Genomic DNA, 118,394 nt, shown 5'->3' on the forward strand with positions numbered 1-118,394 from the left:
TAGCTCTGCCTCTTGTCTGCTGTGTGACCTTAGGCAAGTGACTTAACTTTTCTGGGCCTCAGTTACCTCATCTGTACAATGTGGTTTAAGACTGTGAGCCCCTTGTGGGACAGGTATTGTGTCCAACCTGATTTTGCTTGTCTCCACCCCACCACTTAGTACAGTGCCTGGCACATAGTAAGCACTTAACAAATGTCACTATTATTATTACTTGCAAGAGGGAGATGCTGGCCAGTCAGAGGGGCCTCCTATTAGTCATTGCCTGGAGTTTGGGGATGGGCACAGGCGGGGCTGAGGTGGCGTGAACTCAAGGTTGCAAGCTTAAATCTCCAATGTGTCTGAGTCTAGGAGAACCCTTGGATACCTAGAGAAGATGCCACTCTTTTCTGCTCCCTCCTGCCCTTCCCATGTCCTTCCTAACACAACCCACCCATTCCCCATCCTGAGCTCGGCCAGGCCATATGCTCACACGGGGCACTGTGGTCTAGTGGAGAGAGCACAGGGCCAGAAGCCAGGAGTCCTGGACTCTGGTCCCAGCTCTGCCCCTGGACCTTGTGGGAGCCACTTCACCTCTCTGGACCTCCATTTCCCCGCTCATAAAATGGGAATAAAATCCCTGCTCTCCCTCCTTTTCCAAGTGGGCAGGGCCTGTGTCTCATTGGATTAATCTGTATTTTCCAAAATGCTTAGTGCTAAATAAATCTAATAAAAATAATAATAGCCAAAGGCAATTTGTCTTCCCTTTCCTTTAGAGAGAGGGAGGGAAGGAGAGAAGAAGAGGAGACAGAGAAGAGACAGGAGAGGAAGGGAAGAGGAGAGAGAAAGATGATAGGACCTTTTATTTTTGGGTTTGACTCAACACCGAGACCTAAAAATAAACAAACTGAATTAAAAGTGAGCTGGCCTTTCTGTACAGTACAGTAGCAGGAGGAGGAGGAGGAGGAGAAGCAATCTCTATCTGTAGTCATGGAGCCACTCTTTTTGGCCCGGGTCCTAGGCTGGAGTTTGCAGAGCCGAGGGCCTGAAACGTTACTTCTGTAACTTGCTGCGACTGTCCTTCCCTCAGAACTGTGAGGTCCATGGCCCTGCCACCAGGCCACACAGCCAGAGGGACACCAGTGGGGCTTAGCATTAGCACCTACTTGGTGGTCTGCTCTGGGCTCGATAGAATGTGAGCAGGACTCATATGGTCCCCGTCCTGCCTGGGCTTCCCAGCCTAAGTTGGGACCTGGGCCTCAGTGTCCTGCTCTGTCACATAGGGATAAATGCCACGCCCAAGGTCACCCAGAGGCTGGAGTCAGAGCCGGGATTAGAACCCAGGTCTCCCGACCCCTGGTGATGCCATGCCTCACTCGCGATGAGGGTCACTGAGGTTGTGTTCCACTGGGGGTCAGAGCTCCGTTACAGTGTTGGAGCCAGTCACCCCATCCCTGTCCACCCCCGGGTCAGGGCAGGGGCCCCCATCGCCTGGGAAACAGGACCAGGAGGGGCAACAGAGCCCAGGGGCACATGGGGCCAGACACTACTCAGTTGTTGAGGAAGGGGAAGGTCCAGGCCAGAAAGAGCCGGGAAGGGGGAACCGGGGAAGCTGTCTAACAAGGGCAGGGAATCTTGGGAAGAGAAACACCTGACATCTTCAGTGGCCTCCTCAGTGTCACTTCCTGCTCACAGCACCGCCCCCAGTCATCTCCTCCAGAACGTCTTCTCTGATTGACCCCACCTTCCTAGTTTCACAATCAGGAGTTTAAGTGAAATATATGAAAGATGAATATGCACATTGTCACTATATAGTACATACTCATAATATAATCACTCTATATAAAATACAGTGAAGAGCAGGAGGGTCTTTCATTTTCATTGTATTCTCCAAGAACAGCACTCTGTATACAGAAGGCACCCTGACTCTTCTCTCTCCATCCCAGACTCTCCCCCAGCATGGACCATTCAAAATTCCTTGACTCTCCTCTCTGTCCTTAACTCTTCCCCAGTGACCAAGCTTGGAACCATCCAATGTCCCTGACTCTCTTTTCTCCATCCCTAACCCTTCCTCTAATGATCTAGCATGGATTATGCAACACTCCTAAGTCTCCCTTTTCCATCCTTGACTCTCCCCTAGGGACCCAACATGGACTCTTTGACATTCCTGACTTTCCCCTCCTGATTTTTCTCTCTTCACCCTTGACTCTCTCCTCTCCATCCTTGACTTTTCCATCTCCCAGTAGCTCAGGTAGTAGCGAAGCCTTCATAGATTTGTTTGCAATTCATTCTTTCTACTGTTGACCGAGGTGCGGGTGAGAAATCAATTTCTCACACCCCTTGTGAACAAAATCGAATTGTTTTAAAAGTCTCCATGAACTGAGCAAGAAAAATATTTTTCTCACTTTTCTGGATGTGACCAAAATCAGTCTTTCCCCTGCCCCTGCTCGCCTGCAGAATATTAGTAGCATTTATTGGGCACCTGCGGCATACTGAACATCACAGTGAGCACTGCTCTGGCCCCTGCTGTTTGCAGAGCACTGTTCCAGACACCAACTGTGTGCAGAGCACTGTACTCGGCATGTTCTACATGCGGAGACCTGTATCAGGCACATGCTACTTACAGAGCATTGTTCCAGACATATATAGAACACTGTACTGGGCACCTATGACACGCGGAGCACTGTATTGAGCAAGTATTGCATTCAGAGCACTGTATCAGGCAGTTGCTGCCTACAGAGAACCATACTAGGATTAAGACTGTGAATCCTATGTGGCATAGAGACCGTGTTCAACCCAATTTGCTTGTAAGCAACCCAGTGCTTAGTACAGTGCCTGGCACATATACCATACATATACCATATACCAACAAATACCATAACTATTAATTATTATTATTATACTAAGCAAGTACAGAGCACTGTACCAAGCACTCAGTGGATATAGAACACTGTAGCAAACACGTTGTGCCTGCCAACCCTTGCCCAACTCCTCCATATTCAACAGACCACAATTCTCCCCACCTTCAAAGTCTTCCTAAAATCACATCTCCTCTAAGAAGACCTCCCTAATTAAGTTCCTAATTAAGCCCTCGTTTCCCCTATTCCCTCTCTCTTCCACATTACCCTCGTACTTGGAGCTGTACCCTTTAAACACTTGATATTTCTTGATATTCCCCACCCCCACCCAGCCCAGAGTACTTATGTACATTGCTGTAATTTCTTTTAATATACATCTCTCCCTCTAAACTGTAAGCTCCTGGTGGGCAGGGATTGTGTCTTCTGCCACTATTGTCTTGTAAAAATGATAACAGTTGTGGTGTTTGTTAAGTGCTTAGTATGTGCCGAGTACTGTACAAGGCGCTGTGGTAGATACGAGGTAATGAGGTTCCACATGGAGCTCAAGGTTTAAGGAGGAGGGAGAACAGATTATGAACTCACTCCCTTTCACTTCTTCACGATTCACTCCCTTTGCTCTTCCACCCTCTCCACCCTATGTATATATCTATAGATCTATAATTCTATTTATTTATATTGATGCCTGTTTACTCGTTTTGATGATGCCTGTCTCCTCACCTCTAGACTGTGAGGCCATTGTGGGAAGGGACGGTCTCTCTCTATTGTTGTATTGTACTTTCCAAGCGCTTAGTCCAGTGCTCTGCCCAAAGTAAGCGCTCAATAAATATGATTGAATGAATGAATCCTCATTTTACAGAAGAGGAAACTGAGGCCCAGCGAAGTTAAGTGACTTGTCACACAGCAGACAAGTGGCAGATCTGGGATTAGAATCCAGGTACTCTGACTCCCAGACGTGTGCTCTTTCCACTAGGCTACACTGCTTCTTTATTATACTCTCCCAGGTCCTTAGTACAGTGCTGTGCAAACCATAAGTGCTCAATAAATGTCACTGATTGATTCAGGCAGGGGACCAGATAGGGAGCTTATGTTGACCAATAGGTACTGGCCCCAGCTCCTGAGCCTCTGCCGGGCTGAACCCCTCCTCTGACCTGAGGAGGTGCTGCTCTCTGGAGACTTTCTGGCAGAAAGGGCAAGAACTGGCTCCTAATAATAATAAAAATTATGATGATGGTATTCAAGCACTTAGTATATGCCAGGCACTGTACTAAGCACTGGAGTGGATACAAGCAAATCGGGTCGGACACAGTCCCTGTCCCATATGGGGCTCTCCGTCTTAATCACCATTTTACAGATGAGGTAACTGAGGCCCAGATAACTGAAGTGACTTGTGGAGCCGGAATTAGAACCCAGTTCCCTCTGTCTCACAGAACCTTACTCTATTCACTATGTCAGGCTGCTTCTCTAGACCAGAGGCCGCCATTCTACAGGCCACCTTGTCCACCCCCCTGCCATCCCTGGCCCCCCGGCTCTGGACAGGTGAATGACTTGCCCACCTCGGACAGACAGGAAGGAAACTTAAATGAGAAAGACTTTACCCATGGCCTCAGAGATGACCCACCCCTTGTGCTGCCATGAGGCATCGAGGACAGAGGCTGCTGGACCAGCCATCGGTCAGCCCTTGAAGTTAGATCCCAGATGTCTGGAAATCTGAGCCCAGCACTGCTTTGTAGACATTTTGTTTGCTCCCCAGCGTGACTCCAGCCCCACTCCACCAATCCTCACCCAACTCCACCAGGTTTCCACAGGTCACCCTCATCCTTGTGAGAGTTTTCTAATTTGTCAGTTGATCGATGGTATTTATTGTACACTTACTGGGTGTAGGTCATCTTACGAAGCACTCGGAAGAGTGCAAGAGAGTAGAATTAGAAAATACAATCCCTACCCATAAAGAGTTTTCAGTCTAGCCAGGGAGACAGACCCTAAAATAAATTACATGGACAGGAAGAGACTGAGTGTAAGGTTATATATATATGTCAGGGCTGTCGGGGTGGGGTGAATATCGGCATGCTTTGGAGGAGACAGATCCAAATGCATAGATGAGGCAACAGGAAAGGGGAATGGGGTAGGGAGATGAGAGGTTAGCCAGGGAAGGCCTCTTGAAGGATATGTAGTTTTAGGAGGGCTTTGAAGGTAGGGAGAGTGGCCATCTGTTGGATATGAAGGGGGAGGGTGTTTCAAGCTGGAGGGCAGGTGTGAGCCAGGGTTTGATGATGAGAAAGACAAGATGATAAAACAATCTTCTCCCCGGTCTCTTCTAAGACTGGAGGTTCCTTGGGAGCCAGGGACCCTGTCTAAACTCACCTGTGTGTTCTTTCCTAACACTTAGTATGGTATTTTGCACCCAGTAAGGGCTTACAAAATGGTCAAACTACAACTACTGGTCTTTGTAATTCAGAAAAAGCCCCTGCCCCACTCCTGGCCATCTGAAGTGATGTTTAGGGACAGTAGTCCCTTCCTTATCTGGACTACTTCCCCTCTCCCCTCACTAGCCCTGGAGCCACAGAGGCTGGGCTGGGGCCTTGCTGGCATTTCACTAGCCCAAGGGATTGTGAACTCTCTCCTCCACTGCTTTTTTTTTAAAAAATGGTATATAAGTGCTTACTATGTGCGAGGCACTGTAATAATAAAATGATGGTATTTGTTAAGAGCTTACTTTATGCCAACCGCTGTTCTCAGCACTGGGGTAGATACAAGGTAATCAGGTTGTTCCATGCAGGGCTCACAGTCTTAATCCCCATTTTACAGATGAAGTAACTGAGGCACAGAGAGGTTAAGTAACTTGCCCAAAGTCACACAGCTGGCAAGTGGCAGAGTCAGGATTAGAATCCACAACCTCTGACTCCCAAGCCGGTGCTCTTTCCACTAAGCCATGCTGTTTCTCTATTGTACTAAGCACTGGGGTAGATACAAGGTAATCAGATTGGACTCAGTCCAACCACATGGGGCTCATAGTTAAGTCCCATTTTACAGATGAAGTAACTGAGGCACAGAAAAGTGAAGTGATTTGTCCAAGATCACACAGTCGACAAGTGGCAGGGTCAGGATTAGAACACAGGTCCTCCTGATTCCCTGGCCTGTGCTCTATCCACTAAGCCATGCTGCTTCTTGATGTGGGATTGTGATAGTCAGTTTGCTGCCAGGTCTCCTGGAAGCCCATAATAATAATGATGGTATTTGTTAAGCGCTTACTATTACTATGTGCGAAGCACTGTTCTAAGTGCTGTGGGGATGCAAGGTGATCAGGTTGTCCCACTTGGGGCTCACAGTCTTAATCCCCATTGTACAGATGAGGTAACTGAGGCACAGAGGAGTTAAGTGACTTGCCCAAAGTCACACAGCTAAGTGGTGGAGTGGGGATTATTCATTCATTCATCCAATAGTATTTATTGAGTGCTTACTGTGTGCAGAGCACTGTGCTAAGCGCTTGGGAAGTACAAGTTGGCAACATATAGAGACGGTCCTACCCAACAGCGGGCTCACATAGAACCCATGACCGTCACTCTGTTGCCTCTGGGCTTGGGATATCCCTTTCACTTCCTTGCACAGTATGTGCTCAGATGTCCTTGGGTTGTCCATCCTCTACTCACACATCCTGCCCAGGAGAACAGGGTAGCCACTTGGATATCCTCTGGTCATCCATTCTAAGCAAATTTCCTGCCCAGGGGAGTAGTGCAGCTGTTTGGGTATCCTTGGATAGTCAATCCTTCTCCCACTCATGCTCAGAAGAGCTTTGTGGCTGCTCAGGTATCCTTGAGTCATCCATTTTCTGCACATGTCAGTCAACCGTATTTATTGAGCGCTAGCTGTGTGCCAAGCACTGTAATATGAGTTTGGGAGAATACAATATAATAGTATAACAGACACTTCCTCTGCCCACAGTGAGCTTTCCAGTGAAGTGGTGTAGCTGTGTAGTTGCCTCCTTGCTGATCAGCTGGCTGTGATCCCGGGCCATGGGGGTGGTAGCTGGTCCTCCTGAGGTTTGAGGTGGTTCTGGGGAGACTGGACCAGGGGCTGGAGGTGTCTCCATGGGCAGCTCCAAGGCGAAGGCCCTGGCGGTGGTGTTTCCTTGAGGCTGATGGTCAGTACATTGGAGTTGTCGGGGCAGTCCACTTTGTTGACCTGGCCCCAGGGGCAGTGAGCCCAAATCACCGTCTGCCCAGGTCACCTACTTTCTCATGCAGCCCCCTCAACCCAGGGACACTGGGGCTCCCCTTCCCTGGCCCAGCCCCCGAGGGGACCCCAGCTTTCTAGGGAGGAGAGCTTCCACGCAGTGGTGCTCAGCCTCCTGGCCGCCGCCTCGTTCCCAGAATAGAACGTCATCTGTTCCCTGTCTGTTCCCTCTGCCAGTCTGCGTTTGCAGCAGGGGGTGGCGCGAGGCTGGGGAGGGGAACCTGGTGTATGTGTGTGTGTATACGTATGTGGGGGGGGGGTGGCGACTGGCCATCTGGATGTCGCTGGGCCTCACTGATGGGCAGCAACCGCTCCCTCCCTCATTTTTCGGAGATTGAGGGGCTACTTCTCATGATGTAGCATCAAATGGAGTCTTTCATTTGATCAATCAATAGCTTTCATTGGGTGCCTACTGGGCTCCTACTCTGTGCAACCCACTGAGCTGGCGCCTACAGTGTCCAAAACACTGTGCTGGGTGCCTCCAGTGTGCAGGGTGCTATGCTAGATGCCTACTGTGTGCAGACTGCTACATTGGGTGCCTTCTGTGTGTTGAAGAGCACTGCGCTGGGCATCTGCCGTGTGCAGAGTGCTACGTTGGGTATCTACTGTGTGCAGAGCACTATGCCGGGTGCCTGCAGTGTGCAGTGTACAGCCGGGTTTGCTCCCCAGTGTCTCCTCTTGGCCCCAGGTTCAGTGTCTAGTCAAAGTATCTACTTCTTTCCTTCACTTCTCCCCCCCCCCCCCAGACTCGAATCCCCTTGCAGGGTCAAGAGTGAGAGCTTCTTGTGCAGACCACTGGCTGCCTTCCCTCCCTGGCTGTGACTGATAAAAGTTGGATGCCTCCCCCCCCGCCATACTCCAACATACACGAGAAACAGCATGGCCTAGTATGAAGAGCACGGGCCTGAGAGTCAGAGGATGTGGGTTCTAATCCAACCCCTACATATGTCTGCTGTGTGACTTCGGAGAAGTCACTTAACTTCTCTGTACCTCAGTTCTCCTGTCCTCCCTCCTACTTAGACTGTGAGCCCCACATGGGACAGGGACTGTGTCCAACCTGATTACTGTATATCTACCCCAGTGCTTAGAGCAGTGCTTGGCACATAGTAAGCAATTAACAAATACCACAATTACTATCATTATTATTACACACACACACACACACACACACACACACACCTTTTGCCACCTGATCTAGTGGATAGAGCAGGGGCTGGGGGTTAGGAGTCCTAGCTCTGCCCTAGTGCTGCTGTGTGAGCTCAGGCAAGTCACTGAACCTCTCTGGGCTTCAGTTTCCTGCTCTGAGCAATGGGGAGAAGATCTCTCCCCATCATCTCCCCATGAGAAGCAGCGTGGCTCAGTGGAAAGAGCTCGGGCTTTGGAATCAGAGGTCATAGGTTCAAATCCCAGCTCCGCCACTTGTCAGCTGTGTGACTTTGGGCAAGTCACTTCACTTCTCTGGGCCTCAGTTCCCTCATCTGGAAAATGGGGGTTAAGTCTGTGAGCTCCACGTGGGACAACTTGATTACCTTGTATCTACCCCAGCGCTTAGAACAGTGCTTTGCACATAGTAAGTCCTTAATAAATGCCATCATTATTATTATTATTATCTCTGAGCAATGGGGAGAAGCAGCGTGTCTCAGTGGAAAGAGCCTGGGCTTTGGAGTCAGAGGTCATGGGTTCAAATCCCAACACCGCCAATAGCCAGCTGTGTGACTTTGGGCAAGTCACTTAACTTCTCTGTGCCTCAGTTATCTATCTGTACTTCCCAAGCACTTAGTACAGTGCTCTGCACACAGTAAGCGCTCAATAAATACGATTGATTGATTGATTGATTGATTGATCTGTAAAATGGGGATTAAGACTGTGAGCCCCCCATGGGATAGCCTGATCACCTTGTAACCTCCCCAGTGCTTAGAACAGTGCTTTGCACATAGTAAGCACTTAATAAATGCTATCATTATTATTATTATCTCTGTTTTCCCTTCCTCTTAAATTGGGAGCCCTGGCAGAGATGGGGAATGTCTCTGACCTCGTAACCTTGTGCCTTAACACTCAGTACAGCATATAGGCCATTAATAGATGCCATAATACTGCAGTAATGCTATTACTGAGAACTTAGTAAATGTTCATAAATTGTGCAGTGCGAGTAGGATGGAAGGAATGAAGCATTTCTCCTGGAGGAGAGAAGGCTGAGGGGGATGGCAGCCTGCCCTGTGCCCACAGCTCCGGGGGGCACATTCAAAACAGCTTGGGTTGCAGCAGGAGAGAGCGTGACTAATCAGAAGGGAGAACTTCTACCCCAGCTGGGGGGATGGGGTGAGCAAGGAATCTGTCTGTTATATTGCTGTACTTTCCCAAGCTCTTAGTACAGTGCTCTGCATTAGTACAGTGCTCTGCACCCAATAAGCGCTCAGTAAATACGATTGACTGACTGACACTGAGGTGGGCCCGTGAGGAAGATAGAGTCGACGCTCTGTTTGGTTTCCTCCCTTCCTGAACCGGAACCACCACCATCTGGACCATTTTCTGAGCAATCAATCAATCAATCAATCGTATTTATTGAGCGCTTACTGTGTGCAGAGCACTGTACTAAGCGCTTGGGAAGTACAAGTTGGCAACCCATAGAGACAGTCCCTACCCAAAAGTGGGCTCACAGTCTAGGAGGGGGAGACAGAGAACAAAACCAAACATACTAACAAAATAAAATAAATAGAATAGATATGTACAAGTAAGATAAATAAATAAATAAATAGAGTAATAAATATGTACAAACATATATACATATATACAGGTGCTGTGGGAAAGGGAAGGAGGAAAGATGGGGGAGATGGAGAGGGGGACGAGGGGGAGAGGAAGGAAGGGGCTCAGTCTGGAAAGGCCTCCTGGAGGAGGTGAGCTCTCAGTAGGGCCTTGAAGGAAGGAAGAGGGAAGGAATAGCAGCTAGTCCCCTTGACATAACTTGGGCAGTTTGCTAGGAATATTCCTACCATCTCTCCCCCACAGTCTAACACAGATCATACACCACCCCAGGCTCCCCCGCTCTCCATCCCTGACTTACTCCAGTAATCCAGCACAGAACATCCAGCACCCCTGACCCTCCCCTCTCATTTATTCATTCAGTCATATTTATGGAGCGCTTACTGTGTGCAAAGCACGGCACTAAGCTCTTGGGAGAGTACAATATACCAACAAACACATTCCTGACCACAACGAGCTCTCCCCAGTGACCCAGACAGACTCCAACACCCCTGATTCCCCAGCAGTGACCTAGCTCAGACACTCATCCAAAGGTCTGCTCCAACCCCTCTGGACCGGCCAGTATTCCTGACTGCACAGCTCCCCGTAGGAATGGATTCCCCATGCTCACCCCCTGCTGAGGGAAGTCATGTAAAAGGCTCTGAAGAAGTTGCCAAGAAACCGGGTCTACACAGATTTGGGTTTGACCGTTAGGTTCGATCGTCCGCTGGCTTCATCAATGTTGGAAGTTAACACTTCACTCCTTTATAACTGGATTACATCTTTTGCCCTTGTCAAAATGATTTCTCAAAGGCTTAAAATATTTATCTCCAATTATTCATTGCCTGTGTTCTGCTGACTCCCCATTAGCAAAGCTCTCTCTGAATGTGAGCTATTGCATAACTTTCCATTCATTAAAAATTCAGCGAGGATAGGGATTTTTCCATATTTATTTAGCTGTGTGACACAACTGCAGTGATTACCTGGGTAATTAAATGTTACAATAGATAATTCCCTAATTACTTCAGACATTTTGGTTCAAGTTTTTTTTTCCTCCCTCTTCATTATCCTAGTCCATAGTTGTGCACACAGGAGGCAGTTTTATGTGCCAGTTGTGTACCGAGCACTCTACTGGGTGCCATCTGTGAGCAGAGTACTATGGACAGAGGATGGAGACCTCTGCGAGTATGACTCTGGGCACCTCCTATGAGCACTACACTCAACTGATTGTTGACTATGAACAGACTGCTGTACTGGATGCCTACTGAGAACTGTATAGGACCCCAACTGTGAGTAGAGTGCTGTACTGTACTGTGAGCTGAGTGCTGTGAATGGCACCTCAGATGCTGCTTTTCCCCCCCTCCCAGACTCATGGCACTTATGTACAAATGTTATTTTATTTATTTGTGTTGATGTCTACCTACCCCACTCTAGCTTGTCAGCCGTTGTGGGCAGGGAATGTGACTGTTTATTGCTGTATTGTACTCTCCCAAGCACTTAGTACAGTGCTCTGCACACAGTAAGCTCTCAATAAATATGATTGAATGAATGAATGAAGCAGCATGGCTCAGTGGAAAGAGCACGGGCTTTGGAGTCAGAGGTCAGGGCTTCAAATCCTGGCTCCACCACTTGTCAGCTGTGTGACTTTGGGCAAGTCATTTCACTTCTCTGAGCCTCAGTTCCTTCATCTGTAAAATGGGGATTAAGACTGTGAGCCTCCCGCGGGACAACCTGATCACCTTGTAACCTCCCCAGCACTTAGAACAGTGCTTTGCACATAGTAAGCGCTTAATAAATGCCATCATTATTATTACTGAAGAATCAATGAATAAACTGGGCCAGATCTGGAACTCTGTTGTGGCTTGAGTGTGGAAGGGAGTGAGCTGGGGAGAGAGAAGAGAGAACCATAATCAATCAACTAATGGTACTGAGCACTTACATTATGCAGGGCACTGTACTAAGTGCTTGAGAGAGCACAATGCAACCAAGTTGTTGGACATATTCCCTGCCTACAAGGAGCTGACAGTCTAGAGAGGGAGACGGACGTTAATATAAATTACAGACACTTACATAAGTGCTATGGGGCTGAGGGTGGGGTGAATAAAGGGAGCAAATCCAAGTACAAAAGTGACATAGAAGGGAGGGGGAGAAAAGGAAATGAGGACTTAATCGGGAAAGGCCTCTTAGAGAAGATGTACTTTTAATAAGGCTTTGAAGGTGGGCAGAGTGGCAGTGTGTAGGATGTGAAGGGGGAGAGAGATCCAGGGCAGAGGCAGGACGTGGGCAAGGTGTTGGCAGGGAGGCAGCATAGCCTAGTAGATAGAGCCCAGGCCCGGGAGTCAGAAGGACTTAGGTTCTAATCCTCATTCTGCCACTTGTCTGCTGTGTGACCCTTCTCTGTGCCTCAGTTACTTCATCTTTAAAATCAGTCAATCGTATTTATTGAGCGCTTACTGTGTGCAGAGCACTGTACTAAGCGCTTGGGAAGTACAAGTTGGCAACATATAGAGACAGTCCCTACCCAACAGTGGGCTCACAGTCTAAAAATGGGGATTAAGACTGTGAGCCCCACATGGGGCATGGGTTGTGTCCAAGCTGATTAGCTTGTATCTTCCCCAGCACTTTTACAATGCCTGGTACATAATAGGTGCTTAACAAATGCCATAATTGTTTTTTTTAAAGGAGACAACCCGCTGCTGCCATCAGTTTTCCCGCCAACCGGCCTCCTGGTAGACCTTTATGGAAAGAAATGAGAACAGCCCTTTCCATTCCCCAACCTTCTCCGCTGCCACCTCTCAATGATGACGCCCAGAAGTTCCTTTCACTTCAGGGAGTCTGCCCTGCTTCTATGCTGTCCTTAGAGCCACACGGGAAGCAGCGTGGTCTAGTGGAAAGATAATAATAATAATGGCATTTGTTAAGTGCTTACTATGTGCGAAGCACTGTTCTAAGCGCTGGGGGGATACAAGGTGATCAGGTTGTCCCACGTGGGGCTCATAGTCTTAATCCCCATTTTACAGATGAGGTAATTGAGGCTTAGAGAAGTTAAGTGACTTGCCCGAGGTCACACAGCAGACATGTGGCGGAGCCGGGATTAGAACCCATGACCTCTGACCCCCAAGCCCATGCTTTTTCCACTGAGCCACGCTGCTTCTCATTATCATGGGCCTGGGGATCAGAAGCCTTGGGTTCCAATCCCAACTTTGCCATTTGTCTGCTTTTGTGATCTTGGGCAAGACACTTCACTTTTCTGCACCTCAGTTCCCTCATGTGCAAAATGGGGATTCAATGCCTGTTCTCCCTCCTATTTAGACTGTGATTCCAATGTGGGACTATTTATTTTGTATCTACCCCAGAATTTAGTACATTGTTTGGCACAGAGTAAGCGCTTAGCATGGCTCAGTGGAAGGAGCACGGGCTTTGGAGTCAGAGGTCATGGGTTCAAATCCCGGCTCCGACAGTTGTCAGTTGGGCAAGTCACTTAACTTCTCTGTACCTCAGTTACCTCATCTGTAAAACGGGGATTAAGACTGGGGGCCCCCCGTGGGACAACCTGATCACCTTGTAACCTCCCCTGCGCTTAGAACAGTGCTTTGCACGTAGTAAGCACTTAATAAATGCCATTATTATTATTATTATTATACCACAATTATTGTTATTATTATTATTATTAGAGGCAAGTGACTCCCTCTCTCTGCCTCTTCTGCCGTGACGGAGCACCACAGTGAGAATGTCCAGGCACAATGGGGCAGAGTAACTGTGCCCCCCTCCAGTTAGTCGACTCTGGCCCACTTTGACAGCTCAGGATTATAGGTAATTCCTTGAGTAGGCAGATGTGTCGGTGCTCGTTTGTGAATATTTTAGGTGGGATTTGGGTAGGCCAGTTTTGGACTATAAAGGAGAGAAGTCATCACCTCAGGGCACTCCGTGGTGAGGGTGGTCACGTAGGCTCCTCTCAAAGATGATGGTGCCCCAGTGGGTCCTCATCATCATCATCATCATCAATCGTATTTATTGAGCGCTTACTGTGTGCAGAGCACTGTACTAAGCGCTTGGGAAGTACAAGTTGGCAACATATAGAGACAGTCCCTACCCCAGTATGCCTTTCATTTACAGGCCTCCCAAAGACAGCCACGGCCTTGGGTTCTCCTGAATATGGACACCATTTCTGGTCTTTCCAAAGATGGCTATCGCCTTGGGTTCTCCCAAAGAGAGTCACTGTTTTTACCCCACCCAAAGAAGCCCACCATTTCAGGGCTTTCCCCAAATGGCCACCGATTTGTACAAGCTGGTGTAGGATACAGGCTTCTTGGGGATCCTGGAAGTGGGGTGAAACTCTACAAAATGCTCCATTTGACATCAATCAGTGGCATTTATTGAGTGTGCACTGTGTGCAGAGCACTATATTGAGCGCTTGGGAAAGTACAATATACCAGAAATTGTCATGTTATTTTTCACACGCTCATCTTGGGGTGATGACTTCATGTTTTTTCTGCTCCCTCAGCGGGGCTAATCACTCTCTCCCGTCAATGAAGCAACAAGCAGCTGCCCTCAGGGGGACGTTTCTCCTTCGGCCGCTTTAAAATGAAAAACCCGATGCTCTGGAAAGCAGCCAGAGCCTAAACTGCCTCAGGTTGATGGAGCTGTGGACGCAGCTGTGAACAGAGCCGTGGACAGGGCTAATAATAATAATTTTGGTATTTGTTAAGTGCTTATTATGTGCCAAACACTGTACTAAATGCTGGGTAGATACAAGATAATCAGGTCCAACATGGGGCTCACATTCTAAGTAGAGAAGCAGCGTGGCTCAGTGGAAAGAGCCCGGGCTTTGGAGTCATTCATTCATTCATTCAATCGTATTTATTGAGTGCTTACTGTGTGCAGAGCATTGTACTAAGCGCTTGGGAAGTACAAGTTGGCAACATATAGAGACGGTCCCTACCCAACAGTAGGCTCACAGTCTAGAAGAGTCAGAGGTCATTGGTTCAAATCCCGGCTCTGCCAATTGTCAGCTGTGTGACTTTGGGCAAGTCAACTTCTCTGTGCCTCAGTTACCTCATCTGTAAAATGGGGATTAAGACTGTGAGCCCCCTGTGGGACAACCTGATCACCTTGTAACCTCCCCAGCGCTTAGAACAGTGCTTTGCACATAGTAAGCGCTTAATGAATGCCATCATTATTATTATTATTAGGAGGGAGCCCTGGCACTGAATTCCCATTTTGCAGATGAGGGACTCGAGGCTCAGAGAAGTGAAGTGATTTGGCCAAGGTCACACAGCAGGTAAGTGGCAGAGTTGGGATTAGAACCCAGGTCCTCTGATTCCCAGGCCCGTGGTCTTACCACTAGGCCACACTGGAGGCATCGTGGGCAGAGCCATGGCCATAGCTGTGAGCCCACTGTTGGGTAGGGACTGTCTCTACATGTTGCCAACTTGTACTTCCCAAGCGCTTAGTACAGTGCTCTGCACACAGTAAGCGCTCAATGTATACGATTGATTGATTGATTGATTGATTGATTTGAGCATAGAGGCCTCTGGGGCAGGGCCATGGGCAGAGCTGTGGGAGGAACTGTGGGCGGAGCCTGTTGCTTCTGTCATTCATTCATTCAATCGTATTTATTGATTCCTGAGTGTGTGTAAAGCACTGTATTAAGTGCTTGGGAGAGTACGGTACATCATGGGTTCAAATCCTGGATTTGCCACTTGTCTGCTGGGTACCCTTGAGCAAATCACTTCACTTCTCTGGGCCTCAGTTCCCTCAACGGGAAACTGGGGAATCTGGGGATTGAGACTGTGAGCTCCTCGTGGGACAGGGACTCTGCCCAACCCAATTTGCTTGTATCCACCCTAGCACTTAGTATAGTGCCTGACACACACATAGTAAGTGCTTAGCAAATACCACAATTATTATTATTATTAACAGACACATTCCTGCCCACAAGGAACTCACAGTATAGAGGGAGAGACAGACATTAATATAAATAAATGAATAAATAAATTACATATACAGATATAGGTATAGACGGATGCTCCGTTCCAGTATCGACTATGGCTCAGGCTTGGAGAGGGACAGAAGGAGCTGGTGGGAATTAAAGATTGGAGTGGGGGAGGGTTTGGGTGTGTAAGGAGGGAGGAGAGAAGGGGATGCCCCCTTCCAGCTGCTGCACTCCCCGCCCCCGTCGGGAACCAGACAGGCGGTGGGGCTGGAAGTCCCCAGCCTGGGCCTGGCGCATCAGTTTGGAAGTCTGCAAGCTGGAGCTGGAAACAGCTTCCCACTCCCAGGGCTGCAAGGACTCTGGGAGCCGCGGCCCAGCAGGACCCGGGAGCTGAACCGGGAGGCGGGGGCTCCGCCGGACCTATCTAGGGGCCACAGAGGCCCAGCATTAGAGAAGCAGCGTGGCTCAGTGGAAAGAGCCTGGGCTTTGGAGTCAGAGGTCATGGGTTCAAATCCCGGCTCCACCAATTGTCAGCTGTGTGACTTTGGGCAAGTCACAACTTCTCTGGGCCTAAGTTACCTCATCTGTGAAATGGGGATGAAGACTACGAGCCCCACGTAGGACAACCTGATCACCTTGTATCCCCCCAGGTCTTTGAACAGTGCTTTGCATATAGTAAGCGCTTAATAAATACCATTATTATTATTAATCTTGCCCCCCCGCCCTCCCGGCACCCCCAGCTCTGCGAGTCCAGACCGCAGCCCTCCTGCTGCAGCCAGAGAAGTGATCTCAGCGTCACCCGCTCCAGCATTTAATTCATCAAGTCGATTTCTCTCCACTGCGCCGTTCGTCTTTAATTCTCACCACTGCAGCGGGCGTAGCTGTGGCTGCTGAGCATTTCCCAGCCCACGTGTCGCTGCTCTGCGCACGTCTTCCTCTGTCTGTAAACTCCTTTGGGCCTGTCTCTCCCTGGGGATGGGAACTTCTTGAGGGCTTCACAGTCTAACGGTATGGGCGAGGAGAAGGGATTGGGGACAGACACATCAGGAATGATGAAACATTGGAACGCGACACGGAGAAATAGACAAATTAAGGGACAAAATCAGTAGGGGTCTGTAGTTAGAGGAGCGGAATTTCAAGTTCAGAGTCTACAACCTTTACCCGCAACAGCCACAGCCGCCCCTCCAGCAGCCACTGGTTTTCCCACGTGGGACAACCTGACTACCTTGTAACCTCTCCAGTGCTTAGAACAGTGCTTTGCACATAGTAAGTGCTTAATAAATGCCATTATTATTATTATTATTATTTTGTGGAGTGCAGAGTTCTGTACTGGATGCCTACTATTTGCAAAGTGCTATACTGGGTGCTGAGTGCTTTACCGGGCACCCAGGGTGTGCAGAATACTCTACCAGGTGCCTAACGTGTGCTGAACACTGTACCAGACACCAACAGTTTGTGGGATGCTAAACTGGATGCAGAGTGCTGTACGGTGCACCTTTTGTGTCCAGAGCACTGTCCTGGGGGTCTACTATGTGCAGAGCCCCATTTGGGTGCAGGGTTCTCTCCTGATGTTGGCCGTGTGCATAGCACAGTGCTTTGCACATAGTAAGCGCTTAATAAGTGCCATCATTATTATTATTATTACTGGGGGTGGAGCACTGTTTTAAGCATTTGGAAGAACACGATAGGATTAGTAGACATGATCCCTATCTCAAGGAATTTACAGTCTTGGGGTGGGGGCGAGGGAGGCAGATTCTAAAACAAATAGGAGGCAGCAGGAGGAGGAAGGAGGGAAAAGAGGCTAAATGGATAAATTAATGTTTAAACCATAGGGTCCGTGAGGTTGGGAAGCTGGTCTATGGGAAAGGGAGTAGGGAGGGTGGTAGTCACCAAGTGGCAGTTGGGAGTACATAAATAATCAAATCAGTGGCATTTACTGTTTACTGTGTGCAGAGCGCTGTACTTACTGCTTGGGAGAGTACAACAGAACAGAATTGGTAGACATGAACTCTTCCTACATGTGTGTAAGGGCCTTGTCAGGTGGGCATTACTGGATGGTGGGAGTGAATCACTATAGATATATGTAGGGGTGGTGGATGGATGTCGCTGGCTATTGGGAGTGAATCATATTACACTGTAAGGGCGGTGTCAGGTGGGTGTGAGTGGGTTTTGGGAATGAATCATATTACATACGTGTAAGGGTGATGTCAATTGTACATGACTGGGTGGTGGGAGTGAATCATTACATACATGTAAGAGCAGCGTTGGATGAACGTAATTGGGTGTCAGGAGTGAATCACATTATCTACGTGTAAGAGGGGAGTTGGGTGGGCTTGGCTGGGTGTTGGGAATGAATCACATTTACACACTGGTACGGGCCGTGTTGGATGGGGAATGAGTGGGTGTTGGGAGTAAATCATAGGGTGGACTTCCCGATGGAGGTGGACTTTGAGGAAGGCTTTGAGGATGGGCAGAGCTGGGATTGGGTGGACAGGGCCAGGCACATCCCGCCCTTTTAATTCCCCCCAAACCTGCCCCCATAGATGGTGTAGACAGTGAAATCACCACTGATGGTGCACCCCCAGCCTCCACCCCACTTCTGGGGGGGGGCTGTCATCTCCCATTATGGACTCCCATTGTGGACTCCAACCACGCCCACCCTGGGCCACCCACCAACTCGCCCAGGTCCGCGGTGCTCTGGGGGCCTCCGCTGTGTGGCATCTGACTGGAGCGGGGGGACGGGAGAAATTCTGGAGGTGAACAGCTTCATGAATCATCCAGATATCCTAATTGTGGCATTTAAATGCTTTACTAGGTGCCAGACACTGTACTACACACTGGAGTGGATACAAGCAAACTGGGTTGGACACAGTCCCTGTCCCACATGAGGCTCACAGTCTCAATCCTCATTTTACAGATGAGAGAATTTAGGCCCAGAGAAGTGAAGTCACACAGCGGACAAGTGGCAGAGCCTGGATTTGAACTCACGTCCTCTGACTTAGGCCTGTGTCACTACGCTATGCTACTTCCTAGATATGATAATGTGACTGCCCCCTCCCTGCCTGCCTGCTCCTCACCATCATCCCCGCATCACTACCATCCTCCCCCGCATCATCTTCCATTCCCCCCCACCGCGGTCATCCCCCCATCTGCCATCCCTCCCTCCCCCCCGCCGTCATCCCCTCCCATCTGCCATCTGCCCCATCCTCCCCCAAACTTCCCCCACCGCCATTCTCCCTCCACCCACCATTATCCCCCCTCCCATACCCCCACCATCCTCCCCCGCTAACCCCTGCTTGGAAAACGACAACTTCATCGATCGCTTTGATGAATAACTCGATTTCTGCCCTTAAATCAGCTCGGAAAACCAGAGGGCTCCTTCTTCCCTCCCTCCCTCCACTCGAATGGGGCTGTGCATGGCCACTGCCTGGGGTCGGAGAAGGCTGGGGAATTCCAGGGAATGTCGGGAAACACCAGGGAACACCAGGGAAAACCGAGGAATTCTGCAGATGGCCAGCTCGACCGGCAGAAGCCTGACCGGTGTGCCTGATAGCTTTGCCTAGAGACTTGCCACTGGCCCGTGGGTTACCTCAGCCAGTCACTGAGCCTCTCTAGGCCTCAGTTTTTGCTTCTGGGCAATGGAGCCATAACAGTACCTGCCTTTAGTGTGTATGCCCCAAATGAGACGGGTGTGGTATCCACTCAAGCTATCGCTTCCTGAGCCGACCTCCAGTAAGCTCAGTATGAACAGAACAATAATACGGTCATTTTGTTAAACCTCTGGGGCCCGGGACTCCGCGTACCAATCTGCTGGGGGCACATGCAGAGAGCCAGTCAATCAATCGTATTTCTTGAGCACTTACTGTGTGCTAAGCACTCTACAAAGCACTTGGGAGAGAAGCAGCGTGGCTCAGTGGAAAGAGCACGGGCTTTGGAGTCAGAGGTCATGGGTTCAAATCCCAACACCGCCAACTGTCAGCTGTGTGGCTTTGGGCAAGTCACTTTACTTCTCTGTGCCTCAGTTACCTCATCTGTAAAATGGGGATTAAGACTGTGAGCCCCCCGTGGGACACCTTGATCACCTTGTAACTTCCCCAGCGGTTAGAACAGCGCTTTGCACATAGTAAGCGCATAATAAATGCCATCATTATTATTACAACAATGTAACACTTGTTCCCTGCCCACAACAGTCTGGGGGAGGGGGAGGCATACATTGATATAAAGACAGAGAGATGTTTCATATCCCAAGAAGGAGAGAGATGAAAAAGTCACCTCCTCCAGGAAGCCTTCCCCAACCGCCTCCCTCTCCCCTGCCATCCTCTGCCAAGCCCGTGGCACTCCTTCGGTCTCTTCGGCTCCAGTCGTTGGGCTGTCTCTTTCTTAATGATTTATAGGTCCTCCTCTGGTTATAGTTAATTGTTCTTGTGCACTTAAAACGATGCTCGATTTGTCAATGTGCGCCTGCTGCTTGCACCATTAGCGTTTAAACTCTTTAAAAATGGAGATCACATCTTAAACTTTTTCTTTTTCCCTTACACACAGAACAGTGCTCTGCACACGGTAGGCACCCGGCTTAGCACGCTAGCAACATGGCCTAGTGGTAGGAGCATGGGTTTAGGAGTCAGAGGACGTGGGTTCTAATCCCGACTCCGCCACTTGTCTGCTGTGTGACCTTAGGCAAATCACTTAAGAAGCGGCGTGGTTCAGTGGAAAGAGCCCGAGATTGGGAGTCAGAGGTCATGGGTTCTAATTCCAGCTCTGCCACTTGTCAGCTGTCTGACTTTGGGAAAGTAACCTCTCTGTGCCTCAGTTCCCTCATCTGTAAAATGGGGATTAAGACTGTGAGCCCCAAGTGGGACAACCTGATCACCTTGTATCCACCCCAGTGCTTATAACAGTGTTTGGTGCATAGTAAGCACTTAACAAATGCTATCATTATTATTATAATTATTCTCTGTGTCTCAGTTCCCTCATCTGTAAATTTGGATTAAGACTATGAGCCCCCCTTGGGACCACCTAACTACCTTGTATCTACCCCAGTGCTTAGAACAATGGTAGATATTATTATTATTGTTATTATATCATTATAATAACTGCATCCAAGAGAAGCAGCGTGGCTCAGTGGAAAGAGCACAGGCTTTGGAGTCAGAGGTCATGGGTTCAAATCCCGGCTCTGCCACTTGTCAGCTGTGTGACTTTGGGCAAGTCACTTCACTTCTCTGGGCCTCAGTTACCTCTTCTGTAAAATGGGGAGTAAGATTGTGAGCCCCACGTGGGACAACCTGCTCACTTTGTATCCCCCCAGTGCTTAGAACAGTGCTTTGCACATAGTAAGTGCTTAACAAATATTATTATTATTATTATTATGGTATTTGTTAAGCACTTACTATGTGCTAAGCACTATTCTAAGCACTGGGATAGGTACAGAGTAATCAGTGGTCCCATGTGGTAGGGATTCTTAATTCCCCATTTTACAGAGGAGGTCACTGAGGCCCAGAGAAGTGAAACAGCTTGCCCAAGGTCACACAGCAATCAATCAATTAATTGTATTTATTGAGCGCTTACTGTGTGCAGAGCACTGTACTATGCGCTTGGGAAGTACAAGTTGGCAACATATGGAGACAGTCCCTACTCAACAGTGGGCTCACAGTGGGCTAGCAGACAAGTGGTGGAGCAGGGATCAGCACCCACAGTAAAAGCTTAACAAAAGCCATCCTTATTATTATTATTATTATTACTACTACTATTATTACACACTTGTACAATCACGGACTATGACTTTGTGTGGTGGAGGGGGTGGGCGCTCAGGCCGCGTCCATCAGATGGCACCCGGCGGACGGAGGTGGACAGCATCCCCTGGCAAGGCGGGGCAGACCCTCGGGGTGCGACCTCTCTCCTGGGCGGCGGGAAAGTTGGGGTGCTTAGGGGGGGCTGGGTGCGGGGAAGCGGGAGCCCCCCAACTCAGGGAGCCTCGTTTTGGGTAGGCCGCTTGAAAGGGCGTTTTCCTTACAGCAAGTCTAGGGGGAGGGAAGGACGAGACCTGGCTTCTCGGCCCCGCAGAGCCACTGAACAAAAGGCAAACGTCCACTCATCCTCTAATAATAATAATTATTATAATTCTGATATTTGTTAAGCGCTTACTGTGTGCCAGGCACTGTACTAAACGCTGATTAGCTTGCATCTGTCCCAGCTCTTAGAACAGTGCTTAGTACAGTGACTGGCAAATAGTAAGTGTTTAATAAATACCATTAAAAAAGGGGAGGAGGTGGGAAGAGAGAGGGAGGAAGGAAGAAGGTTAGAGATAGGAGGAGTGGAGCCGGAAGGAAGGAGGGGGGAGGGAGGACGTTGGAAAAGGGGAAGGAGTGGAAAGAGAGGGGAGGTGGGGGGGAAGAAGAATAGGAAGAGAGTGGGGTGGTAGGGAAAAAGGGAGAGAAGATGGTGGAGATGAATTAATTTGTATCAGTGATTAGTGTTCTCATCGAAGCTGGCGATCCTGTGTCACCCTAGATCTCTCACAGCTTCCAGCTCTGGCAGTCCACCTCTTGTCCACATCTCCCTGATCCGCCTCTTCTTCTCTGCCCAATGAGCCTCCGCCATGATCTGAGTTCTGTCAGATTGCTATTGGACCTTTGTATCAGCCTCCCTGCCTCCAGCCTCTCTCATCTCAATTCCACATCGTTGCACTGATCATCTTCTGGAAATGTCTCTCAGCACCCATCTGTCCTCTCCTCAAAATCAATCAGTAGTGTTTGAGTGCTTACTCTGTGCACAGTACTACTTGGGGGAGTACCAAACAGCAGAGCTGGTCAAAATGTTCCCTACCAAGCTCCTGACCATCAGCCTCAAGGCTCTCCACCCACATCTTCCCACCCTTGGCTCTCCCCACCTCCAGCTCTCCCCCACCCCGGGTTCTCCTCATTTTGCATCAGCGATTCCCTTCACCTGCTACTCCCACACTCACCTTCTCACTGTTCAGCTCTCCTGCTGCCAAACCCTGCCCGTGGCTGTCGCCAGGCCCCTTGGTCAGGGACTCTCCCACCCCAAATCTGCCAGGCCACAGCTCTCCCTACCTTCAGAGCTTTCTGAAAACCCCACTCACCCTGGTAGGCTTCCCCGATGAACCCACCATCCCCAAGTTATGTCGACCCAACTGCTGCGCCAAGGATTTCGTATTTATTCCCACATTTGGCCCCATGGAATCAGTGTGAGCAGTTGCACATTCTAATACTCGTTAGGGCTCCTGCCTGTCTCTATTGGCACAAGTAGCAAAACCACATTCAGGCGGTTGAGGTGAGGCTTTGAGTGACAGCCCGCTCATCCAGTCCTACAGTTCACCCAGCAGCCCGTGTTGGTGAAGGGGAGCAAAGCCTGTGAATTGGAGGGTAATGGGAAGGGAGCGAGAAGTAGTGGGTAGAGAGCCAATAGAGTGTCGCAAAGCTGATGGTGAGGAGTTTCTGCTTAAAGTGAAGAGGGTGGTTAGCATTGGAAGATTTTGAGGAGTGGGTAGATGTGTTCAGAATGATAGTTTAGAAAGGTGATCCAAGCAGTAAAGTGAAGTATGGACTGGAGAGGAGAGAAACTGGAGGCAGGGAGACCAGTGAGGCCTCTCTTCATCCCTGACTCTCTCCCCAGTGTCCCAGCATGGACCACCTAACACCTCTGACTCTTCCCTCTCCATCCTTGATTTTTTCCCAGAGATCCAGCACGGACCATCCAACACCCCTGACTCTCCCCCTCCATCCCTGATTCTCTCCCGTCACCTGTAGATAGCTCTCATACACTGCAGCAGCAGCACAGCAGAGTGCTGGGAGACTGTGGCAGCAGATGGACCAATCCAACACAAGGCATCCAGACTGGAGCGGCTTTCTGGAGCCAAAGCTCCATTCATTCATTCATTCAGTCGTATTGAGTGCTCACTGTGTGCAGAGCACTGTACTGAGCGCTTGGGAAGTACAAGTTGGCAACATATAGAGACAGTCCCTACCCAACAACGGGCTCACAGTCTAGAAGGGGGAGACAGACAACAGAGCAAAACATGTAGACAGGTGTCAAAATCGTCGGAACAAATATAATTAAAGCTATAAGCACATCATTAACAAAATAATAGTAAATATGTACAAGTAAAATAAACAGAGTAATAAATCTGTACAAATATATACAAGTGTTGTGGGGAGGGGAAGGAGGTCGGGGGGGGAGGAGGAGAGGAAAAAGGGGGTTCAGTCTGGGAAGGTTTGAGGAGCATGAGACAAGGAGGAAAAGCTAAAAGAGTGTCAGGCACTGACTGCGGTCGGTGAACAGGGCAGCACAGGAGAGAGAGAGAGAGAGAGAGAGAGAGAGAGAGAGAGAGAGAGAGAGAGAGAGAGAGAGAGAGAGAGAGAGAGAGAGAGTGTGTGTGTGTACACACAGTGTGGTCAGGGCTGTGGGTCTCCCACCCACCTATCTGGCCACACACGGCCCTGCAAGGCAACATCTAGGCCAGAGGCATCTTTTCCGAGCAGGAAGGATACCACAAATACACGAGGTGTGCGTTGACCGAGTGTTTGGGCGGGTGGTCGAGTGATCAACTCTTCCTCAAAGCACAGGCATCAACTGGTTCCTAGTTTAATTAATAAATCAATGAATGGCATTTATTGAGCACTTAACGTGTGCAGAGCATTGTGCTAAATACTTGGGAGAGTACGATACAACTGAGTAGATAGAATACCTGCCCACAAGGAGCTTACAGATTTAAGACTGTAAGCTCATTTTGGGCAGGGAATGTCACTGTTTTTTTTGTGTTATACTGTCCCAAGTACTTAGTACTGTGTTCTGCACACAGTAAGAGCTCAACAAATATGATTGAATTAATTTTTCCTTTTTCCTCTCCTCCTCCCCATCCCCCCACCTCCTTCCCCTCCCCACAGCACTTGTATATATTTGTACAGATTTATTACTCTGTTTATTTTACTTGTACATATTTACTATTCTATTTATTTTGTTAATGATGTGCATATAGCTTTTATTCTATTTGTTCTGACTATTTTGACACCTGTCTACATGTTTTTCCCTAGGAGGGGGTGGAAAGCTGTTCTTTGCAGCCCGGAGCACATGAGTGAGGCTAGGGAGGGGAGCCTGCAGTGGAAATAATAATACTAATAATAATGGCATTTGTTAAGCACTTATTATGTGTGAAGCACTGTTCTAAGCTCTGGGGGGGATACAAGGTGATCAGGTTGTCCCACGAGGGGTTCACAGTCTTAATCCCCATTTTACAGGTGAGGCCCAGAGAAATTAAGTGACTTGCCCAAGGTCACACAGCTAACGAGTGGCGGAGCCGGGATTAGAACCCATGACCTCTGGCTCCCAAGCCCGTGCTTTTTGCACCGAGCCATGCTGCTTCTCGAATTGCCCTGGGTGACCCAGGTCACCCCTGGCCCGGCTGTCATTCAAGCCCAAAGCCAGCATCTCACCTCTGGTTGGCAGTGGGAGGAGAAGCTTGTGCCAGGCTGCAGAGCAGCCTATTGCAGGGGGAATCAATCAATCAATCAATCAATTGGATTTATTGAGCGCTTACTGTGTGCAGAGCACTGTACTAAGCGCTTGGGAAGTACAAGTTGGCAACATATAGAGACGGTCCCTACCCAACAGTGGGCTCACAGTCTAGAAGAAGGGGGAAGGGGGAAGGGGGGTCGACCAGCAGCGTACAGCCCGGTTCCGAGCGAAGGTGGGAGTGGTCCGAGATTTCAAATCCTCCCAAGCACGAAGCTCTTTCCCTTCCCCTTGCCTCCCCTGCACACTTCTCCGTTCTCCTATTCCTCTCTGCCACTGCAGACAAGCCCTCTATGTGCCTCTGGGGATGGTCCTCTCAGTAGGGACGAAGGAGGACAAGTTTCAATTTCAGGTCGGGATGCAGCACCTCAAGGCATTCTGTGGACAAAATTACCACAGTCTGGGGGGTTTAAGGGTTGCAGCCCAGGACTTTGGTATAAACCACCCCCCTGCCCCCCCATTTCATAATCATATAATGAAACAAAAATCTATAATGTCTGTTAGAGGGTTTGGGGGAATCTATATAAATACTTTTATAAGGTAAGAAATAGTCTATTATGAATTAAAAATTTTTATCTGCATGTTTTTAGTCTGAGGCGTAGCCCCAACTGGCATAATAATAATAATAATTATAATTATAATTATAATAATGGCATTTATTAAGCACTTACTATGTGCAATGCACTGTTCTAAGCGCTGGGGATTACAAGGAGATCAGTTTGTCCCACAAGGGGCTCACAGTCTTCATCCCCATTTTACAAATGAGGTAACTGAGGCCCAGAGAAGTTAAGTGACTTGCCCAAAGTCACACTGCTGACAACTGGTGAAGCCGGAATTTGAACCCATGACCTCTGACTCCAAAGCCCGGGCTCTTTCCACTGAGCCACGCTGCTTCTCCATTATATTCATGAAAACGTGGTTTTAGTATGGCGTTGATAGCCTGTATGCTAGGGTTGTGATCATTTTAAGTTAGGGAAAAGACTAGGAACGCCGCCAAATTTAACGGCCCCAGGCCCCACTAGAGTTCACCCGTTCCTGCGGTCCAGTGTTCATTCTGTGGCAAAGTGTAATAACTGTGAACAGGGGAGGTGGGCGAGGGGAGAAGGTGAGAGGGAGGGGACGGAAGGGAAGGGGAAGGGGAAAGGGAGGGGAAGATGAGAGGAGGGGGCGGTTGAGGGTGCTTCCTCATCCGTGCAAAGAGCAGAAGAGAAGCATCAGGCAATGTCACGGAATGCGTTTTCTTCAATGAAACGCCTCGGCGGACATCCCTGCCCTGTGTATGGGGATTCTTCTGTGACTCCCCGCTGTTTTGACTGCAAACGAACTGAATGCTTTTGCATTTCACGCTCACAAGGTTCGTCTTCTAGATTAAAGGGAAGCGAAGGTGGGCGGCACTTCCCCCCTCCAGGGAAATGTGCGTTCGCAGGAGACGGTAGAGGGCCGGGGGAGGGGGAAAGGGACAGAATTGGAAGCGGCAATTCCTGGTCCCTGGGGCCTGAGGATACAGCACTGGCCCGGGAGTCAGAAGGGCCTGGGTTCTAATCCTGCTTCGCCCCGTGCCTGCTGTGAAACCTTGGGCAAGTCACTCCACTTCTCTTTGCCGCAGTTACCTCACCTCTAAAATGGGGATTAAGCCTGTGAGCCCCACGTGGGAGTTGGACTGTGTCCAATCTTGTATCTACTTTCATTCATTCACTAATTCATTTAATCGTATTTAAGTGTTTACTCTGCACACAGAGCACTGTTCTAGGCGCTTGGAAAGTACAATTCAGCAATAAAGACAGACAGTCCCTGCCCACACCGGGTTTACAGTCTAGAAGGGGGGTGGGGGGAGATAGACATCAAAACAAGTAAACAAGAATCAATATAAATAAATAGAATTATAGATATATACACGTCAAAAAAGTAAACAGGCATTCATATCAATAAATAGAATTATAGATATGTACACATATACACAAGTGCTGTTGTGGGGAGAGGGTGTTGAGCAAAGGGAATGAGTCGGGGCAACACGGAGGGGAGGGGGAGCTGTGGTAAGAGGGTTTAGTCTGGGAAGGCCTCTTGGAGGAGGTAAGCTTTCAGTAGGGCTTTGAAGGAGGGAAGTGGGATTGTCTGGTGGATTTGAGGAGGGAGGGCTTTCCAGATCAGAGGTAGGACACGGGCCAGGCGTCGATGGCGGAACAGGCAAGAACGAGACACAGTGAGAAGGTTAGCGGCACCAGAGGAGCGGAGAGTGCGGGCTGAGATGCAGAAGGAGAGAAGGGAGGTGAGAAATGAGGGGGCAAGGTGATGGAGAACTTTGAAGTCAATAGTGAAGAGTTTTTGCTTGATACGGAGGCTGATAGGCAACCACTGGAGATTTTTGAGGAGAGGAGTGACGTGCCAAGAATGTTTCTGTAAAATGATAATTCGGGCAGCCAGGTGAGGTATGGACTGAAGTGGGGAGAGACAAGAGATTGGGAGGTCAGAAAGAAGGCTGATGCAGTAATCCAGTCGAGATATGACGAGTGATTGTACTTACGTGGTAGCGGTTTGGATGGAGAGGAAAGGGCAGATCTTGGCGATGTTGTGAAGGTGAGACCGGCAGGCTTTGATGATGGATCGGATATGTGGGGTGAATGAGACAGCAGAATCAAGGATGTCACCAAGGTTGCGGACTTGTGAGACAGGAAGGATGGTTGTGCCCGCCACAGTGATGGGAAAGTTAGAGAGCACTTAGTACAGTGCCTGGCAGATAGTAAGCGCTTAATGTTTCATAAATAAAAAAGTAACCCTATGTCTCGGAGCCAGGGAAGACATGCCCGTCCTTCTCTCCCTCCCTCCCAACAGCAATAATTATGGATTTAAGTGATTACTATGTCAAATGATATAGTGATATATCAAGTATTTAAGTGATTACTATAGTGATTACTATATAAGTCAAGCACTGAACTAAGCACTGGAGTAGGTAGAGGATAATCAGATCAGATGCACACTCTGGGGCTCATAATCTACAGAAGAAGGAGATCAGGGACTGAAACCCTATTTTAAAGATGAAGAAATCGAGACACAGAGTTCAGTAACTTGTCCAAAATCACCCAGCTGGCAAGTAGCAGATCAGGGATTAGAACTCTGGCCCCTTAAATTTTTGAAGTTGGACAAATAACATGGAGAGCATGGGCTTGGGAGGTAGAAGGCTCTGGATTCTAGTCTCGGCTCTGCCACAAGTCTGCTGTGTGACCTTGGGCAAGTCACTTAACTTCTCTGGGCCTCAGTTTCCTCATATGTGAAATGGGGATTGAGAGTGTGAACCCCATGTGGGACAGGGACTGTGCCCAACCTGATTAACTTGTATCTGCCCCAGTGCTTAAAACAGTGCTTGGCACATAGTAAGCACCTAACAACTACCATAATCATTGTTATTATTGTTAATAAACAAAATATTATTATTATGATTACTCGGTGCTCACTAACCCATTGTTTGGTAGGGATTGTGTCTGTTGCCGAATTGCACTTTCCAAGCGCTTAGTACAGTGCTTTGCACACAGTAAGCGCTCAATAAATACGAATGAATGAATGAATGAGTGCCAAGATACAAAATAACCGCCCCAGACACAGTCTCTATCCCCTTGGGCCTCACCATCTAGGAGGGAGGGAGGGCAGGGATCTGTTCTCCCTTTTTACTGTTGAGGAACTGAGGGCCAGAGAGAGTCAGTGCCTGGCCTGAGGTCACCCAGCAGGCTGAGGGCAGGGCAAGGACTAGAACTCAGGTCTCCTGGCTCTCGGCCTTGCGTTCTCCCCATACTATCACCTGCAGACCAACTGCCCTGACGTGTGCAAAGAAACAGCATAACATAGTGGACACAGCACGGGCCTGAGAGTCAGAAGGTCATGGGTTCTAATCCCAGCTCTATTTATTTTACTTGTACATATTTACCATTCTATTTATTTTGTTAATGATAGGCATTTAGCTTTAATTTTATTTGTTCTGATGACTTGACACCTGTCCACATGTTTTGTTTTGTTGTCTGTCTCCCCCTTCTAGACTATGAGCCCATTGTTGGGTAGGGACCGTCTCTATATGTTGCCAACTTGTACTTCCCAAGTGCTTAGTACAGTGCTCTGCACACAGTAAGCACTCAATAAATACGATTGAATGAATGAATGAATGAATAGGCAACCAGGACAGAACTCTGCACACAGGTATCTAATACAGAGCTCTGCCCAGAGTAGGCACTCGGGACAGAGCTCTGCACTCAGGAGGTCTCCCATACAAAGCTCTGGATCCATTAGTCACTTTGTACTGAGCTCTGCACACAGTAGGTGTCCAGTATAGTGCTCCCCCTGTCTCCAAGTTCCGTTTAGCATCTCCTCACGGTCCCTCCCAGGAGCAGACATTATGTGGGAGTTTCAACCAGCCGAGGGTGGCAACTGGCAAGATTCAGCAATGTCTGATGGGGGTGTTCCTCCAGGGAATGGAGTGGCATCTTCTACCATCTCCGATACATCAACCCCGTATCCTGACCAGGCCTCATCGAGGTCGGTCCCTGTGGGGACTGGCCATCACGATGGTCAAGGGGAGGACAGTGAGGGTGAAGATGCTGGGGAAGCAGGTAGTGATAGCAATTAGGGAAGACGGGAGGGGGGCTGGTGGTGGTCATGATGATGGTGAAGGTAAGGGTAATGCCAGTGGTGATGCTGGTGTTGGTGAAGGTGGTGGTTATGCCAATACTTATAATAATGGCAGTGGTGAAGACGAAGAGGTGGTGATGTCGGTCTGTACCTTTCTGTCCCCAACTCTTCCCTCGCTCTTCCTTCCCCTGACTCTCCCCACCCCATATTTGAGTCTTCTCTCTTCATCCTTCACTTTCTCCTCCCCTGACTCTCCCTCCCCTGGCTCTTCCCTCCCCATCTCTGGCTCTTCCTTCCCACCCTGACTCTCCCCCGTTAACCATCCAACACCCCTGGCTTTCTCTTCTCCATCTTTTACTCTTCCCCAGTGACCCAGCATGGATCATCCAACACCCCTGACTCTCCCCCTCTCCATCCCTGACTCTCCCCAGTAACTCAGCACATAAGATCCTACACCTCTGACTCTCCTCTGTTCATCACTGACTCTTCCCCAGTGACCAGCTCAGATCAGAGGAAAGTTTCTATGTAGGGTAAGCTTTTCTCTTTCATTAAGAGATGATAGCTGGGAAACAGACACTGTCATCGCATAATGATTTCCTGGAGACACATAGGCATTCCGGAGAAGGCTGGCAGCTCCTCTCCACCCGGCCCACCGGCCTGACTCTTTTCTGAGATTCGGTTTCAAAGCTGGCGGTTCTGGCAGATGGGTCACCTCCTCTGATGTCTGCCGGATTGGGGGAGCGGCCAGTCTTTGCAGCCTCTTATTCCCATCTGCCCTCTGGGCACAGGGAAGCTGCCCTGGCTGCTCGAGACCTCTGCTGACCCTGGAGGTGGCGGAACTCAAACATCGCTTCGGAACCCACTTCCTCCCTTCAATTTTCCCAAAGCTGAAAATACGTGTTCACCTGCAGGAGCATAAAAACATTCCATTATCCTGCCGACATTTCTAAGTGGGATCACGGGGCTTTCCCAAACAAGCTTCAGGCCACAAGCCTGCAGAGTCTAGACAGCTGGTGTCTCCCAGGAGATGTGCAGTATTTCTTACATCAATTCCCCGTTATCTGTGACAACAGATCCATGAAATAGCTGGACATCAAGGAACAGCATTCTCATTTTACAGATGAGGAAACTGAGGCACCTATTGGCCTGGAATCATATAGCAAGACAATGGTCCAGCCAGCGAGAAGACTAGCCTTAGAGAGGCAGCATGGCTCAGCAGCAAGAGCCCGGGCTTGGGAGTCAGAGGTCATGGGTTCAAATCCTGGCTCTGCCTTTTGTCAGCTGTGTGACTTTGGGCAAGTCACTTAATAATAATAATAATAATAATAATGGCATTTGTTAAGCGCTTACTATGTGCATAGCACTGTTCTAAGCGCTGAGGGGGATACAATGTGATCAGGTTGTCCCACGTGGGGCTCACAGTCAATCCCCAGTTTACAGATGAGGTAACTGAGGCTCAGAGAAGTGAAGTGACTTGCCCAAGGTCACACAGCAGACATGTGGCGGAGCCGGGATTCGAACTCAAGACCTCTGACTCCAAAGCCCGGGCTCTTTCCACTGAGCCACACTGCTTAAGCCACACTTAACTTCTCTGTGCCTCAGTGACCTCATCTGTAAAATGGGGATGAAGACTGTGAGCCCCCCGTGGGACAACCTGATCACCTTGTAACCTCCCCAGCATTTAGAACAGTGCTTTGCACATAGTAAGTGCTTAATAAATGCCATTATTATTATTATTATTATTATTATTATTATTATTAGCCTTTGAATTCATTCACTAAGACCTGCCCCCTTTCACATAGATCCCGAGATCGTGAGAAACATGGTGGATGATCAGAACAACCCTCGACTGCCTCCAACAGCGGCACAGGGACACTGGAAGAAGCTATGGGCTGGCTGGCCTCCTGGACACCTACCTCCAAGGTTAGGGATGACCCAGCCAACACTTCTGACTCTCCGCTCTTCATCCCTAATTCTCCCCCAGTGTCCCAGCATGAACCATCCGACACTCCTGACTCTCAATCAATCAATCAATCAATCAATCGTATTTATTGAGCGCTTACTATGTGCAGAGCACTGTACTAAGCGCTTGGGAAGTACAAATTGGCAACACATAGAGACAGTCCCTACCCAACAGTGGGCTCACAGTCTAAGAGGGGGAGACAGAGAACAGAACCAAACATACCAACAAAATAAAATAAATAGGATAGAAATGTACAAGCTCTCCACTCTCCAGCTCTGACTTCCCCAATGACCCAGCAGGCAACAAAATCTATTTAACTGCCCAGAAAGAGTCTGATAGATTCATGGCTGAGCAGCCAATGGTGGAATGCTAGAAGGAAAGTTAAGGGAGGATGAGGATGGAAGACCTCTCTTTCATTAAGCTACTTAATTGCCCTTGAGTTTTTTTTATCATTCCTAATTCATGACATTTATTAAGCGATTACTTTGGCAAAACAGTAGGCAGAGTACTGTACTGGGGGCCTTCGTAAAGAACGTGGCAGGAGTCCCTAAGAAGCTCACTGTTCAATTGAGAAGACCAGTAAGACACAAACCATCAGAATAAGCCAATGGTGGCCGGGGGCATGTCTGAAGGGCCAAGCGGGCCAGCTGTGGGTTGGGGGGGAGGGGTGTGTCTCCCTCCTCTAGCGACTTTGCCGGATTGTCCTTGACACCCACCACTCTGCTACTCCTAGCCCCCCAGCCCGCCCCAACTTTTCACCCCCCCCAAACTCTAGTTCTGCCCCCCTCCAATCCCCAGCCCCTAGACCCCAGTCTCTTCTCAACCCCCTAATCCTCGCCCCCAACTCCCAGCCCCCCATTCCCATTCTCCCGCCCCGACCCCCCTCCCAAATCCTTTCCCCCAACCTCCAGCCGAATCCCCCCAGCCGTTCCCCCAGACCCTATTCCCAGCCCCCAAACTCCTCACCCCCAGATCTGGGAGCTGCCCACCTCCTATACCTGCCCACCTTCAGAGCCCAGCCCCTACCTCTCGTCCGTGCCCACCCCTCCCGCCATCCCCAGCTCCTCGTCCCCCAGTTTCCATATCTGCCCATCAGACCCCGGCCGCTCGCTCGCTCCTGGCCCCAGCCCCCTCCCTTTTCGGCCGCGGCTCCATCCCAGCGTCGAGGCGGGTCTCGGTCCGACCATCTCCCTGGCTGCCGGCGGCCGGAGGGTTAAGGCCCCCGCCCACCGGCCGCGGTCCGACCCCTTGGCTTTCCAGCTCCGGTTGAGAAATCGTCTGCAGGCAGATTTCGTGCAGCGACCCCCGCCAACGTCTCGTCCTCGTCCTTCTCCTCCTCCTCCTCCTTCTTCTCCTCCTCCTCCTCCCCCTCCCCCCTTTCTCCTCCTCTTCGTCGCTGCAGCCGGTGCGCTCGGTGCGGCCCCTGCAGCCGGAGCGGTCGGAGCCGGCGGCGGAAGATGCTTCCCGGGCCCTCGGAGATCGGATCGGCCAGGGGCACCGCTGCGGTCCCGGCTGGCGGGTGAGGACCAGCAGGACCAGCCGGACCGGCCGGACCGGCCGGACCAGCCGCCGCCGCCCCCCGCGGGAGCAGCCGAGGAGACCCGGCGCCGCATTGCCAGGCTCCGGCCCAGGTAGGTGTCGGGGCAACGACGGAGGCGTCTGCTCCTTTGTCCGAGGCCGAGGGGACCCCCGGTCCTCAGCCGGGCGCCCCATCACCCCACTGTCGCCCTCTCCACTTGGGGTGGGGGGGGCTCTGACCGCGGGATGGGGTTCAGGCCGGTCCTGAGGAAAGGGGGGTGTCGTCTGACCGCGGGCTGGGACGTCTGGCTGAATCCGGAGAGCGGGGGAAGGTGTCTGACCTCGGGCTGGAGGTGGCTGGCTGTAGGCTGGGGTGTCTGACCGCGGGCTGGGGGTATCAGACCGCGGGCTGGGGGTGTCCAACCGCGAGCTGGGGGTGTCTGACCGCGGGCTGGGGGTATCAGACCGCGGGCTGGGGGTGTCCAACCGCGAGCTGGCGATGTCTGAACGCTGGCTGGGGGCGTCTGACCGCGGGATGGGGGTATCTGATCGCAGTCTGGAGGTGTCTGACCGCGGGATGGGGTTGTCTGAACGCGGGCTGGGGGTATCTGACCGCGGGCTGGGGTGTCTGATCGCAGCCTGGGGGTGTCTGACCGCGAGCTGGGGGTATCTGATCGCGGGCTGGGGGTATCTGATCGCAGGCTGGGGGTGTCACTGCTGGCTGGGGGGATCATCATCATCATCATCAATCGTATTTATTGAGCGCTTACTGTGTGCAGAGCACTGTACTAGGCGCTTGGGAAGTACAAGTTGGCAACATATAGGGACAGTCCCTACCTAACAGTGGGGTATCTGACAGCGGTCCGGGGGTACCTGGCTGAACTGGCGTGGAGAGGGGTCTTAACTGCGAGCTGAGGCGTCCGGCCGGGGGTCCGGGTGGGGGGCGGCTTTCCCCGTCACCCCGCCCAATCCTCTAGGGAAGGGTGCAGGGCCCATACCCACTGCGGGGGCGGCGGCCACTGTGGGCGCAGGCAAAGTTAGCGCACGGAAAGAAACCGGGCTCTCGCCGACGCCGCGTCTCTGTGAGAGATGCCGGGGCGAGGGGGAGGGGGGGAGGGGCTCTGTCCTGCTGATAAGGCAGGAGGAGTCGCTCTTTATCGAGGACACTCTCGGGGAGGGGGCCGAGGCGGGCCGCGGTTTCGGCCGAGTTCGCCAACAAGTTTCCCGCGGCCCGGCCGGGCAGGGACAGCGGGCTTCTCTTATCCGGGAAGGGTCAGCCCGGTCGAGCCCGGGGTGGACAATCCTCACCCGCCCTTCGGACACCTGCCTGAGGGCCCAGCAGGCTTGTCTGCTCTCGGCATCCCCAGCCACGCAAAATCGTCTCAGGGGAGGGAGCACTGCAGAATCCCCCCGATCAACCGTGGCTAGCAGACCCCCCCCCCCCAAACTTCCCCGGGAGCTGGGGACTCTCCGGACGTTGTCCCGGGCGGCGGCCGGACAATTCTGACTGCTTCCCGCCGGACGGACCGGCGACCGGCCCCTCTTTCGGGTCGCCTCGCGTGGGACGCAGAGTCTGCGCTCGCCCCGGGTCACCCCGATGGCGCAGCCACCCATTCCATGACCCAGGCCCCGCCGGGACCCCCTTCTCCCCCACGGCCCGAGGGCCCGGCTCCCGGACCCCCGCCAGCCTGCGGGCGTCCGCACAGACGGACCGCCTGGGCCCGCACTGGCCCGTTCAGCTCAGTGAAGCAAGCGCTGTTGACGGGGAATCGTGGAGTGGACCGGTCGATGACCTGTCCGGCTGGCCGGAGCAGCCCGTTGGGGGCCCAGACGACGCGAGGCCGGACAAGGGGTCAGGCCCCGGGGTCGCTGAAAGTCACGTTGGTGAGAAGAGAGACTGTCCAATCGTTCCCGCCTTCGTTCTCTCCCTCCTTCCCTTCTCCTTTCCTCCCTCCCTCCCTCTTTTCCTCCCACCCCGCCTCCTTCTGTCCCTCCCTCCCTCCCTTCCTTCCTCCTTCCCACCACGGCCAGATTGGCGGAAGGGGCCGGGGAGTGGGGAGATTGGGGGCGTTTCTCAGTAGAGGATCCCCAGCCAAGAGACACTGCCTCCAGATGACTCCATGATGAATCACTGCACGTTCTCCCCAACGGAAAAGCAGTGGACGGAGTCGGGGCGGGGGAAATGGGGGGCGGCCTCGGTTCCATCTGGTCCAAGGTGCCCGGAGATCGTTCCTGCCCGACCACTAGCCCCAGGGGTTGGTCCGAAGTGGCCGGGCTAGCGTGGGCACTGGAAAGGAGATGGGGGGTTTTGATGGAGGTTGGATAGGGAATGGAGTACTGGGACCCATAGTAGGGCTGGGGGGGAGGCGAGGTGGATAGGGATAATGGGGCCTGGAGTGAGGGGTTGCTGGGACAGAACCTAGGGCCAGTGGTGGTAGTGCTGGGACGGATAGTGGGGACAGATAGTGGAACCAGGAGGAGAACGTTAGGAAGAAACAGTCCTCCTTCAATAAGTCAATAGTATTTAATGAGCGCTTACTATGTGCAGGACACTATACTATGCATTTGGGACAATAGAAGAGATTTAGTCATAGGAGGGCCAAGGGTGGGCTGGGACCGGTAGCGGCGGTGGGGAGGGTGGCACTGAGCCAGAGAGCTGAACCAGGGATGCTAGAGGTGGGGAGCCAGAGGGGCCTGAGATGGACTGGGACATCTTGGAGACAGGGCTTGGTCTGTGGGGGGCCCAGTCGAGGCAGAGAAAGCTGTGTGTTTGGGGTCTCAACCGTTGCCATAATTCTGGCGGCTACATGGGCTTGGCCAACTTCCTCAAACGTGAAAAACAGCCTGGAGAGAACCTGGTGCTGGTCGCCCCTCTAGACAGTCATCCTCATGGTCAGAGATGGACATCCAACACTTCTGACTCTCCCCCAGTGACCCGGCACAGACCATCTCTTGACTCTTGACTATCCTTGGACCAGAGTGGTAGCAGTTTGGATAGAAAGAAAAGAGTGTTTTCTAGAGATGTTATGAAGGCCGAACAGACAGGATTTCATGACACTGAATATGCAGGTTGAATAAGAGAGATGAGTAAAGTGTAATGCCAAGGTAAAGGGCTTCTGCATCAGGAAGAATGGTGGTGTTGTCTAATAAATACCTGTAAGTAATAGTATTTGTTAAGCACTTACTGCATGCAGAGCACAGTACTACGCACTTGGGAAAGAATTAAGACAATAGAGCTAGTAGATGTGATTGCTGGTCACAAGAAGCTTACTGTTTAGAGGGGGAGAGAGTCATTAAAATAAATTACAGAGAGAGAAAATGGAAGAGTAGAGGGATATGTACATAAGTACTGTGGGACTGAGGATGAATATCACATGCTTAAAGAGTACAGATCCAAGTGCATAAATGACACAGAAGGAAAAGGGAGTAGGGGAAAGTAGGGCTTTGTCAGGGAAGGCCATCCGGAGGAATGTGATTTTTTTAGGAGCATGTTGAAGTTGGAGAGACTTTCAAGAGTTTAGTACAGTGCCCTGCACACAGCAAACGCCCAATAAATAACATTGTTGATGATGATGATGATGATGATGATGGTCTGTTAGATATGATGGGGGAGGGAGTTCCGGACCATAGTGAGGGTACGGGCTAGGAGTTGGCAGTGAAATAGACAAGATCGAGGTACAAGTTAGAATTAGAGGAGTGAGGTATGTGGGCTGAGTTGCAGTAGGAAATCAGCGAGGTAAGGTAGGAAGATGAGAGCTGACTGAAGACCTTAGTGCTGACGGTAAGGAGTTTCTGTTTGATGTGGAGATGGATGGCCACTGGAGATTTTTGAGGCGTGTGGAGACATGGATTTATTTTATTTTATTTTTTAGAAAAATGATTCAGGCAGGAAAATGAAGTATGGACTGGACAGGAGAGAGACAGGAGGCAGGCTGGTCAGGGTGGAGGCTGGGACAATAGCAATAGTCAAGATGGGCTAGGCTAAATCCTTGGACCAGAGTGGTAACAGTTTGGATAGAAAGAAAAGAGTGGTTTCTAGAGATGCCATGAAGGCAGAATAGACAGGATTTCATGACGCTGAATATGCAGGTTGAATAAGAGAGATGAGTAAAGTATAATGCCAAGGTAAAGGGCTTCTGCATCAGGAAGAATGGTGGTGTTGTCTTCAGTGATGGGAAAGTCACAGGAATGACAGGGCTTGGATGGGAAGATGGGAATTTTTACTTTGGTCATGTAAAACTTTGAGGTGATGGCAGGACAGCTAAGTAAAGATGTCCTGATGGCAGGAGGAAATGCAAGCCTGCAGAGGGGAGAGATTCAGGGCTGGAGAAATAGATTGGGGAATCATCTGCGGAGAGATGGTAGTTGAAGCAGTAAGAGCAGATGAGTTCTCCAAGGGAGTGGGTGTAGATGAAGGACAGAAGGGGAACCAGAACAGGGTCTTGAGGGACTCCTATAGTTAAAGGGTGGGATGCCGAGGAGGAGCTTGTGAAAAAGGTTGAGAAGGAGCAGTCAGAGATATAGAAAGAGAACCAGGAGAGGACAGTGTCAGTGAAGCAAGCAATCAATCATATTTATTGAACATATACCTTGTGCAGAGCACTGTACTGAGAGTTTGGGAGAATACAAAATAACTGACTTGGTAGACATGTTCCCTGGCCATAAGGTGCTTACAGTCTAGAGGGGGAAAGTGAGGGTTAGATGTTTCCCAGAGAAAGGGGTGGTTTACAGTGCCGATAGCAGCTGAAAGGTTGAGGAGGATTTGGATGGAGTTGGATTTGGCAAGAAGGAAGACATTGGTGAGCTCAGAGAGGCATTTTTCATGGGTAGAAGCCAGACTGCAGGGAGTCAAGAAGATAATTGGAGGAAAGAAGGTGAAGGCCGCAGGTATAGACGACTCACTCAAGGTGCCCAGAAAGGAATGGTAGGAGGGAAATGGGACAATAACTGGCCGGAGTCGTGGGGTCAAGGGATGGTTTTTATGGATGGGGATCTCTCCCTCTCCATCCCTGACTCTCCCCCAGTGACTTAATATGGATCATCTGAACCCCCTGATTCTACCCTCTCCATCTTTAACTCTCCCACAATGACCCAGCACAGACCATTCAACACCCTTACGGAAGGCTAGGAAGGAAGGGAATAGAGTAGGAAACTGGGAATCAGGATATCCCAATTTTAGTCTCAGCTCTGCCCCGGCCTACTGTGTGACTTTGGGCAAGTCACTTAACCTACTCTGGGCCTCTGTTTTCTCTATAAATTGCGGGGTAAGAGCTCTGCTCTCTCCCCCCCCACACCCCTCAACGCCCATAGACTGTAAGTCCTTTGTGGGACAGGGACTGTGTCCTGTTTGATTATCTGGTATCCAGCACTGAGCACAGTGCTCGGCATAGAGTACAGAATTCTCCTAGAACTCAGGAGTTGTGCTCTTGAAGAAGTTCATGTTATAGGAAAATCGTGCTGCAGCAACCATTGATCCAATAGGGATTAGTGGCATGGATAGTTGAAAGATGATACTGTGACTGACTTTTTTTTTTTTTTTTACAAATTCTGGTAGCACTGTTTTGTCTTCCAAAGGCAGAACACTTTATGTCTTTGCCACCCATTACAATTGTACATCATGGCCACACATTACTGTTTTAGAGAAGCAACGTGACCTAGTGAAAGAGCCTGGGCATGGGAGTCAGAGGATCTGGGTTCTAATCCCAGCTCTGCCACTTATCTGCTGTGGGATCTTGGGCAAGTCAGTTAACTTCTCTGTGCCTCAGTTCCCTCATCTGCAAAATGGGGATTCAATGCCTGTTGTGCCTCTTTCTTAGACTGTGGGCCCTATGTGAGACCTGATTATCTTGTACCTGCCCCGGTGCTTAGTACAGTGCTTGGCATACAGTAAGTGCTTAACAAATGCCACAGTTATCATTATTATTATTGCTGTATGAGTGCAACATGGTTAAGTATGACAGGGGTGGGGAGTGTCACATCCTCCCACCCTGACCAACACCACACGTGTGCCTGTGACAGCTTCCTCCCACCCCATCCATGTGGGGATTGTGTCCTTCCAGAGCAAACTGACATGATAATATTAATCAATGTTATCTATTAAGCACTTACTATATGCCAAGCACTGTGCTGAGTCCTGGAGCAGATTCAAGATCACCAGGTCAGACAGCCTCTGTCCCACATGAAGCTCCCTGTCTCAAGGGGAGGGAGAACATGTATTGAACCCCCATTTTACAGGTGAGGAAACTGAAGCATAGACAAGTCACACAGCAGGCAAGAGGGAGAGTCAAGATTAGAACCCAGGCCCTATGCCTCCTAGGCCCGTGCTCTCCTTGATAAGGCCATGCTGCTTCTCCCACTGTCCTCAGCCCATAATAGCTGTGGTGGTTTGAGGCCAGGGATCCTTCCTGCCTCCCTTTGTCCTGCAGAGCATTTCCCCATAGATCTCAAACCTGGAGCGGCAACCCCCGATGCCCTCCCAGGGCGAGGGAGGATGTGTGCTCTGGAGCAGGAGTGAGTAACCCTTTCTGACCTTTGATCGGCCCCACAAGGCCCGGGACACTCTTGGATTTGGGTCCTGGAGATGCTTGGCCTTGCTGAACGTGAGTGCCGGTCCGAACTCACCCTGCCTCGTAGGGACGACGATCCCGAGAGGCAGTTGGGCAGACAGGGTCCATCTGCTTATCAACCAGCTTGTCCTGAGGGCTCTGGTCTGAGTGTCTGCTATTGCTCAGCTCCCTTTCTCCCTTTCTCTGCCCATCATCGTCAACATCATCAATGTGTGCTGGGAGCCTGCTGGGGGCAGGGAGCACTTGGCTGGGTGGCTGCTGGGGGCAGAGCACTGGACTGGGAGCCTGCTGGGGGCAAATAGCACTGGATTGGGTGCCGACAGGTAGTAAAGTGCTGCAGTGGAGACCTGGTCATGGCAGAGCACTGGAATGGAGGCCTGCTTTGTCCATTACAGTACAGTACAGACTGCCGGCCGTGTAGTGTTGAACCAGACACCTAGTGTGTTGTACTGGCTGCTGTACTGGATGCAAACAGCCACACACCCTCAAACACACCCACAGACACACACCCTTAAACACACTCCATCTGACACAGACACAAAGATACATGCAGATACAGATGCACACAGACACACAAGCACAAACACAGCCATGTAGACGCACACACTCGCCTTAGTGTATTGGACCTAACTACCCTCTCTCCCTTAGAACAGGTCTCAATTCTCTATTCACAGTAAGTGCTCAATAAACACAATTGATTCATCCTCAACATGAGGCCCATTTGCTAGGCTTCCCTGCAGCCGCTGCAGGTGCTGTTGGGATTTTCCTTAAGAAAATGGTTTCTTTTGAAACCCCGTGTAGGCCAGTGCAAAGAGAACAGGCAGGGAGTCAGGAGAGCTGTGTTCTATTCCTGGCTCTGCCCCTTGGCTGCTGGGACCTCAGGCAGTCACTTACCCTCTCTGTGCCTCAGTAAAATAAGATTTTACTGGCTCACAATCTAAGAAAGAGGGGCATCTGGGATCTTATCATCCAGATGCAGGGACTGTGTCCGAGCTGATTAGCAGCTGAGCACAGGGCTTGGCGGTGATCAATCAATCATATTTATTAAGCACTTACTGTGTGTGTGCAGAGCACTGTATTAAGCACCTTGGAGAGTACAATATTACAGATTTGGTAGGCATGTGACCTTCCCTCTATGAGCTTTCAGTCCAGAGGTGATCCATGCTAACTACCGTTTTACCAGTGTGATCTGAAGGTGTCACGTGTGTAATATTTTGTGGAGGAAGAGGAAAACCTAAGTGGAACAGGAGTCCTTGTGGTGGGAGAGAGGAGTGGCTAGGCCAGTGGAAAAATAAGTAGCATGACCTAGTGGAGAAATCAATCAATCAATCAATCAATCATATTTATTGAGCGCTTACTGTGTGCAGAGCACTGTACTAAGCACTTGGGAAGTACAAGTTGGCAACATATAGAGACAGTCCCTACCCAACAGTGGGCTCACAGTCTAGAAAGGGGAGACAGAGAACAAAACCAAACGTACTAACAAAATAAAATAAATAGAATAGATAGGTACAGGTAAAATAAATAAAGAAATAAATAGAGTAATAAATACGTACAAACATATATACATATATACAGGTGCTGTGGGGAAGGGAAGGAGGTAAGATGGGGGGGTGCAGAGGGGGACGAGGGGGAGAGGAAGGAAGGGGTGAGACTGGAGAAAGCCACAGTCTGGGAGTCAGAAGGACCTGGGTTCTAATTCCTGCCCTGCCACTTGTCTGCTGTGTGACCTTGGGCAAGTCACTTCACTTCTCTGTGCCTCAGTTATTTCATCTGTAAAATGGGGATTAAGACTATGAGGCCCAAATGGGACACGGACTGTGCCGCACCTGATTAGCTTGTATCGACCCCAGAGCTTAGTACAGTGTCTGGCACATAGTAAGCGCTAAACAAATGCCATTATTATTAAATTTCTAGACTGTGAGCCCACTGTTGGGTAGGGACCGTCTCTATGTGTTGCCAACTTGTACTTCCCAAGCTCTTAGTACAGTGCTCTGCACACAGTAAGCGCTCAATAAATACGATTGAATGGAATTAAATACCACTTAAAAAAGAAGTTCCCCCCGGCTCCCCTCTCCCAGGCAGGGGGCGGGACAAGACTAGAAGGAGGAGCCTCAGGGCAGACAACGTCTGTGTAGGCTGACAAGCGCAGGCCAAAGTTGTTCCTTCTGCCTGAGTTCTTTTCCATAGCGAGGGCAGGAAGCCTGGACCCCCCTCGCCCTTTGCTCCCTGCCCTTCACCCCTGCCCCTCGGCCTCCTGTCCTTCGTCATTCATTCAATCGTATTTATTGAGCGCTTACTGAGTGCAGAGCACTGTACTAAGCGCTTGGGAAGTCCAAGTTGGCAACATATAGAGACGGTCCCTACCCAACAGTGGGCTCACAGTCTAGAAGTCGTCCTCTCGCCTTTGCCCCCTGCCCCGTCGCCTCCTGTCCCCCTGTCCCTCGGCCTCGACCCCAGGCCCTCCGGCCCCTCGGAGCGCGGCCAGTTTAGGACTGGCTCAGCAGGCGTGGGGGTGGGAGGGTGCGGCCGGCCGGAGGTAAATGGGTCCTGGACACTGCTCGGACGTGATTCGGCCCGGCGTGCGGGGTCGCACAGGCCGGACGGCGGGGCAAATTGGGGGCAATGGGGAGGGCAGAGAAGCTAGGGAGGCGTCGGGAGCGCGGGCTTCAAAAGCGGGGACAGAAAGAGGCTGAGACGTCTCTCACGGAATGTCTGGGATTGTCTCTCTTTATTGCTACATTGTACTTTCCCAGCGCTTAGTACAGTAATAATAATAATAATAATAATAATAGTAATAATAATAACATTTATTAAGGGCTTACTATGTGCAAAACACTGTTCTAAGCGCTGGGGAGGTTACAAGGTGACTATGAGCCCCCCACGGGACAACCTGATCACCTTGTATCCCCCAACGTTTAGAACAGTACTTTGTACATAGTAAGCACTTAACAAATGCCATTATTATTATTATTATTATTATTATTATTATCAGCCCACTGTTTGGTAGGGACTGTCTCTATATGTTGCCAACTTGGACTTCCCAAGCGCTTAGTACAGTGCTCTGCACACAGTAAGCGCTCAATAAATGCGATTGATTGATTGATTGATCAGGTTGTCCCACGGGGGGCTCACAGTCTTAATCCCCATTTTACAGATGAGGGAACTGAGGCCCAGAGAAGTTAAGTGACTTGCCAAAAGCCACACAGCTTACAATTGGCGGAGCCGGGATTTGAACCCATGAACTCTGACTCCAAAGCCCGTGCTCTTTCCACTGAGCCACACTGCTTCTCAGCCACGCTGCTTCTCAGTGCTCTGCACACAGTTAAGCGTTCAATAAAGATCGAATAAATGAATGGGTTCTTCCCGCAAAGAAAACCCCTCCCTCAGGAAGACTTCCCCGAGCGACCTCTCCTTCACGGCTCAATGGAAAGAGCACGGGCTTGGGAGTCAGAGGTCATGGGTTCAAATTCCGGCTCTGCCAATTGTCAGCTGTGTGACCTTGGGCTAGTCACTTAATTTCTCTGTGCCTCAGTTACCTCATCTGTAAAATGGGGATTAAGACTGTGAGCCCCACGTGGACAAGCTGATCACCTTATATCCTTCCCAGTGCTTAGAACAGTGCTTTGCACACAGTAAGCGCTTAACAAATGCCATCATCATTATAAACGCTTAGTACAGTGCTCTGCACACAGTAAGCACTCAATAAATACGATTGAATGAATGAATGAATGAATGGTCCTGTCACTCCCTCAGCCACTTTCTTCAGGAGGCCTTCCCTGATTGACCCCACTCCCTACCTCCACCTTCCTGGCATTAATGGCTTCTTGTGGGCAGGGAATGTATCTGCCAAATCTGTTATATTGAACTCTCCCAAGCGCTTAGTACAGTGTTCTGCACGTAGTAAGCGCTCAATAATCATGATGATGATGATATTGGTGGTAGTTGCTTCCCCCTGTTTCTCTAGCATTAAAGCTGGACAGGGGATAGGCTGAAGAAGTCAGTCCATTGTAGAATTCAAATCTCTACGTGGTGGTCTGCTGTCTGTGGGTGTGTCTTTGAGGGTGCTACGTAAGGGTTGAGTGTGTGTGTTGCGGGGGAGGGATTCTATGTGAGGGGGGTTGTGTGTATAGGTATGCTTGTGTTCGGGCATACATGACTATGTGTGAGTCGATGTGTGAATGCGAGTGTGCATGAATGTACATGTCTGTGCATGACTGTATTTGGTTGTACGTGTGTGTGTGTTGATTGTTATGTTCCTGCCGGAGGAAGCCGAGGAAACATTTTCCAGGACAGACTTCACCCCTCAGCCGCCTCTCGGCTCGACCGTGAGACAATGAATCAGCTCGGAGCTCGGAACGTGCTTCCGGGGTCTTCCACTCCCATTCGCGTTCCTCAAAGGCCCGTCGTGCTCCACAGACCCCGGCCTGTACCGCTGCTCACCTACCTACCCCCGCTTTGCTTCACTGATTCTTCTCCTCCCCCTCCCTCTTCCCCATCGCCCCCTGCCCCCCTTCCTCTTCCCCATCTCCTCATCCCCATCTCCCTCCTCCCCTTCCTTTCCTCTTCCCCATCTCCCCCTTCCCTTCCATTCGTCCCCCTTTCTCCTTCCCTCTCTCTCCTCCCCCTTTCTCCTTCCCCCTTCCTCTGTCCCTCCCTCCCTCCTTCCTCCTCCTTCCTCCCTCCTGACCTTGCGAGGAGGGTGACCCGTGGGGGTCGGTCTGCCCCGGGGCAGAACACTTCCCTCCCCCGGACCCCGCAATGACCAATTCGGGATGGGGGGGGCAGCATGATCGTGCTTCCCTAACCCTTCCCTCTACTTGGCTTTCATAACGACTGTCATTTGGGGGCCTTTTTGTCGCGGGCGGTTTTTGTGGTTCGGCGGGGGCTACCCTTGCACAGTGGACACCCTAACCGTGGAGGGAGGCAGAGATGGTGCCCAGCCTGGGGCGAGGGGTGGGGAGGGGGTGCCCCCTGCTCTCTTCCCCTCAACTGTCCGCTGAACCCCCTCAGAGGGAAGCCCTGCTGCGGCCGGCCTGCCGCTCTGTAATCATTTCCCCGCAGGCTTTCCCCTCCGGGACCAACTTCCATCCCCTAGCAGCCCTGGAGGGAGAGGAGATCTTATCCCTAGTCTACAGATCAGGCCCAGAGACAGCAAGCATCTTTCCCGCGATCGTCAACCTTCCTCCTGCTCCCTCACTCCCTCTTCTTATCCCTCACCCCCGTTCTTCCTCTTTCACCTCCTCCTTCCCCCTTCCCCCTCCTGCCCCTACTCTTCTTCTCCTCCCCCGCCCCTTTGCTATAGGCTTAATGGAAAGAGCACCGATTTGGGACTCAGAGGACGTGGGTTCTAATCCCGGCTTCGCCACTTGTCTTCTCTGTGACCCTGGGCAAACCACTTCACTTCTCTGGGCCTCGGTTACCTCATCTGGAAAATGGGAATTAGACCTGTGAGTCCCTCGTGGGACCACCCGATTACCTTGTATCTCCCCCACTGCTTAGAACAGTGCTTGGCACATAGTAAGCGCTTAACAAATACCATTATTATTATTATTATTATTATTATTATTATTATTATTACCCACGTCCCCACCGGGGCCGCTTCAAACGGGGGCGGGGGGCACCCCCTCCCCCAGTCGGACCCTGGCTAGACGCCTCCGGCGGCAGAGCCGGCGTCCGTCCGCAGCAGCCAAGCGTGAGACGCGAGTTTCATCCCGATGAAGGAGAAGGGGGCGGGGGAGGGCCTTGGAAGGAGAATTCCTTCACTGAATGTCATGGGGTAGTTAAAGGCTGACGGCCTGCCCGGCATTGGGCTAATCGCTGGGCTGGACCGGATCCAGGATTCTCAGATCGGATCAGGTCATTGTTCCACTCACTCATTCATTCATTCATTCATTCAATCAATCGTATTTATTGAGCGCTTACTGGGAAGTACAAGTCGGCAACATATGGAGACGGTCCCTACCCAACAACGGGCTCACAGCCTAGAAGGGGGAGACAGACAACAAAACAAAACATGTGGACAGGTGTCAAGTCGTCAGAACAAATAGAATTAAAGCTAAATGCACATCATTAACAAAATGAATAGAATAGTAAATATGTACAAGTAAAATAGAGTAATAAATCTGTTCAAACATATATACAGGTGCTGTGGGGAGGGGAAGGAGGTAGGGCGGGGGTGGGGTGGGGAGGAGGAGAGGAAAAAGGGGGCACACCGGGACTCAGAGTTGAAAAGGGAGGGAGGGCCGTGATAGCTCTCTCCCCGTTTTACAGTTGGGGAAGTCGAGGCCCGGAGAGGTTTACTGACTCGCTGTAAGGCACACAGCAAGCCAGGGACAGAGCTGGGGTTAGAACCGGCGTCTCCCGGCTCTGCATACTCTGGCTCTCCTCCTCAGGCCACGCTGTTTCCAATTTTTATTTTTGATTATTTTGCCAGGGGTGGGGATGGGGGTAGGGGCCGGTATTTGCTAAGCCCTTACTACGTGTCCGGCACTCCACTAAGACCTGGGGAAGGTACAAGCTAATCAGGTTGGACACAGTCCATGGCCCTTATGGGGCTCACAGTTTTAATCATTCGATCATTGGTATTTATTGACTGCTTACTATGTGCACAGCACTGTACTAAGTGCTTGGGAGAGTACACTAGACTGTAAACTTATTATAGGCAGGGAACATGTCTGCTAATTCTCTTGTATTATACTCTTCCAAGTGCTTAGAACAGTGCTCTGCTTATAGTAAGCACTCAATAAATACCTTTGATTGATTATTCATTCATTCCATTGTATTTATTGAGCACTTACTGTATGCAGAGCACTGTACAAAGTGCTTGGGAAGGACAAGTCGGCAACATATAGAGACTGCAACAGAATTAGTGGACACATTCCCTGCCCACAATGAACTCACATGGGGACGAAGTGGACATGGTTCCTGGCCCCCAAGGGGCTCCAGGCCAAAAATGAGGTGGCAGAGGGGCCAGCAGCCACAGATAGAGAGGGAAGATGCAAAGATAAAGCACAAGGATAAGGATAACTATAAACCAAACAGGAGCGACAGAGCAGCAGGGCTAAAAGATCAAGGTCTCAGACCAGCAGTCACAAATCATAGCTGCAGCCATAGCCACATGGTGTATCATCATCATCAATCATATTTATTGAGCGCTTAGTGTGTGCAGAGCACTGTACTAAGCGCTTGGGAAGTACAAGTTGGCAACATATAGAGACAGTCCCTACCCAACAGTGGGCTCACAGTCTAAAAGGGGGGGACAGAGAACAAAACCAAACATACTAACAAAATAAAATAAATAGAATAGATAAGTACAAGTAAAATAAATAGAGTAATAAATATGTACAAACATATATACATATATACAGGTGCTGTGGGGAAGGGAAGGAGGTAAGATGGGGGTGTAGTGTATAGAGCATTGGTCTGAGAGTCAGAAGGTCATGGGTTCTAATCCTGGCTCTACCACTTGTCTGCTGTGTGACCTTGGACAAGTCTCTTCACTTCTCTGTGCCTCAGTTACCTCATCTGTTAGATGGGCATTAAGCCCCATGTGGGACAGGGACTGTGTCCAACCTGATTCGCTTGGATCCATCCCAGTACTTGGTACAGTGCCTGCATGTAGTAAGCACTTAACAAATACTATCTTTATTATTATTATTATTATTTCTGCTTGCCATACACAGGGCTGGTCCACCTGCAGCAGCATCTCCCTGCCACCTCAGCTCTTGCGGCAGTGTCTGAGGTTTGGCTCTCCTGGGTCTCTGCAGTGTCTGCCAGTGGCCCACGGGCAGGGTGCCCCATTCCAGTGCCTCCCACTTCCTACGAGGTGGCTGCCTGGAAAGTCTGCTGCCATCCAGCCTCCGCACATGTAAGGCATGATGAACGTGTCTCAATGTCAATGTGACCGGGTTCCAGGCCCTTGGAGTGGTAGTGGTCCTGGCTGGCCACCTGGTATTGTGACATTGTGTTGGGTCTTCCCAGATGCTGGAGGAACTACTCTAAAGGCAGGAAAGGTGTCTGGGGCAAGTCCAGGCCCTGCTGCCATCAGGCTGAGTGTTGTATGTGTGTACGTGTGCGTGGGCATACATGCATACACACATCAAGTTGTCCTTCGTGTTCAAACATAATCACTGGTGCTGAATTTACCTATGCAGCTGGGTATGGCTCAAAAGGCCAATGTGGAACCTACAGTGCCCACATTGGGCACACAAAAATGTTCCCCTTGTGTTTTCATGCCTGATGTTTGCAGTGCCTGCTGTTGTTTTCTCTACTGCGTCTTGGGCTGTTGTTCTTGATGAGACTTTAAGCTCCTGGAAGGTGGGGGCCTTTAGCACAAAAGTAACTTTCTCAAGTGCTCAGTACAGTGTCCCATGCTCCGTAGGCATGCAGTAAAACTACTGATGATGACAAGACAAGGCCGTTGCCCAGCCGGCCCACCCATCCCCTGACAGGTCTGGATACAACACCGGATGTCTTTATATCTGGTGTTTCTGTTGTCAGCGTCCAGCCTCCTTCGCCCTCGGCTCGTGAGTGCTGCAGCTCAGATGTGGTGCGCGTGCTTAAGGGGATGCAGTGGCTCTGGAGGGTCTGCAGATTTCTGCCAAGGATTCCACTCCCATTACCACAGTTCTGACTATCGTGAAGCAGGTGGTCCAGTGGAAGGAACACAGCCCTGGGAGTCAGAGAACCTGGGTTCTAATCCCAACTCCACCACTGTTAAGCTGTTGTGTGAGCTTGGGTCACTTCACTTCTCTGTGCCTCAGTTTCCTCAACTGTAAAATGGGGATTCGCTACCTGTTCTCCCCTTTTTTAAAATTAGGGATAAGCACTTGCTATATGCCAGGCACTCTACTAAGTGCTGGAGTAGTTACAAGATAATCAGATTGGACAGAGTCCCTGTACCACAGGGGACTCACAGTCTTAATCCCCATTTTCCAGATGAGGTTACTTGAGACACAAAAAAGTAAAGTGACTTGCCCAAGGTTACATAGCAGACAAGTGGCAGAGCTGGGATAATAACCTAAGTCCTTCTGACTCTCTGGCCGATGCTCTATCCCCTAGACCATGCTGTTTCTCCCTCCTACATAGACTGTCAGCCCCCTATGAGGCAAGGATTGTGTCCAACCTGATGAACCTATATCTACCCCAACACTTAAGTATTGTGTTTGGCACATAGTAAGCGCTTAACAAATACCACAGTTTAGGGGGTTACTGTCCCTTTTTCCATGGTTCTAATAAGCATCGGAAGAGATTCTGGCCCCATTCTCCAAGTTCCGACTTGGTACAGGGGATTGATTCTGCCCCTCTCTCCAGCAGTCATTCCCGAGGATCTTGGTTGGCTCCCTGCCCCTGTGGGGTTGGGTTTCTCCCTGCCAGTGGCAGGTTGGGAGCAGTGGAAGGGGAAGGGTTTGTGGTTTTAGGAGCTGAGCCACAGCCCTGACACTGTGAAACCATGACGCAGGGTCTGAAACTAGCTCCTGCCTGCCCCACCCCAAAATTTGGAGACCCCAAAATGAGGCCCGTGGGAAGAACCCACTCTTCTGGGGCTCCCCCAGACTTGTCTAGGAGGGTCCCTCTGCTCCCTCCCACCGAGTCCGGCAAGTTCTTGCCGATGCTTCCAGAACCAGGCTGGCGACAGAGGATGTAGGCCGCGCTTCAAACCCCCCTAAATTAGAACCGGCCAAAAATAGATCTAATAAAAATGCTAACCACTCTGCGCCAAGCAGACGTGCACCAATGGGCAGGGGGGAAGGCAATGGTGGGCAGGGGGCAATCAGCAGCAGGCAGGGGGTGGGCATCAGTGGATGTAGGGAAGATGGACTCTTGGTGACTGTGCTCTCTCTCTCTCTTTCTCTCTCTCTCTCTCTCTGGCAGCACAGAGGAGAACAGTGGGAGAGTGGCAGACCATCCTGGGCAGAACCCAGTGGTCATGTCCTTCCCACCCTGCCCCATGGGACCGCTCCCCATGGACAGGTCCCCAAACAGAACACAGCCTGGGAGAGCCCCAGCCAAGTGTGTTGAGCCCTCCCAGTTCTGGGCAGAATAGCAGAGCAGATAAATCAAAAGAGCACTGTATGGGAATCAGAAGACCTGATCGCAAATCCCGGCTCTGTTCCATACCTACCGTGTGACCTTGCACATGTCCCTTGCCTTCTCTGTTGCCTTAGTTTTCTCACTTGTAACACGGGGATAAAATACCTGTTCTCCTTCCTATGGTCAGGAGGCCTTCCCTGTTTGGTCCCCACCTTCCTAGTCATGTCATTCCTCGGCCACCTCCTCCAGGAGGCCTTCCCTCACTTTCCTAAACATGTCATCCCGTGGCCACCTCCTCCAGGAGGAGCTTCCTTGACTGGTCTCTCATGCCACCTCAGCAACCACCACTAAGCACTTATGTAGAAGAGAAGCAGCGTGACTCAGTGGAAAGAGCACGGGCTTGGGAGTCAGAGGTCATGGGTTCTAATCCCGGCTCTGCCACTTGTCAGCTGTGTGACTTTGGGCAAGTCACTCAACTTCTCTGTGCCTCAGTTACCTCATTTGTAAAATGGGGATTAAGACTGTGAGCCCCATGTAGGACAACCTGATCTCCTTGTTTCCACCCCAGCACTTAGAACAGTGCTTCGCACATAGTAAGTGCTTAACAAATGACATTATTATTGTTATTATTATGCATGAATCTGGAGAAGCACCAAGGCCTAGTGGAAAGAGTGCAAGACTGGTAGTCAAGGACGAGGGTTCTAATCCCAGCTCCACCACTTCCCTGCTTTGTGACTTTGGACAACTCACTTAACTTCTTTATGCCTCAAGTTTCCTCACCTGATAAATGGGAACTAAATACCCATTCTCTCTATTATATAAACTGTGAGCCCCATGTGGGACAGCCCTGGGTGATTATCGCATATCTACCGAGTGCCTAATGCAGTGTTTGGTACACAGTAAGCATTTAATAAATGCCACAATTACAATGATGATTATTATTAATGAAGTCTATTATTCATTCATTCAATTGTATTTATTGAGTGCTTACTGTGTGCAGAGCACTGTACTAAGCGCTTGGGAAGTACAAATCGGCAACATATAGAGATGGTCCCTACCCATTATTCGTCTTGCCCTACTTCTGCTATTACTGTTTTTCTCTGCCTGTTTTTCCATTTTTGCCTATAGGTCCCGGTTGGATTTTTAAGCTTTTTTGTTTTTTGTTTTTTAATGGTATTTGTTAAGCACTTACTATGTGCCAGGCACTCTACTAAGCACGAGGATGGATACAAGATAATTGGGTTGCAAACAGTCCATGTCCCACATGGGCCTCGTAGTTTAATACCCATTTTACAGATGAGTTAACTGCAGCCATTGTAGTCTCCCAAGGTATGAGTATGGTGCTTTGCACACAATAGGTGCTCGGTAACTACTATAATGGACTTGTTATTGGATTGACCCCAGAAATCCGATGTCCATCTGGCCACTGTATTATTGTTAATTTATTTACTCATCATTTATGTCTAAATAGATTCTCCCACCTTTATATCTACAAGATATTTGGTCATTTGTGTCTGTTAGTCCTTCCATTAGACTATAAATTCCCCAAGAGCAGGGTTGCATCTTTTTTCTCTTCTTCAGCATATAATAAAGCACCCACTTGGTACTCAGTTCAGTGTTCTGCTCACAGCAGTTATCCAGTATAGTGCTCTGCACCCAGCATGTATTCAATACAGTGTTTGGCTCCTAGTAAATGCCCAGTACAGGGCTCACCTCCTAGTGAATGTTCAGTACAATGCTCTGCACATAATATATGCCCAGCCAGTCCGGTATTCTGTACTCAGGTAGGAGTCAATATAGTGCTCTGCCCAAAGGTGTTGGTAGAACGTAGGACAGTGGAGGCCAAGGTTAAAGAGAATGGCCCAAACAGTCAGGAAACCCAGATCAACATCCAAGACCCTGCAGCAGACCTGTGCCTGCTGCTGCTGGGGACAGATGAATGCACAGGAGGAGAGACAGAGCAGGGCACCAGGATGGATGGACAGGACAGGGAAAGAACAGAGCCACAGGGTAGATGGGGGCAGGGGCAGAGCAGGGCATCAGGGTGGTTGGACAGTGGTGATAGAGCAGGGCATCGGAACGGAGAGGGTCAGGGCACCAGAACGTTTGGGCAGGAGCAGGAGCAGAGCAGGGCACCAGGATGGATGGAGAGGTGCAGGGATGGAGCAGTTTGCAGACAAGGACACACTGGGAAAGTCAGGACTCTGGGGTCTGGCCAGATAGAGGCTGAGATGGGTCAGTACTGGAGCTTACAGACCAGGGAAAGAGTTGCTGTCCCCGAATCCACCTTCCCATCCCCCCAAGTTCCCCAGGGTGATGAAAGAGTCAGAGGTGTCAGATGGTTGGTGCTGGGTCACTGGAGGACATTCATGGAGGGAGAAGGGAGAGTCAGGGGTGTTGGATGGCCTGGGCTGGGTCACGAGGGGCGGGGGGGAGAGTCATGGAGGGAGAGGGGAAAGTTAGGGGTGTCGGATCCATCTCTGTCCATGAGGGAGGTGTCCAAGAGGGTGACCAGCACACAGTTCCTCCCGGTGCCCTTGTCAGAGAAGAATTCTGGACTGGATTGGATGAGCCGTGGGGCTGACTAGGTCTAGGGGGGCTCAGGTCTGATGTTGCTATAAAGATTTATGTCTGGAATTTGACAGATTGTTGACTTAAATGTTACCAACAGACCCTACAGTTTCTGTTGAGGATGTCACAGCTGGTGACAGATGGGGCAGACCTAGTGACTGTAATTAAGGTAACCATCCATAGGCAAACGTTTTCTCCTGTCACCTCGGGGGGAAGAGGTGGTGAATTTCCCATCAGCCACTCCACCATGCTCTTGGCAAGTACAGATAGCCTCCTGGCCAAGGCAGTCAGAGAGCAGAGGAGCCTAGGAGTTTGCCAGACTGTCTTCGCGAAGTGTTGGCATTTTGACTCTTCCCAGAGTGAAGAATGGCTATAGCACTGATCACGGTCTGCGGTCCGTGGGTGGGCATTTCAAGGAGCAAAGAGAAAAAAATCTCACCTCTTGCCCTCCATCTCTCCCTTCCCCACGTCTTTCCCTCCTTCCCTCGTTCCCTTCCTCCCACCTTCTCTCCACCCTTCCCTCCCTCGGCCCCTCTCATGGCAGGAGCCAGACAATAATTGGACAGTCAGCACTGGCCAACTGTAGTTCAGTGTTTCCTACAGTTGGGGACACTTGAGCCCGGGTCCCCGAGGCTGGCAGGGGGTAATTAACCAAGTAGCCTCACTCTGAGCTCCAGACAGGGCAGTGCCCAATGGCCCCACAGTCCAGGGGTTCCCTCCAATCACCAGAACAGATGGTGCTTCCTCTTCCTCCCCCATCACACCCTTCACCCCCTCTTCTACCCTGCCCCTGTCTTCAACACCGGAAGCTTGACTTGGAGACAGCATGGCCTGGCAGAAAGAGTTGGATGTCAGGAGATGCAGGTTCTAGTCCCAAGCTCCTCCAGTGGCCTGCTAGGTAGAAAAAAGCGTGGCTTAACTGGCTGAGCAGCCTGGGAGTCTGTAGGACCTGGATTCGAATTCCAGCTCCGCCACATGTTTGCTGTGTGGCCATGGGCAAGTCATTTAACTTCTCTGTGGCTCAGTCAGCTCGTTGGTAAAATGGGGATTAAGAATGTGACTCCATGTGACACAGGGACTGTGCCCATCCCGATTAACTTGAATCTACTCCATTGCTTGGCACAGTAAGCCCTTCACAAGAATAATAATAAATAAAAACAATAAAAATTATCTGGGCCCTTCAGTTTCCCCCATTTTAAAGCGGGGTTGTGCTCCTTTGCCCTGCTCTCCCTGTCTCATGGACTAGGAGTCACATCCATGGACAGGGACTGTGTCGGACCCGATTAACTTCATCTCCCCCCAACACTGAGCATGTAGAATGGGCTTACTGAGGGCAGTGGTTAGGGTCTACCCACCATCCCTCCTTTTAGACTGTGAGCCCACTGTTGGGTAGGGACTGTCTCTATATGTTGCCAACTTGTACTTCCCAAGCGCTTAGTACAGTGCTCTGCACACAGTAAGCAATCAATAAATATGATTGATTGATTGATTGATTGATCCCTCCTGCTGTTTGCCGTTCAAGTTCAGCCACCATGAAAGGTGAGAGCAGTTACCTGCTTAATATGTTTAAACTTAACCTGAATATTTTTTGTCTTATTTGTTCAACACTTACTATGTTCCAGGCACCATACTAAGGACTTGGATAGATACTACCTAATTAGGTTGGATGCAGTCCATGTCCCATATGGGGCTCAGAGTCTTAATTCACATTTGACGGATGAGGGAACTGAGGCCCAGAAAAGTGAAGTGACTTGCCCAAGATCACACAGCAGACAAGCGGAAGCGCCGGGATTAGAGCCCAGGTCCTCTGACTCCCAGTCCCGTGCTGTATCCACTAGACCACATTGCTTCTCACGGTTTTCCCAGAGTGGCAAGAGGAACCAGTCAACAGGCACCTCAAGCAGCGCCCTGGCAAGTGCTCTTGCCATGAGTGCCTCGAGGTGGTTAGCTTAGATTCATGCAGTACTTTTCTTCTTGTTTGGTAACAGTTGCAGTCAGGGGAAGGGTCAGGGGGAGGTTCAGCCCAGACCCCTGGGGCCCCTTGAACACTCCAGGGCACTCAACACTTCTCTTCCAACAACCTGTCCACCCTCCCCTACCTTTGCCTTTGCTTTGAGGAGTTAGAAGGAAGTGGAGGCACCCCCAGATAATGGATTTCCATATTCCCACCCAAGTAGGTAGGCTAGCCATGCTATAGTTCCAGCTGTCCCTGGCACCCAACCCGCCCTGGCCCCAATCCTGCCCTGGACCTGATCCACCCCTGACTTCCATCTGCCCCTGGGCCCCATCTACCCACAGCTCCAATTCCCCAGTGGCCCTGAACCGCCCTCTGATAGGATTAGTTCCAGGCCTGAACCTGATCAATCAATTTCTTCTTCTCACTCTTTCCTCTTCTTCCACTCCCTTCTGCATCACCTTTGCACTTGGATTTGCACACTTTATTTACCCCTCCCTCAGTCCCACAGCATTTATGTACCTATCCATAGTTAATTTATATTAACATCTGTCTCCCCCTCTTGCCTGGAAGCTCATTGTGGGCAGGAACATGTCTACCAACTCTGTTATATTGTACTCTCTCAAACAGTTATTACAGTGCTCTGCACACAATAAGCACTCTATAAATACAATTTATTGATGGTATTTACTGAGTGTTTATCTCTCTTTCTCAGGCTCCTCCTCTGCCTCCCATCCCCTAACTGTGGGAACTCCTCAAGGTTCAGTTTTGGGTCCCCTTTTTATTCTCCAACTCCACCCACTCCTTTTGGAGAATTCGGTTTACCCTACACAACTTTGGTAAAATATGCCCTTTCCTTTCCATTCAAACTGCAACCATGCTGATCCAAGCACTTATCCTAGCCCATCTTGAATACTGCATCTGCCTCCTCACTGACTTCCAGGCCTTCTGACTCTCCCCACTCCATTCCATTCCATAGTTCACTCTGCTGCCCAGATCATTTTTCTACAAAAGTGTTCAGTCCATGTTTCCTCACTCTTCAAGAATCTCCAGTGGTTGCCCTTCCACCGCCCTCCCACGCCCAATCAGAGACTCCTTACCATCGCTTTTAAGGCACTCAATCACCTTGCCCCTTCCTACCTCACATCACTGCTCTTTCTGCAACCCAGCCCACACACTTCACTCCTCTAATGCCAACCTACTAGCTGTACCTCAATCTCATCTATCTCTCCACTGACCTCTCACCCACGTCCTGATTCTTGTCTGAAACACCCTCCCTCTTCATTTCTAACAGACAATTACTTTCCCCGCCTTTAAAGCCTTACTGAAGGCACATCTCCTCCAAAAGCCCTTCCCTACTAAGCCCTCTTTTCCTCTTCTCCCACTCCCTTTTGTGTTGTCCTCATTTGCTCCCTGTATTTGCCCCTCCCTCAGTCCCACTACACTTATGTACTTATTGGTAATTTATTTATATTGATGTCTTTCTCCCCCTCTAGACTGTAAGCTTGCTGTGGGTAGGGAATGTGTCCACCAGCTCCATTATATTGTTACACTGTACTCTCCCAAGTGTTCAGTACAGTGTTCTGTGAGCCCCACATGAGACAACCTAATTACCTTGTATCTACCCCAGTGCTTAGAACAGTGCATGGCACATAGTAGTTCTTAACAAATACAATCATCACACAGTAAGAGCTCAATAAATACAATTGATTGATTGATTGATCAATCTTGTGCAGATCACTATAAGAGTACAATACAACAAAGTTGGTAGACATGTTCCCGGCCCACAGGGAAATTACAGTGTACAGGGGGAGACAGACATTGATATATATTACAGATAGGGAAATGGCAGAATATAAGCCCGTGGTTGGGTAGGGACCATCTCTATATATTGCCAACTTGTACTTACCAAGCGCTTAATACAGTGCTCTGCACATAGTAAGTGCTCAATAAATACAATTGAATGAATGAATGAATAAGGCTATATGATTATGGTATTTGTTAAGTGCTTACTATGTGCAAAGTACTGTTCTAAGCACTCGGGGGATACAAGGTGATCAGGTTGTTCATGTGGGGCTCACAGTCTTAATCCCCATTTTACAGATGAGGGAACTGAGGAACAGAGAAGTTAAGTGACTTGCCCAAAGTCACACAGCTGACAATTAGCAGAGCCGGAATTTGAACCCATGACCTCTGACTCCAAAGCCCATGCTCTTTCCACTGAGCCATGCTGCTTCTCTATATACACAAGTGCTGTGAAGCTGAGGATGGGGTGAATATCAAATGCTGAGAGTACAGATCCAAGTGCACAGGGAGAAGGAGTTGAGGAAAATGAGGGCTTAGTCGGAGAAGGCCTCTTGGAAGAGATGTGATTTTAGGAGGGTTTTTCAAGTGGGAAAAGTGGTGGTCTATTGGATACAAAACAGGAGGGACTTTCAGGCCAGCAGGACATGGGTGAGGGGTCAGCAGTGAGACAAATGAGATTGAGGTAAATTGGCTCAATTCATCCCTGGCTCCACTCCCCCCACAGTGCTCCTGGCTGGGGGGAGGGAGGGAGTCAAAGGACTAAAGGGATAAAAACCTAAGTGCAGAGGAGATGCAGAAGGGATCATAATTTGTTGGGGAAAGGAGGGCTAAGTTAGGGAAAGCAACTTGGAGGAGATAGGATTTTAGGAAGGCTTTGAAGGTGAGGAGAGTGGAGGTCTCTTAGATATAAAGGCGGAGGGAGTTCCAGGCCGAGGGAGGACTTGGGCAAAGCGTCAATGGCGAGATAGACAGGATCAAGGTACAGTGAGTAGTCTGGTGTAAGAAGAGCAAGCTGTTTGCTAGGTTGTAGACAGAAATCAGTGAGATAAGGTAGGAGGGGCGAGTTGAGCAGATGATAAGGAGTTTCTGTTTGATGAAGAGTTGGATGGGCAGGCACTGGAGATTCTTGAGGTGTGGGGAGACGTGGACAGAATTTTTTTAAAGAAAAAACTAGGGCAGCAGAGTGAAGTATGGACTGGAGATGGGAGAGACTGGAAACAGAGAGGTCAGTGAGGAGGCTGCTATACTAGGCAAGGCGGGACCAGGGTAAGTGCCTGAATCAACAGAGTAGCAGTTTGGATGGCGTGGGAAGGATGCATACTAGAGATGCTATGAAGGTTGGACAGACAGGAATTGATGACAGATTGAGTATGCAGGTTGAATGAGAGACTCTGCCTGTGGGTCTTCAAAACCTCCTAAAAGCCTGCCTTAATAATAATAATAATGATAGCATTTATTAAGTGCTTACTATGTGCAAAGCACTGTTCTAAGCACTGGGGAGGTTACAAGGTGATCAGGTTGCCCTACGGGGTCTCACAATCTTAATCCCCATTTTACAGATGAGGTAACTGAGGCACAGAGAAGTTAAGTGACTTGCCCAAAGTCACACAGCTGGCAATTGGTGGAGCTGGGATTTGAACCCATGACCTCTGACTCCAAAGCCCGTGCTCTTTCCAATGAGCCATTCTGCCTTCTCCAACAAGCCTTCCCTGATTAACTCCCAACATCCCAAATCACATAAACTTAACAGCCACCTCTGGTGCTTAAGGTAACTAGAACAAATTATTCACCTCCGGGGCAGTCCTAGGTCAGCCCCAGTCTGAAGGGCCTCTATCCAGAAGGTGGACACCGGTCTGTGATAATAATGATAATAATAATAATAATAATAGCATTTATTAAGCACTTACTATGTGCAAAGCACTGTTCAGGTTACAAAGTGATCAGGTTGTCCCATGGTGGGCTCACAATCTTAATCCCCATTTTACAGTTGAGGGAACTGAGGCACAGAGAAGTTAAGTGACTTGCCCAAAGTCACACAGCTGACAATTGGCAGAGCTGGGATTTGAACCCATGACCTCTGACTCGAAAGCTCGTGCTCTTTCCACTGAGCCACAGAATCTCCTCTAGCAGGGCTTAGAGTTCCCAACAGAGCTTGATCCCCACATCTGAATCATATGGAGAAGCAGTGTGGCTTACTGGAAGGAGCACGGGCTTGGGAGTCAGAAGTCATGGGTTCTAATCCCGACTCCGCAACTTGTCAGCTATGTGACTTGGGGCAAGTCACTTAACTTTTCCATTCATTCATTCATTCATTTCATTCAATCATATTTATTGAGCGCTTACTGTGTGTAGAGCACTGTACTAAGCGCTTGGGAAGTACAAGTTGGCAACATATAGAGATGGTCCCTATCCAACAACGGGCTCACAGTCTAGAAAGGGGAGACAAACAAAACAAAACATGTGGACAGGTTACCTCATATTTAAAGTGGGGATTAAGACTGTGAGCCCCATGTGGGATAACCTGATTACCTTGTATCTACCCCAGTGCTTAGAACAGTTCTTGGCACATAGTAAGTGCTTAACAAATACCATAATTATTACTGTTATTATAATTGCAGAAGCTATTGGTAATACATAGAAACATAAGTCCTAAGAAAGCAGGTAAATAAATATCTATTCATTAAATACTTTCATGCCTGTCCCCCCTGTTCAAGGAGAAGTTCACTGAGGCAGGGAACAAGTCTGGTGCTTCTGTGGAAATCTCCCAAGTGCTCAGGACAGTGCTCAGTGCCCCAGGGTGCTCAGTACATCCCATTCCTGTTATTCCAAGCCCCTCCCCTGGCACGGGGCTGGGCAGATTTTTGACAAATTGTGCGACTAGGGTCAAAGAGATGGTAAGGGTCCAAGTGTCAGGTTGGAGTAGCCATTTGTTAAATGCCTCCCATATGCCAAGCACTGAATTAAGCACTGGGGCGGACACAAGATAATCAGATCAGACACAGTCCATTTTCATTTGGGCCTAACAGTCTAAATAAGGGAGGAGAGCAAGTATTTAATCCACATTGTACAGATGAGGAAACTGAGGCACAGAGAAGTTGGGTGATTTGCCTACTAACTTAACCAGTTAGGGGGTTGTCAATTGCAGATAGTGAGGAACAGGAAAGCCAAAAGCAATTTAAGGTAAATAGAGGAGCTTGCGGGTTCATGGGAGAGGTCGGAAGTTACAGGTTCACAGAGAGGTTGGAGGTTATAGTTTCCTAGAGGAGATTGGAGGTTACGGGTTCATGGGGGAAGTCGGAGGTTATGGGTTCATGGAGAGATCAGAGGTTATGAGTTCAAAGGGAGGTCAGACCTTATAGCCTCATCCGTGCCCCCAGCCTCCTCTTGACTCTGCTTCCCCCAGCCACGGGCCCCTTTCTGCCGCTAAGAACCTGTCAAGTGCAAACCTCGCTGCGGGGACATGGAGCCTCCCTTTGCTGTAATTTAGCAAATTATTGCTTTTCCAAGTTCCTCGTATATCAGGAGTCCTTTATAAACGGGCTGAGCAGTCGGAGGAGCTCCGCACGCTGCATTTGACAGTTTAATGAAGCTGATGAAATGGCATCAAGACATTTATCTTCCTCCCACCCCTGCTCCGGGCAGCTCCGCTGCCAGGGCCCGGGAATGGTCTCTGGCTCTTGCGGGCTGGGATCGAGACTGGCGGCGGGACCCTCAGGGCCGGCAGCGGGGAGCCAAGCTGATCCCAGGGGTCTCCTCCAAGAGGCCTTCCCAGACTGAGCCCCCTTTTTCCTCTCCTCCTCCCCATCCCCCGCCCTACCTCCTTCCCCTTCCCACAGCACCTGTATATATGTTTGTACAGATTTATTACTCCATTTTACTTGTACATATTTATTATTCTATTCATTTTGTTAATGATGTGCATTTAGCTTTAATTCTATTTGTCCTGACAACTTGACACCCGTCCACATGTTTTGTTTTGTTGTCTGTCTCCCCCTTCTAGAATGTGAGCCTGTTGTTGGGTAGGGACCGTCTCTATATGTTGCCAACTTGTACTTCCCAAGCGCTTAGTCCAGTGCTCTGCACACAGTAAGTGCTCAATAAATACGATTGAATGAATGAATGAATGAATGATCAGGGCTGGTGGTTGCTTGAAGGTGCTATATTATTGGAAAAGAGGGGTCACCTCTGTAAACTTTCCTAAAGCTTGGTGCATAGCTTTGCACATCCCCCCTACCAGCCTCGCAGCACTTAATGTACAAATCAGTAATTTATTTATTTCTTTTAATGTCTTTTTCCCCCTCTAGCTGTAAACTTGTTGTGGGCAGGGAATGTGTCTGTTTTATTGTTGTTCTGGACCCGCCCAAACACTTAGTACAGTGTTCTACGCACATTAAGCACTTAACAAATATGATTGACTAAGTAAGCTACCACTACTAGATAACCCCAATTCCGAGTACACTTGTGTGGTTATCTCTAAAGGCTCAAGTCTCCTGAGGAGAGTGCTTTCATGCTGAAGACAATATTGATGAACCCAAATCCGTGAGTGTGATTGACACTGAGAGAGAATTCCTCATATGCTGGCATCCTGTGCTCATGGAAATGTGTGGGAGTTAGTAGGACCTGGGTTATAGTTCTGCCTCCACCACTTGTCTGCTGTGTGACTTTGGGCAAGTCACTTAACTTCTCTGTGCCTCATGGACCTCATCTGTAAAATGAGGATTAAAGCTATGAGTCCCATGTGGAACATGGACTGTGTCCAACCTGATTAGCTTGTATCTACCCCAGTGCTTAGTACAATGCCTGGAACATAGTAAGGGCTTAACAGATACCATAAAAAAGAGGGAGGACAGGTGTGTATGAGCAGAGCAGGAAGCTTCCTGGGCTGTGCTGAGACAGAGAGGCAGAGAGAGACAGAGAGACAGAGAATAAGAGAGTGAACATTGCAGCTCCTAGCAGGGTGGGAGAATCACGAGGATCCAGGCGCAAGCCAGCAATAGAACTGAGTGCAACAAGACAAACCACTAATGAGTAATTATAATGATGAAACGTGGCTTTTTTCTCTTCACAACATCTCTTAGTGATGTTTTATTAAATCGAAGCTCCTCGGGCCCTGCTCGGGAGGGAAACACAAGGCAGAAGGATGTGAGATTCCTTCAGTGGCTGCTCACTTTCTGTGGCCTCACAGACTCCCTGTTTGCTCCAGGGCCCGGCCCGGCCCGGCCAAGACCAGCTCCTGAAGGACAGCTCACTGGGCGCTCAAACCGGGCCCGGGACCTGGGTAGATGGAACGTGTGGAGAGAGCAGGAAAAATCTCTCACTGGGCCTTGAGGCCAGCTCTGGGATGTGGACAGATGGAGAGAGTGGGAAGAGAGGGCAGAATCACTCACCAGGCACTCAGACTGGCTCCAGGATGTGGTCAGATGGAGAGTGCAGAGAGAGTGGGAGAGTGCTAAGTGCTCAGACCAGCCCCAGGATGTGGGTAGATGGAGCGTGCAGGGAGAGTATAAGAATCACTCATCAGGTGTTCAGACCAGCCCCAGGACATGGGCAGTTGGAGCAAGTGGGGAGAGAAGGCGGAATCGCTCACTGGGCACTCAGACTGGCCCCAGCATGTGGGCAGATGGAGAGGGCAGGGAGTGAGGGCACAATTGCCCTCCGGGCCCTCAGACCAGCCCTGGGATGTGGGCAGATGGAGAGAGTGGGGAGAGAGGGCAGGCTCACTTGCTGGGCACTCAAGCCCAGACTGGCTCTGGGTTATGGACAGATGGAGAGCACAGAGAGAGTGGGAGAGAGGGCAGACTCACTCGCTGGGTGGTCAGATCAGTCCCGGGACATGGGCCAATGGAGAATGGAGATGGAGAGAGCAGGGAGAGACGGCAGAATCGCTCACTGGGTACTCAGACAAGCTGCGAGTTGTGGGCAGGTGGAGCATGCAGGGAGAGCAGGGAGAAAGGGCAAAATCACTCTCCAGGCACTCAGATCAGCTTTGGGTCGTGGGCAGGTACAGAGAGCAAAGAGAGAGGGCAGAATCACTCTCCCTGTACTCAGAACAACTCTGGGACATAGGAAAGATGGAGAGAACTTGGAGAGGGGGAAGAATTGCTCACTGGGCACTCAGGCTGGGCCCAGGGTGTGGGCAGGTGGGGAGTGGAGAGAGAAGACTATTTGGAGCAGAAACATGGAAGTTCACCCATACTCTGGTTGTGGACCCATACTCTATGCCTCAGAACCCTTTCACCTCTCCCTCCTGCTCCTCAGCAGCAGAAAAAACCTCCCACCTATCCACCCACTTCTCCTACCACACCCCAGCTTGCATTCTTGGTTCATCTCGGGCAAACCTAGCCCGGCTGTTTTCATCCTCCTCTCTCCTGCCACTGACCTCGTATTCATGTCCTCTCTCTTGCCTGGAATTTTCTTCCCCACCAAATGTACCAAACTACTGCTCTCCCCACTTTCAAAGCCCTCCTGAAATCCCACCTCCTCCAGTAGGTCTTCCTTTATTAATCCCCTCCTCCCTAATAGTAGTAATAATAATAATAATAATGGCATTTAAGTGCTTACTAAGTGCAAAGTAACCTAGATCAACCTAGATCAAAACAACCTAGACATTCACCACTTACATATACATTAAAATGCTCACATAGCTTGTTTCTGGTGATTGTCTTATTCTATTAATTTATTCATTTTAGCTTACTTTATACTAAGATCTGTTTTCCTTCTGTTTCCACTATATATTTCCTCCCTGTCTCTGCCTTAGCTTGTAAGCTCCTTGAAGGCAGGGACTGTGTCTCCTAGTTCTATTGTGAATTTTCAAGAACCTAGTCAGTGCTCTACATTCGATAGGTGCCAAATACAGGGCTCTGCACATAGTGGTGCCCAGTATAGTGCTCTGTCTACAGTAAGAACTTTCACCAGCACTCTACACACAATAGGCATCCAGTACAGCTCTCTGCCCACAGTTGGTGTTCAGTAAAGTGTTCCCCACAGAGTAAGTGTTCAGTAAAGTGCTCTGCACACAGTAAGGGTTTGGTATAGTACTAAATATTGATGATTCATTCATTCATTCATTCAATCGTATTTACTGAGCGCTTACTGGGTGCAGAGCACTGTACTAAGCGCTTGGGAAGTACAAGTTGGCAACATATAGAGACGGTCCCTACCCAACAGTGGGCTCAGAGTCTAGAAGGGGGAAAGCTTGTGTTCCTGACTCATTTCTAGCACCATAAATTGCGGTTCAAATTTCTTGAACTATCCTGCTTGCCCCGTGCAATTCTACCTGACTTCACCGAGAGCCCGGATAAGATCACTCGTGGAGCTCCTAAGATACATTCTGGACAAGGATCCTGTAGGATGAAAGATACTCTATCACGTAAGTATTAGTCAAAGTGGAAACATATGATGACATCTCCTGAAAGTATTAGTTGAGATGTGTTTAGGAAGAGATTCCAGCAAGTGAAATTGGCCTAAAGGGATATTGCAACTCATGCTACTTGTCTGCACGTCTCAACCCCTTGTGATAACACTCTTCCAGAAATCACAAGTAAGGACAGGTTACATACAGTCCTGGGTTGAAAAATTTCAGCGGTGCCCAAGTTGGTGATTCAATCAATCAATCAATCGTATTTATATGATGATAATGATGATGAAGATGATGACTACAGGTGTTCCCTTGGTTTAGTGACCCTATGCTCAAAGACACACACATGCATACACACACACACACACACACACACACACACACACACACACACACACACACCTCACACACCCCTAAACCCAACACTGAGAAATCTCACTGCAAGTCCCCCAAGGATGACCTTTAAAGACACTCTTCTTTAAGCAATCAGATCCTTAAAATAAACAGATTCCCTGGCCTTGTCTTGGGAGTCCATGTGGGTGGGTGAGAAAGCACCAACTCGATGCCTCTCCCTACAGGGTGCTGGGTGCCGTCACTGTGACGTTTGTCCCAGGCAGGGTTGGGGGTATTGTTGCCATGGCATTAGTCCTGGGGTGGGTGGCACTCTCACTGTGGCACTGGATTGCCCCAGTGTAGTGAGAGAGGTATTTCACTGCATAGACAGTGTCTTCTGCTTCTATTGTAAACACCCAAGCACCCAGCATAGCACTCTGGTCACAGTAAGGATGGAAAAGGGAGCATCTGGAGTGTTGGATGGTCTGTGCTGGGTCACTGGGGAGAGTTAGGGATGGTGAAAGGAGAGTCAGGGGTGTTGGATGGTCCATCTCTAACCATGATGGCAGGTGACCCAGAAGGTGACCAGGAAATACGATTGATTGATTGATTGATTGATTGATTGATTGAATAAGGGCCATGAAGTGGCCTAGTGCCACTCTCTGAAACAGGCTTGGACCAGATAGGTTGACAAGAGGCATGGCTCAGGGTGTGTTAGTGCGGTCATTGTTTCGCCATTCTCACAGCAGGCCTCATTTGTCATGATGGCTGTGCATAAACTGGTGCACAGTGACTGATGATGGAAGTCAGGGGGTGGACGTAAAAGAATGGAATCAGAGCTCTGATTTTTTTCTTATGGCACTTATTAAGCTCGTACTGTGTGCCAAGCCCTGTACTAAGCACTGGGGTAGATACAAGATAATCAGGTTGGACACAGTCCATGTCCCACATGGGATTTGCAGCTTAAGAAGGAGGGAGAAGGATTTAATCCCCATTTTACAGATGAGGATGGTTGCGCCACTAGTCTCACCCTGTGGGGTTTGGAAGGGCGGGCACGGGCCTGGGCAGGGCCCTGCGGGTTGCAGCCTGCCGCAGAGCCCGTTCCTGGCACCACTCCGGGCACCGCTCCTGGCACCGCTTTGGGCAGGCGCTGCTCCTAGGGATGCTCCCAGCTCTCCCTCTCCCGCAGCGAATCCAGCTGCCTCATTCCTCGCCTACTCTTCTCCTGTCAACTTAAATGGACTCCTAATGGCCTGATTATCTGTGAGCCCGAGGGCCACAGAGCCTCTCTCCCTCCTTCTTCCCTAGCCCCTCCCTCTTTCTTCTCCTCCCACCCCCTCATGTTTTCTGCTCTGCAGGCCCGGGCGGGCAAGAGGCCAGGGCTGGGAGCTCACCCTGTTAATTAATTGTGATGTTGGTGAATTATGGAGTTTGTTAGCTATGGTATTTATTAAGAGCACGATTTATTAACACCATAATTTACCAAGACTACAATTAGTTAAGCCTTAACTCAATGACAAGCCTCGTGTATCATTTTCGACAGGAGACTCTCAACATCATCATCACCGTCATCATTGTCACTGTGTATGCCGAGCGCTGTGCTGGGTGCTGAATATGAGATAATCAGATCAAACTCAGCCCCTGCCCGCCTTGCAGTCTAAACAGGAGGGGCAGGAAGAGAAGCAGTGTGACCTAGTGGATAGAGCAGTCCTGGGAATCAGAAGGACCTAGTTCTAATCCCGGCTCTGCCATTTGTACTCTGTGACCTTGGGCAAGTTGCTTAACTTCTCTGTGCCTCAGTTACCTCATATATGAAATGGAGGTTTGTTGTGAGCCCCATGTGGGTTCAGGGACTGTGTCCAACCTAATCAGCTTTTATCCACTCCAGCACTTAACCCAGTGCCTGGCACATAGTAAGCACTTAACAAATACTATTAAAACAAGAAATTGTATCCCCGTTTTATAGATGGAGAAACTGAGGTCTAGAAAGGCTAAGAGACTTGCTTGAGGTTACAGAGCAGGCCATGACCATAGCTGGGACTAGAACCCAGGTCTCCGCCCCATGCTCTGACCACTAGCCCACACTGCCTGCCCCCATGTCCATTAGGGGAGGGCATCACTTGGGAAGAAGACGTCCTTGCTCCTGGAACCACTAGCTTCTCCTCCCTGATGCCATAGTTCACTGTCCTTATGATGGGGAGGGGAGGCAGAGGGCATGTTTCCATGGTGATATCCCCAGCCTGAATTCCCTCATGGCAAATCCCAGCCCAAAACAGAACACGATGCCCGATCTCTTCCCTCTGTGGGTAGGCGAGGGTGCACCAAGATGTAGGTCCCTGCTTGCTATTCCCTCAGGGCATGGATGATGCTGTGCCAGTCCATTTATCGGCTCAGTGACTACTGAGCACCTGCTGTGAATGGAGCACTGTGCTGAACACTTGAGGGAATACAACAGAGACAAGATTCTGGCCCACAAGAAGCTTCTAGTCTATCAGTGCCCACAGCCACACATATTTGAGTTTCTGCTAGTGTGGACATCTGGTCAGTTTTAGAACAGAGGGACAAGCCAGTGTCCAGCCAGTCTGTCCCCTGTCCATAGGACAGATATCTGTCCACTTCTATACCCCTAAATTACTTCTCTCCATCCCTGACTCTCTCCTAGCAACCCAGCACAGACCATCCAACACCCCTGATTCTCCCATCTCCACCCGACTCTCCCTCAGTGACCCAACATGGACCATAGCATCCCTGACTCTCCCCTCTCCATCCCTGACTTTCCCCAACCTACCCAACATGGACCACCCAAAACCACTAATTCTCCCCTCCCCCCCCCACCCGACTCTCCCCCAGTGACCCAGCATGGATCATCCGACACCCCTCACTCTTCCATCTCCATCCTTGGCTCTCCCCCAGTGACCCCCACATGGACTATCCAACAACCTTGACTCTCCCTTCTCCAACACCTACTCTTCATTCATTCATTCCTTCAATTGTATTTATTGAGCACTTACTATGTGCAGAACACTGTACTAAGCGCTTGGAAAGTACAATTCGGCAACAGATACAGTCCCTACCCAACAATGGGCTCACACTCTAGAAGGGGGAGACAGACAACAAAACAAAACAAGTAGACAAGTGTCAATAACATCAAAATAGATAAATAGAATTATAGATATATCTTCCCCCAGCAACCCAGCACGGATCATCCAACTGTCCTGACTCATCCCTCTTCATTCCTGACTCTTCCTCAGGGATCTGTCAGGATCAGGGTGGTCTTGCCAACTCCCTCACCTTACAAACCTTGTGTCTGTTTCTGTTACTTTGGCGGGAAATAATTGAAGATTTGGCAGGGTTCAGGTGTGGGCATTAAGCATGGCCTTTTGTGTTTCTGCAGTCAGTCAGGCTGAGCAGGGACGGGGGCAGACACCCTCAGGCTGCTTCCAGTCCACACTTTGGGGCCTGGGCTGGCAGCCTTATCCTAAACCTCACTACTCAGTGCTACAGTAATGAGGGTGAAACTTCCTGCTCCAAAAACTCCCAGCCTGACCCTGGAGTGTGGACTGGAGAGCCGAGGGCATGCAGAGCGGTGAGTGTGCGGGAACTGGGCAACGAGCCCAGTCGTTTCTGGCTCTGAGGACCTGGGTGTGAGTGGTTGTGAGAAGCCGTGCAGCCTACTGGTTAGAGCCTGGTCCTGGGACTCAGAAGATCATGGGTTCTAATCCTGGCTCTGCCACTTGTCTGCTGTGTGACACTGGGCAAGTCACTTAACTTTTCTGGGCTTCAGTTCCCTCATCTGTTAAATGGGGATTAAGACTGTGAGCCCTATGTGGAACAGGGACTGTGCCCAACCTAATTATCTTGTATCTATCTCAGCACTTAGAACACTTCCCGACACACAGTAAGTACTTAGCAAATACCATTATCATTATTGTTACTATTATTATTACTGTGTTATACTCTCCCAGGCACTTAGTACAATGCTCTGGCCACAGTGAGCGCTCAACAAATACCACAGGTGGATTAACTGATCCATTGAGAGGAGTAGGACAGGGTTCTAAAGAGAACCCAGGCAGACAGGCAGGCCCAAGGGTCTGAACGTGAAAAGCTTCCAGAGGAACAATTGTCCCGGGCTCCCCAAAGACTCCCCCCAGACCTTCCCCAGGCCTGCCCCCCACAGAGCTCCCTCTGTTGCCCCAAAGAGCTCCCCCAAGAACTTACCCTAGCTTCCTATAGGGCTCCCTCAGAACTCCCTCAGGGCTTCCCCAGGTTTCTCCCGAGCTCCCCCAGGGCTCCCCCATGATGCCCACAGAAGCAGTGAGAAAGCTCCAGGTTCTCAAGGTGATGATGTGATGGTCACACTCTGTCGGGGTGCTGGAACTGCACCCACCCACTGGCTGGATGTGGAGGGATCGCAAGGAGAGAGGCATGGTGGCCCGGGCAGCCCCCTCCCTCTGCAAAAACACTCAACCGCCTGTATGACAAGACCTGGTAGTGACTCTGTGTGCAGCAAGCAGGGATGGAGGGATAGAGGAGCCTTTGTCACCTGGCACACGACTGGTTCAGGCCGGCACAGGCCCCTGGCACACACCCAGCATGCTCACTGGCACATGCCTGGCACACATCCAGCATGCTCACTGACACACATCAGCAGGTACACTGGCATACACACTGCCACACACTTGGCACATTTACTAGCACACACCTGGTATGGGGCCCTGGCATGGGTCCTACAGTCCATTCTGGTAATTTTCTGATGCAATTTGCACTCCTCAACCTCCGGCCAAAATGTGCTTGGTTAGAGGACTCCAGAAGGCCATGGAATTGTGTCCCTTCCCCCAGATGGACAGCAGTGGTTCCCAGCAGAGGTGGAGAAATGTATCGGGAGACTAAGTGGCCTGGCCCCAGTATCAGAACCCAGGGCAGGGTGTGCACTGGACACTCTGCCACTGTCAGGGGGTGGGGGCATCTCTTTGGACCTGGCCTATGGACCCTCTTTTGGGTAGGCTCAGGTGGCACAGGACTGGGGACTGGTGGAGAATTGGACATTGCCCGGGCCCACTGGGATCAGACAGAACCATCTTACCTTCTTACCTACTTCCTGAGAAGAAATCCTCATCAGGGTTCTGCTCACCAGCTCAGTCTCTGCTCCCTCCAATCATAGTGATCGCTGTCTTTGCCAGTATTGACTGTTTGTGTGGAGCTGGACTGGGCACCACCTGTGTATAGAACACTGTATCAGGTGCCTTCTGAGTGCAGAGCACTGTACCAGGTGCCTACTGTGCAGAGAGTGCTGGACTGGGTGGCTTCTGAGTGCAGAGTATTGGACTGGTACTTATTGTGCCCATGGCATTGGCAGGGTGCCAGGAGATAGCAGAGTGCTGTACTGGCTGTCTACTGTGTGCAACTGTACTTGGCACCTACTGTGAGCAGAGTAATGTAATAATAATAGTTATTATTATGGTATTTGTTAAGTGCTTACTATGTGCCAGGCACTGTACTAAGCCCTGGGGTGGATACAAGCAAATCAGGTTGGACCCAATCCCCATCCCACGTGGGGCTCACAGTCCCAATCCCCATTTTCCAGCTGAGGGAACTGAGGCACAGAGAAGTGAAGTGACTTGCCCAAGGTTGCACAGCAGACAAGTGGCAGAGCTGGGATTAGAACCCATTACTGCATTGGACACTTGTTCTACAGAACTTTATCCTGGATTTTTACTGTGGGCAGGATGCCACCCTGTGCACCAGCTGTGTGCAGAGGGCTGTACAAACTGCCCACGGCGTGCAGAGAGCTAAACTGGTTGCCCACTGTGTACAGTCTTGTATGGAGTTCCTGCTGCACACAGGAGCTGTCCAGAATAGTGCACTGCATACATCAGGTGACAGCACAGTGTCCTGCACACAGTAGATACCAGCACAGTTCTTTACTCAGGCATCAGTACAGTGCTGTGTACACAAGGGGGTTCCCGGCATAGTAGCTGCTGCTGCTAATAATAATGATGGTGGTGAGGATGATGATGATGATGATGATGATGACGATGACGGGAAGGGCCCAAGTGCAAAACAAAAATCTTCCCAAATTTCTCATCAGGTGTTAGAATAGCGATAAATGTTCATCTGTGGTTATTTTTAATCAGCAAAGACCATATCCGGGCAAATAAAATAATAACCTGGGATCTGGACGATGGTTTCATTTCACAGCTGAATATTTTTTAGTTATCTCCAAGGGGAGGGCTGGTTCTCGGTGCCAGCCATCAGGCAATTCAATCGACGAAACAGCAACTGGAAAGAAATTTCCAATTGAGTGGGCCTGAGGTCCTTAATGGGCTTTGTCAGCCTGTTGGTATTCTCCTTCCAAAAGCAAGCGTTATTTCTCCTGCGAAAGAGCCTGAAATCCAACAGGGCCTCAGAGCACCCAGCACCCCCGCCCCCCGCCCCAGAGCTGATGACACAGGGATGACTAGAGGGGAGCTAGTCACCCTGCCCTCCAAGGCCAAGTGAGGGTCTGCGGCCCCAGGGCCCCCTCCTTCCTCTCCCCCTCCCCCCCCCCTCCATCCCCCCCACCTTACCTCCTTCCCTTCCCCACAGCACCTGTATATATGTATATATTTGTACGTATTTATTACTCTATTTTACCTGTACATATCCTGTATGTACATATACATATAGAGAAGCAGCGTGGCTCGGTGGAAAGAGCCCGGGCTTTGGAGTCAGAGGTCATGGGTTCGTATCCCAGCTCCACCACGTGTCTGCTGTGTGACCTTGGGCAAGTCACTTAACTTCTCTGAGCCTCAGTTACCTCATCTGTAAAAATGGGGATTAAGACTGTGAGCCCCACGTGGGACAACTTGATCACATTGTATCCCCCCCAGCGCTTAGAACAGTGCTTTGCACATAGTAAGCGCTTAACAAATGCCATCATCATCATCATCATCATCCTATTTATTTTATTTTGTTAATATGTTTTGTTTTCTTCTCTGTCTCCCCCTTCTAGACTGTGAGACCACTGTTGGGTAGGGACCGTCTCTATATGTTGCTAACTTGTACTTCCCGAGCGCTTCGTACAGTGCTCTGCACAAAGTAAGCGCTCAATAAATATGATTGATTGATTGATTGATGCTTGGCCTTAGGTCTAGCCACTGGCCTGCCCTCCCCCTCTCCCCCACCACCCTGAGCTGCACTGGCCCCTCCCTGCTGAGGTGATGAGAAAGCCCATCCAATAAATTGAGCCAGAAAACAAGATGAACGGTCCAACAGTCCAACGAAAAGCAATGTGGCCAAGTGGATAGAGCCCAAGCCTGGAAGTCAGAAGTACCCGGGTTCTAATCCTGGCTCCGCCTCTTGTCTGCTGGGTGACCTTGGGCAAGTCACTTCACTTCTCTGGGCCTCAGTTACTTCACCTGCAAAATGGGGATGAAGACCGTGAATCCCACGTGGGACCTGAAGTGCGTCCAACATGATTAGCTTGTATATACCCCAGAGCTTAATACAGTGCCTGGCACATAGTAAGCACTTAACTAATACCTTAAAAAAATGTGACAGTGACAACTCCATGGACAGATTCACACTTGTCTTGCTGTTTTGGTGAAGACAGTACAGGAGAGGCTGGTGTGGGACTCTTTCTCTCCCACAGAGAGCAGCTCCTGTCCAGTCACTGGATGCTCTTCCCGGCCGAGGGCAGGCTGTAGGGAAGCATGGGCCCCGGGCCTCCCAGAAAGGAAGCCGGGCAATGGAGGGGGCTCAATGTCTGTCTCAGGAAAGGCCATATGAGTGGCCCATAGGTCACCTCTGGGCAGTTCCCAGGGTCCACGCTGCCAGGTTTTATCCACTCGATTTGCCTCCTGGCCAGTCCAGGGTGGGGCTTCCCTGAAGTTCGGGGCTGTCTTCCCAGCACCTGTGCTCGATGTGTTGGGTGGCAGACAGGCAGAAGGCCCTGGAGCTACTGGGACCCGGCCACCAGGGTGACACTGCTGCAGCTAGCAAGGACGCTTCCCACGGCGGAGCATGTCCCTTCCTCCCAGGACCGTGGCTAGGATCCTCCCTCACTCTCCACCATGACCCTGCGGCCACTTACCCAAGCACAGGCCGCCTCCACCCCCTCAGGAGCCTCCTAACCAGGCCCTTCTTACAGGAAGACTTTTCTGATAAACCCCACTTTCCTCATTAGGCCCCTCCCCCAAGCCCTCTCCTCCAGAAGGCCTCCCCTGATTGACCTCCACCTTTCTGGTCATGTCACTCCCAACCCCCTCCTCCAGGAAGCCTCCCCCGATTGACCTCCACCTTCCAAGGCATGCCACTCCCAACCCCCTCCTCCAGCAGGCCTCCCCTGATTGACCTCCATCTTCCTGGTCATGCGACCCCAGCCCCCGCCTCCAGGAAGCCTCCCCGCTTGACCTCCACCTCCCTGGTCCTTCCAGCCATGCTATATTAGTGTTCACACTTTTTCCCAATTTTTAAAAATCTATGTACTCACCTCTGTCTCTTAATTATGGTCCATCACCACCACATACCAAGTTAACATAATAGCAGGCTTCTACCAAATTGAAGATCTACAGAGCTGGGGTGCAGCCCAACCCTCCCTCTGGCCGGGACCCCCAGACCCGACAGCGGTGCCATGTCTGGCCCCTTGGGCAGCTCCACCAGCATCACTGACTGTCCAGACTTGACATCGATGTCGGGACAGGGACGCAATCAGCCGAGTCCTGGCGCAGCCGGACTCCCTGCATGGAAGTTGTGCTCACCATGACGCAGCCACACTGTGTGTGATGCATAATAATAATCATAATGGCATTTATTAAGTGCTTACTATGTGCAAAGCACTGTTCTAAGCGTTGGGGAGGATACAAGGGGATCAGGTTGCCCAACAGGGGGCTCACAGTCTTCATCCCCATTTTACAGATGAGATAACTGAGGTACAGAGAAGTTAAGTGACTTCCCCAAGGTCACACAGCTGACAATTGATGGAGTCAGGATTTGAATCCATGACCTCTGACTTCAAAGCCCGTGCTCTTTCCACTGAGCCATGCTGCAAGGAGGATGGGTGGCAGCAGGAGAGCCAAGCCACTCCCTGGTGGCAACCTGAAGCTGGGAAGCCGAAAGCCAGGAGGGCAGGGGAAACATTTTAGGGACATGGTAAACTAAAGCCTCGGACAGTGCAGCAGCTCAGCTGAGAGACTGGGGCGGCAGGCTCAACAGCACGATGCAAAACATCTGACCAAGAGCAGCTCTCTGCAAGCAGAAGCTCTGGAAAGAGTGAGATGAGGAAAAGTGAAGAAAGAGTTAGGCACTAAGTGCAGACAGAAAAAATGTCAATACAGCAGGGACAGTGTGTGTGTGTGTGTGTGTGTGTGTGTGTGTGTGTGTGTGTGTGTGTGTGTGTGTGTGTGTGCGCGCGCGCGCGCGTGTGTGTGTTTGCACAGCATGGCCAGGACTGTGAATCCCACAGTAGCCCATCTGGTCACACATGCACCAGCTAGACAGAGTCATAATAATAATAATGGTATTTGTTAAGCACTTACTATGTGCAACACACTGTTCTAAGTGCTGGGGGGATGCAAGGTAATTAGATTGCCCCACGAGGGGCTCACAGTCTTAATGCCCATTGTACAGATGAGGGAACTGAGGCACAGAGAAGTGAAGTGACTTGCCCAAGGTCACACAGGTGACAAGTGGCGGAGCCTGGATTAGAACCCATGACCTCTGACTCCCAAGCCCGGGCTCTTTCCACTGAGCCACGCTGCTTCTCACATCTTCTGTGAGGACCCAAAACAGCTAGTACATCTGGGTCAGCTTGCCCCCTGCCCCAGTTATCAATCAATCAATCAATCAATCGTATTTATTGAGCGCTTACTGTGTGCAGAGCACTGTACTAAGTGCTTCGGAAGTACAAGTTGACTGCAATCTCCTCAAGGCAGGTATCGTGTCTCTCCTTCTCTTTTCCCATCCACTGTGGCCGCACCTGAGGGTTTCACCCAAGCTTTAGCTCGCTGGACCCTCTGGGCTGCAGCTTCCTGGCAGTCCTTCTTGCTCCTTCCCTGTCTGACATCATTCAATCATCAATCAGTCATTTTTATTGAGTGTTTACTGTGTGCAGAGTATGAACTAGGAACTTGGGAGAATACAATATAACAGTATAATAGACATAGTCTCAGCCCACAAGGAACTTACAGTCTAGAGAGGGAGACAGACATTAATATAAATAAATAAATGACGGATATGTATGTAAGTGTTGTGGGGTGGGTCTGGGGGATGAATAAAGGTAGCAAGTCAGGGCAATGGTGAAGAGAGTGGAAGAAAAGGAAAATGGCTTATTCAGGGAGGGCCTCGTGGAGGAGATGTGCCTTCAATAAGGTTTTGAAGGAAGGAAGAGTAATTTTCTATAGGATATGAAGAGGGAGGGTATTCCAGGCCAGAAGCACGATATGGGTGAGAGGTCGGTGGCAAGACAGTTGAGACGGAGATACAGTGAGTAGGTTGGCATTAAGTGTGCAGGCTGGGTTGTAGGAGAGCAGTTAGATGAGGTAAGAGGCGGCAAAGGGATTGAGTGCTTTAAAGCCAATGGTATGGAGTTTCTGTTTGATGCGGAGGTGGATGGGCAGCCACTGGAGGTTCTTGAATAGTGGGGAAACATGGCCTGAACATTTATGTAGAAAAATGCTCTGGGCAGCAGAGTGAAATATGGACTGGAGGGGACAAGACAGGAGGCAGGAAGGTTAGTAAGGAGGCTGATACGATAATCAAGGTAGGATAGGATAAATGCTTGAATTAACAAGGAGCAGATTGATGGAGAGGAAAGAGTGGATTTCAGCAATGTTGTGAAGGTTGAACTGACAGGATTGAGTGATTGAATATGTGGGTTTAATGGGAAAGAGGAGTCAAGGATAATGCCAAGGTTACAGACTTGTGAGTCAGGAAGGGTGGTGGTGCTGTCTACAGTGATGGGGAAGTCATCGGAAGGGCAGGGTTTGGGTGGGAAGATGAGGAGTTCTGTTTTATACATATTAAGCTTGAGGTGACGGGGAAACTTCCAAGTAGTTATGTCTTGAAGGCAGGAGGAAATGCGAGACTGCAATCATCCACGTAGAGGTGGTAGTTGAAGCCATGGTAGCGAATGAGTTCTCCAAGGGAGTGGGTACAAATGGAGTGTAGATGGGGGTGACTTTGTGATTTATTGCCCCAGTGGGGCTCAGTGGAAAGAGCACGGGCTTGGGAGTCAGAGGTTATGGGTTCAGATCCTGCCTCCGCCACTTGTCAGCTGTGTGACTTTGGGCAAGTCACTTAACTTCTCTGTACCTCAGTTATCTCATCTGTAAAATGGGGATGAAGACTGTGAGCCCCACGTGGGACAACCTGATCACCTTGTATCCTCCCCAGCGCTTAGAACAGTGCTTTGCACATAGTAAGCACTTAACAAATGCCATCATTATTATTATTATTATTTCCCCTGGGACTGATCTGGTCCCCCATCACCAGCCTGTGCCTGGCATGCCGCGTGAACAATGCCCAGGGCCCCGAGGCCTGGCAGAACCTTAGCCCCTACTGTCCCGACCTTCCCCACTTGGACTTCTGGTTCAGTGTGGTCCTGGTTCTATTAGCACCCAGTGGTGGTCCTTGGAGCTTTGATCTGAATTATATTTGTAAAGTGTTCCCCCACTTTGCCTGGGAGTCTGAGTTTCTGAGATCTAATCCCAGCTCCACCACTTGTCTGTTGTGCATAGAGCTTTGCACACAGTAGGCAATCAAAATAATTGGTTGATTTTTTTTTCTTTGCTTAATTTATCTGAAGAAACTGGCATTGAAATGTCCCAAAGCAAGCCTTAGTTTTTTGTGTTATATTTACGGTATTTGTTAAGTGCTTACTATGTTTCAAACGCTGTTTTAAGTGCTGGGGAAGGTACAAGTTAATTAGGTTGAACCCAGTCCCTGTCCCGCATAGGGCTCACAGTCCTAAGTAGGAGGGAGAACAGGGATTTAATCCCCAATTTACAGTTGAGGAAATGGAAACACAGAGAAGTTAGGTGGCCTGCCCAAGGTCACACAGCAAGCATTTGTTAGAGCCAGGAGTAGAACCCAGGTCCTCTGAGTCCCAGGCCTGTGCTCTTTCCATTTGACCATGCTGCTTCTCACAGATATTTCTGTGGTTGGTTCAAGTGAAACTCTCTTGGGTATGGTGTTCAGAAGAGCCTCTCTCTGAGTGGACACCAATTAATTAGTCAATGGTATTTATTGAACTCCCACTGACTGCAATGCCCAGCGCTTAGGAGAATTTAACAGAAGCAGAATGATGTGTTTCTGAGTTGTGTTTGCAGTAACAGCGAATGTGTGCGCTGACCATTCCCACTCTTGCTCAGCCTCCGTGCCCAGTGGGCGCAGTCAGTCTGTGGCCGTGGGGCAGGATGGCTGTGCCCATCCTCACCCCAACAGCCTCCGTCGCCCTTCCCCCAGCCCCCACCCACTTCTCAAGCCACTCCGTAGGCCTCCTAGGATCCCATGTTCACACCTCACGGTGGCGCAGGAATCTGCTGTGTCAGTACTGTCACATTCCAGTTCCATTTCCCAGCCTTCCCAGGCTTCTCAGCATGCAGCTCTGTGCCATCATTATCCACCTCTGTGCAGGAAAATCCTGGCTGGGTATCAGGCCTTGGGCAGCTGAGCTGAGGAGCATGGCTGCTGGGCCCCTTGCGGGGAGGGAGAGCGAAGAGCAGGAGGCAGGGCCCACCTTGCGGATAGAGTACGGAAGGACCTGAGTTCTAATCCTGACTCCATCGCTTGTCTGTTCTGTGACCTTGGGTAAATCACCTCACTTCTCTGGGCCTCAGTTATCTCATCTGGAAAATGGGGATTAAGTCTGTGAGCCCCATGTGGGACAGGGACTTTGTCCAACCTGATAAGTTTGTATCTACCCCAGCACTTATAACAGTGTTCTACACATAGTGAGCACTTAACAATACCATCATCATCATTATTATGGGATGGGATCCCACCCCCGGCCCACATCATCCCCCTGGCCTGGAATGCCCTCCCTCCCCACATCTGCCAAGCTAGCTCTCTTCCTCCCTTCAAGGCCGTACTGAGAGCTCACCTCCTCCAGGAGGCCTTCCCACACTGAGCCCCCTCCTTCCTCTCCCCCTCCTCCCCCCTCCATCCCCCCTGCCTTACCTCCTTCCCTTCCCCACAGCACTTGTATATATGTATATATGTTTGTACATATTTATTGCTCTATTTATTTATTTTACTTGTACATATCTATTCTATTTATTTTATTTTGTTAATATGTTTTGTTTTGTTCTCTGTCTCCCCCTTCTAGACTGTGAGCCCACTGTTGGGTAGGGACCATCTCTATGTGTTGCCAACTTGTGCTTCCCAAGTGCTTAGTACAGTGCTCTGCACACAGTAAGTGCTCAATAAATATGATTGATTGATTATTATTATTATTATGATCACACATCAGGTCCTGCACTGTGCACACAGGGTTGGGACTAGGTTGGGGCAGAGGGATGTGTAACGATGTTGTTTCCAGCACATCTTACAGCTCTGGGCATGTCCCTCTGCTCCTCAAAAATCTCCAGTGGTTGCCAGTCAACCTACGAATCAAGCAAAAACTCCTCACTCTCGGCTTCAAGGCTGTCCATCACCTCACCCCCTCCTACCTCACCTTCCTTCTCTCTTTCTACAGTCCAGCCTGCACCCTCCACTCCTCTGCTGCTGCTAACCTCCTCACTGTGCCTCGTTCTCGCCTGTCCCATGGTCGACCCCTGGCCCACGTCCTTCCCCTGGCCTGGAATGCCCTCCCTCCACACATCCCCCAAACTAGCTCTCTTCCTCCCTTCAAAGCCCTACTGAGAGCTCACCTCTTCCTGGAGGTCTTCCCAGACTGAGCCCCCTTTTTCCTCTCCTTCTCCCTTCCCCATTACCCCCCAGTCCTACCCCCTCACAGCAGCACTTGTATATATTTGTACATATTTATTACTTTATTTATTTTACTTGTACGTATTTACTACTCTAGTTTATTAATGATATGCATATAGCTATAATTATATTTATTCTGATGGTTTTGACACCTGTCTACTTGTTTTGTTTTGTTGTCTGTCTCCCCCTTCTAGACTGTGAACCCATTGTTGGGTAGGGACCCTCTCTATATGTTGCCGAATTGTGTACTTCCCAAGCGCTTAGTACAGTGCTCTGCACACAGTAAGCACTCAAGAAATACAATTAAATGAATGCATGAATCTCATTATTGGTATTTGTGGAGCGCTGTCTATGTGCTCTGAGAGCATTGCCTCCCCCTCTGGACTGTGAGCTCGTTATGGGCAGGGAATATGTCTGTTTGTTGTTATATTCTACTCTCCCAAGTGCTTAGTGCAGTACTTTGCACACAGTAAGTGCTCAATAAATAATAAATGAATGAATAAATGAATGTGCAGAGCACTGAATGCGGAGTGCTTGGAAAAGTACAATTCAACAAAGTTGGTAGGGCCCCCCTTACCCGCAAAGAGCTGACAGTTCCCAGAGGAAACTGGGCTACAGAGAGGTTACCAATGGGAAATGCGCTGGGATTGGAGGGATCCAGGCTCACGTTATGGACAGTTTGGGCCTGTGACGACCATGCCCTGAAAGACCCAGGAGCACGTGTGGTTTCCATGGAGATGCCTGCTGTTACGTGACCCACTCCGGCCAGGGGGGAGGTTCGGGGAGGTGGTGAGGACAGTCCTGTGGGAGCGGGGCTGGAAGGATTAGGTATGGGCAGGAGTGGGCAAGGCTGGTGGGGAGGCAGAGCGGGTGTTCGGGGCTGATCCTAGGGAGATCAGGTGGGCAGAGAGCTGGATACATCCTGACTGTGAGGAGCCGGTGAGGGACCAGGGGCTGCAGAGCATCCCCACCCCTGCCCCCTCCAGCTCAGCCCATGTCTGCTTGGCTCAGACACTGCCCCTGACAGTGGCACCAGGACCCCGGGAGGAACTAACTGTCGTTGCTTTCTTGGACATCCTCCTAGAGGGACAATCTAACAGCCCGATGCTCCCCTCTCCAACCCTGATACCCCCCAAGTGACTCAGCATGGACCATTCAATACCCCCTGATTCTCCTCTAGTGACCCAGCTTGGACCATCCAACATTGCTGATTCTCCCCTCGCAATCCTTGACTCTCCCCCAGTGACTCAGAATGGACTTTCCAACACCTCTGACTTTCCCCTCTCTGTCCCCAACTCTCCCTGTGTGACCCAGCATGTACCACATAGCCCCCCTAACTCTCCCCTCTCTGTTCCTACTAACACAGAACATCCAACGCTCCTGACTCTCCCGTCCATTCCTGACTCTCCCCCAATGACCCAGAATGGTTATTCATCCATGGATCTGTCCAATTACCCACAGAACCTACTAGTGCTCTTGGCTGCATAGCTCTCTGGGGGATGTGTGTCCACCCCCTGCACCAGAGAAAGAGGAAGAGTTGGGATAGGCTACAGTTGGATGATCCATGTTCTGAATGCCTACTGTGCGCAGGGCACTGTCCTGGACATTTGGGAACTTTCAACTTTTGTAGTCTTCCTGCCCATTTTACAGATGAGGTGACAGGCCCAGAGACGTGAAGTGACTTGCCGAAGGTCACACAGAAGATGAGTGGCAGAGCTGGAATTAGAACCCAGGTCCTCCACCTCCTAAGCCCTTGCACTTTCCACTAGGCCACGCTGACTTGCCCATCCTCTGTTTTTTGGAAGTATGGAGGCACTATGGGGACACAGTGCCCAAGCCCAGGGCCTCTGCCAGACTTAGGCAAAGGTCACTCAGACCCCTTCCACCAGCATTTCTAAAACAATTAGCTAGGAATGAATCATGTCTTCCTCCTCTTCTGTGCTCTCCCAAGTATTCAGTACAGTGCTGTGCACACAGTAAGTGCTCAACAAATACTATGTTTGGATTAAGTTATTGGCTCCCCCTGAATGGTGGGCTGGTCTTTGGGAGGGTCAAGGGAAAGGGTCGTGGGGGAGAGTTGGGAGGAGGAATACGGGGCTGGAAGGGTCCTAGAAAGAAGTCATCTACTCCATTCCTCTGTCTCCAGCCAGAACGGGCCTTCACTATTTTTCAATCCATTATCTTCCTCCGGGGCTCCCAGCGATGGACCAGCCTCGGCCCAGTCACAGAGACAGAGATCCCTGGGAGGAGGAGTTGATTCTGGTGCCAGTGGTTGGCATGGTGCCTCTGACGCTCTCATCACCACCTGCCATATGTTCACCGTGTTCCCGCTAGGGTCCGCAGCAGAGTGAATCAGTAGGCAGGGGCACAGCAAGAGAGAAGGCAGAGGCACAGTGAATGAGGAGGCAAAGGCACAGCACATTGCCCAGCTTCATGCAGGGGTGTTTTCTGAGCAAGCCCTGTGGTCGACGGCCAGGGGCCAAGCAGTGATGGGACAGACCATGTTTCTGGAGTCCTCTGCGGTGTCCGCCTCCTACATCCGTCAACTGATTTAGGGTCAGCTCCTTCCTAAAGGCCGTAAGCAGCATTTCTGCATCAGATCATCCTCCTTTCTGAGACCTGGGAAAGATTCCGGATATCATTTTGGCAATGCCTCTGCCCCACATGCTCCCCACTGTCCCCCTGACCCCATCCCCCTCCTTCTCCTCCCTCTGCTTCCCCTGTCCTTCCTCTTTCCTGTTCTCCCTCCCCTGTATCCCCTACCCCCACTCCTCTTGCCCCCCACACTCCCAGTTCCCTCTCTACTGCTCCCCCTCTCCCAACCCCCATCCCTCTGCCCTCCCTGCTTCCTGCCCCCCTCCCCCTTTGCTCCATCCTCCTCCCCTCAGCACTGCTCCCCTCGCCGGCTGCCCCAACTCCTCCTGCTCTCCCTATCTCTCCTGCTCCCCTTCCCCCTGTCCCACCCGGCGCTGGGCTCTGGGGAGGCCAGCAGGGTCCCAGTGTTGTAACTTGTTAGGGTCCGGGGCCTACCGGACTTTGTGGGGTGGCGGGGTCTCTGACTAGCTGCTCTCAGACTTGCACTCAAAGCGAGAACAGCGTCCTAAAAGAATCGTATGTGGATTCGGACAACGTCTTGGGAGGTTCCTAGAACGTTCCCGTTCCTGGAATGTCACCTCCAGGAAACACTATGTCCCCATGGGAACCACGGGTCTCACGGGTCTTTCCGGTGCCCCTGTGGGAGCCCGAGCCCCGAGCTGGGCGGGGAGCAGAGGGCTGCCCTTTCTCCCTCTGAGCCCCCTCCCCGTCTCCCCGTGTCCCCCTCCTCCAACTAGAGCCTCCCCCTCGGTGCACACTGACCCCCTTCCTAGCAGACGGCTCTTCCCTCTCCCCATTCCCTCTCCCTTCCCTCCCTCGCCCCATCTCTCTCCCTCTTCTCTCCTCTTTTTTCTTTCTTTCCCCTCCCACCCCTCACTTTCCCCATCCCCCATTTCCTTTCTCCTCCTTCTCCTCTCCATTTCCCTCCTCCTCCCCAATTCCCTCCCTCCAACTTTCCCCCTCCCCACGTCAGTTCTCCCCGCACCCGCTACTTGTCCCTCTCCCCTCCTTCTCCCCCGGCAGCTCTCTCCCGCCCACCCGCTAGTTCTCTCCACCCCGGGCAGTTCTTTCTCCCCTCTCTCACCTCCTCCCTCGACGGTTTCTCCTCCTCTCTTCCTCCTCCTCCTCCTCCTCCTCCTTCGGCAGTTCTTTCTTCCTCCCGCTCACCAGTTCTCTCTCCCTCTTCCCGCCTCGCCTCGTCTGTCTCGGGGTTTTCCGCGGAACGACCACGTTGCCGGCAGATAAATCACTCCGACTGCCTGCGGGAAGTGGAGAATCGATTGCGAAGTCGGAGTGCAAGTCTTCCCTCCCTCTCAAGGCCGAATTACGGTTTGGCCCCCGCTCCCCCCCCCCCCACACACACACCCCACCCGCGAAGAGAGGGAGTCGTGGGAGGGTCCCATCTCACCTGGGCTGATGGGGAGAGGAGATGGGGAGGGGGGAGGGTCAAGCAGCCCGGGGAGTCCGCCTGACGCCATCGTAGCCCACCGCTCAATCAATTAATCCTATTTAACTGAGCCCCTTCTGAGTACAGAGCACTGTACTAAGCGCTTGGGCGAGTACAGCATTATAGAGTTGATAGACTCGTTACCTGCCCAGAGCGAGCCTACAACCTTAGAGGGGGAGTCAGACATTAATAGAAATAAATTGACCCCCTTCCTAGCAGAGGGCTCTTCCCTCTCCCCCGTTCCGCTTCCTCCCCTCCCTTTCCCCATCTCTCTCTCTCCTTTTTCCTCTCTCCTCTCCCTCTCCACTAATTTTCTCTCTCCCCTCCTGCCCCTCTCTTTCCCCATCCCCAATTTCCTTTCTCCTCCTTTGCCTCTCCGTTTCCCTCCTCCTCCCCACCCCCCATAATAATAATAATAATGGCATTTATTAAGCACTTACTATGTGCAAAGCACTGTTCTAAGCGCTGGGGAGGTTACGAGGTGATCAGGTTGTCCCACGTGGGGCTCACAGTCTCAATCCCCATTTTACAGATGAGGTAACTGAGGCCCAGAGAAGTTAAGTGACTTGCCCAAAGTCACACAGCTGACAATTGGCAGAGCCGGGGCTTGAACCCATGACCTCTGACTCCAAAGCCCGGGCTCTTCTCCACTGAGCCACTCTGCTTCTCATAAGCCACACTGCTTCCCATGTACCTAAGGGCTGTGGGTTTGAGGGAGGGGTGAATTAAGGGTGAAACTCCACCTGCAAGGACGATGCAGAAGGGTGTGGAAGAAGAGGAAATGAGGGTTTAGTCAGGGAAGGCCTCTTGGAGGAGATGTGCCTTCAATAAGGCTTTGAAGGAGGGGAGAGTGACCATCTGTCGGATCACTCAATCTACCAGTGGTATTTACTGAGCACTATACTAAGCACTTGGGAGAGTACAAGACTACATAATTAGCAGATATATTCCCTGCCCATAATGAGCTTACAGTCTAGAGATGAGTGTATAGTCTAGAGATGAGCTTACAGTCTAGAGATTGTAAGGGGTGGAGGCTATGAAAAGGGAGAGTGTTACAACCCAGAGGTAGCTATGTGGGTGAGGGATCTGTGGTGGAATAGACAAGATGGCCCACCACTTAATCCATGGTATTTATTGAGTACTTTCTGTGTGCAAAGTACTGCACTAAGGGTTTGGAAGAGTATGATATAACAATATAACATATATTCCCTGCCCACAATGAGCTTACAGTCTAGAAGGGGAGAAAGACATTAATTTAAATTAATTACATACATGTACATACGTGTTATGGGGCTGGAAGAGGGTTGGATAAAGGGAATGGAAATGCGGTGGGGAGATGAGAGCTCAAGTCAGGGAAGACTTCCTGGAGGAAACATGATTAGTAGTGCTTTGAATATGGAGAGAGTGGTGGTCTGTCACGTATGTAGGTGATGGAAGTTCCAGGCAAAAGAGAGGGGTCAACAGTGAAAGAGGTGAGATTGGACCACCTACTTGGACCAAAGTGGTAACAATTTGGATGGAGAGAAAGGAGTGGAAGGAAGGAGTGGATTGTAGAGATTCTGTGAGTTAGAATTAGCTGTATTTGGTGACTGACTATGCAGGTTGAAAGAGAGATGAATCAAGGATATGTCAAGGTTGGTGGGCTTATGAGCCAGAGAGGATGGTGGTGCTGTCTACAGTGATGAGAATGTTGTGGGGAAGAGAGGGCTTGGGTGGGAAGGAAGGAGTGTTGTTTCAGACATGTTAAGGTTGAGGTGTCAACAGGACATTCACGGAGAGATGTCCTAAAGGCAGGAGGAAATTCAAGGCCGCAGAGGAGAGAGGTCAGGGCTGGAGAGATAGGTTTGGGAATCATTCACATAAAGATGGAAGCCCTGGGAGTGAATGAGTTCTCCAAAGGAGTGGGTGTAGTTGGAGAATAGAAGGGGACCCGGAATGGAGCCTTGAGGGACTCCCACAGTTAGGGTGTGAGAGTCAGAGGAAGACTGTTAAAGGGATTGAGAAGGAGCAGCTAGAGACATAGGAGGAGAACCAGGAAAGGACAGTGTCAGAGAAGTCAAGGTTGGATAATGTGCCAGGAGAAAAGGAGGTGGTCGACAATGTTGAAAGCATCTGAAAGGAAGAGGAGGATTATGATTGCCAAGATCCGCCCTATTGCCAAGATCCGCCCTTTCCTCTCCATCCATACCGCTATGCTCATTCAAGCTCTCATCCTATCCCGTCTGGACTACTGCATCAGCCTTCTTTCTGATCTCCCATCCTCGTGTCTCTCTCCACTTCAATCCATACTTCATGCTGCTGCCCGGATTATCTTTGTCCAGAAACGCTCTGAGCATATTACTCCCCTCCTCAAAAATCTCCAGTGGCTACCAATCAATCTGCGCATCAGGCAGAAACTCCTCACCCTGGGCTTCAAGGCTGTCCATCACCTCGCCCCCTCCTACCTCACCTCCCTTCTCTCCTTCTACAGCCCAGCCCGCACCCTCCGCTCCTCCGCCACTAATCTCCTCACCGTACCTTGTTCTCGCCTGTCCCGCCATCGACCCCCGGCCCACGTCATCCCCCGGGCCTGGAATGCCCTCCCTCTGCCCCTCCGCCAAGCTAGCTCTCTTCCTCCCTTCAAGGCCCTGCTGAGAGCTCACCTCCTCCAGGAGGCCTTCCCAGACTGAGCCCCTTCCTTCCTCTCCCCCTCATCCCCCTCTCCATCCCCCCATCTTACCTCCTTCCCTTCCCCACAGCACCTGTATATATGTTTGTACATATTTATTACTCTATTTATTTATTTATTTTACTTGTACATATCTATTCTATTTATTTTATTTTGTTAGTATGTTTGGTTTTGTTCTCTGTCTCCCCCTTTTAGACTGTGAGCCCACTGTTGGGTAGGGACTGTCTCTAAATGTTGCCAATTTGTACTTCCCAAGCGCTTAGTACAGTGCTCTGCACATAGTAAGCGCTCAATAAATACGATTGATGATGATGATGATGATGATGATGATGATGATGGACCAGAGGCCATTGAATTTGGCAAGAAGGAAGTCTGTCATAGATGACCTTTGAGACGGTGGCTTTCATGGAGTGGAGGGTGTGGAAGCCAGGTTGCAGGGTTAAGAGAGTTAGAAGAGAGGAAGTGGTGGCAGTGTGTGTAGACAACTCCTACGTGGACTTTGAACAGGAATGGTAAGGGGAAAATGGGACACCTACTATGTGCAGTGTGCTGTACCATGTGTCTATTGTGTAGAGAGCTCTATAATGGGTGACTACGATGTGCAAGTGCCCTGTCCTGGCTGGGTGCGTTGTGCAGAGCACTATACTGGGTTGGTGTTTTGTGCAGAGCACTGGAGTAGGTGGCTATTGTGTGCAGAGCACTGTACTGAATGGCACTGACTTGAGTGCACTCCCTCACCCACCCTAGAAGCTGAACTCTTTACGGGAAGGGAAAGTGTCTGCTAATTCTGTTGTAGTCTCCCAAGGCACTTAGTACAGTGACCTGCACATTCATTCATTCATTCAATCGTATTTATTGAGTACTTACTGTGTGCAGAGCACTGTGCTAAGCGCTTGGGAAGTACAAGATGACAACATATAGAGACGGTCCCTACCCAACAACAGGCTCACAGTCAAGAAGGAGACAGACAACAAAACAAAACATGTAAACAGATGTCAAGTCGTCAGAACAAATAGAATTAAAGCTAAATGCACATCGTTAACCAAATAAATAGAATAGTAAATATGTACAAGTAAAATAAATAGAGTGATAAATCTGTACAAACATATATATGGGTGCTGTGGGGAGGGGAAGGAGGTAGGGTGGGGGGAATGGGGAGGAGGAGAGGAAAAAGGGGGCTCAGTCTGGGAAGGCCTCTTGGAGGAGGTGAGCTCTCAGTAGGGCTTTGAAGGGAGGAAGAGAGCTAGCTGGGCAGATGTGTGGAGGGAGAGCATTCCGGGCCAGGGGGAGGACGTGGGCTGGGGGTCGACAGCAGGACAGGCAAGAATGAAGTACATTGAGGAGGTTAGCGGCAGAGGAGCGGAGTGTGTGGGCTGGACTGTAGAAGAAGAGAAGGGAGGTGAGGTAGGAGGGGGCGAGGTGATGGAGAGCCTTGAAGCCGAGAGTGAGGAGTTTTTGCTTGATTTGTAGGTTGACAGGCAGCCACTGGAGAATTTTGAGGAGGGGAGTAACATGCCTGGAGGGTTTCTGCACAAAGATGATCCGGGCAGCAGCATGAAGTATAGACTGATGTGGGGAGAGACAGGAGGATAGGAGATCAGAGAGGTGGCTGATGCAGTAATCCAGTCGGGATAGGATGAGAGATTGAACCAGCAAGGTAGCAGTTTGGATGGAGAGGAAAGGACGGATCTTGGTGATGTTGTGGAGGTGAGACCGGCAGGTTTTGGTGATGGACTGGATGTGAGGGGTGAACAAGATAGCGGAGTCGACGATGACACCAAGGTTGCAGGCTTGTGAGACGGGGAGGATGGTAGTGCCGTCTACAGTGACGGGGAAGTCAGGGAGAGGGCAGGGTTGGGGACGGAAGATAAGGAGTTCAGTCTTGGACAAATTGAGCTTTAGATGGTGGGCAGACATCCAAATGAAAATGTCCTGAAGGCAGGAGGAGACACAAGCCTGAAGGGAGGGAGAGAGAGCAGGGGCAGAGATGTAGATTTGGGTGTCATCAGCATAGAGATGATAGCTGAAGCCGTGGGAGCAAATGAGTTCACCAAGGGAGTGAGTGTAGAGCACATAGTAAGTGCTCAGTAAATATGATTGATTGATTGATTGCACAGACCTCTGTGGGAATGGAAATGAATTAATACTCCCCCATGGGTGTGTGTGTGTGTGTGTGTGTGTGTGTGTGTGTGTGTGTGTGTTGGGGGGTGTTTCTCACCAGTTAGCCCCGCTCTTCCAGTCTCTGGTTCTGGGGGGGTGGGGGAGTCTGCTTTCAGCCAGAGAAAACAGAAATTTTAAAAAATTGATATCTGTTAAGTGCTTACTATGTGCCAGGCACATGCTGTACTAAGTGCTGGGGTGGATACAAGCAAATCAGATTGGACACAATTCCTGTCCCATGTGGGGCTCTCGGTCTCAATCCCCACTTTACAGATGAGGTAACTGAGTCACAGAGAAGTGAAGTGACTTGCCCCACAGCAGACAAGTGGCGGATTCGGGATTAGAACCCATGACCTTCTGACATGGTCAATTTCCAGACACCCAAGAACAAAAGGTTTCATCCCCCTGTGCACCGCCACGGTGAATTACAACCTCCAAACCCCTCTGACCCCACTCTCCGGAGATGCTGCGGGAACTCATGCTCGTGGGCAGTGGGGAAGTGAGGGTGGCCCAGGGTCGGTGGGGAGGGGAGACTGACGGGACTTCGGCCCTGCATTAGGCCCCGAAACAAGCAACAGTTGTCCCACCTATCTGGGGGACTTGGGAATCTAGGGGTTCTTAGCGGCTGTAGCTCAGTCCTCCAGATCTGCAAGGCTGGGTCTCAGATCCTCTGCAGGGGCGTGCGGGGTGGGGGATGGAGAGGGGGGAGGGAGAGGTACAGTTCAACCCAACATCATGGGGCTGCCGGGGCCCTGGGGTATCTGGAGGTGGGAGGACAGAAGATGCTAACCTTCTCACCGTGCCTCATTCTCGCCTGTCTCGCCACTGATCCCTGTCCCAGTCCTACCTCTGGACTGAATGCCCTTCCTCCTCAAATTTGCCAGACAATCACTTTCCCCCACTTCAAAGCCCTATTGAAGGCACACCTCCTCCAAGAGGCCTTCCCAGACTAAGCCCGACTTTTCCTCAGCTCCCCTTCCCTTCTGCGTCACCCTGACTCACTCTGTTTGCTCTTCCCCCTTTCCCCACCCCACAGCACTTATGTGTATATGTGTATATAATTCTATTTATTTATATTGATGTCTGTTTACTTCTACTGATGTCTGTATTCCCCCCTCACCCAAGACTAGGAGCCCGTTGTTTGGCAGGGATTGTCTCTCTTTATTGCTGTATTGCAGTAACCAAGCGCTTAGTACAGTGCTTTGCACACAGTAAGTGCTCAATAAATATGATTGAATGAATGAATTGGTAGAAGAGGGGCACTCTGACCCAGCAGCGTGGGGTGGAGACATCACTGCCCCTGATCAGAGGGTCCCTGGCCCCCTAGTCCTCCAGTCCCCCTAGACCCTGGACCTCCAGACTGACCTCCCTGGGAAAAGGCCAGGCAAAGAGAAGGTTCCCTTGGGCATGGAGTGACTCATGTTTTGAATGAAGACCAAAAACTCGGTGTCCTTTTCCAGATTGGAAGCCACCGCCCTTGTCTGGAGACGCCCTGGACCTGGAGGCAGGCCTGCTTCGGCCTTCGGGATGGCAGCAGAGTGACTAGGCTGGGAATCCACCTTACTGCTGCTGCTTCTGGTGAGTTGATGCTTCGGTCGGCTCGGGTTACAGCTAAGGCCGTGTGGGAGGGGCAGTGTGGGTACAAAGCCTCCAAAAAGAAAGGTATTTCCTGAGGTATTAAGATTTTCACGCCTGTAACACTGGGGACTCTGTGCCAACTGCTCTCCTGGGAGTTCACTGTGAACAGAGAGCTGTACTGGTTGCCTACTGTGAGCAGAGCACTGTACTGGGCACTTTATATGAGCAGAGCACTGTACTGGACTCCTACTGCAAGCAGAGGGCTGTACTGGGTGCCTTCTTTGTGCAGAACACTGCATTTCTGTGAGCAGAGAGTAGTATTGGGTGCCTATTATATATACTGTCCTCTATTAGTATCTTGGAGACACACAGAAGAAATGGCAGAATAAAACACCCTCGAGGAGTTTTATAATCTAAAGGGATTTAGTTGCAACAATTACAACTGTAAGAGCAGAGGAGCCAATAATACTTAGTATTTGTTGAATTGCTCAATATTAATTCACACAAGTGTTAAGGGTGGTTAATGACCAGGAAGGTGAGAGGTTAATCATGGAAATTCTAGAGGAGGTGGCTGGGGATGACAAGATGAGGAAGGTGTGATCAATCAGGTGAGGCCTTCTGGAGGAGGTGCTGGGGATGACAAAATGAGGAATGTTGGAGTCCATCAGGAATGGCCGCCTGGAAGAGATGGCAGGGGGTGACAAGATGAGGAAGGTGGGGGTTGATCAGGGTTGGTCCCCTGGAGGAGGTAGCAGGGGATGACAAGATGAAGAAGGTGGGGTCAATCAGGGAAGGCCACTTGGCGGAGGTGGCTGAGGATGACAAGGTGAGGAAGGTGGGAATTGTTCAGGGAAGGCTCCTAGCAGGGTGGAGGGGTGGCCAAGTTGCTCTGCCTGGGGAGGAGTTCTGGGCCGGTGGAGGAGCTGCCGAGGAGCAGAGCTGAGGTGGAGGAGGAGGGAGAGCAGAGCGAGCCCTTGGGGGGAGCCCGGGGAACCCCGCTTAGAACAGAATGTGGTACATAGTGAGCGCTTAACAAATATTATCATTATTCTTATTATTAACCTGGAGGCGGGAGCAGGGAGAGGACAGGCGTCTGACCGCAGAGAGAGCCCCGCTGCAGGAACGTGGTCTGTGATAGGGGTGTGAGAGTGGGATGGGTGTCTGGGGAGTGGGCAGGGCATGTGCCAGGATCAGGAAGTACTCATTCATTGCTTCCCGCTCTTCCCCAGGACACAATATGACCCGCCCGGTGGAGGGCTCCATGGACAACCTGTGCTCGAGGCGGCTGATATCTGGAGGGGCTACCGGCCGCCAGACCCCGGGACGAGCTGATCCCCGGATCTTCCCCTGCCTGGTAGGCCCTCCCTGGGGTAGTGGGGTGGGGTGGGGGGGACCCAGGCTGGAGGGCGGGGGGAAGAAAACCAGGGCCATGATGGTGGTGGGGGAACCCACCCAGTGGGGCAGGAAAGATTTAGAAGATTTAGAAGATTTTCATGGCAGGCTTCCTCCACCGCCATGTGGAACTGGGGTCCTGGCAGCCGAGGGGGCCGTCTTCTGTCCGCCCCATTCCTGGGAGGTGTCCTGCCTCGGTTTACCCAGCTCACACTGCCCAGCTGTGAAGGCTGGGCGCCCTGATGACCGTGGCCTCTCCCAGAGCCCGTGCTACTGTGGGAGATGGTCGGGGGAAAGGGGACGAGCTCCTTGTCCCTCCCTCTAGACTGTAAGCTCCTTGTGTGCCGGGAACGTGGCTGTTCATTGTTGCATTGTACTCTTCCAGGCACTTAGTTCAGTACCCTGCAAGAGTAAGCGCTCAATAAATACGATTGAATGAATGAATGAATGACGGGCGAGGGAGTCAGGGGTCTCCTGGGTCCTCAGTGTTCTGGATTTGTGCTCCTTGAGGTGGAGCCCCTGTGTGTATAACGAGAGGAATTGACGTCTTGTCTCGCTCTCTATTTTCCTGACTGTTTCAGTATGCCTCACTGTCTGTCCGACTATTTCTGTGTCTGTCTCTCCCCTCAATCAATCAATCAATCAATCAATCAATCGTATTTATTGAGCGCTTACTTTGTGCAGAGCACTGTACTAAGCGCTTGGGAAGTACAAGTCGGCAACACATAGAGACAGTCCCTACCCAACAGTGGGCTCACAGTCTAGAAGGGGGAGACAGAGAACAAAGCCAAATATACTAACAAAATAAAATAAATAGAATAGATATGTACAAGTGAGATAAATAAATAAATAAATAGAGTAATAAATATATACAAACATATATACATATATACAGGTGCTGTGGGGAAGGGAAGGAGGTAAGATGGAGGGATGGAGAAGGGGACGAGGGGGAGAGGAAGGAAGGGGCTCAGTCTGGGAAGGCCTCCTGGAGGAGGTGAGCTCTCAGGAGGGCCTTGAAGGGAGGAAGAGAGCTAGCTTGGTGGATGGGCAGAGGGAGGGCATTCCAGGCCCGGGGGATGACGTGGGCCGGGGGTCGATGGCGGGACAGGTGAGAACGAGGCACGGAGGCCGCGTCCTGGCTGCTGAGCTGGTGCATTCTGCTGTCTGCTGTAGAGTCTCCCACAGATTTAGGTAGGGTGAAGGCGTGGCCCAAAGAATAGAGGGTGTTCGAGGCTCCCAAACCATCCCCTGGGGCTGCTGCCCTAAACAGTCCTGGGTCAGAGCTCCCCACCATCAGCCCTGGCTTAACTGCTTCCAATCACCCCTGGCCTAGCAGCCCCCGATCATCCCTGGCCCAGCAACCTCTGGTCAGTCCATGCCCAGCAGCCCCTGTTTAACCCTGGTCCAGCGATCTATGGACAGTCATGGTCCAGAGACCTCCAGTCAGCCCACAGCCAGTGATCTCTGGTCAACCCTGGCCCAGTGATGGGCCCCAGTCAGCCCTAGTCCAGAGGCCTCTGGTCAGTAGTGCTCTCTTTTTCCTCCTGCTTCGTAGCAAGGCTTCCACAGAGGCTACAAGACTCTGACATGTCACACCACCCACGCTTGGTCCCACCTCACCTCCAGTCCCATCCCATGCCAGGCCTCACTGGTGCCAGGACTGTGATCTGCCTACCGTTGGCACCCAGCACAGCAACTTCATACAGTAGGTGCCCAGTACAGTCCTCAGTACATAGTAGGCACCCATTTTTTCATATTTGTTGGGCACTTACTATGTGCCAAGCACTGTATTAAACTCTGGGGTAGATATATTAAACTCTGGGGTAAGTACAGGATAATCAGGACCCACATAGGGCTCACAGAGTAAGTAGGAGGGAGAACAGGTGCTGAACCCCCAGTTTGCAGATGAGGAAACAGAGCCACCGAGAAGTTAAGTGACTTGTCCAAGATCACACAGCAGGTAAGTGGCAGAGTAGGGGTTAGAACCCAGGGCCTTTGACTCCCAAGCCCACGATCTTTCCACCAGGCCATGCTGATAATAATCTTGTCTCTACCCCCTGCACTTAATACAAGTGCTTGGCACAGAATAAAGACTTTATTATTATTATTTTAATTATGTTAGATACTAGTATATAGTAATAATGGTGTTTGTTATTAACCTCCTCCTCCTGGCTGCAGGCCCCTTGCACAAAGTAAAGATTTTATTATCTTTATTATTAAGAATAATAATCTTAATAATAATGGTATTTGTTGTTTAGGTCCTCCTCCTGGCTTCAAGCCCCTCGTGCCCTCGTGACCCCAGGCAGGCGGGGAGAGATGGCAGGAGGTCACGTTTTCCGGCTGCTCCTTTGTCCGAAAGAAACCGTTCAGCGTGTGACACGCCCCGCCTCCTCTGGAATCGGAGTGAGCGGGCTGAGGTCTTTACAACCCACCCCTCTCGGGAAAGATGAGGGAAAACGGTTATTTCCATTTCCCCGTCTGTTCCATCGCCTTCCCCCGGGGAGGGCTATTTCGAGGGAGCGAAAGAAAGGGTTTTGCTTCCCCGGAAAGGCAGCCGACAGATCATCCAGACTTTCAGCGGCTGTTTAAGAACTCGCCAAGAACAAGTGTGAAAGCTTGGCTGAAGCGGGGGCTATTTCAGCTTCTCCGGGTACATGGCGAATTTAAAAAACCTGGGAGAAAACAGGGCGCTCTGAACAGCTTTCTTGGAGCAAAGGAATGAAATCCAGCTCCCAGTGGGCACCCAGTGGAGCGCTCTGCACACCAAAAGTGCCCAGTACAACACTCTCCACAGACAAGTGGCCAGTACAGTGACTGCTCACAGCATTCATTCATTCATTAATATTTACTAAGCACCAACTGTGTACAGAGCACTGTACTAAGTGCTTGGGAAAGTACACTATAACCATAAACAGTAAGTACAGAGGCCTCCTCATAGTAGACATCCAGTACAGGTCTCTACTAACAGTGAGCATCCCTGGGGAAGCAGCATGGCATAGTGGATAGAGCATGGTCCTGGGAGTCAGAAGGTGATGGGTTCTAATTCCACACTTGTCTGCTATGTGACCTTGAGTAAGTCACTTCACTTCTCTGTACCTCAGTTACCTCATCTGTAAAATGGGGATTGAGACTGTGAGCCCCACGTAGGACAGGGACTGTGTCCAACCCGATTTGCTTGTATCCACCCCAGTGCTTAGTACAGTGCGTGGCACATAGTAAGCACTTAACAAATACAATAATTATTCACTATTATTAAGCATCCAGTACAGCACTCTCCCCACCATTGACACGCAGTACAATGATGTTTATTAAGCACTTATGCTCTCCTCACAGTAGGCAGCCAGTCCAGTGCTTTCTGTACAGATTAGGCACCCAATAAATGGTGACGATGTTGGTGGTGGTGTTGAACGCCACTTCAAATACCACATCTCAGCCCCGGGTTCTCCCCTGGTCAGAGTGGGCACCCCATCCCCCAGCTTCGCTGTTCCACACCGGCTCCGCTTCCTGGCACCTTCCTGAAAATGGAGCTTTAATTCTCCGTTGAGATCTCGCAGGAGATGCTGATTAAAAATGCTTTAAATATTTATAGAATTTGCTTCAGCTTTCTAAATGGGTTCAGGTTGGCGGGGGTGACTTAATATCGCTGGGGTGATTCGTTTTGCTGAAGCGCTCAATTAAGGAATCAATCAGGAATTAGTCTGGAAAGTTATTACTATCGAGAAAGGGTATGGTGGCGGCGGGGGCAGGGTGGTGTCTCTCGACCTCAAATCCCACTGGGCGGCATGTTGGGGGGAGTCCAGACCCCAAAATCCAGGTGGCCTCTCCCCATCCTGAGGAAAGTGGAGCACCCTGACTCCTGCCTCTCTGTCTCTGTCTTTCTCTCCCTCTCCCTATATTTCTCTTTCCCTCTCTCTCTCTCTCTCTCTCTCTCTCTCTCTCTGTATCTCTGTCTCTCCCCCTTTCTCTTTCGTTCTCCCTCTGTATCTTTTTCTCTGTACCTCTCTCTCTTTGGCTCTATCTCTCTGACTGTCTTATTTCCATCTCTGTCTATCTCTGCCTTTCCCTCACTTCTTCCATCTGGATCTTTTTCTCTGTACCTCTGCCTCCTTGGGTCTGTATTCTGTCTCTTTGCCTCTCTTCTTTCCCTGTCTCTTTGTCTGTCTCTCTGCCTTAATATATCTATCTATCTCTGCCTCTTCCTCTCTGTCTCTCTTCTCTCCCCTGTTCTCTGTCTGTCTCTATGCCTTTCCATCTTTCTCCCTCCGTATTCTTTTTCTGTACGTCTGTCTCTTTGTTTCTCTCTGTCTTCTTTCCCTTTCTCCTTGTCTGTCTCTCTTCTTTCCCTGTTTGTCTGTCTCTGTCTTTCCCTCTCTTTCTCCCTCTGTCTTTTTCTCTGTACCCATCTCTTTTTCTCTGTCTCTCTGCCTTTCCCTCTTTTTCTCCTTCTGAATTTTTTCTCTGTAGCTCTGTCTCTTTGTCCATATATCTCTGTTTCCCTCTCTTTCCTTTTGGCTCCTTCTGTATTTCTCTGCTTGTCTTCCTTTCCCTGTGCCTCTGCCTCTCCCTTCTATCTCTGTCTCTTTGCCCCTGTCATTCTGTCCATCTCTAGCTTTCAGGGCTTAGACAGAATTTGTCACCAATCAATCAGCCGATCAGTGGCAACGCTGACGACCAGCAATGCCGGGAGTGGTGGGAGATAGGGATGTTGAGGTGGGATGGGGGGGAGCCCTGTGCCCCCACAGTCGTTTTCCCCATCAAAGACAACATTTCCTCCCCCCTTTTCTTCCTTCCCTCCCTCCCCTCCCTCTACCCTTTTCTTGTTCTCTTCCCTTCCCCCCTTCCCTCGCACCCCTCTCCCGTTGCCCCTCCCCCCCACCCCCTGTCTCCCTTGGCTGAAGATAGCCGCGCCCCTGTCCTCCCCTCCCCCAGGTCTTTGCTCCTCGACACACACAGACACATACACAAAAAAAAATCGTCCCCCACCTCCAGAAAGCAGTCTCTTGCAGTGAAATGTTTCTGTTTCTCCTCAGGCTTCTTTGTGCCCAGTGGCCCGGCCGCCGACCCTGGCAGGCAAGTGACTGTGAACTTTGTGGCTCCAGCGGGTAACCCGGCTTATCATTGCCACCACTACCACCACGATGACACCACTATGCACTTGTAGAATACTTTAATTTTACCAAAGCACCGCCATTTCTAATTCTATTTTCTCAACTCCCTGTGAGGAAAGGGGAGCAGGGGTCTTCTCACCATCTTACAGAGGAGGAAACGGAAGCCCAGAGAGGTGATGGTTTTTGTTTGTTTTTGTAATAGTATTTATTAAGTGCTTGTTATGTGCCAGACACCCTAGTAAGTGCTGAAGTAGATACAAGGTCATCATATTGGACACAATCCATGTTCACAGTCTTAATCCCCATTTTACAGATGAGGCACGAAGCAGTGAGGTGAGTTGCTCAAGGTCACACAGCAGACAAGAGGTGGAAGTGGGATTAGAACCCGGGTCCTCTGAGTCTCAGACCCATTCTCTGTCCACTAGACCACACCACTTCACTGAATTCCCTTGCCCTGGGTCACACAGCAGGGCAGGGGCAAAGCTGGGAACAGAACCTGCAGCTCCCCACTTCCCACCCTGTGCCCTTGCCCTAGATGAGGTCTGCCTCTGTCCATCTGCCATCACCACCTCTTCAAGGTGTCTGAAAGTGGGTCCCTTGGGGACAAGCTCTGTGCCCAATCTGACTGTCCTTTGTCTACCCCAGGGCTTAGCACAGTGTTAGGCACATGGATAATAATAATAATGCTAATTCTGTTGTATCGTATTCTCCCAAGTGCTTAGAATAGTGCTCCACAAATAGTAAGTGCTCAATAAATACCATTGACTGATTTATTGATTTAAAAGCATGTATTTAACATTACTATTATTATTATTGTTATTATTGAGTTGAGGGTGTTGGCTCCACCTACCAGCAGCAGATTTGAAGAGTGTCCTTTGGCCACAGAAGCAATGTGGCCTAGCGTGGACAGAGCCCAGGCCTGGGCTCTGACTCCCAGACAAGCGCCACTTGTCTGCTGTGTGACTTTGGACAAGTCATTTAACTTCTCTGTACCTCAGTTCCCTCATCTGCAAAATGGGGGTTCAATACTTGTTCTCCCTCCTACTTCGACTGTGACCCTCTTGTGGGACCTGATTATCTTCTGCCTGTGCTTAAACATCACAATTATTATTATTGTGTACTAAGTGCTTTGGAAAGTACAGTACAATAGAGTTGGTAGATCCAATCCTTGCCCTCAAGGAACTTAAACTCTATTAGAGGAGACCGACATAAAAATAAATTTCAGGTAGAGGAAGGAACGAAGTATAAGGACATGCACTTAAGTTCTGCGGGAGTGGAGGAACGAGAGGGAGAGGGAGCAGAGAAGAGAAGGAGAGAAATGTCACGTGGCCCCTGAGGAATCCAGGAGGCACTGTAGGAGCCCAGCTGAATGAAGATAATTAAGTGAGAGAATTCATAATTACATTTCCAGGTCCCAAGAGAGAGGAGGTCTGGGCTGGGGCCTATCAGTCACCATGCTTTGTGTGGAGAGTCTGGATTCCGTATGAAGTAGGAGAACTAATGCCAGACACAGGAAGTGCCCAGGTGCAGCCGGTCCAGTGCCTAGAGGGCAGGGAGGGTGTCCAGGGAAACAGACTCATGGGTGGGAGGTGAGTTGCCTGAGGAATGCAACAAGATTCACGGAGCATCCGGAGATGGAGCATCAGTGCTGGGTCTCTGGGCGAGAGTCAGGGGTTTTGGATGGTTTGTGCTGGCTCACTGGGGGTGTCGGGTGGTGAGGGGAGAGTCAGGGGTGTTAGATGGTCTTTGCTGCATCCCTGGAGGAGCAGAGTTAGAGGTCAGATGATCCGTGCTGGGTCACTGAGGGACAGTCAGGATGGAGAGGGGAGAGTCAAAGGTGTGGGATGGTCTATGCTGGGTCACTGGGGCAGAGTCAGGGATGGAGAGAGGAGAGTTAGGGGTGTCGAATGGTCCTTGTTGAGTCACTGGGGGAGAGTCCGGGATGGAGATGAAGGATGGGGGGGGGCGGTATCGGATGGTCTGTGCTGGGTCCCTGGAGGAGCAGAGTCAGGGACATTGTGTTTAATGTCTAGGAGGGCAGCCAGCATGTGATTTCTCCCAGCTTCCGGGTTCCCACTCCTGAGGCCATCCCCAGTCGGCTGGGCCGTGGGTCTGACCTTCTCTCTCTGGTGTCACCCTCAGGATCCCGGCCCTTACCATGAGGCGGGCGCCCCACAACGTCTCTCCCGTGGGGTGTGCGAGCCAGCGGCCGGCAGTCTCAGTGGAAGAAGAGCAGCCACCCCGTGCCCCCCGCCATTGGCTCCGGCCCCTATGGGAAGCCCAGCCGTGTCCTGGCTGTGGACGGAGAAGCATCGGCGGCCCCTCGAGGCCCTGCATCTAGCCGGGGCCCTTGGGGCGGCAGGCGGTGGCTGGCAATGAGTGGCCGCGGAGGCCCGGAGCCACGTCCCAGTCTGCCGACTCCTGTGTGGGCCTCAGCCGGTGCCGGCCCCATGGCCCGGCCCAGCCCCCACAACTTGACCCTGAACCAGAGCACGCCCTCGGCCCAGCCCCTGAACGCCTCGGAGGGCGGGGGGCCGACACGGCCGGCCCTGGCCGACAAGAACTGGCCGGCCCTGCTAATCCTCGTTGTCATAGCCCTGACCGTCGGCGGCAACATCCTGGTCATCATGGCTGTGTCACTGGAGAAGAAGCTGCAGAATGCCACCAACTACTTCCTCATGTCCCTGGCCGTGGCCGACATGCTGGTGGGTGTCCTGGTCATGCCCGTGTCCCTGGTCACCGTGTTCTACGGTAGGTAGATCATTCCTTACCATCATTCCACCATGCCAGCCCTGGGAACTGCAGCCTCAAGAGCTGGGGGGTCACTGCCACAGCGGTCGCCGCGGGGGTCTGAGTGTCTGAGAGCATTTTTGTCCCTGGCCTGCACCATGGTGAACAGCTTCTGGGAGGGAGAGAGGGAAGGCAATGGTGTCCTGGACCAGTGTCCCCACCCACCGTCCTGTTTGCACTCCCCGGTATCTTCCTTCAGTGGCCAGACAAGCCGGGCCTTTCACTGGCCCCAGGATAGATCCGAAGCTGATGGGTGGCTTGGAGAAAGCTCCCTAAGGGAGGGGGCACTTCTTATGTCTAGGTGTGCTCGCAAGGGCTCAATACAGTGCTCTGCACACAGCAGATACCTAGTTGAGTGCACCGCACACAGCAAGCATCCAGTACGGTGTTCCAAACTCAACAGGCATCCAGAACAGTGCACTGTCCCCAGGGCATGCATCCAGGACAGTGATCTGCACACAGTAGGTGCTCAGTATTGCACTCTACTCTCAGCTGGTGCTCTGCAGCCAGTAGGGGCTCAGCACAGTGCTCTGCACTTTCATGCAGGGCAATCACAGGACTATCGGCCAGCTTTTTTTATGGTATTTCTTACATCCCAACTATGTGTCCCTTCTAGAATGCTAGCCCGTTGCTGGGTAGGGATTATCTCTACCTGTTGCTGAATTGTACTTTCTAAGCACTTAGTACAGTGCTCTGCACACAGTAAGCACTCAATAAATACGATTGAATGCATGAATGAATGAATGAATGTGCCAGACACTGTACTAAGCAGTGGGGGAGGTACGAGTTAATCAGGTTGGACACAGTCCTTGTTTCACCAGGACTCACAGACTCATTACCCATTATACAAATGAGATAACTGAGTCACAGTTACCTGAGAAGGTAAGGTCACACAGCAGCCAAGTGGTGGAGCCAGAGTTAGAACCCAGGTCCTTCTGGACTCTATCCACTAGGCCATGCTGCTCAAGTTCCACAGTTTTGTAAGGAAAATGCCCAGCCTCAGGGAGTGAAACATGCCCATCTTTAAGATCCTCAAGGGCCTTTCCAGTGCCCAAAGATCCAAAAAGCTCTTTGTAGGTGTTACCAAGGGGGTTAAGGTTTGCCCAGCTCGCCCACCCACAGTCCAGAGAAGGGCGTGAGGTGGGGCAGGGAGCCCAGGCATGGTACCAACTCATCCAGCCCTGGGGCAGTGCCACCTCTGCTCTGGCCACCGCTTCAGTGACTGCTCAGTGGAGAAGATGGAGCAGGTGGTACCAGGGGCTGGGAAGTCGATGGGAAGGCTTCTTCCCTGGAGGCCACTGGGAGTCCAGATGTCGGGATGTGATCCCTTCCTGGACTGGGTACCCTGGCCAGCCTCCTCGGGACCAGGCCAGCTAGGCCGGGCGGAGCAGGGGCCCGTGCCCCAGTCAGCGGCGCTTGATGCCGCAAGCACCCAGCCGGCCTGGGGGTGTGTAGCTGAGGACCCAACCTGGCAGAACTGATGCTCTCTGAGATGCAGGGTGAGCCAAGGAGCTGGGAGCCCCACTCCCCGACCCAGGCAGGATCCAACCCCACAGTCAGTGAAAGCAGCATGGCCTAGTGGATAGAACATGAGCCTGAGAGTCAGAAGGACCTGGCTTCTAATTCCAGCTCCACCACTTGTCTGCTGTGTGACCTGGGAGAAGTCGCTTCACTTCTCTGTTCCTCAGTTCCCCCATCTGCAAAATGGAGACTAATATTGTGAGCCCCATGTGGGACATGGACTGTGCCCAACCTGCTTAGCCTGTATCGACCCCAGGGCTTATTACAATGCCTGGCACACCGTAAGTACATAACAAATTTATATATAAATTTGTTATATATATATAGTATAAAAATAAACAGATTTATTTATAGTATATATAAACAGAAGCAGGAAACTCAAACAACCTGCTGTGTGGCCTGGGGTAAGTCTCTTGCCATCTGGAGGTCTCAATTCCCTCCTCTGTAAAATAGGAATAAGATTCTTGCTCTCCCTCGTGGGAGCCCTGAGTGGGAGAGAGACGTGTACCAACCCCTGTGCTGAGCACAGTGCATGGCTCATAGTAACTGCTGAACAGGACTGCCTTGAAGGAAAACCTGTGTCCTAGCTCCCCATCAGACTGGCAGTCCCTTGGGGACAGACACTGTGCCCCCATTCCTCCAGTGCCCACTGCAGTTGGGGGTCTATTTCCTGTGCAATCATCATCACCATCATCAATATTTGCTGAACGCCTACTGTGTACTGGACTCCTAGAGTGTGCAGAGTGCTATACTGGACACTTACAGTGTTTAGAATGCTATATTGGGCACTGACAGGGTGCAGGGCGCTGTGCTGGGCACCTGCAGTGTTTAGAGTGTTTGGGTGTGGAGGATTTGAGGGTGGAGGGAATTCCAGGTGAGTCAGCAAGCGGGAGTCAGGAGAGCAGAGTGAGGGACAGCTGGAAACTCCCTTCCTCCCCCATCCATCCATCCATCTATCCATCCTTTCCTGCCCCTCACTTGCTCCTTCCCCTCCCCTCTTCCTCTCCTGTCCTCCCCCTCCTTCCCTTCTTTTCTCTGTTCTCACCCCTTTCCTCTTCCCCGTCTCTTTCCTCTCCCTGTCCCCCTCCCCTTTCCTTCCTTCCCCCCTTCTCACTCTCCTGCACCTTCCTCCTCCTCTTTTCTCCTCCTCCCATTTCTTCCCCTCCCCTATCTCCTCCCTGTCAGGGGAGCTCCCGCCCCAGGAGAAGCCCCTAACGGCGATGATTGAATCCGTTGACTTTTCCCCTTGGCCGACAAATGAAATGCCATCAGCTTCCAGGGGGCTCGGCGTCCTGTCAGCCAAAAATCCATCAGGCCCTGGCGGCTGGGGCGGTTCCTGCGGGAAATGCCCAAAGATTGGAAGTGTGGTGGCGCAGGGCCCGTTTGCGGGGGAGGGATGCGGGGGTCCAATGCGGGGTCTGGGCGCGGGACCGGTTGCGGGGCCGGGCGCGGTGTCTGGGCGTTCCCTGGAGGCAGGGGGGCAGAAAAACGAGCCTGTTGGCTGCGGGCTCCGAGGGGCTGCACAGCCCCATCCGTTCGGACAAGGAGCTGGACGGTCCGATGTGACCGGCCCCCTGACCCCCGCAAGGGACATCTAGGAGGAGACCCTCCGGAACGGTGACTCCGCCCCTGCCAGGGCCTGTTGCAGTTCCCTCGTCTCCCCAAAACCTGTCCTCTCCTCTCCCAGCAGCCCCGAGGGGCGTCAGGAGGCCTGGGTTCTAATTCCCACTCTGTCCCTACTGTGTGTCATCAGAATAGTCACTTCACCCCTCCGGGCCTCAGTTTCCTCCACTGGAAAATGAGGCTAAGAATGTCAGCTCCCCTTCCCTCCCTCTGCTCAATAAATACCACTTACTGATTGATTTTGTACTGCAAGCCCCGCAAGGACAGGGAGTGTGTCCGCTCTGGTGGCCCTGGATCGGCCTCAGCACTTAGCACATAGTGATGGTGATGCAAATGAGGATCTCCCGTGGAGAGTAACTGTCGTCTCTGGTCCTGAGACTCGGCGACAGGAAAGTAACGCGGAGTGAGCCCACTGTTGGGTAGGGACCGTCTCTATATGTTGCCAACTTGTACTTCCCAAGTGCTTAGTACAGTGCTCTGCACACAGTAAGCGCTCAATAAATACGATTGAATGAATGAATTCTAGGACGGTGGCCCCGCCCTCTCATCCGGATCGTAGTAGTCCCTCTGGGGCCGGAGCAATCAGTCAATCAATCAATCAATCGTATTTATTGGGCCCTTACTTTGTGCAGAGGAGTGTACTAAGCGCTTGGGAAAGTACGGTGCCAAAAAATTGGTGGACTTGATCCCTGCCCATAAGGATTTTATGGTCTACGGGAGGTGGGCGGGGAGGGGAGATTAGTTGGGCAGTGTTCAGGGGGAGCAAGGAAGCAGTGTCCAGGAGAAGCATGTGGGCAGTGTTCAGTGAGAGTTGGGGTGCAGTGCCCAGGGGGAGCATTTTATGGTCTACACGGGATCAGGCGGGCAATGTTCAGGGGGAGCAGGGGCGCAGTGGTCCGGGGAGCAAGAGAGCAATGTCCAGGAGGAGCGTGTGGGCAGTATCCTGAGGAAGCAGGGGAGCAATGCCCAGGGGGAGCAGGTTCCCGGCCAGGGGAGAAGGGGGGTTCCCCTACGGGAGCCTTGAGCGACTGAGTGAACGCGCGGGGGGCGGGGGTGTGTGTGTCCACGACCACTTCATTCATTCATTCAATCGTATTTATTGAGCGCTTACTGTACACAGCTGACAGTTGGCGGAGCCGGGATTTGAACCCATGATCTCTGACTCCAAAGCCCGGTCTCTTTCCACTGAGCCACGATTTACTGAGCGCTTACTGTGTGCAGAGCACCGTACTAAGCGCTTGGGAAGTACAAGTTGGCAACCTATAGAGACGGTCCCCCCCCCAACAGCGGGCCCACAGTCTAGAAGGGGGAGACAGACAACAGAACCAAACATATAGAATAGTAAATATGTACAAGTAAAATAAATAGAGTAATAAATCTGTGCAAACATATATACAGGTGCTATGGGGAGGGGAAGGATGTTAGGCGGGGGGGATGGGGAGGGGGAGGAGGGGGCTCGGTCTGGGAAGACTTCCTGGAGGAGGTGAGCTCTCAGTAGGGCTTTGAAGGGGCCTGGGGGCGGGGAGGAGGGAGGGCAGGGGAGACCCCGCGCCTCCGCTCCCCCCGCCACCACACTAACCCGCCCTTGCCCCACGGCTCCTCCCCGCGGGGCAGACTACACGTGGCCCCTGCCCCAGGGGCTGTGCCCGGTGTGGATCGCGCTGGACGTGCTGTTCTCCACGGCGTCTATCATGCACCTTTGCGCCATCTCCCTGGACCGCTACGTGGCGATCCGCAACCCCATCGAGCACAGCCGCTTCAACTCCCGCACCAAGGCCGTCATCAAGATCGCCGCCGTCTGGACCATCTCCATCGGTGAGGGCGCCCCGCCCCTGGTGGGGGCGGGGGGGCAGGGGAGGGGAGGGGCCCCCGGGATGGGAATTGTGGGGAGGGGGGCGTCTCGGGTGCCGGGAATGCCGTTGAAGGGGGGGATGGGGAGGGCCAGCTGACCCATGGCCACCTAGGGATTTTTGTTTTGTTTTGGTTTGTATTTTTGATGGGATTTCTTAAGCGCTTACTATGTGCAAAGCACTGTTCTAAGCGCTGGGGAGGTTACAAGGTGATCAGGTTGTCCCACAGAGGGCTCACAGCTTTAATCCCCATTTTACAGATGAGGGAACTGAGGCACCGAGAAGTGAAGTGACTTGCCCAAAGTCACACAGCTGACAGTTGGTGGAGCTGGGATTTGAACCCATGACCTCTGACTCCAAAGCCCATGCTCTTTCCACTGAGCCATGCTGCTTCTCAGTCCCTGCGGGATGATCCCGCAGGGGTCCAGCCCCCGCCCACCCTCCGGGTCCGTGGGCATCGCCCTTCGGGCGCGTGTGTGCGTTCAGCTCATTTCAAGAGAAGCAGCGTGGCTCAGTGGAAAGAGCCCGGGCTTGGGAGTCAGAGGTCGTGGGTGCTAATCCCGGCCCCGGCACTTGTCAGATGAGTGACTTTGGGCAAGCCACTTCACTTCTCTGTGCCTCAGTTACCTCATCTGGAAAAGGGGGATTAAGAATGTGAGCCCCACGTGGGACAACCTGATCACCTTGTATCTCCCCCAGCGCTTAGGATAGTGCTTGGCACACAGTAAGCGCTTAACAAATGCCATTATCATTATTATTATTATTATTCAGTGCTGGCTGTGTGCAGAGCCCTGTACTAAGCGCTTGAGAGAGTACAATGTAACAATAGACACATTCCCTGCCGATAACGAGTTTACAGTCTAGAGAAGCAGCGTGGTTTAGTGGCAAGAGCACGGGTTTAGGAATCAGAGGACGTGGGTTCTTAATCCCGGCTCCACCACTTGTCTGCTGTGTGATCTTGGGCAAGCCAGTTCATTTCTCTGGGCCTCAGTTATCTCCTCTGGAAAATGGGGATGAAGACTGTGAGCCCCACGTGGGACAACCTGATGACCTTGTATCTACCCCAGCGCTTACAACCGTGCTTGGCACATAGTAAGCGCTTAACAAATACTGTTATTATTATTATTATTATTATTATTATTATCATTAGAGGACTGTGGGTACGGCCTTCGGATCAGTGGGTGTGGCGCTCCAGGTTAGTCGCCAAAGTGCCAGGTCTGCACCTCCTGGGGCCCGAGCAAAAATAGCATCCCCCGACAATCACACAAGGGGGGCTTGGCCCTGGGAGAGGGCTGCCCAAGCCGGTCGAGATGCAGCATGTCACAGAGGACAAGGGACAGAGGGCGAGGGACAGAGGATCAAGGTCAGTGGACGAGGCCAGGGAACAAGGGCCAGAGGACGAAGGTCAAGCCTGGGCCCAATGTGGCCCCAAGGGAGAGGCATTTTCAGGGACCACAGCCCCGAGTCTGTCCTGAATCCTCAACCTTTTCTGCCCGCCCCTCCTTGAGGGCAGACCGTCTCGACCCCTGGGAATCTCAGCAGGTCCAGGGAGCTTGGATCAATCAATAGTATTTCCTGGGCACTTACCATATGCAAAACGCTGCTCTAAGCACTGAGTTTATTATTATTAATAATAATAATAATAGTGGTGTTTGTTAAGCGCTTACTATGTGTGAAGCACTGTTCTAAGTGCTGGGGAAGATACAAGGTGATCAGGTTTTCCCTCGTGGGACTCACAGTCTTAATCCCCATTTCACAGATGAGGAAACTGATGCACAGAGAAAGTGACTTGCCCAAAGTCACATAGCTGACAAGTAGCAGAGCGAGGATTAGAACCCATGACCTCTGACTCCCAAGCTCGTGCCCTTTCCACTGAGCCACGCTGCTTCTCATTCGTGTGGCTATTCATTCATCCATCTGTATAGGTCCCTACTGGGTGTAGAGCATTGTAGTGGGGGCCCTGGCTGGGCAGAGAGTTAGACTGAGGGCTGTGTGCCAAATGCAGGCAAAACACTGGGCTCAGAGTGCTGTATCTGGCACCTCCAGGATGCAGAACACTGTACTGGGCACCTGCTGGGCTCAGAGAGAAATTCGGGAGGTCTGCATTGTGCCCCGGCTGAGTGAGGAGCACTGTACTGAGTGCCTGCTGGATCCAGAAGGCTGTAGTGAGCACCTGATGTATTGCAGAATACTACGCAGTACTGTAGTCTCTTGTCTGCCTGCGAGAAACAGTGTGGTGTAATGGCTAGAGCACGGGCCTGAGAGTCAGAAAGACCTGGGTTCTAATCTCCGCCGTACCACATGCCTGCTGTGTGACCTTGGGTAAGTCACTTCACTTCTCTGGGCCTCAGTTACCTCGTCTGTAAAATGGGGGATTAAGAGTGAGGGCCCCATGTGGAGCAGGGACTGTGTCCAACCTGATTAACTTGTATCTACTCTAGCGCTTAGAACAGTGCTTGGCCAGAGTAAGAGTTTAACAAGCACCACAATAATTGTCAGGTCAGCACCCAGGACAGGGCTTTGCCCACAGCTGATGCCCAGAATGGAGCTCTCCCTGCCTGCAGTCGGTGCCCAGCACAGAACTCTCTATACCACAGTCTCCTATACAGTGCTCTGTAGATAGTCAGCACTGTGCTAAGCGCTTGGGGAAGGATAATAGAATTAGTGGACCCGATCCCTGTCCTCAGAGGACCTGGGTTCTAATTCTGACTCCGCCACTAGTCTGCCATGTGACTTTGGACAAGTAGCTTCACTTCTCTGTCTCTTAGTCTCCTCATCTGTAAAACGCGGATTAAGACTGGGAGCCCTATGTGGGACATGGACTGTGTCCAACCTGATTATCTTGTATAAGCCCCAGCATTTAGTACAGTTCCTGGAACATAGTAAATGCTGAAGAAATATCATTTAAAAAACCAGCACAAGCACACAGGGAGGCATTTGGCACACTCCTGATCAGCGTGGGCAGACGGGGAGGAGTTTGGCACATGCGTGGAGCAGCGTGGGCACTCGGGGCGACTGTGAGCACACACAGAGAACAGCGCAGAACCTCGTGGAGGAGCTTTGGCACACGCGGGAGCTAATGAAGATGTAGGAAAGCTGTTAGTCATCGTCATGGACTAGTTTATTTCTGTGGAGTCGTTTTCTCCTGCATTTTAGTACGCCCGCCCATTTTAATCAGCCAAAGGATAAAAGCAAACCCACTTGGTTTTGGCAACTGGAAACAGCTGTGTGGCGGGGCTGGGACGGGTTGGGGCTGGGGGGCGGAGACTGATGCAGGAATGCGGGGGTGTCTCCTGGCGGATGGAAGACGGCCCACAGGCGGTGACCATTTCCTAATCTCATCAAGGTACCATCACCACCACCAGCATCACCACTATGACCAGTCTTCATCACCAGCATGACCATCAGTCTTCACCACCATCACCAGCCCTACCGCAGTCTCTTCACTGTTACACCCCCAAGGTTGATGGGGGGCGGGGAGGGGAAGGGGAGGGAAGGACGGGGTCAAGATTCCTCAGTAGTGTTGGTCATAGACCAGGAAGCCGGCGGACTCTGAACTGCTGGGTGGAGGGAGTTGGGGCAGGACAACTTTTTAAATCCCGGCCCCCTGCTCCTATATATTTCCCTAGCTTGCGGGGTGCTCTCTGCTCCCCCTGCCCCCTGCCCCCGAGTAATCACTCATGGAAGCACCGTGTTGTGCTGAGCCCTTACCCCCTCATAGGGAAGTTGAGGTGTCTCCAGGGTCTCCCTCTAGGAAAAAACTCAGTGTCTGTGTACACATGTATGTATTCACCCACTCATGAGCAAGCCTGCACATGCTCACAAGCACACACACATTCGTGCATGCACTCACCCACATATATATAGATGCATGTACAGGCACACTCGCCCACACATGCACACATACAGAGATATGCAAACATATAGGCACTTATCCACATGCATGCACACATGCTCGCCCCCCACAATGCACACACTCATTCACACATGCAAACTAGCAGGCACTCATGTGCACACTTGCAGTTATTACACTAAAGCACACTAGGCCCACCTCCTCTGCCTCCCCAGAATCTGCCTCCCAGTGGGTAAAAATCATGGAATTTGGACTCAAATTCCGATCATATAAATCCATGTTCCACCTGTTGGAACTTCAGGTCCCGGAGGGAAATGTCTCTTCATTATCCTGACCTTGCAGGGTAAATAGAAAAACATCTCACTTCATTAGTAATGCTTGTTTCACCAGCCCTGCGAGCGCTCCCTCCCTGCCTGCTAAAAGGAGAGTTGGCTTGGAATCTGCCGCAGTGGCTTCGTCGTCCCTAGGACGCTCACTAACCCTAGGGGAGATCACTTGAAACTGGAGGGATGGTCCCTGATCCCGTGGAAGAGGGAGGTCTCTGAAATAACTGGGTCACGAACTTCTGGCTCTTTTTCCGCGACTCTCCTGGGAAAATTGGATGTGCCAAATCAGGATGAGATTGCAAACTGTGGACTCAAGATCCAGGAAACTGTGAAAAGTCTAACTGCCAGTGTGAGGATTTACCTTCTGCGATAGAAGGCCGGTGGTTAGTGAGGCTACACTGAGCATTTTCAGAGAACAGGGGGAGTCTATGCCCAGCGCGCGCCCGGAGGGCAAAACGGGTCTTTGCCTAGTGTGTTCGGAGGGCAGAGTCTATGCTGAGCATGATCGGAGGGCTAAAACTATGCCCAGCATGCTCAGAGGGGAGAGTGGGTCTATCCTACATGTGCTCGGTGGGTGGAGAGAGTCTATGTCCAGCGTGCTCAGAGGGTGGAGTCGGTCTATACTGCGTGTGTTCGGAGGATGGAGCGGAGGGAGTCTATGCCCAGCACATGCATGGAGGGCAGAACGGGTCTGTGCCTAGTGTGTTCGGGAGGCGGAGTCTATGCTGAGCATAATCGGAAGGCTAAAACTATGCCCAGCATGCTCAGAGGGGAGAGTGGGTCTATCCTACATGTGCTCAGAGGGTGGAGTCGGTCTATACTGCGCGTGTTCGGAGGATGGAGCAGGTCGACTCGGAGGATGGAGTGGGTCGATGCTGACTGTTCTCGTAGGGCGGAGTGAGTCTATGCTGAGCCTGCTCCGAGGGTGGAGTGAATCTAGATCCAGCATTCTCAGAGGGTGGAGGCGGGGGGGGGGGTGTCTATGCTCAGCATCTTCCAGCATGCTTGGAAGATGGAAGGAATCTGTGCTGAGCATTCTCAGGAGGGCAGAGCGAGTCTACGATGAACGTGCTTAGAGGTGGAGGACACGGTCCGGACAATCAACCGCTCCATTGGTACTCTCCCAAGCACTTACTACGGCAAGTCCTCAAATACCAATGATGATGATCATGGCATTTACAGAGCGAGCCCACTGTTGAGTAGAGACTGTCTCTGTTGCCGAATTGTACTTTCCAAGCGCTTAGTACAGCGTTCTGCACACAGTAAGCGCTCAACAAATACGAGTGAATGAATGAGTGTGTGCAGAACACCGTAATAAAGGATGGGAGTGTACTCTAGAGTAAGGAGACACGACCCTGCCCTTAAGGAGCTTACAGTCTAGCAGAGGAAACAGAAACTACAATAAAACCCAGGATTAGAAGCAACCTAATGTAAGCCTTCGAATATAAGTGCCATGGGGGCCTGAGGACCTCGTGCTTGGGTCACGTGATGATGGGGCAGTGGAGGGAGGTGGGAGCGAGAGCAGGGTGGGACACGGGAGAGCAGCGGAGGAGATGGAGGTGGCCGTCGATCCCCTCCGACTTAGACAGGGAGACCCCTGTGGGACTGGGACTGTGTCCGATTCGGGTACGTTGTGTGTCCCCCATATTTTAGCACAGAAATCAGCACAGAGTAAGTTCTGAACAAATGCCAGATGATATAAAACGAGGGCCTCTGGCCATGCACAGCCTGTCAGTCAGTAATATTTATTAAGCGCTTACTGTGTGCGGACCACTGTACTAAGCTTGGTAGAGTAAAATATAACAGTAAATAAACATAGTCCCTGTCCACAACAGCCTAGAGGTCTATAGTCTTTATTGCTATATTGCACTTTCCAAGCGCTTAGTACAGTGCTCTGCACACAGTAAGTGCTCAATAAATATGATCGAATAAATGGAAGAGGTTGGGAAGGCGTGGGAGCCTAGGTGGGAGAGTTGGGGGAGGCGTGGCCCTCCCCATCCACGATGCTCACCCCCCACAATGCACACACTCACCGACACATGCAAACAGGCACACACGTGCACCCTTACAGTTATTATTATTATTAACAATGGTATTCGTTAAGCGCTTACTATGGGCCAAGCACTGTTCTAGCTCTGGGGTAGATACAAGGTAATCAGGTTGTCCTACGTGGCCCTCATAGTCTTCATCCCCATTTTCCAGATGAGGTCATTGAGGCCCAGAGAAGTGAAGTGGCTTGTTCAAGGTCACACAGCAGACAAGTGGCGGAGCCGGTTTAGAAACCCACTTCCTCTGACTCCCAAACCCGGGCTTTTCCCACTATGCCAAGCTGTTATTACACTAACGGATCCTTCCAGGACAACTGCCAGTACAGTTGTAGGGGTGTGGAAAGGCTGGGCATTTTTACTAGGCCCACATCTTCTGCTTCCCCAGACCCTGCCCCTGACCCTCCCACCCCCATCCCGCGATGTCCCATCCCCATGTCTGTTCCCCCCCCTTGACACCCCAGCCCCTGGCATCCCGCCCTGCCCGTGACAGCCCTCTCCTCCCACCCCTCCCCCGTGAGCCCCCCCCACTAGTGACGCCCCCGGTTTGTCCCCCCGGCAGGCGTGTCGGTGCCCATCCCTGCCATCGGGCTCCAGGACCGCGGCCGCGTGTTCGTCAACGGCAGCTGCGTGCTCAACGACCCCAACTTCGTCCTGGTGGGCTCCTTCGTGGCCTTCTTCATCCCGCTGGTCATCATGGTGTTCACCTACTGCCTGACGGTGCAGGCCCTGCAGCGCCAGGCCACCGTGTTCCTGTACGGGGAGGCGTCCCGGGCCCCGCGGCGGGCCAGCGCCGGCTGCCTGCGGCCTGACCCCCACCCGGAGGCCGTGGCCATGATCCCCAACCACGATGGGGCCTCGTCGCGGGGCAGCTCTCCGGGGCACCGGGAGGCCCTGTTCCGCAAGGGCACGATGCAGTCCATCACCAACGAGCGCCGCGCCTCCAAGGTGCTGGGCGTCGTCTTCTTCCTGTTCCTGCTCATGTGGTGCCCCTTCTTCATCACCAACGTCATGTCCGTGCTGTGCCGTCGGGCCTGCGACCAGCGGCTGCTGGAGGAGCTGCTCAACGTCTTCGTCTGGGTGGGCTACGTGTGCTCCGGCGTCAACCCCCTCGTCTACACGCTCTTCAACAAGACCTACCGCCGCGCCTTCGCCAGCTACATCCGCTGCCGCTACCCCGGCGCCCGCAAGGCCGGACTGCGGCCCACCCCGGGAGCCGCCCCAGCCGGACCTGTCCCCAGCCCCGGACCCGGACCCGGACCCGCCAAGGAAGACCTCGTCCCACACGGCTGCCGCAACGGCCACGAGCTGAGCGGCGTCACTCCGGCGGGCGGCCCGCAGAGGCCCAAGAGCAAGGGCGGCGGGGTGGTCAGCGAGAGGGTCAGCTGCGTGTGACCGATGCCGTGGGCCCGGCCCGGAGGGGAGGACCGAGGGACGGATGGACAGATGGAGGGACGAGGCCCCAGGCCCCGCCGGCCCCGTCCTCAGGAGGTGGACGGGTCCCTTTCCTGCCGCCCCGCCTCGACGCCCTGGAGGGCCACGCCGGGGCCAGACCCGCACAGCCCGGCTCGGAGGCCCGTGGTCGGTGCTGGCCTGCCGGACGGACAGGACCCTCGCCCCGAAAAGGGCTCGCCGAGCCAAGGGTGCCCCCCGTCCCCCAGGCCCTGGACTGCGCGCAAGGCCCTTGAAGCTTCCCGGACGTTGCTTCGCCATGGCCGCATTTCGCCCCCACCCCGGGGCATACGGTGGGGTGGGAGGGGAGTGCTCTCCCCATGGTGCGGCCTAGGAAACAGAGGCCCCGACTAGGTAAGTGACTGGCCCAAGGTCACGCAGTCTGGTCGAGTCTGGAGTCTGGAGTTGCCCGGCCTATCCTCCGCCGCCCTGACCCCAGGACCGGCCTGCCGGGCGTCGGGGGTTCGTTCTGCCCCTCTGAGAGCCGCCCCCACAAGAGAGGCCCTGCCGGCCCTGGGCCCAGGACCGGCCCAGGGGGCTGGAGCTTGAAGGACCAGCGGACAAGCACCGAGCCCTGGCCGCCACCGAAGCAACCCGCTGGAGTCCGGGCACTTGCCCAGCACTCGATGGCCCGGAGTTCTAAGCAGGACTCTCCCCTCTCGGTGACCTGTCCTGCCCGAGGACTCAGTGGCTGTTGGCTGGTCTCCTGTGGAACGGCCCGGTTTAAATCATCACGATGGCATCTGCTAAGCCCTTACTATGTGCCAAGCACTGTTCTAAGCGCTGAGATAGATACGAGGTCATCAGGTTGTCCCTCGCGGGGCTCACAATCCCGATTTTCCAGATGAGGTAGCCGAGGCCCAGGGAAATGAAGTGGCTTGCCCGAGGTCAAGCCAGCAGACGAGGATTAGGACCCACGTCCTCTGCCTTCCAAGCCCGTGCTCTCGCCACTGAGCCAAGCTGGTTGAATTTGCGGGGCCTCGCAGGGAAAGGGCGAGGGGCTGCCACCGGGAGCTGACGTCGGTGGTGCTGCGGGTGCCACTCTGGTCTCCAGGCCGCGGGCAGGGCCGGAACTCTGACAGCCAGCGAGGGTCCCTGTGCCCCCAAGGCGCCTCTCCCATCTACCCACTCCCCCTCCCAGCACGCCCCTCCCTGTGCCCCCCGCCATACCGAGGAGCGGCCGAGTGACGGATGGCCCGCTCGCCCAGGGCCACGGGGCTGCCCGGCGAGGCCTCCAGCATGCCCGCTGCTCCGGGTACGGCCTCCGGCCCTGCATGACCCCCAACCCCACCGGACACCAGACCACCACTCCGGACGCTCCAGGAGAGGTCGGGCCAGGGGACACCGGGTTGGGGGGTCCAGCTCCGGGCCCGGTGGGCTCACAGCACACGTTTCACAGACCCTCCCCGCACCCCGAGGTTTGGTTTTTTGGTTGTTTTTTTTTTACAGAATCACTAGCAATAACGCCAATGGCCCCAGCTTACAGCTGACCCCGTGCGAGCAGCCCACCCAGTCCCCACCCAGGGTGACCCCGAAAGGCCGAGGGGGCTGCCGGCCACCGCGCATAGCGCCCCCGACAGGCCGAGTGCGCTCCTTCCCTCGCACCAGGGCAGTGAGGCTCAGCGGGCCCCGCGCGTGCGCGCGCAGCTGTCTGGAAATGGTACAAGAGGGCCCCACCCCCTGGCCCGCAGCCCTACAGGTTTTGTGATACTATTATTAATTTATTAAAGGAAAATGTTGGTTTAATGTTTCTAATGCCTTTTTCACTGTCTTTAAACCAAAAAAAAAAAAAACAAAGCAAAAACATTCACCTCATTTTTTTCTACCAATTAAACCCTTACCAAAAAAAAACCTCGGAAGAATTGGAGTTTCTTCTTCATCATCATTATTATCATCAATATATACATATATATAAATAGATATAGATATAGATATATAGTTGTCCTTTGTATTAGACGATGCCGGTGTGGCCTAGTGGAAAGAGCATGGGCCTGGGCATCAGAGGGCCCAGGTTCTAAGACCAACTCTGCCACTGACCTTCTTTATGACCTTGGGCAAGTCACTTCTCTGTGCTTCTGTTCTCTCATCTACAAACTGGTGATTCAATACCTCTTCTAAATTGTGAGCCCGGTGTGGGACCTGATTCATTCATTCATCGTCAGTCATATTTATTGAGCACTTACTGTGTGCAGAGCACTGTACTAAGCGCTTGGGAAGTACAAGTCCATCTTGTACATACCCAAGTACTTACTACAGTGCTTGGTATATAGTAAACACTTGACCATTTCCATTATATTGCTATTATGCTACAGATAGTGATGGTCACCTGTAGGTGTGTATGTGGCAGAAAAGGCCAATGTAGGCCCCATTGTCTTGGCCACATTGGAAACACACAAAGTCTGCCCTTTGTTTAGTTGTCATACTTTATGGTTGCAGTACCTGGTGCTGTTTTCTCTTTTGCCTCCTTGTCCCTCATTATTTATTCTTTTAATGGTATTTATTAAGTACTTACTATGTACTACATGCTGTACTAAGTGCTGGGGTAGGTACAAGCTAATTTGAGGCCCACAATCTCAAGCCCCATTTTACAGATGAGGTAACTGAGGCCCAGAGAAGTGAAGTGACTTGTCCAAGGTCACACAACCGACAAGCATTCCTTCCAAAGCTTTTATTCGAAAAGAGATGCTCCTTTCTTGATAATGCAACGAGATGGTCTATCGGCAAATGACTCCCAGTTTTCAGCTGAGATTCAGCCTTGTCTGAGGTTTGATTTTACCTTGTCCTTAAAATGTCTCCTCTGCCCTCCTGGCTTTCGGTTTCCCAATTTCAGCTCTCCATACAGCAGCTGTCTGGGTCTCCTGCTGCAGGTCTTTCTCCTCATGTCCCACCCAGCGTGGATGTGTGAAGGTGAGTAGCACTAAGATGTTGGGAGACCGGCGAGGTTCCAGAACGTCCCTGTTGAAGACCTTGGGTTGCCAGTTGATACTGGCCATTGGCGATGCCGGTGAACTGGTCGAGGAGCCGGGGGGCGGCTGGATCTTGTAGCCCAGGGGACAGTGCTCTCAGAGCAGCCCTAAGGGGCCGGGGCGGATGACCTCGAATGGGGAGGGCCGGGCCTGCAGCCCCTGGCTGTCAGCAGATAGTGGGGGTCGTTTGGGACCGGAGCAGGGGGAGGTGGAGGAAGTTTTGGGAAGAGGTGTGGTGGGGTGGACGGGTTGAAAGTCGGCAATGCCAATCACCTGGTGGGTCCCCGGTGCCAGGATGTCAGGGTTTAGGGTCAGTGGGGATGGGGATCCGCCCAACTCCCCCAGGACCAGAACGCAGTTCAGGCTGCTGACTTCCCCTCCTCTAAACTGTGAGCTCGTTGGCAGGGATTGTCTTTATTGCTGTACTGTAATAATAATAATTATGGCATTTATTAAGTGCTTACTATGTGCAAAGCACTGTTCTAAACACTGGGGGGGAGTTTACAAGGTGATCTGGTTGTCCCACGGGGGGCTCACAGTCTTCATCCCCATTTTACAGAAGAGGGAACTGAGGCACAGAGAAGGTAAGTGACTTGCCCAAAGTCACACAGCTGACAATTGGAGGAGGCGGGATTTGAACCCATGACCTCTGACTCCAAAGCCCGGGCTCTTTTCCACTGAGCCACGCTGCTTCTTTAAGCACTGTACTTTCCCAAGCGCACAGTACAGTGCTCTGCACACGGTAAGCTCTCAATAAATATGATTTAATGATCTTACCTCCTTCCCTTCCCCACAGCACCTGTATATATGTATATATGTTTGTACATATTTATTACTCTATTTATTTATTTATTTATTTTACTTGTACATCATCATCATCAATCATATTTATTGAGCGCTTACTATGTGCAGAGCACTGTACTAAGCGCTTGGGAAGTACAAATTGGCAACATATAGAGACAGTCCCTACCCAACAGTGGGCTCACAGTCTAAAAGGGGGAGATATTTATTTATATTTATTCTATATTCTACTATTTACTATATATATATATATATATATTCTATATATATATATTCTACTATTTACTATATTCTACATATTTATTCTACTTATTTTATTTTGTTAGTATGTTTGGTTTTGTTCTCTGTCTCCCCCTTTTAGACTGTGAGCCCACTGTTGGGTAGGGACTGTCTCTATATGTTGCCAACTTGTACTTCCCAAGAGCTTAGTACTGTGCCCTACACACAGTAAGCGCTCAATAAATACGATTGATTGATTGATTGATGGATGGATTGACCTCTGACTCCAAAGCCCGGGCTCTTTTCCACTGAGCCACGCTGCTTCTTTAAGCACCGTACTTTCCCAAGCGCTTAGTACAGTGCTCTGCACACAGTAAGCGCTCAATAAATATGATTTAATGAATGACAAATGACTGGACAGTGACTGCTGGGCGCCGGCGGTCGCCCTCTGCTCCTGTTCCTAAATCCTCCGGGGAGACCGCAGGGCCCCGAGTCCCGCCGCGCCCCGGGACTGGGGTCCCCTCGAGGCCGGGATCCCCTCTGGGCCGGGACAGCGGCAGGCTCAGAGCCGACAGCGCGGGGGTGAGCACAGGCAACTGGACAACTAGGCATCAATCGATTGGTGTTATATACTGAGCGCCTATGGAGTGCAGAGCACTGTACTAAGCGTTAGAGAAATCACATCAGACGCAAGATACACGTGTCCTGCCCTCCAAGAGCTCATGGTCTAGTGGGGAAAACAGAGATCTTTACTCCGAGATAACATGTCCACTGTCTGCTCAGCTCAGGCCGGTGACCCCTTGCCCACGTCCTGCCTCTGGCATGGAATGCCTTCCCTCCTCAGTTCCAACAGAAAATTACTCTCCCTCATCATCATCATCAATCGTATTTATTGAGCGCTTACTATGTGCGGAGCACTGTACTAAGCGCTTGGGAAGTACAAGATGGCAACATATAGAGACAGTCCCTACCCAACAGTGGGCTCCCTGCCTTCAAAGCCTTATTGAAGGCAAATCTCCTTCAAGAGGCCTTCCTTGACTGAGGCCCCCTTTCCTCTTTTCCCACACCCTTTGCACATCACCCAGACTTGTACTCTTTATTCATCACCTCTCCCATCCCCACAGCACTTATGTACGTATCTGTAATTTATTTATATTAATGTCTCTCTCCCTCTCTAGACTGTAAGCTCATTAAGCGCAGGGAATATGTCCATTTATTGTTATATCGTACTCTCCCATATGCTTAGTACAGTGCTCTGCACACAGTAAGCACTCAATAAATATGATTGAATGAATGAACCCTGAAAACCTTGTTATCCAGATGGCTCAGGGAACCAAGAACACCCGGAATCAGCCCCAGCCCGGAGACCCAGAAGTCTTGGAACTGACTACAATTGACTGAAAACTGAGCATGGTCGGGAGGAGGGAACACAGGTGAGAAGTAAGGGGACCCGGGTTCTAGTCCCTGCTCTGTTCCTGGACCGCTGCGAGACCTCTGATGAGTCACTTGCCCTCTTTGGACCTCTGTTTCCTCCTCTGAAAAATGGGTGTGTGGTGAGGAAACAGTGAGGATGTCAATGTGACAGCACTTTGGGGAAACACTGGATAGTGGCAGGAGAATATTTCCTTCACTCCAGTTTCCAGGAACACAGCTCTGAAGGTCAGGGATCTGCTGGGAAATGGCTTTCAGATCTTCTGTTTGGTTTCACCTTAAGCCCTCTTCCTGGTGTCCCTGACTCTTCCCCCAGTGACCCAGCACAGACCATTCCACACTCCTGACTTTCCTCTTTTCACCCCTTTCTCTCTCCAGTGACCCAGCAGTGACCCAGCACAGACCATCCAATACCTCTGACTCTCCCCCAGTGACCCAGCATGGACCATCCAACTCTCCTGACTGTCCCCTCTCCATCACTGCCTCACCCTCAGTGAAAAAGTATATACCATCCGATAGGCTGGACTCTCCCCCAGTGACCCAGCACAAACATTCATCCATGGTCTGTCCAAACCCCTCTGGACCTGCCAGTGTTTCTGGCTGCACGGCTCTCTCTGGGACCAGACTCCCTCTGCCTACCCACTACTAGGGGAAGTAGTGTTTCCCGCTGTTGAGTAATGATGGTACTTGTTAAGCACTTACAATGTGTCAAGCACTGTTCTAAGAGCTGGGCTAGATAAAAGTTGATATACTTGTTTTCATTCATTCATTCATTCAATCGTGTTTATTGAGCGCTTACTGTGTGCAGAGCAGTACCTGTCCCATCTGGGACTCACAGTCTAAGTAGGAATCCTCACTGCATCCTCATTTTACAAATGAGGAAATTGCAGTCTTGAGAAGTTAAGTGATGTGCCCAAGGTCACACAGCAGGCAAGAGTCAGAGCCGTGGTTAGAACCCAGGTCCTTTTTACCTCCAGGCCCATGTTCTAACCACTAAGCCATGCTACTTCTCAGCCACACTTCTCGTTTCCATCTGAATTGTTCAGGTGGGCCTTGGCCTCATTTCTCCGTCTCTCTACTCCAGGCTAGGTAAGTATCTGGGCCTCTGTAATCACTCAATCAATCAAATCTATTGAGCACTTACTGTGTGCAGAGCACTGTACTAATAGCTTGGGAGAGTACAATACAGACAGTCACTCATTCATTCATCAATCGTATTTATTGAGCGCTTACTGTGTGCAGAGCACTGTACTAAGCACTTGGGAAGTACAAGTCGGCAACATATAGAAATGGTCCCTACCCAACAACAGGCTCACAGTCTGGAAGTGGGAGACAGACAACAAAACAAAACAAGTAGACAGGTGTTAAAACCATCAGAATAAATAGAATTATAGCTATATACACATCGTTAATGAAATAAAGAGTAGTAAATATGTACAAGTAAAATAAATAAAGTAATAAATATGTACAAATATATACAAGTGCTGTGGGGAGGGGAAGGGGGTAAGGCAGGGGGACGATGGGGAGGGGAGGAGGAGAGGAAAAAGGAGGCTCAGTCTGGGAAGGCTTTCTGGAGAAGGTGAGCTGTCAGTAGGGCTTTGAAGGGAGGAAGGGAGCTAGTTTGGCAGATATGTGGAGGGAGGGCATTCCAGGCCAGGGGAAGGATGTGGACCAGGGGTCGACAACGGGACGGGCAAGAACAAGGCACAGTGAGGAGGTTAGTGTCAGAGGAGTGGAGTGTATGGGCTGGGCTGTAGAAGGAGAGGAGGGAAGTGAGGTAGGAGGTGGCGAGGTTATGGAGAGCCTTGAAGCCGAGGGTGAGGAGTTTTTGCTTGATTCGAAGGTTGACAGGCAACCACTGCAGATTTTTGAGGAGGGGAGTGACATGCTCAGAGCGTTTCTGTTCAAAGATAATCCAAGCAGCACAGTGAAGTATAGACTGAAGCGGGGATAGACAGGAGGATGGGAGATCAGAAAGGAGGCTGATGCAGTAATCCAGTCGGGAGAGGATATGAGATTGAACCAGCAAGGTAGCGGTTTGGATGGAGAGGTATAGACTCAAATACATAGGTGACACAGAAGGAAGGAAGAATAGTGTTGGGAGATGGCACTAACCTCGTCACTGTGCCTCATTCCCTGCCTGTCCCGTGGTCAACCCTTGATCCACGTCCTTCCTCTGGCCTGGAATGCCCTCCCTCTACATATCAACCAAACTAGATCTCTTCCTCCCTTCATAGCCCTACTGAGAGCTCACCTCCTCCAGGAGGCCTTCCCTGACTGAGCTCCCCTTTTTCCTCTCCTCCTCCTCCTCCCCTCCCCATCGCCCCCCTCCCTCCCGCTGCCCTACCCCCTTCCCCTCCCCACAGCACTTGTATGTATTTATACATATTTACTACTCTATTTTATTTCTACATATTTACTGTATTTATTGTATTAATGATTTGTATATAGCTACAATTCTATTTATTCTGATGGTATTGACACCTATCTACTTGTTTTGTTGTTTTGTCCGTCTCCCCCCTTCTAGACTGTGAGCCCTTTGTTGGGTCGGGACCATCTCTATATGTTTCCGATTTGTACTTCCCAAGTGCTTAGTACAGTGTTCTGCACACAGAAAGTGCTTAATAAATACGATTGATTGAATGAATGAATGAAAGGGTAAGTGACTTGCCCGAGGTCACACA

The 118,394-nt window shown here is 51.1% G+C and overlaps 1 protein-coding gene across 3 annotated transcripts; it reads left to right on the forward strand.

Annotated features, from left to right (window-relative positions):
- Positions 1-32,929: 32,929 nt before the first annotated feature.
- HTR2C (5-hydroxytryptamine receptor 2C) lies at positions 32,930-111,102 on the forward strand. Of its 3 annotated transcripts, none has more exons than XM_038748581.1 (7): positions 32,930-33,471; positions 88,216-88,333; positions 89,563-89,687; positions 94,756-95,006; positions 96,976-97,584; positions 102,382-102,582; positions 109,404-111,102. In XM_038748581.1, exons 5-7 carry the CDS (start codon positions 97,209-97,211, stop codon positions 110,234-110,236), a joined length of 1,410 nt encoding a protein of 469 aa, XP_038604509.1. In that variant the 5' UTR covers positions 32,930-33,471; positions 88,216-88,333; positions 89,563-89,687; positions 94,756-95,006; positions 96,976-97,208; the 3' UTR covers positions 110,237-111,102. The 3 variants fall into 3 exon arrangements, with proteins under 3 accessions (XP_038604509.1, XP_038604512.1, XP_038604510.1); XM_038748584.1 differs by lacking the exon at positions 32,930-33,471 and adding an exon at positions 35,181-35,242; XM_038748582.1 differs by lacking the exon at positions 32,930-33,471 and adding an exon at positions 81,736-81,809.
- Positions 111,103-118,394: the final 7,292 nt, after the last annotated feature.

Source organism: Tachyglossus aculeatus, chromosome 6, assembly GCF_015852505.1.
Source record: "Tachyglossus aculeatus isolate mTacAcu1 chromosome 6, mTacAcu1.pri, whole genome shotgun sequence".
Lineage (NCBI taxonomy): Eukaryota > Metazoa > Chordata > Mammalia > Monotremata > Tachyglossidae > Tachyglossus > Tachyglossus aculeatus.

What these genes read in the sequence shown, in the direction of transcription:
- HTR2C (XM_038748581.1), top strand. Translation starts at nt 97,209, where the DNA reads ATGAGTGGCCGCGGAGGCCCGGAGCCACGTCCCAGTCTGCCGACTCCT. An exon ending in CCTGGTCACCGTGTTCTACG is followed by an intron (nt 97,585 to 102,381) that starts GTAGGTAGATCA and finishes CCCGCGGGGCAG; the next exon opens with ACTACACGTGGCCCCTGCCC. An exon ending in CGTCTGGACCATCTCCATCG is followed by an intron (nt 102,583 to 109,403) that starts GTGAGGGCGCCC and finishes TCCCCCCGGCAG; the next exon opens with GCGTGTCGGTGCCCATCCCT.